The 142,846-nt window shown below is 52.2% G+C and overlaps 2 protein-coding genes across 4 annotated transcripts in view; both read right to left on the reverse strand.

Annotated features, from left to right (window-relative positions):
- Positions 1-39,308: 39,308 nt before the first annotated feature.
- Fbln2 (fibulin 2) lies at positions 39,309-102,598 on the reverse strand. Of its 2 annotated transcripts, XM_057770033.1 has the most exons (18): positions 102,540-102,598; positions 79,900-81,191; positions 62,439-62,550; positions 60,015-60,144; positions 57,999-58,179; positions 55,873-56,082; positions 55,288-55,401; positions 54,600-54,701; positions 52,636-52,776; positions 49,021-49,155; positions 47,519-47,656; positions 45,844-45,987; positions 45,602-45,730; positions 45,290-45,415; positions 43,118-43,234; positions 42,596-42,724; positions 41,316-41,439; positions 39,309-40,221 (listed from the first exon to the last, which is right to left on the reverse strand). In XM_057770033.1, the coding sequence occupies exons 1-18, from the start codon at positions 102,575-102,577 to the stop codon at positions 39,864-39,866; spliced, it is 3,720 nt and encodes a 1,239-aa protein (XP_057626016.1). In that variant the 5' UTR covers positions 102,578-102,598; the 3' UTR covers positions 39,309-39,863. The 2 variants fall into 2 exon arrangements, with proteins under 2 accessions (XP_057626016.1, XP_057626025.1); XM_057770042.1 differs by lacking the exon at positions 52,636-52,776.
- A 36,860-nt stretch (positions 102,599-139,458) lies between these two features.
- The window catches only part of Hdac11 (histone deacetylase 11), an 18,684-nt gene continuing 15,296 nt past the window's right edge, over positions 139,459-142,846 (reverse strand). Inside the window, exons 9-10 of one of the 2 annotated variants that reach the window (XM_057770103.1) lie at positions 141,795-141,973; positions 139,459-141,084 (exon numbers count right to left, since the gene is read on the reverse strand). In XM_057770103.1, the coding sequence (XP_057626086.1) occupies positions 140,869-141,084; positions 141,795-141,973 (395 nt within the window). In that variant the 3' untranslated portion in view covers positions 139,459-140,868. Of the gene's footprint in view, positions 141,085-141,794; positions 141,974-142,436; positions 142,827-142,846 lie in introns of those variants that run through there. The other variant, XM_057770111.1, reaches the window with a different exon arrangement.

Raw genomic sequence — 142,846 nt, forward strand, 5'->3', positions numbered from 1 at the left:
CCGGGTGAGCACATCCAGAGGCAAGTGAAGCAGCTTGCCTCTGTGGTATGCATTTAAAATGGTGGTTTGGATTTGAACCCAGGCCCCATAGTTTAGAGGCCAGAGTCGAACACTACACATCCAGCTAAGGAACCACAGCTCTACCGCCTTTGGTCTCAGTCCTTGGGCACTACAGTGAGCCCTAAAGCCCAGAGAGAGAAGAGCCGTATAAACTCACATAAGAGCCGCAGGAGGTGGGAGTCCTCAGGAAAGGACCCATCATCTTGGCATGTTCCCTGCTGTCTTCCCACCCGACCCCAGTCCCTGGCTCTGCTCACACCAGGCCTCACTCACATGGTTCCAGTTTCACCTAGAACACACACCCTCTTCTGTTGGAGACCACACGCCTCTCTTCCTACAGACGCTCACAGAGAGGGGGTCCTTACGTTGTAACTGCTTGGATCCAGGATGTCTACTGTGAGCCCCAGTGCTGAAGGATGGGTCCCCCAAGCAACAATGCTCAGAGGCGAAGATTTGGGGAGGGGATTGGATCACAACTCTAATCCACGAATGGGCTCATAACCTGACGGGCTGTCTACTGGGAGGTGAGGATCCTATTTACTGTAGAATCTGAACCTAGTTGGAAGCAGTAAGAGGACAGAAGTCTCTGCCTCTGAGGCTCAGCCTACTCCGTCTTTCCTTCCCGTCCTGGTTATAGACAAGATGCTGACTAGCCCTTCTATCCACAGATTCCCCAGAACACACCTCAGGATCATGCCTTTTCCTCTTCTCCTGCAGGCAGGGGAGGGGCCGATGCAGCTGTGGGCAGAAAGGTTCCCAGGGAGTGCAGAGCTGGCACCTAAGCCATTTCCAGATGGCCGCACTCTGGGCAAGCCCAGCAGCAGCACCCATAGCCTCATTAGCTTGTCTCCCCAGCTAGAAAGCTCAGTGCTGCCCCAGGTCTGCCCTCTGCCTATTTCGCTTGCCTTAGGACATCCACAGCCCAGGCTTCAATTGGTACCAGACTTCAAGGGTCCTGGAACCCCAAGAGAAACCTACTTTTACAGGAGCTCCAGGAGAAACCTAGCTTCACAGGAGCACAGTGAGAAACATGGAGATACATGCTAAGGAGTGAAAGCCATAGCTGTGTGAAGAGACAGGGAAGCCAGGCCCAAGGGGCCAGGCCTGCACCAGGGCACAGACTAAGGCCAGGAGCAAGGCAAGTAATGCAATGGAAAGACAGTCTAAAGGAAGGAGCAACAACCTGGGCAGAGAAAGGGCTGACCAGAGAGACAGGGAGGGTATCTATGACCCCAAGGAGCTCTGCCCTGACACCCCTTCCCCCAGACAGGCTATAGAAGAGCAAGCAACGGTCAACACAGCAGCTGGGAACAACCTTCAGGGGCTCAGGATTGGAGTCAAATCTTTCTCGTTAGCTGTCTACCTTTGGGCACTGTCCTCTGCCTCAGTTTCTTCATCCACAAAATGGAGCTGAAAGGAGGTAAAATGTAATCACGGCAGAGCACTGGGTCTAACACGCAGTAGGCCTCCCACAAGGACATGCTGGTTCTTGTTTATGGGGTTCCATGTTCTAGGATTGAATGAATGCTTGAGGTGGGTGGAGCTGGGCTGAGGCAAGCCCCTCAGGCAGATGGCGGCCCAGGAGTCTCAGGCTTTCCCTAGGAATGACCATTACAGCTAAGTACTGAGTCTACCCACTCACCAGCTCCGACAAGATACCGAGCCAATCCATACCCAGTGTAGGTGGTTCGGCCCATATTTGAATATGAACGAGTAGGCCAATAAGGTGAGGCCCTGTGCACATACATAGAATGTATGTTCAGAACAGTATACACAGAGAGGTGCATGGTCATGGAATACATACACACGCATACGCAAGCACACATGCAGGCACAAACGCACGCACATTCACATGCACCAATTCCACCTTGCCTTTGGGATTGTAGAGACATAGCCATTAGACAGACCCAATAACCTCCACTGGGCACACAATCTATAACATTGAAGGTTCAAAAAACTTTTAAAAGGTTTTGTTATTGCTGTTTTTATTATTTAATATCTCAAATTAACAGAATTTTTATCTGTCAGTTGGACATATGAAAACCTTCCCCGAAGCACTTTCTTTCAAGGTCAGGCTGCAAGACAGAGACCATAACTTGTCTACAAACCCTCACACACCCCCTCATCCCACAGGAAGTATTATCTGGGGACATTGCTGGCTGGCCAGCTCCAGGAAACTACATTTCCCAGCCTCCCTTGCAGCTAATTAAGGAGCCTCAGGGAGGCAGGGAGGGTTAATGGGAAGGAAGCCAAAAATGAATGCCACTTGGGGTCCATGAGGGGATGGGCATTCTCCCCTCTTGCCCATCTCCATTTTCAACTGCCTGAAAATGAGAAAATGAGGGGAGAGTGAGCCTGGAGGTGTTACCCTGAACTCACAGAGAGTTCTGAAGACTCCAGACTCACCTCTGGTACTAAAACACCTTATTGGACCATAAAGAGGAAAAACTGTCAAAACTCCCAAGTCTCCATCACTTGTTCTATCTTGTTTAAGCATCGGTGTTTGAAGGGCTCTACATTATGGTAGCCAAGTCCAGACCGTGTGTGACAGGACCAAGGAGATGGGCAGGGCCTCGGAGGGACACAGCCTAAGAAGGGAAAATGGCCTCTCTTTCCTACTCAGGAACAAACACACAGAGCCCCTAGAAACATGATGGAGGAAGGAGGGAAGGCAGACAGTGAAGCAGATCCCTGCCCCAGCTCTCTCCATCCTGATGCCTGTGTGCTTCTCCCTCAGCTACATGAAGCGTTCACGCTCAGACTGTTCCTGGGTCTGCACAAATCCTCTCGTCTGGGCACACTGGCACTGTAGCCACACAGGCCAGTCCTCGGAGACTGCCCTGCTCTCCTGCATCTCATCTTCTCAAATCACACCAAGCTCTACCTGCCTCTCGTCTCAGCCACTCAGCAGTTAGAGACATCATTCAGACTCATTGGAGGACATCATGCCGCTGCTCCCCAGTCTCAGGTGCTTACCCCTGGTTGGCCTGTGCTGTAGCTGACGCCTCTTCCCCGTGCCTGCCTATCACACGACAGCTCGTTCCCGCACACACTCAAGATCTGTGTGCAGTAGTGTGAACCAGTGAGGGCTCCTTTCAAGAGCTGGCACCATGCTGTTTGGACATCAGCCTCCAAAAGTATGAGCTTGATAAATCTCTTTTCTTTATTAAAGCAGCCAAGCTCAAGTATTTTGTTATAGTAACAGATAAGAGGCTGATAATGCAGAGATTTTCAAACAGAATTGGAACAGAATTGGAGAAGACAGCATAGGATAGTTCAAGAAAGAAAGCTAGTGTGATGAAAAACGGAAACAAGAGGCCAAGTGAGAGGGCCAAAGGTTAGCAGACACGGCTGGCACAGAGGCCCTGAAAGAAGGCTTCAGGACAGTGTTGTGAGTGATGGGATTAGTCACAGGTTTTTCTCGGGAGGCTAACAATCTTTCAATCCATGAGACCTGGATGATATGGCAAAGAGCACCCAGGAGAGCTTTGTAAACTATGGGCCTCAACTCACATGGGGTTGTGTAGCTGAACATTAGTGCTGAAAAAAAAGAAGGTAATAGTAAAATCTTTCTCAACATAAAACTACCAAAATCCAGTTCAAAAATCAAAAACTCAATGAAGCCAGGTGCTCCCGCTAGTGCTCTCTGGGCTGCACTGCACTTGGCCACCACAGCCTTGGTTCTGAGCACACACACATGCACACATGTACACATGCACTGGGCATCCTTACACCATACAGCCCCACCCAGTGCTGCCTGGAGCCAGGGACAGCATGGCTTCTCTGCACAATGCAGTTTTCTGCTCTTACTGAAGCATAATGGCCAAATTACGGAAACAAGGGCTCCATTTCCCTACTACCATTCCCCGGTATGTAGCTGACAGACAAGTCTGGATTGTATCATGCAATGTTTTACTTTTAAAAATGCTTGAATTTCAGAACTTGAGTTTTCTTAGATGACTTTATGGCTTGGAATGAGGGCAGACCTTCCAACAACTTATGAAATGACCCTAAACATATTTTTGCTGTATTGTGTTACATATTTATATGAAATGGTTCTCAGCATTGATGATTATAAAATCAAAATATTGACCAACTCTGTAGACACTAAAGATGCCCTCCAGTTTTCCAGTATAAAACATTCAGCCAAGATTTAATCTTTAATATGCAAAACCGCTTTTTTCTTTAATAGATGGTAAAATTGCATGTATCTCAAAGAAGTATTTAAGATATCTGTATGATTTACTGTCAGCAGATATTTGAACAGCATAACTATTTTCATATCCCTATATATGCAATGTCATGCATGCATTGCATGGTGGCTCAGTTTCCATGCTGTGCCACTACATGCCAAAGCTTTTTCGGGCAAAAGGATTACCAATCAGAAACATTTAAAGGTTAAAGGAACTAAGGATTTTTTTCTCATGCATGTCACCACCTGGTGAAGGGTGTAAGGGGCCAGGCACATGCAGTGGTTTAGGAGACCCATTTCTCACACTTTCACCTTGCACACATGGCCACCAAGGCTTGTCACCATCCAGCAGGAGAATATGTAAAGGAGAATATGAGATCTGAAGCCAGGCCTGGAGCCGGTGTTGGTACCCCTCTGCCCACAACCTGTGGCCATGATCTATGCAGTGCCCAGAAAGAAAGATGGTGACAGACATCACCATACACTAGTCTCTCCACAGTCCACCCATCAGGCTCCAAATGTCTACAAGGGCCATCCATCCAGACACCGATAAAACAAAACCCAGCCTCTCTCCAAGAGGAACAACCCAAAGTCCCATGTAGCCATGGCATAGTCTGATGCCTATGCTGTAGAGGCTATGTGTTTGTTGCCCTTTATACACATCACACACACACACACACACACACACACACCAGGAGATGACAGTGGGACAGGGTCATGGAGCTCAGTGAAACTCCCATTAAAGAAAAGGAGAAATGGCAGCCATCCAACAGCAAGTGGCTCACAGTACAGGACAAACTCGTGGGTGCACAGAGGTTCCCACCCTGATAGCAAAGGCTACCCCCAGTCTCTACATGTGCCTTGGAGCTGCATCCATGGCTGTGCTTAAGGTTTCTTTCTTATCTGTTCTTCCATGGCCATGGTCAATGGAGTAGGGCACGCTGCCCTCCTGGGGTGCTATGGGCTTCCTTGTCTGGATACTTGAAGGTCAACAGGATAGTTTAAGCTTTGTTCAAAGATTCTCCTCAGAGCAGAATCACCATTTCTTTTCTGATACAACTCACGACTCACTTAAGTTTCTCATCTATTTGCCTCTGGTCTATTCTGCAAAACCATCAATTGTACCTACGGGTCTTTCCTTGACTGTCAAGCCCTGTGTGTTTCTTCCCTGCTTCTTTGCCTCCCTACCTCTTCCTCTCAATTTCTTCATGATAGTCCTAAGGCCACATCATGAAGGAAGATGCCTTGCTCTCACTGCAGACTGAGAGTCTTCAATTTCATTTTCTACTATACCAGGCCCAGAAGGGACTGGCTTTTCCATCCCTAAGAATTCCTTCCCTGCTCTTTCTGTTTCTTCTTCGGACCAACTGTTACCCTGTCTAGCTCTGCTCTTCCCGACGGGGCTGACACTCAGCTCGCTCTCCATCAGCCTTTCCTGGAGCTGCAGGCTCTGCGCCCTGTGCTCTGTCTCCAGTTCTCTTGGGCAACACTTCTCCCAAACCTGCTGCCACCTCTAACACGGGCCACAACATTCCAAAGACTCCGCTCTCAGTTCCCCTCACACTGTGCTACCACACAGCACAGCTTGTAGAGGGGCTCTTGGTAGCCTCACTTCTGAGTGAGCAAGGGAGAGGTCACTTCAGTACTAAACAGCCTCACACTCCTCGCGACACAGGCCTGTTTCTTAATCTTGTCAGTTGGAGGCAGATTGGCCAAGGCGTCCTCCACGCAGTTCCTCTTGTTTATGTCACCTTGACACCATCCAGCCAGAGGTGGAGTCAGGCCACAAATGTGCGGGAGGGCACCTTTCCTGGACAGACTCAGGAGCAGCTGGCGGCAGCATCAGCAGCAGCAGCAGCATCAGCACCACCACCACCACCACCACCACCACCACCACCACCACCACCACTGCTGTCTATGGTCATGTGACCAGATGTCATACCACGCATGAGCCCGAGGCCTGCCTCTCTCCAGGGAGGAGTTCAGATCTCAGGTTTAGGTCTAACCTCAGCCCCTGCTGTTTCTATCCTGAGACCTCCATCCAGGAGATGAGAGTCCAGGCACACCCAGCCTCCAGCCCTCTAGCCCATCTTTGAGATTTCTTCAGCCACAGCAGAAATGTCAAGTTCCTGCCCTGTGCCTGGCACAGCCTCTTCCCAACATACCTCACCTGGGACCAAGCACATCAGACCCGTGGCCGTGTGTTCAGCCTGGCACAGACCAGGGCCAAGTGTGAAAGAGACTCTGACAGGTACACTGGCCGGGACCTGGATTCCCTGAAGCTGGTGGTTGTTTCTACACTTCTTAACCGCTTGGAAGGTGTCCCAGGACCCTCTTGTCTTCTATTTCTCATCCTTGCCCTGGCTATGGTGGTCACAACCATCTCTATAAGAGAAGAACCTGGAACATCTCACATGTTGCTCCAATGCTGTTTCCTGGGTACGACACAGCAGACCTGAGCCACATTGACAAGATACAGGGGCAAACCTGAAAGGACTAGGAAGGTCGTTCAGCCCATGAGCACTTGGCCCAGGAGTAGTGGGGACCTTCTATTGTTGAGGAACAATCCGGAGGCACCCACCACACTTCTCTGAGGGGACCTGGCAGGTGCAAGCCCCCACGCCACACAGCATTGACTGGCTCAGGAGTGCCTTCATGGATCAACCTTCTCCCCAGCCCGACTCACCCTTACTTCCACTTCTGGCTCCCATTGTACCCCAGACAAACAGGCAGGTCTTAAGCCCTTGCTGCCAGGGACACTTTCCGGAGTGGAAAGCTTAGGAGTCCCCTGAATCTGATCTGCTCACAAGGACCTACATGCAAGTCAGTTACCACTACAAAGATCATGAGGCTGTCGGTCCCCAAAACCGCTGATCTGCTCCATCCTAACTTGATGCAGGGCCGTGGTTTGAAATGTCCTTCTCATCCGGAAGCTGCCAACCGTGGGAACTGTGCCATGTGTCTATCCCATGAGGAAAGAGGACCAGATCCTCTTGCCACTCAGGGCTCCAGACCCACAGTGTCCTCAGCTCAGCCTCCACTCCCTTCTCTCCTTAGTGTTCCCACCAACACGCTAAGACAAGTTATACTGTGATAGGCAGTGAAATTGCAGCCCTCAAAACCTCAGCTAAGACTGTATCTGGATACAGGAACTTTGTGGAGTAGCTAAACTAAAGCAAGGTCATTAGCACAGCCCCTCATGCTGGTGGTGTCTGAAGAGAGAGGAGGACAGCAGCTGCCAGCCATAGGGAGCGACCTCAGAAGATGCCATCTTGGAAGGCATCTTGGTTTTCGACTCCTGCCCTGTGGATCTCTGAGGAATAGGTCTCTGTGCTGTGGTGTCATATTAGCCTGAGTAAACGGCACACTCTTCCATACTTTGTCCCTGTCTCCGGGCCAGGCATGCAAGCCCTGCCATGCTCAGGGGTCCGTTTCTCACTGGCCTCCCTACTCAGCTGCAGAATAAGTGCCTGCCTCCCATCCGTAGATGAGAAGTACCACACTCCCTCACAGGAGAGGTAAGATAACGTAGAGCCCACAGTGGTTTAGAACAAAGGAATCTCTCCTAAGAGCCTTGCATCCAAAGGACATTCTGGCTGAGGGGCGGATTTGGAACCCACCCTCCCAGGCTGCCCAGCCCCACATATCCAGCCCTATGTGGGGATCCTCAGAGCCATGCCAGGCCAGCCTGCAAAGAGCTCTGCTCAGCCACAGCTGTGCTGCCCGGCACAGCCTGTACCTCTACCAATGTGACTCAGATCAGACCCCTTTTATCCTGTCCTGTTGATTGAGAGACAAGGCGCTCACTGTGTCAGCAGGCCTATTCTGAGAGAATCCAGAAAACTTAATGGATATGCAAATTGATGCAAATGAACCAGTTTGAAGAAGAGAGCGTTTCCCTTGACACCCTTTGAGAGCTGTGCTAGTGAATAGGGGAAATGCTTGTGAGTGGCAAGGCGACCGGTCGGCATGGAAACAGGGCTGCCAAGATGCCTAGGAGACTTCAGTCAACCCCAGAACCAACTATGAGAAGCATCCCCTCTCAGCAATCCGGCTCACACTTGAGTCCCCACTTGACTGGAGAGGGCTCTGGACGCTGGAGATAAGCTTCCCCCCTGAGCTCTGAGTGCAGACTCATGACATGCGAGCCCCAGAAAGCTCAGCTGGGGAGCCCTGGAGGTTACATCCTTCCCAGTCTGGGAAACGTCTAAATTTCGGGGGTGCCATCACAGGCATCCAACCGGAAGGTACTGACTGCCCTTCCAATCCTTGGACAGGGACCAATAGGGACAGGGACCTGGTCCAAGAGTCCAGGCTAAGGCCAGCAAGAGTAAACTCCTAACAAGTATTCCGCTCTTCCCGAGAAAGGGCCCTTCTATTAACTCTATCCATATAGCTTGGTGGGCTATTTTTATTTGTGTTCTGGGTGAAATAAAACAAGTTAAAGCAGAGCATGAAATCTGAGGATTCCACCTTAAGGGGGAAAAAAAATTCCCCCTTGCAATAACAATTCTCTAGAGCCGGTGCGCTACCCACTACCGCGTGAAGCCCTCCCCTCCAAGACAAGTCCGAACGCTTCAGCGTTATGAAAACTCAGAGGACTGCCATGCCACCGAAAATTTATGACCCCCAAATCATTCCTAAAAGACAGTGCACATTCTCCCCTGCGGACCACCTTCTAGTACAACCAGCTCCTCTCTAAGTGAGCCAACAGGACCACAGCTGCCGCGTCAGACACATTCAGGCCGCCTGAGGCATCTTTTCTGTGGGGCCAGGAACATTCTGTCTGTGCACATCTGCCTAGCGACAGCATTATAAAGCCCTGGAGGGTCCCCTTCCACCCCTTAGAAACCGCAGTCACATCCACCCTCAAAGACACAGAGAGGATCTCGGTTCCAGACTCAAGCCCTCCAGCTCCCCACCTCCAGTGGGGGTGCTGAGGTGACTGCCCTCACACCGTCTTCTGAGAACCGCCTTTGCCTTTGAAGACAATGAACCAGGGCACACCGTGGCTAAAAGGAAACTTCTAGAGCGTGTGACTCCCTGAGCTTTGGGGATGTGGAAACCAAGTGGGGTGGCAGTGAAGGAAAACTCCTTGGCCCACGCAGGGGTGGAGCTCTAGACCGGCCCCTAGTCTTCGCAAATCCAGAGCGGGGGGGGGGGGGGGGGGCTCTCACACAGCAGGCAATGTAAGGCAAGCGGACAGCAGACAGATTCGAATCCAGATCCAACCTCATCAAGCACCGGACTGCCCCAACCCGGGAACACATTCAAGACAGCCTATCTATCAACCCAAAAGGAAGGCCATTACAGCAGTCACGTCCTTTAGTGCCAAAGTAGCTCCAGAGACAGAGTTCATGGTTTGGTCCCAGTTTTCTTACCCTCCATCCCTCTTGCCGCCCCGCCCCCTCCCAGATGAGCTGTGGGCTGACTGCTACTCTTTGTCTCCCTTTGGAAAGGGCCATTCCCAGACCACGCCTATTTCTGGTCCCAGCAGGTCCTCTTAGGGCCCAACCTTCCCTTCCTGGCTCCCTAAGCAACAGCTACATGCCAGGCACTTCCCTGCTGGAGCTCCCTAGATGCCATAACCACCTGCCCCAGGCTTAAAGTGCCAAAATGAGAGCTTTTCCCTGCCTCAGTCTGACTTGCCAGTCCCTCTCCCCCGATCTACAGCCTCCATCTGACAAGCATGAGGGTGGGTCCCTGAGCTCACCACGCTCAGCTGTAGATAACCAGGCCCCTGCCTCACAGACAGTCCGCCAAGGCTTGTGCTGAGCCCTCTTTCACACACATTCTCCAATTCACTCTGAGGCTCAGAGAAGCTACATAACTTGCCCAAGGTCACACAGCAGGTAAGGAAGGATTCCAATGCAGTTTACATCAGGTGAATTAGGGGTCACAATCCAGGCAACTCAGGGCCAGGTGGAGGGCACTGGCAGGGGGGAGGGGACACAGAACATGCCATCTACGCAAGAGAACCACTCCCCATTTCCGTCTGCCATTTACAGATGGAGACGCTGGGATGACCATGGTTTCTGATTCTTCAAGAGAAGGTAGAGGGACTGGGGTGTGGCTCTGTGATGGAGGGTTTGCCCAGTAGCCACAAAGCTCCAGGTGCCAGCCCAGAAGCAAAACAGAAGGTGTAAAGTGGGACCTTAATAGGAAAAGCCACATACAAGAAGAAAATCTGCAGGTTGACTGGGCTCTAAGGCTGCCTGCTACATGGGGCTCGGGAGTCTTCCAGTTTGAGAGGGTGAGCAGGCAGCCCCCCACAGATGAGGAAACTGAGACCCGTGAAAACTGACCCCTGGCAGAGCCCCTCAGCAGAAACACATGAAAATAGCAAATGCATTCTGTCTTGGCTCCTAGCCCAGGTACACAGACTGTGGGTCAGCTTCAAAGGGATACCAAGGGCCGAGGCTCCCAGCCTCTCTGGGTGACTGGGACCCACTAATGTCTCAATGTATCCATCTGCAAAATGGGGAAGAACTTAAATGAGAAAGGTTCCCTCGTGGAGACAATGAGGGATAACGGATGTGAATAAATGAATGTCCCTAAAAGAGTAAGAGGCGTTCCCCCATTCCTGCATGGAGATGACTGGGCTGCCAGACTAGAATAGACCCCATGCCATAGCCTTCAGCTCTAGAATGTGCCAAGGGACTCGATGTTCTATGATCCTCTCCGAGGCTCCACCAGTGGCCAGAGACCAGGGCCAGTGGCATCTCAGGCTGTGCACTGCCAGCCCCCAACTCCCTGGGCTGCCACCACAGCATAAGCTCATTCCCTGTCCTTTTGAAGTTCAAAGAATGGGCCTCACCGCTCCAAAGCAGGCAGTAAATCAGGTAGGAGAAAAGAACCTGTCCATCCCGACTGAGTTATGGCAGCTGCGGCGAGACAGCCCTCACCCTCTAGGCCGGCAGCCCCACCCTCACCTGCCCCTTCTGCCCCTTTCCTGGACCTGCCCAGCCCCTCCATCCCCTGCTAGCCCAGGACCCTAGAGCACATGGCTAAAGGTCCCACCAGACCCATCCTCCAACCCCATCTTTTACAGGATGGGTTGCTGGCCCCTTCATTCTCTATTGAGGCGTTAAGTCAGTACTCGCTTCCATACCACTGGTGTTGTGGGGGTTCACTCCTACACCCGGCTAATCCTGTGTAAGGGCTCGCCATGGGCTTTCCATGGCTTTCTCTTCTCCCTCTGGGTCATAGGCCTCCACCCTAAGATGTTTCTGCAGAGATGGGGAGAGAGCAACAATTGTCTCGGGGGCTCTCTGTGTCTCAGAGTTATCTAGGGAGGTGGAGGGCTTGCAGGTGTGGATGCACACGCGTACTTTATACATAGGTGCAGTAAGCAGGTCTGAGACCAGAGTGTGCACATGAGGGGAGATGAGAAGTATGGCTGCCTGTGATCTTCGTACAGAAGCGAGCAGCCGCTGAGGCAAAGGGAGGAAGGGAGCGTCTGTGGGTGCACACAGAGATGGATGGAGGTCAGTGTGTGGGCGTGCAGAGACTGATGGCTCAAGGTGTTGGGGGAGCATAGGTATGTGACCGGAAGGAAATGTTCAGGAACTTCCAAGTGAGAGAGCATGAGAGATGGGGAGGTGCTCAAAGTACTTGCTGTGCACTCAGGAGGACCTGAGTTCAGATTCCCAGCACCCACCACAGGAGTGCACACCTGAGATCCCAGCTCTAGGATGGGTGCCGGGGAAGGCAGATCTTCAAATCTTCCTACTCTCTTCCAGTCTAGCCCACTGGGGAGCTCTGAGTTTAGCGACAGACTTTTCTTAACAAAATAGGAAAGCAGAAATCGATAAAAGACACAGGACATCAACCTCTGGCCTCCACATACGTGCACATATATATTGCATGTGCCCCTGCCTTCTCGTGTGCACACATACTAACAGGACACAGAGAACAGGAGATGAAATGAAAGTTGCGGGGGAAAGTGTGGGCGCCGTGTGTGTGCAGGAGCTGTGTGATGGGATTTTTGTGAGACTCAGTTGGTATCAGGGCGTGAGAGCATGAGTCTGTGTGTGGCAATGGTGTACCAAAGATGGAGGAACGGTGGGGAGCGGGTCACCAGCATGACCAGTGTCTAGTGTTCATGTCTGAATGGGGCTACTGCCTGGACAGTGTCTCTAGACACCCCAGTGCCCAGATTCCAGTGAACCCTAGAAGGGACTCGGTGGCATGGGTCTCGTGGGCAGGCCAAATCTCTAGGGCATTGTTCCTCATTCTCAGCCGAGTGATTTCCAAGAAATGATGGGCAGGTGAGTAGTCGCCCTGCCCTGCCAGGCCCCTCCCACGGCAGTAATTGTGTTTCTGGTGGTACATTCTTAATCAGGGCCCCTCACCCAGGCCGGGAAGTGGCAAACTCAGCTTCAGACATTTTTAAACCATCTATCTATCTGCTGTCCACTGCTTGCACCCTGCAACCTGGGACCAATCTCAGCTGTCGATAGCCAGGAAGGAATTTAAATTAAAAGCCAGTCTTTGGGGCACCCCCTAGCCTGTTCAGTGGCTACTTTGCAGAAACGCAGGGGAACCCCCTGTAGGGTCATCCCTCTCCATCTCCGCTCTGAACCTATTTCTCACTCAGTAAATGGAACGATACTCCTACCTTCTGATGGAGGTTGAGCACTCAGGATGGTGGCTGTGAAATGCTGATCCCCGGGCCCGTGGTGACTAGAGTGTGGTCCAGGATCAAGCTTTAGCCCTCCTAGTGAGAGGATGTTCCTGGAGACATCACCCTAGTAATCCATCTGGCTGGTGTCCGTGCAACAGCCATGCTTCTCTCTGCTATCAGGACTCTTGTTCTTCAGCACATAGTCCCGGGGGTGCCTGACACTAGGCACACACAAATCGTGATGTTCCTCTCGTGATCATCTGTCTGTCGCTGGCTAAGGAGTGACCGTGAGGGATTGTGCTGGAGGCTTCTGGGAACAGGTGTCTACCCAGATAACAGAAGAGTACTGAGAAAACCCCTTTGTACCCCATTCTTGCACTTCCTAGTTTGAGTCTATGTGGTGGTTGCTGCTTGGAAATCTTTTTGAGACCAAGAATCAACCCTAAAAAGGAACAGTAAACATGCTGAGGAAACTCCACCGGAGGATGGGAAATACTGGGTCCCTGGTGTCTTTGTTGAACCCCCAAGCCCTCATATCCCATTCACTTCCTGATTCTGTTAGATAAAAGTCAATGCCCTTGGTGCGTGGGCTCCCACAGATTCCAAATAACACATTCAAGTACACACCAGCATTCACCGGATGGGTGGGACACAGAAATGCCCCCCAAGTTTCTTACCAGTGTGCCGATAACGGGGGCAAGGGTAGCACTGTACCCTGGCACGGGAGGACAGATGCAGGCCAGGCTGTGGGTGTGAAGGGGTGAAGAAGGAGCCACCCACTCAGTATGGATTCTGAACATTGAGGAATGTCTGTGCTGGAGGGTAAATTTGAATGGGAGACAGGTTAGCAAGAGAGACTGGAGGTGGAGAGGCCAAGGAGGATGAAGAGGGCAGCCTCTGGGCCAGCTGAGGGGAAGAGAGGAGAGCAAAGAGCTGAGAAGCCGCAGAGGAAAATGAACAGTCCAAAGAGGACTGATGGGGCAGAGAACAGCCATTGTCTCAACACTCTACATCCTCCCAGTGACACCCCCCATTCCTGCCGTCCTTGTTCTAAGTGCCAGAGAAACCTCAGATAACCCCCGCCATGCCTCATCGTTCTCTGAGTAAGACGCCAAACTTCCCAGCTGCCTTTGATGCCCTGAAGATATGTGAGCACCTCACCACTGCCACCTCTCCAACCAACCCCCCTCCCTGCTGAGTCTCAGCCATTTGGCCTTCCCATGCCAAGCCCACCTGCGTGCCTTTGCACCTGCTGTCCCCATTGTTGGGAATGCATTCCCTTCAAGAGTCCCCAAGTTCCCCACCTCATTCCTCAAGCCTGTCGGTGAGGTCTTCTCGGCTACTTTCCTTCACTCTACCATGTTTTTTTCCCACAGCGTGGACATGAGGCCCATGGTGCACATGTGTCCAGCAGCCTAAAGCAAGTGACGGGGGCCCACAGATTGGATGCATGCATGATACCCCGAGGGCTGTAAGGACTGCCGACAGTCCTGGGTCTCACAGTGAATCCCAACTCTGGACGATGCCCAGGTGGAGGCAGCAATGTGTGACTTGGCTCTTGAGAAGTCGGTCCATGAGTGGGGAAAACAGAAGGGGGGTTAAGTTTTGCTTTCAGGTGCAGGACAGCTGAGTGTGTTCGAAGGGCAAGTCCAGGAGAAGGAACTGATAGAGTGTTCCAGAGGAGATGGATGGAGAAGGGGATCCTGCCATGGGATAGGTGGGCCTCCAGCACCCTTGGAGACCCGGATGGGTTGTAGGATCTACATAAGGTGTCCCTGGCATGGGTGAGGCACACCCAGGCACAAGGGCAAAGTAATTGCATGTGAATGTGGGTTATCCAGAGAGGACCGGGGACCATAGACTTCAGGAGCAATCAGCCAACAGGCATCAACAGCCCACTCTACTCCAAGAACTGGAGAAAATCTCACTTGTGACAGTCAAAAATCAGTGCCATGAAACACCCGTGGCTGTCTCTGGTAACAGTGACAATCACACCAGCTCTGGTGTCTCTCCTTTTATAATTTGTGGACAGTATGGTGATCAAAGCCCAAACTGCATATAGACTTTTAAAGCTGTGCCAGCAGTGAGGTGTGACTGCACATGTGCACGCACCTGCTCATGTTCTGCGGGGTCAGATTTCTTCTTAGTTTTGTGCCCTGGTTTTTATTTGTCTCTGTGATTGTCTGTGGGGCTAGCAGAATGCCCAGAAAGCAGTGGTTCAAAAACAGGAGAGCAGTTTCTCTCTCGCGCGCGCGCGCTATGAAAAGCCAGAATCTACAAAAGCTGGGCTCGGGTAGCTCCAGCAGACGGTCAGGGTCATGGACTCCACTCCGCCTGACTCTGCTTTCTTCCGGGTGTTCCATGTTCTAAGACAACTGCAGTGTTCCAGTCATTACCTCCGCATCCTACCTAGAAAGAACAGCAAATATGACAACAAAGCTTTTAACAAAAAGATCCCAAGAGAAGCCCTTCTAGCAACTTCTGCTTAGAACTCACTGGGCAGCACTGATCTGTCGCTTACAGCTGCAAGGAAGGCTGAGCAATGTAATTGTTTCCCTGGGCATGTGGCAGCTCAGACCAAACCTAAGCCCCAGTACTGAGATGCAGGAACTGGGCAGGGATGCAGGGAACACAGATGTCAACGTGCGGCATGTTCCCTGCAGGACCCAGGAAGCCGCACGGAGAGTATCCATCTGATCTGTGCTTGGTCTTCAGTTTCCAGAGCAAGACCGGGCACACAGTTGCCTCAACAAATATTGATTGGCTCAGGAGGAGCTATGCGCCTCTTGTATGGTAAGGGTGTCGTCATCTCTATTTGTGTGAAAAATAGACAGCCATGGAGCCACTGTGCTTATCGTGTTCATTCTCAGAGTAGGGACGGAATCATGGCCACACAGCAGATCAGGACCAAGATGAGAACCTGGGTATCCAGAGATACATCTCAGAGGAAACCTGGTGGGGCCCAAAGGTGTCTCTGGCAGGGCCACTGTTTCCTGAGACACTGAAATCTCACCACTGACCGTGGACTTAGCCATGACTCACAGCGCTGCTGGAAGGCTGGGTAGATGAAGAAAATAATTAATAGCTTTCGACCAAATTCAGGGCGAAACTGGCAAACAATGAACTTGAGGCGGGAGGGGGTTTGTTTCCCACTAACAGTCCGTCTCTGTGGGTCATGGCATTGTCGGTGCGGTTTTCCCAGTGGACCATGAAGACCTGCACATGCCCAGAAGATGTAATCCCTTAATAAGTGCCCAAGAAGCCCCGTGCTGGCGCCCTGACAAGTTGCCACCCGAATCCCAAGAAGTGTTTCAGCCCCCAGAGAGGAATCAAAGTCCCCGTTATTAAAATGGGTTATTTATGGCTTACGGCAAGTCCTCCAGACCCCTGACAGCTCCGGAATGAGCTCAGAAATGAAGGCTTTGATATTATCACGGTCAATCCATCTCCCAGGTTCCTTACCCCTTGTTCACGGTTTCTGTGTTTTTATTCCCCCGAAAGGCATGCAGGGAAGAGGAATTTCATTCAGAGCACAAAGGAATAGTGCACTAGTTCCCTCCTCAAGCCACCCTCTGATCAGAACCCTCTCGTGAAAGCACAAATGACTTCTTCCAGGGAAGGTGGCCAGGGAACAGCTGGACAGCTCCAGGAGACCACCTCCTTTCTCAGAGGCTTGACAGGACAGGACACTATCCACTACCCCGCAGTCTGCCCCGACTGAGTCCCCTCCCAGAAGCCCTTGGTCTCAGTGCCCGCCACTGCACAGGGCTGTAATCAAGAACTCAGTATCTGGCCCACTTCTTTTAGTGGTCAGATTCCTGTGTACTGCTTCCTGGTCCACTGATGCCAGGTGACCAGGGGCCCTAGGAACCTCTGAACTTGAGGTCAGACTGGGTGTAGGGAGCCCCAGAAGGGGAATTCCAGGGTTGGGAGGTAGACTGAGGCACTTGGCTACATTGAAGCCTTGCAAACACTGAGGGATGGTGGCAGTCTGTCTGCGCTCAGGCTGCCGCTCTAGGCTGTGAACATTGACCATGTCGTGCAAGAGATTTGAGCCAATCACAAGGTGACCCTGGGCCTTGATTTCCCCACAGGACTGTTTGGACACAAAGGGCTCTAACTTGAAGAAGGGAGGTGTGAAGGCACTGGCACTCTCACAGGAGCTGTGTCTTTTGCTAGTGCTGCCTCCAAGTCGCCCCAGACTTCTCTTCCACCCATGGAAAGCAAGATGGCCACCGGGTGTAACACTCTCAGGAGGGCCCTCACTGGTCTGTCTTAGTCACGTGATTGTCCCAAGTACCCAGTCACTAGGCCCAGCCAAGGCAGGCTCTTCTCTAACTGACCATGTTGGTCACATGTGCCCTGAAGCATGAAGTGACAATCTTCTTGTCTTCCCCTCACCTAAACAGTGATCTTCCCTCAGAAGACAAAGTGGGAGGCAATGGTGAACTTCATGATCCCAGCATCAGGAGGCTGAGCCAGGGGGATTGGACTTCTAGGCCTGACTGAGTTACAAAGTGAGACCCTGCCAAAATAAATAAATAAATAAAAATAAATAAATAAATAAATAAAAGGGAGGGAGGGAGGGAGGGAGGAAGGCGAGAAGGAAGGGATGGAAGAAAGGGGAGAGGAGGGAGGAAGAGGGAGGGGAAGAGAAAGTGAAGAGAAGGAAGGGGGGAGGGAGGCAAAGTAGGTGTTCGTCAAATCCATTAGAGGCTCAGGACTTGTGACATGCTAGCACATACATGCACCTGACACCTGAGGCCGGGGGCATTCACCTCCTTTGAGGGATCAGGGTGGACCAGCCCCACTCACCTGTTCCCTTTCCATCCTCTTACAAGAACATGCTGCGCACTACCTCAAGCCTCCTTCTGGCTGTGTTACCACCAGTGCCAGCTGGATGGCGAACCATTTGACCTCATGCATAGCTGCTCTAGGTAGCTCGTGAGGCTTGGGATTGGAGTCTGCCAAAAACAGCCTGAAGTTGGGGAATGCCCTGCCCTTTCCTTTCCCACACTCACCAAAGTCGCCCCGTCTTACACTTCACTCCTGTCTTGACCAGCAGTATGTCCACCTTGCTTTTCATCCCCCTGGGTGGACGCTTATTGTCCGTGCAAGCTCCCACTTGGTGGGTCCTTCTTACAATAGCAATTGTCCTGCTTCTATAACAGTCCCCAACTTTCTACTAAACATCTGGATACATGCATGCATGTGTGCACAGATGGGTGGGGTATGGATGCATGGCATGCATGCCCAGGTGGATAGAGGTATTGGGTGCATGCATGAATGCATGGGTGGGGTGGGTGGGTATGTTACAAGTAAATGGGTGGCTGGGAGATCATATGAATGCATGGGTGGATTCACCAGTAGATACATGCACAGGTAGATAGGTGGGTGAATGAGTGGATATAGGAGCATGGGGAGGTAGGAGTGATGGGTGGAGAGATAGAAGATGAATCCATTAGTGGGTACATGGCCGTATCGATGGAAAATGTGTCTTCCAAAGTAGCCCATTTCTCTTCCAGAGACTAGGACTGGGGAAAAGCCCTACTCAGCCAGAGCTACTCCCTCCTCCAGTCAGACCATATGCAGAGAGAATCCCAGCCACAGGCTTGCCTGCCTCTCCCAGTCACAACCATATTGCAGCAGCCCTACAAATGCTTGGCCTCTGAAGCCAAGTAGCCCAATTCTTCCCAATGATCCTCCCTCCCAATGGTTCTCCTTACCAATGCTCCTCCCTCTCAATGATCCTCCCTCCCAGTGCTCCTCTCTCCCAATGCTCCTCCCTCCCAGCGCTCTTCCCTTCCAGTGCTCCTTCCTCTCAGTGCTCCTCCCTCCCAGCGCTCCTCCCTCCCAGCGCTCCTCCCTCCCAGCACTCTTCCCTTTCAGTGCTCCTTCCTCTCAGTGCTCCTCCCTCCCAGCGCTCCTCCCTCCCAGCACTCTTCCCTTTCAGTGCTCCTTCCTCTCAGTGCTCCTCCCTCCCAATGCTCCTCCCTCCCAGCGCTCTTACCTTCCAGTGCTCCTTCCCCTCAGTGCTCTTCCCTCCCAATGCTCCTCCTTCCCAGTGCTCTTCATTAAGGGGTATCTCTTGCTCAGCTGCCCCCTCTAAAAACAACCTCAGACTGCACCTGTCTTGTCTCTAGAGTGTAGCTGCAGCATTTAGGGTATCTAGAGATTCAAGGGTGGAAGTAGTCAACCCTCCCTCCCAGTGAGCTCTGTGCTTTAGTAATAAAACCTGAGGGCATTTTCTTCTCTGGGCTACTGAGCACACAGCACTGAGTCAATCTTCCCCCGCTTGCCATGTGCCCCTTGCAGTGTCAAAACCAACATTATTTCCATTTCTTTCTCTTCATAGGTTTCCTGCCAGCATGACAAGGCCATTCCATGGCTTCAGATCATGCCCATCTTAGACAAGCTGTCTTCTCCCAGCCTTGAGCACAGAAGAGGTTCATCTTCCCTGGGAGGGGGACAGCTCAGTGACTCAGCCTCAGTTCCTTACCAGCCTCTACTTCTCTCCTCATCCTGGGCTTCAGTCTCCCACCGACCAGAAGTTTCCAGGGACTCAGCTCTATGCCCCAACCCTCCACCCCAGTGAACCATTGACAGATGGAGAGAAGCAAGTGTGTATTGTGCCTTATGAGTAAGAGTGAGGTCTCTGGAGATGGGCTTGCCCCAGGCTGTCTCGGAACACAAAGAGAAGACTAATTACAGCCATCACACACCCGAGTTCCTAGTCAGAGCACAGCAGGTTTCACACGAGGACTTTCCGAGCTAACCCATGAGTTCTGCGGCCTCTCAGGAGAGTAGCTTGCCTAGATGTAAATGGGAAAGGAAAAGTTCTCTCTCCCAGTCGTGCAATCATCATGAGGACAAAATGAAGTCACCAATGGGCTCAATGGGCTCAGAAGACAGGACCCCAGTCTCTCCTGTGCACTGGACCCATGCCTCCATCCTTTACCACACACACTCTTGAAAGTTTTTCCCACTGTACAGCTGGGGAAACTGAGGTTCAGAGAGGGATGTGAGTCTGTCATGTGCTCTGTTGATTAAGAGAGTCGCAGTGTCCACCCTTGGGTCCCTTCTGAGCTGCTTCCAAGTCCACGGTCAGCCCAATTTTCTTTTCCAGGAACCAGCCCTGGCTGCAAACAGCCATAGTGGAGGGAGCCTTCCTGCTCGCTCTGCAGGAGAGACCACAGCTGACTGTCAGCCGATACCCAGTCTGATCTTCCTCCTCACTCCATTCCCAACGGTATCATGCCATGATGACCACTGGTAGGGTAAGGAAGAGCTGGGGGCAGGATGGTGACACTAAGGCTGGGTTGCCTGAAAGACCTGGAAAGTCCAGGTGCAAAGAACCAAGCTGCGTGGCTTGGAGAGAAGGGAAAAGCGGCCGGATTTGAGTGGAGGCTCCATCCTCCACCAGAAGGGCTCAGGGCAGTAGGTAAGGACAGTGGGTCTGCTGACTTCCCATGGGCTCCTAGCTGAGCAGGAGCTGGACTGTGGGTCGATATGCTGGGATGTGGGGCAGGAAGACAAGGGGACTTCGGTTGCTGCCAAGAGGTATTGATTCCAGGCAGTAGGCACTGTGCTGGGGCCCAGCCAAGAGATGAGGTCATGAAGGACAGGACGGTGACTCCGGGGGTGGTGGTGTCCCAGCCGATGACGTGATTGCCAGCCATGAGGAGTCTGCCTGGAAGACAGAGCCTCTCTCCTTCCTTCTCCTTGGCAGCCTCCTCTTCATACCCCAGCATGTCAGGGAGGAGGCCCGTTGGGCTTGTCTTCAGGATGTGTGAACCTGGGTGAGTGATCACCTCTTTGGATTTCTAGGGGGTACCCCACAGCTCCAAGAATGCCTTCAGTATAGACTTTGAGCTGTTCCCACTATTGACAGCTTCCAACTACCACACATAGCTTCCTCAGTTTTCCCACCTTGTACTTAGTTAGGTATAGGAGGCAGCCTTCTTCCCAGCTCCGCCTAGACTGTCTCCGTGTGAGTAGGCAGTGGCATGTTAGAGCCTGGCTGTGCCACAGAGGGGCTGTGTGTGAGGTATGTTGTCTTTCTGCTCTGTGTCTAGCTTCACCACGAGGTGGGAACTTCTCTACACATGGCCTGACAGTTGGCAGGACCCGAGAGACAGGACGCCGTGACTGAATACACTGGGATGTCATCTTGCCGTATGTCCTGTAGGTCCCAATTTGTCCTTCTGGATCCAAGCTTTAAGGCTCCATTTCCTGAGCCTCAGTTTCAACCGGGGATCCTATTGCTGGGAACCTGGAGGGATGCTGCTCAGGGTGAAACCAGGCATGAGGCCTGGCACACAAGGGCACTGTTCCCTTCGTTGTTGTCAGCATCCCGGCAGACCCCACACCTGCCCCTCGCTCTGTTCAACCCAAGGCAATGTGGCCCCATCCTCAAGAGTATGGGTACTGTATCAACAGAGAAGAGTATTGGGGGACAACTCCAGAGCCACGTGACCAGAGCAATGGGCACCCACCAGCGCCAGACCCCCTCCCAGCTACAGAACCACAAAGCCACGAGTATCCTTAACTCTATCTCTACCTCTGCTCAGGGACAGAAGCGCGGCATCTGCATTGCAGGGTGTGGTGTCTTCACTCCAAGGCTTGGCATTTACGCTCCAGTGTTTGAGTCTACACTGCAGTACTGAGCACCTACATTATGGGGGCTGTGTCTAGGCTATAGAGCTGGTGTCTACACTGTCTTTCTGGATGCCTGTACTGCAGGACTGTACCACAATCTAGGCCAATGTGGGGAAGGGGTTGGTAGTCTTTGAGGCAAGAATGGAATCAGCTGGGAGAAGAAGAGGCCTGAGTAGGAACTGTGGCTGCAGGGAAGCCACTGGGCCTCGGGAGAGAGATGCGTGACTTGGAGGTCCATGGTGTTCCATGGTCTCAGGTCCTACCACCTCCTCCTTCTGTCAGCGTGTTCCACCTTCTCTTCCCTGCCTCCAACTTTGACACACCAGGCAAGGCTGCCTCAGGGCCTTTGCACAAGCTGTGCTCTGGAACCCCTTGATCCAAGACTTGATTGCCCTCCTTTCCTCTCACAGGTCTCTGCTCAGGCTGTGCCTTCCCAGAAAGCCCCTGGCCAGTGAGTCACTGGCAACCTCTGCAATCACCCTACTTCACTTCCCGCTTAGTGATGTGCTCAGAGCACACACTAGAATCTTGCACAGAACATGGACCTTAGAATGAGAGCTGAGCTCCCATGTAAACAACTGCCCCTTCCCACTCACCCCAGCTGGCTGGCCCCATGGCAGCTGCTTCCCTACAGCCCAGGTTCCAGGTAGAGCCTGCCCTCTAGAGTCTTCATAGAGCAAGGCTCCATCCACAGTTCAGGCATTCCTGGGTGCCCCTCCTGCGCCCCAGGCAAGCTGAAGATCAGTGGATTCCACGAGAAACAGAAGGAGCATCCCATAGCCAGGGAGGCTACCATCGAGGGGACTTCCATCCCCAAAAGGGGGATCCCAGTGCTGCGTGGTGCCTTGCTCCTCAGTCTGTATAGCTTGTTTGCTGTTTGGGGGAACCTAGAATATGGCGGCTTGTACCAGTCCATTCCTCCCACCCCAGTCTACACAGAAAGGCCTGAGGTTGCATTCTGGCAGAGTCACATGCAGGCTCCAGCCCTGTCCTCCACTTCAGGTGGCAATGGACCTTCAATCTTACATCAAGGAGTGACCTGTGATCAATCCTCCAAACACTCGGATGTAAGCAAAAGCACCCCGCCAGCTTCCAGGAGCCTTTCTAGGGATATAACTGATACCTCCACTTGGCTCCTTTTCCTTTTGTCCTCCTTTGACCTGCTAATGTAGAACATGAGGGACTGGAAACCTGGCGGCCGTATTGGGCATCCTCCTTGGTTTGGTAGAACCAGCAGCTAGAAGGAAGCCGGTTCCCTCTGCCCAGCCCGTACTGGAAAGTTTTAATATGAGAAAGATAGCATTCCTGTCTTGTTTAAGCCATTGGGACTCCCTTTCGCAGCCCAGCTCTCCACTGCATGGAGGGTTCCAAGAGATCCAAGTTAGATGTTGTCTTGTGTGCAGCCAGACAGTGACTCAGGGCAGAGCCAGGCAAAACTGGAGCACCTGTCTTGTCCTGTTCTGTTGAGTCACAAGGCCCTGTTCCCTGATTCCTTGGCTAGCCCCCTCCTCCTTCTTGCCCATTATGGCCCTGTGGCCATCACGAGGCCCAGGTTCAGCCAAAGGAATGGTCAGTCTGAACAAAGCTCTGCCCCCCCCTTGTCCTTTATGTCTTACTGGCTAAGCTACTGACACAGACCCACCAAAACTGGGCACCCCTGGCTCCTGATTCACCTTTCAATACAGCCTCAGAACAAAAGTTGTCAGGATGTCCTCTTCTTGTCGCATGGTCACCCAGATGCTGCTCCGACCCTTTAGGGGCAAGGGTTACCTACTCTGGTCCACCCAGTGCTGCTGAGCTGGCACAAGGAAGCTGGCCCGTACTCCAGATTGGACTCAGCTTCTTGCCCTGGGTTCTTGGTTCAACTCTAGCCTGATCCTATCACCATCCCGGACCAAGACCAGGATTCCATAAGGCTGGACTGCTCTCCTCTAGGCTCTGGGCACCTGCTGCTGTGACTTCTGTATCCTGAGAGTGAGCTCCACCTCAATTTTGGGGGTGCCAAAGTTTAAGGGAGGGTTTCAGAGGCTCCCTTGCTCCCCAAAGGAAAGAAGGAGCCAATCGCTGAAACCTGGCTATGCCCATGCAGTGTTCCAGGCTCCTCACCCTCACCTGCTCTATTTCCTCACCAGGCTCCTGTGTGGTCAACCTAGCTTACAGATAAGGGCCCCGAGGCATAGGAAAGCCAGAAGAGGGGCAACTGCCCAGGCTGGCTCGTCCCCCACCCCACCCCTGCCTCTCGGCCCTCCCAGCACTGTCCCGGTTGGGACAAGACTCCGACTTGCAGGAGAGATTAGGACTAAGGAGAAAGAACGCTGTCCTGGCCCCGCACATGCCCTGAGTATTTAAATTCTTTTTCATAATTATCTCAGATAGTAATTACTGCAGAAGCAGATGCGCTTATCGCAGACAAGAAGCCACCTGCCTTCCCATTTTTGTCAAAAGTGGAAACTGACATTATTTTTGCGATTTGCTTCAATGGCTGTTTTCACTGTAAATACCACCTTCACCACAAGGAAAATAACCCTGGAGACGTAGGGGGTGTCCAAGGCTCGGGGCTATTACATTGATCCCGCTGTGGGCATTGCTCAAGGGCTGGAGGAGAGAGGGGAACAAGCTTCCGCAAAAAGTACAGCTGAGGTTCACTCCCAGGGGAAAGGTTGAGCACCCCTCTCTCACCACACCTCCCCTCCCCCTGCCCCAGGGCTGCTACCCTCTGGAATCCACCCCCACGCCCACCACAAACATCAGTGTCCTGGACCTTGAAAGAACTGGCTTCCATGAGAAGTTCTCATAGCTCTCAGGAGGATGTCCCTTCAAGGGTCTGGTACTCAGAGCTCTCTCTCCTCTCACAGCCTGGCACGGAGACTTCAGTATCGAAAAGGGACAGCCTGAGAACCTTCCACCACGGGAAGGTCCTACAACTGGGCAGGATGATCTACTTACAGGAATCAGATGGGACTCCCAGGCCTGGAGCTGGCGCCCTCTCTGGTCCCCAGTGTCCCCTCTGTCAAATGGGCAGTCCTGGAGGGTCTTGACCACCTGTGCTAATGAGAACCCGATGAATAAATCATCCTTCCTGGCAAGCTTTCGGCATGAACATCTGAACGTGGGTCACTTCTGCTCTCAGTCCCAAGTCACAAATGACTTCACTATTGTAACTGTCAAGAGCTACAGCCTACATGCTGGGTACCTAGTGGGCACTGTGCATTGGTAGCATTGATCTCGCCCCCAAATCCCACACTATAGGTCCATCCTCATCCGGGTTTTTCACTTGAGGAAAAGACTCAGGCCAGACGAATTGTCCACAGTCACAAAGCAAATTTGTGAAAGCGCTGTTACTAAGCACGCAATACTCTGTTCCCTAAGATGAGGTCCGATTGCTCCCATTTCCCAGGTGGAGGCATTGAGGTTCGGAGAGATGCCCCTCAGGGGGAAGGAAGTAGAGGCGCAGCATTGAGTACAGAGGGTGCCCTGCGGTGTTCAGCCTGGCTTTTGGAAGAGTCCCTCTGGGCTGCCACCTGTACCTTCTCACTTCTGCGTCTTCTGCTGCCCCCGTGTGATCAAAAAGGGTTGACCCAGCTTCCAGTTGTGAAAGCTGAGGGTTTGCAAAAGTGTTGCTGGGTGTGCCTGCCGTGGTCAGAAGACAAGTGTGCACGGGAGCACAGCCCTGCCCTGGAGTCCTCAGTTACTACTGACTCCCCATAGGCAAACCACTTCCCATCCTTTGTCCTAGCAGATCTGTCTAGGACAGTCTTCCCTGACCTTTTATTTCTTTCTAACAGGGTCCCCCAGCCATACCCATTGTTCATCTTCATAGTTGTCACCATTTAAGACCATGATGTGGATGTATCGGTTTTCCATGTGCAGAAATGAACCTGGTGTAGGTACCTCACAGTGGACTCCAGCTGGGCTCTCTTCCTCCTACATGCCTCTGGACCGCAAACCTGAGCTCGTTCAGCTGCAGGCCCTCTTTCATACATAGTGTGTCAGGCAACGGGCGCAAGCCCCGCATCCCGCCCTGCAGTCCTTACTCTGAAGGCACAGTTCACTAGCACACGCTTGCTGAGGGATGCTACCCACCATGCCTGCACTCGGGTAGGCAGCTTACAAAGGGACATGGACTGGATGGAGCAGGGGGACAACCAGGTACACAAAGGATGACTGTCTTTTCTCGGACAAAGAGAATGGCCTAGTACTGAATTTGCCTCCCAAATCAACCTAGTGGATCTTTTCGTTGGTCTTGTCTTCCCACAAGGAGAAAAGTTTGATCCAAATGTCTTTCGGGTCTCGTAAGCACCTGCCAGGACACGGTGCCACTTGCTCAGCGACCTGTTTTTCTGTGCACCAAATCGCCAGACCCACCAGTCAACTGCGCTGTGATGGTCGGGAACATGTATCTGGGAGTGCTCTAGGTTTCCCCGTTGCAACCCTGTGCGATCTCTACTCGTACCAAACTCGTCTCACAAGGCAGGAAACCAGGCACAAACTTGCTTAAGTCTCACAGCTGGGAAAGAGCAGAACCGAGAGATCGGAACCCTTGCTGGGCGGGGCAGTGGGCTGTAGGGTCCGCATCCTGCAATGTACTGAAACCCAGGGCGTGCCAGCCTTGTGTTCTGGAGCCGAGATCTGCTGTCAGCAGAGCGTGTGACCTCCGGGTGGAAAGTTTTAGGGCCTGGGATTCAGCTCTCTGCGAACCAGCGCTGAACACCCCAGCACCTGTGCGTTCTGCGGCCGCGCTCACTGAAGGGACAGCGATACTCGCAGCGCCCCCTGGCGGCGTCCCGCACCTTCGGCGGCGCTGGCCTTGGAGACCGTCCTAGCTGTGCCAGTCAAAGGCGGGTGGCCACGCGAGGGACCAGCACTCGCCCCCTGAGCCTGACCACCTGCTGTTGAAGGTCGAGCTCATTTCCGAGAGTCCTTGCGTACCTTCCCGGTGGCTCCGGGCAGGCTGCAGGTTAAAGTCCTGGGTCAGCAGAAATACTGCTGCCCCTCTCAGTCCGCCGTGCGCAGCTGTCCCGTACTGGATTGTGGGGCCCGAGAAGGGACCCGAGGATGTCTACCTGTGGCCACGCTGAGGACTGCGACGCGCACCCGCCGGGCCCACATCCTGTCCTCGTGGGCGCTAGCGAGTGGCGGCGCCCAGCCTGCTTATCACCACAGAGAAGAGCGCAGGAAAAGCCAGGGCCAGGGGAATGGAAATGGGAGGAGTCCCGGCCCTAAAGCCACGTGAGTTGGGAATATGCCCCTAGGTCGAGTGCCCTGGGGCCTGATCTTCCGGCTACACTGCCTGTCCTCCAGAGCTTCACAAGTTGGTGATGCAAACAGCACTTTGGGGAGGAGCTGGGGGAAAAGTACAGCCAGAATGACGCCCGCCCCCTTCCCACCCCACCCCCCCAGCCACTGGTCCCTACATAGTCAGACCTCAGGCAGCTGGGGAGGAGATAGCCAAAGGCAGGCCCCCGGTCTAACAAAGAGCTGGATGCTCTCTAAGCTCGAGCCAAGACTGTTTCCATAGTAACCCTTTTCTAGGATAAAGCAAAGGCTCCTTTCCCCAACATGATGCTACTGGCTGTGAGAAGGGGAGCCCTGCATTAGAACACGGACAAGAAACCGAGTCTTGGGGAGAGATAGATAGGAATGCCCTGAAAATATCCCCCTTATCCCAGACATCCAGGTTTCCCCACCATAAGTCAGTCCATCACGCCACAGCACCTGTTTCCTAGAGCCCCCATTATTTCATACGGAGGACAAAAATAATGTTCGTAAGTGAACAGACTCTGAGAAAGCTACATTTCTCTAAGAAGACAGAGTGCAAGGTGGTGGTGGGGTCTTCATGGAAAGACCTCGTGGTCTGCGAGGGCCTACCTGAGAAAGACATGGAGAAGCAGGGAGGGAGAGGGCCTCGCTAACATCGAGGAAGCATTTGGGGCGGAGGCAGTGGTCCCTGGCCACGATAGCAAGTTTAGCCTGTCCATCAGGGGGATGTGAAGGCAAGGGGAGAGTGAGTTAGAGAAGTGGGCTCCAGGGAACCGTAGGACACCAAGGTGGGCCGAGGCTGCTTAGCAAGGGCTATGTCTACATAGCAAGACTCCTACAGAGGCTCAGCGGGAGGCACACTGGGGTACTGGAAGCAGGGCAAGAGAGGCAGGGCAGTGGTTAGGCCAGAGTAGTCAGGGCCACATACAAATGACCCACACAGTTGGATAGGCAGGAATAAGGAAGCTTGGGGGGGGGGGTAGGGGCCAGGCTCTGGAGTGTTCTTAAGGTTTCATTCTGCAGGACTCACCAATGGTTTGAAAATATTGGAAAACGTTGGAAAAGAGGAAGGGGAGGTCAGGTCTAGAATGTTCTGGGGTCCAATAGATAGAATACAGGGGAGTGTGAGGGAGCCTTATTTCCAGCACAAGCAACAGAGTGGCCAGTGCGCTAACTCTCCTCTCTCCTGTTCAAGCCTGAACTACCTGCCCACGCCTCTCATGGCCATGCAGTCCACCCCTCCACTTTGCTCTGGCCCCGACCTAACATTGTGACAAACACAGCTGTCTATATAGCTGGGAAAGACCTGCCTTTATCAGAACCTCCTTTATGCCATGGCTGGTGCCAGCTATTGGGGCTCAGTTTACAGCCCGCCTGCCCATCTCTCTCCCTTTCTCTTCCATTCAGAACCCCACATTATTCCTACCTGCCGAGAGGCTTCAACTGTAGCATCCATGACTGGAGCCACACGTAGGATACTGTGCAAGGAACAGGCCAGCAAAGGGCACACAGGCTGGAGGGGGCTCCCCAAGAGGGCAGGATGTGAGTAGGCCAGGAGGGCATGGCTACTGAGACTGCCATTCACAGTAGAGAAGCTGGGGTCTCCAGCTGCACAACAGCCAGAATGGCCCAGACTTGGGCCATGGTGCCCTTTGTCTTCTCAGGACGGGTGGGCTTTCCCCAGGAGTTCTTGGCCCCCATAGATGACAAGGTGACCCTTGTTCTCTTTGGGCTTGACCTTTGGAGGCAGGTTGATGCCAAAAATCCTCAACTGCAGCTACTATCCCTTGGGCTCTGCCAGCCTCCTGCAGGGATGGCTCAGCTGGAGGAAGGGCGTCGTCCTGATGACTAGGCCTACGAGTGGGAGCTTCAGGCATAAACCCTGACCCTGATGGCAGAGCCCTAGAGCCAGCATGGAAGCCCCACGGTCCCTTCCTGTTCCCACCCTTCCTGTGCCTCACGGGGTCCTGGAGTAGGGAGGGCAGCCTCAGAAGCCTTGACCTCAGCCAAGCAGAACTGGCCTTGAGCTTCTGATCTGATAAAATGGACAGGAATGAGGATAAGGCTGTCTCTGACTGATCCACCAGGGCACAGAGAGCCTTGGAGGCAAGCCCAGTTTCTGGGGCCAGTGCCGAGTTAACAGCAGCTTCAGGGGTAGAGAGAGGACACCTAGGCAACCCCTATCCAACTGCTCCAACAACCTTTTCCTCCAGAACTGGTCCACCCTGGACATTTTGGTGAACTCTGAAGAGTGGAAAAGAGCCACTTTCCTCCCAGATCGAGCACACCTGTGGAGCTGATTCACTTGACATTTATCTGCACGCTTTGTGCCTGGTGCTGGACTGGGCAGTGGGGACTCAGAGGGGAGCTACTTGCAGGAACCGTGAAGGCCATGGGAAACACCAACTCTGTGGAGGGGCAAAGGGGGATTGAAGGTGTGGCAGATGGGCTCAGGAGGACCAGCCCCACCACAGCCTCTTATCAGCCCTAGCTAGGGTCCCTGAGTAGAATATGGAACTGCTCTGGGCCTTGGTTTCTTTGTCTATAAAATGGAGACAGGCATAGAAAGGAAGATGGTTCTGGTGAGGCATTGGCCACACATGTTCCTCCCAGAGCAGTCAACATAGGTAGACCAGTCCTGCATCACTTCCTACCCTTGAGAGTGGCTGGGCAAGGGCCCGGGAGTCACAAAGGCCACACATCACAGAGCTGTGGGTCGGGTGCCACCCACAAGGCTCCCCACAGACACCCAGGTCCTCCAGGACAGGCCTCATTTACAGCCACTACCCCAGCGCAGCTCTTAGGACTGTCTGCTGTCACGTGGGTGGCCAGGTCGACTCAGCAAATGTGACCTATGCTCAGCATCCCACACTGGCCACACACAGGAGTCACCGTCCGAGAGGTGTACACACCCGTGTGCATGTGTGTGCATGTGGGCTGGCAGCTGGGCACACCTAGCATTTCTTAAATGCCAATTACACAGAAATTACAGTTATCATAGCACCAAGAGGCCTGTGGTGGGGCTCTAGTGGGCCTCTTAACCCATACAAGGCTCTCCAGCGGCAAGTCACAAGTCAATGTAATTTCTGTGTACATTGAGAGAAAATGGGGTATGGGAGTTCTGAGGTGCCTAGCAGCCACAGCCAAAGTGGCAGGGATTCCTTGACTGTGGCAGGAGTGACAGGAAAGGTGGCGTGTCCGTTGGAGTTTGGGAACAGGTGAGGGGCGTCATGTGGGTTCGGCACACCCTTGTTTATGTACCCCCCTGGCCACCTCTCAGCTTACCCAGTGCACCTACCCAGCTGCTAGCAATCCCTCCCTTGACCGCTAGGTGTCATCAATACTCCCCCACGGCCTGGCAAGGGCACTACCATGGAGATGTCAGGTTCCACGTTGGGTGAGCGAGACTGTTGAAGCACTGGGGTAGCACTCAGAGCCTTGCTGCTACCGGTCAGCCACTGGGGTCCTTGTATACCCAGATATGGGTATAAGAGCACAGGGAAACCCTCCAGTGGGTGGTCCCAGCCCTCGAGTGTCCAAGACCCCGGGGGCTGGACCCGCAGATGGCAGAGCCAGAGGCCACAGCTAAAGGAAGCCATGGGAACCAGGACTCAGTTGATCCCAGATTTGGAAACCAAAAGAGTTGTGGGTGCTCATGCTGGAGGCTCATTACCCTTGGCTTTAGCCCCCAGTGGGCCTGGCTTTGGGCAGCGATTGTAACGCTAGCAATGATTCGCGGCAGCAAGTGGTTGCGTGCTAGTGTCCCGGCTCCTGGACGGGTCTCAGGTACCGGGCTCCTCAGCTCCTGCAGTGACTGATGTTACAACACTCAAGCTTCGGGATGCCCTAGATAACCTCAGTGGCGGCAAATGTTAGGGTGTCTGAGACCCTTAGCCCTGGAGGCTTAGCGGCACCTGGACTCTCCCAGTAATGGAAACCACAGCTTCTGTGTCTGCCTGGGTCTCTACCTTCTCACACCTTCTGTTTCCACTCTAGCTCATCCCTAGTTGTTTGGCCCCAGCCACTCTTTGAATTCCTCAGCAACCTGCGTGATTGGGGAAGTGACACAGACTCCCTTTGGTGAATTCACTCTGATCTCAGCAAAGACCAAAGTGAGTGTGTGCGCCCCCCCCATTATCCTGGAACACACTCCAAGGTCCCCAGTAGGCACCTAAAATGGCAGATGGCCCTGAGTCCCATGGGTCTTGTGTTTTTCTTTTATATGCATACCTACGATCGCTCATTTTATCAATGAGGCCTTGGGAGACATGACAGAAATAGCTCAAGGCAGTAACAACACAACGATCAGATGCTGTGCTGTGCTGTAACAAAGGCTATCTAACTTCTCTCTCCCCCTCCTCCCTTCACTCAGAGAAAACACTCCCTCCTCACTCACTTCCCTTCACCTGCGGGGAGCACATCTGACTTCTGTCCCCTTGAGGAGAGCATGCCCAGATCCTCTTCCCATGAGGGGATGCACCGGTCACCTTTCTGCTGTTGTGGTAAAAACACCACAACCAAGGCAACTTCTAGAAGAAAGGGTTTACTGGGTTATGGTTTCAGAGGGATGAGGGTCCACTGTGGCGGGAAAATATGGCAGCACTCAATAGGTATGGAGACAGGAGCGGGAAGCTGAGTGGTCCCATTTTCAACAAGACGCACAGAGCAGAGCTGGTGGACTTGGGACGCAGGGAGAAGCTGCATCCTCTCACCTCTCCCTCGGTGCTGCACTTCCTCCAGCAAGGCCTAAACCTCTCCCGGACAGAGTCACCAACTAGGGACCAAGTCTTTAAGTTAGCCTCTGGGGACATTTCCCAGCAAACACCACAGCCCCAGACAGGAAGCACTCACGGCTTCTCTTCGCACACCTGGGTTGCCAGCATCACTACTCTAGAGTCATTCTAGGCAAAACAAGGGCCACTTTCTAGGCGCCGTGGCCATAGCTGCAGCCCTGAGCCACAGGAGACCTTTTCTCAAAACAACCAGGAATTAAAACTTAAAAAGTAAAACAGAAGAGTCATTTGAAGACAGTAGATTCTACAACCAAGATGACAGTAACAGACAGCCGGAACGGCAGGGCAACTCACACCCTGAACGTAACAGAGTGTGAAAACAAGACAGAGTGTCATTCAGTTTGGGAGAGGTCAAAGCCAGAGAATTATGAATTACTTATTTTAAATTTTTGTTATTTTTAAAATTAATTTTCATTTTATGCATATGAGTGTTTTGCCCACAATTATGTTTGCATACCATATGTATGCCGGGTGTCACCAGAGGCCAGAAAATCCCCAGGAACCAGAGTTGTGAGCCACTGTGTGGGTGATGGAAACTGAGCTTACCAGGGAGTGCTTACCGATTCTCTTCACCTGAAGGACCTCTGCAAGTACAGCAAGCGTTCTTACCCACTGAGCTGTCTCAAGAGCCCCCACATTTATTAGTCCTGTGTGTGCATACACGTGTGTGTGTGTGTGGATGGGTGCCACCTGTGGAGGTCAGAGGTTAACCTGGTAAAGTTGGCTATCTCCTTCCACCTTCTGGGATCAAACTCAGGCCACTTGGCAAGGGCCTTTACCCACTGAGCCGTCTCACCAATTCCTGGCTTGTTTCTGGAACTTCCGCTTTGATGTTTTTTGGGTGGCTAACTAAAAGCAAAAGCTCACACGAGGGGCTGTGGCAGCTGGGTCTCACCGGCGGCTCCCTGGTGACAGAAACAGGACATACTTTCACGTGCATATCAGCCGTCTGCGCACATGCGTGTTCTCACCGAGAGGTCTGCTCAGCATCTGCCTGTGTTGGGTCTGTGTCATCTTCTACTGCCATGTGTTCGGAGTCCCTTGTACGCGTGACAGTTGTCCCTTATCAGCTTTGTGTTTGCAATGATTTTCTGTCAGCCTGTGGCTTCTCTTGTTTGCCTGGCTTTGGCCATCCTCACAACGTGTGAATCCTTATATGGCCCTTGGTAAGCCCATGCCAAACTCTGCCTAGGCTGTGGTGGGTGAGGAGAGACTTGAGCCCCCAGCACGGAGCTTGAAACATGGGGCTGCTTCTCTGGGTGGAGTGTGCTGCCCACAGACCAGGAAAGTTCCAGGCCTTCACAGGGGTTGTTTTCCGGGAAGATTCTTGCATGTCGGGATCCATTAGTCCTAGATGGGGCAGGGAAGTTGACTCTACGGTGACTATGGGCCCAGACACATGGTTTAAGGAAGGACAGCTAGCTCTGCCGGTCCCCTCAAGGACCAATCCCAGGCATCCCACTTAATCTCCAACTGTCCACATAGACCTCTGGCGTCAGCTCACACTAAAACTTTTCCAAAGTCACTTCGGACCACAGTGTGAGGCCTCAAAGCCTCCCCTGGCACTGAAAACACCTTTCTGCCCAAATCCACCTTTGCCATTACTTGTTGACTGGGTTGGGATGCAGCCACGAGGGGGCGCCCTTGCTCCACTGTGCGACAGAATCCGGCCGGAGACCTCCTCTCCTGTGAGCCCCACTTTAATAGCCCCCAGAAAACATTGCCCTGCCCACAGCATGATGGCTCTGTATATACACAAAGAGATTTGTGGTGGCTCTGGGCCATCCTGCAGAAACCATGTGATCTAAAGAGGTCATCAAATTAGAAACTTTCGAGAGAACAGCTTGTCTTAAGAAACTCAGGAGAAAAGGGAAGCCCGGAGCTTTCAGAGAAGTTCAAGGCCTAAAGCCATATGTACATTTTCTCACTATTTATATGATGCTCCAAACTTTCTGCCAAGAAGTCAGGGGCCATCTGCTACCTCTGCTGCAGGACGAACTCTGGTTAATAGTGTATCTGAGAGGCCTAGTTAAACACCCCAGGTATTCGCGTGCCATGGACGCCCCCTCTGCCCACCCAGACCATCAGCAAGTTAGCTGTGTGTCCCCTTAGCATTTGAGGAGCACATTGCCAGCATCTGCGTACCACTGTTATTGGAACAACCCTATGCAAGGACAGCGTGGAGCTTTGACACCTGCAGACAGCATGCCCTCCTGCACGTGTGTCCTCTATAGCAGAATCCTCACACAGGTACCATGCTCTGCGGCAGAGTCCGCTGGTAGCTTCTGGGACAGTCCAGGTAGCTTCAAGAGGGCCAAGGGGGAGAGGGCGTCCCTCAGAGGACTTGCAGCCAATAGCATTGGTCTGGATACACATTCATCGCAAGCTTTAAATGCTGAGTACCTAACTTTTCAAAAGCCAAATATCCATTGGGGTCAGAGACTGCTCTTCCAGGGGACCCAGGTTTAATCCCCAGCACCCACTGGCTGCTCACAGTTAACTGTAACTCCAGTCCTAGGAGATCTGACAGCCTTTCTGGCCTCTCTAGATACAAGGCATACCCACAATGCACAGATATACAAGCAGACAAAATACCCATGCACATAAAATTGAAAACTTAATTAACTGAAAAACTACTAACCGCACTTCAGGCCGTGTGCTTTCTCCTGTCTACTCTTAGATCAATCAAGACCTCCAAGCTTAAGGTCTCAGCCCCCTAAGTACCCCTACCATGATGCCACTTACAAGTCTCTGGTTGCTCTAACCGAGCTTCTGATCCAGTGGCTGTTACTCCACTATAAATATGTGACAACAAAGGATGATGGGGAATCGTGATTTGAATTAGAAATGTCCCCAAAGGCTCATGTATTTAAGAGCTTGATCTCATTTGGTGGCACTGTTTGGGGAGGTTATGGTACCTTTCAGAGGCAGAGACTTTGCAGGGGGGTGGGAGGAGGAGTATGTCATTGGTATGTCACTGGGGGCAAGGCTTTAAGGTTTTATAGCCTGGTCCTGCTTCCGTCTCTCCCTCTCTACCTCCTGACGACCAGGCTGTCCACACTCCTGGTGCCCTACCTTCCCCATCATGACAGACGGTCTCCTTAGGAACTGGAAGCCAAAGTTTTTTTTCCTCTTCAAAGTTGTTTGTGGTCTTGGCATTTTATCACGGTAACAGAAAGGAATGGAAAGAGTGGAGAAAAAGAGAAAGAACCTGACGGTGAGAAACTTGACCAGCAGACTTCAGCCATGCAGCCATGGTGAGTGGCCACATGACAGCCTGTGTCCATGGCCTTCCTACTGAGGACCCCACAGCTCCAGCCCAATTATGAGGATGACTCCTGACAAACCCAACTGGAGGCATCGTCTGATTTATTCCCAGTCCTCAAAGCTGCTGAGATCCAGCCAAGATCCTGCAGGGTCAGGTATGGTACCCTGGGAGGGGTCTGTGATGTTTTGTAACAGGCATGTGGTCTTCATCAATGTTCCCTAGCATAAGAGATCTGAGCTAGCCTTGAACTCACTCTAGTTGAAGATGTCTTTAATCCTGATCCTTCTGCCTTCATCTCCCAAGTACTGAGATTATTGTGTGTACCACCTGATCACCATTTCCAATGGAGTTAGGGACCAATTCAATTCAACTCTTAAGGAGTTGACTTCATGGAGTAGGAGGAAACAGGAAGTTGTGAAAATCAAACTCAAAATCCTCTGGCAGCAGTTGGGTTGGTGTGGGCTAATTCCCTAACCTCAGACTGCTTCCACAGAGGGAGAACAGCTCCTGCCCTTGGAGCCTCAGCCGACACCCACCAGAAAAAAAAAATGTCTATTGCCACACAGCGAAGTTCACCATCAGAGTTGGCAAACCTAGAGGTGAGATGGAGAAAGGGAGGGGGTTACAATCCAATGGGACACATTTCTAAATCTACATAGAGGGGATGAACTGGTGCGATACCCTCTGAGGTGACTCAATGGAGCTCCAGCTGCTCACCAACCGGGAAGGGCCTCAGACAGCTGCGCTTTACTCCCAGTGTAGAGGATAGTCAAGTCAGGGACAGGAGAGAAGCAACATGCAATCTTCCTCATAAGTGGAGTCCTTGAAAGTTGACCTCACAGAGAAGCTGAGAGTAAGACCCTGGAGGACAGAGGAAGAACAGTCAAAGAGGGGTGCCATGTGATTGAGGGGAGGGGTTCTGGTGTATCATGGCACAGCACACAGGGGGACGGGGGCAGGATATCTAATATGGTGCATTGAATGTCTCATAGTAGCCTGAAGAATCAGAATGCAGTCAGCTTGGAAGAACAATGAAAATCTAAGGTTGTAGATACCCTAGCAAACCTGTGTTTATCACTCCCAGAGGTAGTTTAAATAAGATGTCTCCATCGACTCAGCACTGAACACTTGGTCCCCAGTTGGTGGCACCGTTTGGGTAGGTTTAGGAGGTGTGGTCTGGCTGGAGGAAGTGTGTCACTGAAGGCAGGCTTTGGGGGTTGAAAGCATAAGTGCCACTTTCTGATTTGCTTTCTCTTAGGGGTTGCAGTTCAAAGTGTGAGCCCACAGTCTGCTGTGCAGGCCGCCATGCCTGCTGCTCGCTGTCACACTTCCCACCATGATGGACTGCTGTTTCTCAGGAACTGCAATCCCGAAGAAACCTTCTTTTCTAAGTTGCCTTGCTCATGGTGTTATAACAATAACAGAAAAGTTACAAACACCAACCCGATGGAAACACAAACCAAACCATCACGCTGTTGTCCGGGGATGGGGCTCGGAAGCAGAGTGCTTCCTGCACCTACAGGGCCCTGTCTCGCCATTTGCAGCACTGGAAAGAGTAACTCACAATAGGACAAATATTATTTTAAGCCATCTAATCCTAGCTGTTAAGGAGGCTGAGACAGAAGGATGTCAGGTCCAAAGCCTGTCTAGGCCACTTAGTGAAACCTGATCTAAGTATAAAAAAGAAAAGGCAGAAATAGCCTAATGTAGAATACTGGCCTTGCATGCCCAAGGCCCTAGATTCAATCCCACTTCTACCTAAATAAATAGTGAAAAGCATGTGTGTGTATTTTTTCTTTCTTTTCTTTCTTTCTTTCCTTATTGGTTTTTTGAGACAAGGTTTCTTTGTGTAGCCTCGGGCCAGCTATATGAAAGTCAAAATGTCCCCATGGGGCTCTACAGGACCAGGGAGAGTTAGCCATACCTGGAAGATGGGAGTCAGGGGAGGAATTCAGTGGGGACTGGAGAGCTTGAACCACTATGAACGGTGGGAATCTGACTTCTGAATGTAGTGGAGCAGGGGTATTTGACCAGCATGATGGGAAATGCTTCGGCAAAGGGAGCTGTGGAATGGAAGCCACAGAGACTGCCCAGCAGCACAACTGAGACCCGTTGCTGGCCAGTTTGCTGTCAAACGCGGCTAGGGCTCATGTTCCTCATCGGAAATACTGATGGATGCAGCTGAGACATTGCCCCCCAAAAAGTCCAGGAACCCTAATTCAGATCCAGGGGAAGTAGCCATGAGCTGGCAGGATGCAAGACAACAGGGGCAGGTGCTGCCAGCTGGGGAGTGACCTATATCCTGGTGTCACTGATGTGTTTGTCAGTGGAGCTCCATCTAGTCCTTTGTCTTGCAGATGGTGCAACAGCAGAGCTGAGAGCTCTGGGACTCTGATGGCCAAAGAAATGAGAAGGGAGATGGGTAGGCCAGTAGCAGAGCAGCAACTTCTGCTACACTCCTGGGGAGAGGGGCAGGGAAAGGGAGAACAGAGGAAAAGTCTCTGGGTGATGACCTCCGCGAGAGCTGTGACCGTAGGATTTGCTTGGCTTATGCTTGTTTTGTTAAGATTTATTTATTCTTTCTTCTGAGTGTTTTATGAAGCACAATTAATAAAAACTATGAGAAATTGGGGTTCAGCCTGAAGATCTGAAAAGCAAAGCCGTCCTCACTGGCTCTTACCTTCACCTCAATCTGAAATGGCGATCCTGCCTCCAAGAATCTCAGAATGAGACTGTGTCTGAGAGCTGTTTCTTCCTGTTTTATAATCCTCTCTAGGACTGGGATTAAAGGCATGCACCACAGGGATTAAAGGCATGCATGCCCGGTTTCTGTGACAACTAGTGTAGCTACTGGGATTAAAGGTGTGTGTCACCACTGCCTGGTCTGTAAGGCTGACCAGTGGGGCTGTTTAACTCTCTGTTAAAGCTTGCCTGATGATCAGAGAGTTAAATGCCACTATACTGCTTTACCTGCATGTGTGCATGTGTGCACCATGTGTGTCTGGTGCCCACAGGGACAAGAGGGCATCAGATCTCCTGGAATTAAGAGTTGCAGATAATTGTGAGCTGCCATGTGAATCTCTTAACCACTAGGCCACCTCCCCAGCTCCCATGTTTACTGCTTTCCTTTAAAAAAATGTATTTAGGGGCTGCAGAGATGGCTCAGAGGTTAAGGGCATTGCCTGCTCTTTCCAAAGGTCCTGAGTTCAATTCCCAGCAACCACATGGTGGCTCACAACCATCTGTAATGAGGTCTGGTGCCCTCTTCTGGCCTGTAGGCTTACACGCAGGCAGAATATTGTATACATAATAAATATTTTTAAAAATGTATTTAGAAAGTGAGTGTGTGCGCTCACATGTGTGCAGGTGTGTGTGTGAGTGCGTGTGCACGCACATGCCAGAGCATGAACGCAGAGGTCACAGGACAGCTTGTGGGAGTCAGTTCTCTCCTTCCACCATGTGAGCCTGGGAACCCAACTCAGATCTATCAGGTTCCTTTACCCACTGAGCCATTTGCTGACCCTCATGCCCATTTTTGATTTTAAAGTTTCAACCACAGTTTAAAACCAGGAGAATTTATACCAAAATGTAGTTTTTTAAAAGCATCTTTAAAAAGAATGCCAGCCACTGGGGGCTATGTGCCACCATTCCCGCGGGCCCCTTCTCCAGGTTCTACCCACCGCTCACAGTAAGGTTTTCTACACCCAGCCACAGCTGGTGTCCCAAGCACATGTGTGTGCGGACACCCACACCTGTGAAGCGCTCAGCCATGTCTGTGCTCTCCCCACCATTTGGTTTTCCTGTGTGGTACTGGGGAGTGAACCAAGTGCTCTACCACTACACCACATCCTCAGCCCCCCACCCGATCTTTTAAACTCTTTGAGACAGGGCTACTACTGTCAGTCCTCCTGCCTCAGTGTCCCAAGTAGTTGGGATACAGATCTGCTTGACCCAGCTCAGTTTCCATCCCATAGTTAATACCGACTGTTCTAGACTGCTCACAGAAAGAAACCCCGTCTCAGGGCCACACAGTGGAGTCGGCACGCCCACTCTGACCTCGCTGTAGACCTCAGGCACCGCTCCTCTGCTCTCAGGCCCGATTTCCCACGTTTTCATGGGTGCCTCCTTGGCTGAAGCCTAACCGAGCTGAAATCACACAGGCTCAAAGAAATACGTCTGTTTTAGCCCCACCCAAGTCCACTCCGCCCCTGCCGCCATCTTATCCAAGCTGACAAGACAAGCAGCTAGGGTCCACATCTGAGGAGGAGGGGGCAGCAGGAGCGAGCAAGAGTGGGCAGGAGGAGAGGACTTGTAATGGAAAGGGTCAGCTAGCTGACCTTCCGATCTCTCTCTAAGCTCATCACTAGGTTAGGGACCCTGTGATGTCAAACTTCAACATTCTTACAAAAGAAAGGAGACAAAGAGGCTAAATAACCTTTTTGTGCTATTTGATCAATTTTAATAATGTATACATACTATTCTTATAATTAAACTATAGCAAAAAAACTTGAGATGAATTTTTTTCTTTTTCTTTTTTCCGTTTTTTCTTTTTTTTTTTTTGACACAGGATTTCTCTCTGCAGCCCCAGCTGGTGGAACTCCTAATATAGACCAGGCTGGCCTGGAACTCAGATCTTTCTGCCTCTGCCTCCCCACTGCTGGGATTAAAGGCCTGTGCCTGCCACTAGGCACATATGGGTTTGTTTGTCGTTTTTTGAATTGAGAAAACACAGTGGGACCAGGAATGGAATATCAGCTTTAGCCCGAGTCAGGGAGTGGAGTTCTGAAGCCCCTTGTGGCTGTTTCCAGTCTGTGGGCCATCATCCAGTCTTGGGTGACCTTGACCTGTACCCATTGCCTGCTGGGGAACGTCTCCCTCCTTCCAGGGCAAAGACCGGAGACCAACATATCAGCACGATTATGTTAGGTCACAGAGTCACAGTAAAGGCCACTCAGCAGTGGCACAGCTGCCCAGATGCCACCTGGAGGGACTGGCTCCCGGGGCACCTCATGGGGCAAAGGTGGTGAAGAAGATGTACATCTTGACCAGGAAGGTAGTGACAGAGCCCTGCCGCCACAGCTTCATCTCGACATCCAGGGCAAAGTCCCGGGGCTCTAGGACAGACCTCTGCAGTGATACCACACCAGTGTAGGCATTGGGTCTGCTTGTGACGAAGTAGCCCTCCTCATTCCCCTTGGTGATGGTCAGAGAGATGGTGTCCCCAGCAAAGGCAGGAGCAGGGCCAATGCGGAAGATGTGAGCGGGTACCAGTAGGCCAGTCTGGAAATTGAGCTGGTAATACGTGATGCGGGCTGGCGAGGTCTGGCACTCAGCGATATCCTGGCACGTGGTGCGCTCACACTTCCTGTGAGGGGAGGATGCTTGGTCAGTGGCTGAGGATCCTCACTCCCATCCCAGAGATGGGACAGACCCCAGTAGCTGGCTCAGGAACCAGAGGACCAGAGGTCAAATGTGAGCTCTACCCATAGGAGTCCAGATACCACTTTATCCCTCTGGGCCTCAGTTCCCACTAAGAGATGGTTTCCCTGGGCTGGGGGGGGGGGAGGGGGTGGTTGGCAGTGCCCAGCAAGGGTCCCGGCAGGCCTGTCAGCAGCTCTTTTTCATCCATGTTTGCTCCTTCCTTTCTTCCCCTCCCACCACACCCCACTTCCTGATACAACCTAAGTGCTGCCTGCTGGCAGCCACACTCCACCTGTCTCCTCTTGCAGGGATGGGCGTTGTCACTCCCAGGTTAAAGTCGGCTTAAATTCTGAATCTCCCTCACCTGGTGCCTGTACTAAGGAGGCCAGATCCCTGACAGCCCTTGAGAGGCTGAGGGGCGAGGAACTGGGGCCTCAGTCTACAACCTGGTGAGTGCCTGACAGGATGCTACAAATGCAGGTCAGCAGCCAGATGACAGGGTAGGGACAGGACAGCTTGATGGTGTGCTCAGGAGGCCCCCACTGGGGGTTGTCTCATGAAGCTGCACCATGAGGATGCTCTGGGTGCAGGTCCCCAGAACCCCCCGGGAGGTAATGAGTAGATCTATAGCAAGGGGTCAAACGCTGGGGGGGGGGGTTACACAGTAGGTGAGGTACGAGGTGTGTGTGTGTGTGTGTGTGTGTGTGTGTGTGTAGGGAGGTGAGGTTGGGAACTGAAGTTCCCAGAAAATACTATGTCTGTGTTAAAGATTCTATAATGTTGATTAACTGATTAACTTCATAAAACTGCTTCTGGGAGCATGTTATCTGAGGCAACTTTAATTCATGTTCCTGGGCTGTGGTCATTCATACCTGGCTCGATTAAACTTATTGTCTTGGAGGTGACAGCTCTCTATTCTCTTCATAGTGCTTTACAGGAAGGGGCAGGAGGTGGCCATGGCAGGGACCACCTGCCATTGGGCCTGTGGCACAGGGGCCATGAAGGGCGCTGGATCACACCAGAGCTGAAGGCACTCACGTTTCCGAGACACGGACATAGTTTGGTGGGCACTCGAAGCGCAGGCAGCGGAAACCGCCCTGGAGGTTATGGCACGTCTCAGATTCAGAGCAGTTGTGGGTGCCCAGTGCACACTCATCCAGGTCTGGGAGGGGAAAGTAGGGCTGTTAAGAGAGTCCTCATGACGTAGGAACCCGGCCTGAACCACTCCCACCCGGCTGGAGGCCTGGGTCCCAGACACCATGAGGTCTAAGAACGTGGCTCACTGTCCAGCCCCATCTCACCATCACACAGCGTCCCCATCTCACCATCACACAGCGTCAGGGCCCCCTGACCATGCTGGCTTCTCAGGTTCTCAGAACAAAGTTCAAGGTGCCCACTGAACACCAAGTGCCACCACTAACGGGGATGCAACCTGGTGCTGGACTAACTCCCAGGACCCACAGCCACCAACCTGAATGCAGAGCTGCCCACCCCATGCCTAAGTCACTCTTTCCCTCAGGACACACAGGGGCAGGGGGAGCTAGTTCCTCCCCATGCCTAAGGCACTCTTTCCCTCAGGACACACAGGGCCACCGAGCCCCACTGATCTGTTCACTGCACAAGGCCACCCAGGCTTCAAGTCCAAAGCTTCTCTTGAGGGGGATTCAGGGCCCCTCCCACGGCCACCTTGCCTTGCTGTCTTGGCAGGCCCCAAATTTTGTGGTCAGTGGCACTGATTAGAATCATAGCGCAGGGATGCAGCTCGGAAGGAGGGTCAAAGTCGCAGGTCTGGTCCATCCCAGAACTATCTCCTCTGTAGCAAATCTGATAAATTGCTAAAGCTGGGGCTTTCTGTGTCCCCAGTGGTAGAGCCACCTCCCCTATCTCCTGACTCGCACTGTGGTGACAGGGGGCTGTCAACTTGCACTAGACTAGACAGTGCTGACCTCCCTGGGACTCCTTCCCTACGTCCCAGCCTGTGAACCACACACTTTCCTGTTCCAACCTGCCACTAGACAGTGTGATAGAAATTTGAGGGCATCAGTTTGGGTCTCTGAGGCTCATAGACAGTTCCCTGTCTCTTTATACCAGGGCAGGGTACAGGTTCATGGCCAAGCCTGGGAGATTCTATGCTGGCATGAGTGGCTGGAAGCCCATCCTCTTCCTCACCCCAGGTCTGGACACGAGGACTATTGTCCCTAGCACAGCTGTTCTGAGCACATGTGATTAGTGCGGCTCTCCAAGAACGAGGCAGTTTGCAGAGCCTGGTGCATGCACAGAGCTGTCCAAGGCCTGGTGGAATGGAGGCTGTCACTTACCCTTGCAGGACCTCCCATTGGCCATCATAGTGTAGCCCTGCTCTGGGCATGCACACTGGTAGCTCCCGGGCACATTGACACAGCGGAAGGTGCAGAGAATGCCAGCGCCCTGTGCACACTCGTCGATGTCTGCCAGAAAGGGTCAGCTGGTGAGCCTCGGCCAGCCATCCACCAGCACAGCCTGGAATCCCAGGGGCCCGTTTACAAGGGAAGACAATAAAGCTCTAATGGTGCGTGTGAATTGCTCAGAACCACACAGAAGATGGGGGCTAGAACTGGAGTGCACCTCACACAATAATGTGTGTTACTGATGCCAAGGCCTATTCAGGTGCCAGTACGACTTGGGTGATACACTCCTCTTGAGATCAGGGTCATCATCTCACTTTATAGCAGAGGAACCTTAGAGAGACCCAAGGTCCCACAGCAGGAACACTGTGAGCTGGGATATGAACTCAGACCCATACCAGCACACGGGAAAGGGGTCCCCTCTTCACAGAGTCCTTGGGGAAGACAGGTGCCCACCTGTGCAGCTATGCCCATCCTCTGCCAGCTGGTAGCCCTGGCGACAGTAGCACTGATAGGAGCCATAGATGTTGGCACATTCCTGGCTGCAGCGCCGGGCCTCACACTCATTCACATCTGTGGGGATACAGTCTCCATCACGGTGGATCCTCCCAGTCCATATTTTGGGCTGGGCTGGCTCACCAGTATCCTTGTTCTGACAGACATTCCTTTCAGCCACCCATTGGTGAGGGTGGGACCAGGCAAGGAACGCAGCAAGAGCAGGTCCTCTGGCCCCAGGACAAAGTCAAGGCAGAGCCTGGTGCTGTCCTGCTGGGGACACACAACTGCTGGAGCAGATGGCTCTCGAGTCACCTGGGTGCAACACAGGCTAAGAGTTGACACTGCATGAAAGTGGGGGGTGCGGGAGCTGGGATGGGCGAATCAAGAAGTGGGGGGGGGGTGCGGGAGCTGGGATGGGTGAATCAAGAAGTGGGGGGGGTGCGGGAGCTGGGATGGGTGAATCAGGAAGTGGGGGGGTGCGGGAGCTGGGATGGGCGAATCAGGAAGTGGGGGGATGCGGGAGCTGGGATGGGGCGAATCAGGAAGTGGGGGGGGTGCGGGAGCTGCGATGGGCGAATCAGGAAGTGGGGGGGTGCAGGAGCTGGGATGGGCGAATCAGGAAGTGGGGGGTGTGGGAGCTGGGATGGGGCGAATCAGGAAGTGGGGAGGTGCGGGAGCTGGGATGGGGCGAATCAGGAAGTGGGGGGTGTGGGAGCTGGGATGGGGCGAATCAGGAAGTGGGGAGGTGCGGGAGTTGGGATGGGGCGAATCAGGAAGTGGGGGGTGTGGGAGCTGGGATGGGGCGAATCAGGAAGTGGGGAGGTGCGGGAGCTGGGATGGGCGAATCAGGAAGGTTAGTTCATGACTTCCTCAGAGCGTCTGCCCTTGAACATTTCAGAATAGACTGTGCCAAGCCCACATTGGACTTGGGGAGACAGCCATAAGCAAGGCAGACAAAATCTGGGAAAGCTAGCTCACTTGGACAGAGAAGAGGGGAGGAGAAAGAGTGGTAAAAACGAGACAGTTAGCATGCCTAAGTATGTCAAGTGGCAAGGGGAAAACATCAGAGAAATGGGAAGGGGTGCCTCACAGTGTTCCTGTGGTGGGCTGCAGCCTTATATAAAGTGGTCAGGGAGGATGTGATCAGTGGAACAGGGCCATGTGACCATCTGGGAAAGGGGTTCTCCAGGTAGAGGGCTCAGCATGTGCAAAGCCCCCGAAGTGGGAGTTGCTGGGTGTTTTTTAAGGAACATCAAGGAGGCAAAGGTGGACAGGGCAGAGGGAATGTAAAAGAGGGCAAGCCATGCCTGACGGTGTCTAACTCCTGAGATCCATGCCATTCACAAAGACATGTATCAATGTGTGGTTTTGTGCACCCTGCTGGACTAAGCTTCTGGGCAGCAGAATCCATGCTCAGTTCTCCTCCACATCTCCAGCACGCAGCAGTGGGAGCACAGAGGCAAATGTAGGAGCTGTGCCTAGGCAGAATGCTGAGACAGAGGCCCTGCCCGCCCCAAGCTGCTCACACCCAACCTGGATGCCACCAGTGTCCTACCACAGCTAAGCCCAGAGGACTGGGAGTCCCCTCAAAGTCTCAGCAGATCTGTCTCATGTGGAAGAGAGTGAGGGAGACAGTGCTAAGAAAATGGGGCCAGAGATGCCAGGACCCAGCTTCTCACTGAGCTGCCTCATGACTTCCTTTCCCAGCAGACCGAGCCAGCTGCACTAGGGGCATTTGTGGGGACAGTGTGCCATCATTTCCCCAGCTACAGGCCCATCACACTTGAGAAGACTTGAACCACAACCATAGTCTGTGCCCACACTTGGTTTAGGTCAGTGTGTACCCCAAGGCTTATGCCACCAGCAATGTGCAAGTAGCAGCTAATTTTACATTCATACTGAAATTCCTGAAAAGCCAGAAAAAATAGACTCTCCTGGACCTTATGGATTGATGACTTTATCCCTGGGAACCATGTGGCCATTGCTTCCTCACCTGAGCTCTCACGGCTGCCTTGTGGCATCTTGGCAGCAAACTCCCTGTGATCACAGTAGGGGCAGAGCCTGTCTGTCCAAGTGGGATCTAGTGCCTGCGGTCAGAGGTCAGGGGTCAGAAGTCAGGGTGGGAAGTACCTTCACAATGCTTGCCATCTGCGGCCAAAATGAAGCCAGCAGCACAGGAGCAGCGGTAGGAGCCCGGTGTGTTCTCGCAAGTGTGCTGGCACAGGCGGCCCGGTGAGATCCAGCATTCGTTCACATCTGCAGGGGAGACAATGAGCTGCAGGCACAGAGTGGGCAACCGCAACGGAAGTGGTCCAGAAATAGAGGTACCCAGGGTAAAGGGTGAGAGGCAAGGAGGACAAGAGGGTTAGAGCACGGAGGAAGGGGTGGCTTGAAGGCTGATATCCAGAAGGTCCACGGGTCCCAGACCCCAGCATCCCTTACCGATGCAGGTCCTGCCGAATGCATTCCTCTGGAAGCCGGGCTTGCAGTCACAGCGGTAGGATCCAGGGAGGTTGTGGCACAGCTGGCCCTCACCACAGCGGTGCACACCTGTTTCACACTCATTCACATCTGTGGGGCAGGCAAGCAAGGCACCCCGAGGTTTGGATGGCTCCTCTACAGGGCCTCTTGGGCAGAGAGCTAGATGGGGAGGCTGCGTGGATTCAGGGAGGCTCCAACCTTACCCACACACTCAGAGCCATCCTCATTGGCATGGTAACCACGCCCGCAGACCAGTGGGTTCCTCTGACATGTGTAGGAACCCACTGTGTTGATGCAGCTGAATCCCGGGCGGCAGGGCTCCAGCAACGATGTGCATTCATTGATATCTGTAAAAGGGACAGGGTGCTGGAGAGCCTGTTTCACCCCCTCCTATGCTCGTCTGACCAGCTCTGGACCTTCAGTCTAGACCATCCCACCCCTGAACCCTGGTATATGAGAGTCCCACCTCCAGAAGCCAGAGCCACTAGGCTGACTACATCTGTCCACATCTGTCCAGTGGAACAGCTAAAGCAAGGAGAAGGCAGATTTCTCAGGGTGACTGGAACGACAGGCCCCTGCTCTTGCTTTCCAAACAGTGCCTCCAGCACTGATAATACAGCGGCCTGCCAGCTGCTCCCCAACTCTGCGGCGCTTTCTCTCTCTCTCTCTCTGTCTCTCTCTCTCTCTCTCTCTCTCTCTCTCACACACACACACACACACACACAGACACACACACACAGACACACACACACAAAGAGAGAGAAGGGGGAGGGAGGGAGGAGGAGGGAAAGGGGGGGAGAGAGCGCTCCATTACCTGCCACACACTGTCCCTAATGTTTCTAGTGCTAGCTTACTTCATTCCTCAGGCCATTGGCCAGTGTTATCTCAAGGAGACCCTCCTGGCTGGTTATGGGTTGTTAATTATTAATCAGAGTACACGTGAATTACTGATGTTCTTATGAACATGACTGTCTATTTGGTCTCCTCCCCACAAAACAGTTCAGCCTATGTTATGGCTGTCCTACCTAGAACCCTGGAACATAGGAGGCACTCAGAAACCATTGAGGAGCTGTGTGGATATGTAAGATCCTCCCCCTCCAGGGCCTGCAGGGTCCCAAGGATCCCATGTGCCCTGGGACATGGTGCTGAGAGACACTAAAGTCAACACTTGGGCAGAAAGGGATCCAGCAATGAGACTATCTGGGGAAACCCCAGAATCTCGATGAAGCTTCAGACAGGCAGAACCCCCCTCTGCCATTTGGGGTCTCCTTGTGATTAGCCACTGTTGTCACATGGACTGCCTGTCACCTGACCAGTCCTGCCTCCTGCACACTGCCAGCCATTGCCTCTCTCATCGTCCCTTCTGCTGTCTGTGTTCTGACAGGAGCCAGGTCAGCAGCTCTGGGGACGTGGCCTGTCCTGGCTGTTTGGAGAAGTGAGTGACATATCTCAGACCTTCTCAGGACAATGTGTGACAGTGTGACCAGCATCTGTCACACTGGATGTCCCTACCCTAAGCACAGCATGGAGTTGATCTAGAAGAGCTCAGCTTCACTGAGCTTTGACAGTAAAGGTTCCTGTGGGTTTCACTACAGTCGGGAACCCTGTGGCATTGCACCATAGACCGTTCTTCCTGTCATGCCTGGGTCAAAAACACATGATCTGCATTTGTCCAGTGTGGTCCAACAAGATGGTAAACTGAGGCCTTGAGAGGAAGAGCTCCAAGGCAAGCAGAGAAGCTACCATTTTGCATATGTCCTAACCACCCACACTCAAAGGATGAAGACATGGAGGCTTGGAGAAGGGGGCAGTCACTTAGAATCACCAGGCCTTCAAAGCTCTCAGGACCCCAGGAACGACAGCCCACAGCCCACTTACCCACGCAGTTGCCCTCAGGGTCCTGCAAGAAGCCATCCATGCAGCGCTGCCGGGCCTGGCAGTAGAAGGAGCCTTTGGTGTTCTGGCATGAGAAGCCTGGCTTGCAGTTGTGTGTGCCTGTCACACACTCATCCACATCTGTCATACAGAGGTCGGGCATCAGGGGTGGGATGCAGGTGCACCCCATCCTCATATCCAGCAACCCTGCCACATGTCCCATCTTCACGCCACTGTAACCTCAGCAGTCACAGAGGTCTGCATCCCGGCAAAGCTGCAGAGCCGAGTCACCAGGGAGGTTCATGTCCCAGGAGTAAAAATGTCATAACCACATGCCCTGAGCTCCTCCATGATCCCGAGCTTCTCCATGCCCTGAGCTCCTCCATGGTCCCAAGCTTCTCCATGCCCCAAAGCTTTTCCATTTCCCGAGTTTCTCCATGCCCCAAGGTCCTCCATGGTCCTGAGCTTCTCCATGCCCTCGAGCTCCTCCATGGCCCCAAGCTTTTCCATTCCCCAACGCTTCTCCATGCCCTGAGCTCCTCCATGGTCCTGAGCTTTTCTATGTCCCAAAGCTTCTCCATGCCCCAAAACTTCTCCATGGTCCCTAGCCTCTCCATGCCCCAAAGCTTTTCCATGGGTCCCTAGCTTCTCCATGCCCCAAAGCTTTTCCATGGGTCCTTAGTTTCTCCATGCACCAAAGCTTCTCCACATCTAAAGCTTCTTCATGCCCCGAGTTCCTCCATGCCCCAAGTTCCTCCATGGTCCCCAATACTATGCAAAGCACATGAGGTGATTTATGTCATCCTCACAGCAACACAAGATGTAGATCCTGTGACTAGCTCATCTTCCTGCGGGGGAAACTGAGGCACAGGCAAGGTTCCATTGCTATAGAATGTTAGGCACAGACAGAAAAATACGTGAGAGGAGCATAGGGGCTCAAAGCGGGGGCCTTGCTACGATCCTTCCTCCATATCAGAAGCCGCTATGCTTGCTGTTCCATAGGCTAAAAACACCCTTCCAGGTAAGTGACCATCGCCTGGATCTCAACTGCATTCTTATTTTTATGGGGTCTTTATAGATCTGCACTAAAGACACACCTTTCCACCTCCCATGGCCATTCTGCCACCTCTATAGTCCCCTTTTCCCCTACCAGAAGGTCACAGAAAGGTCACCTCACATCAGTGCTTCTGGTACCCAGAGCCCCATCTGGCATTAAAAGAAGTTTGAGAAATATTTAAGATGCTTAAAAAAATCTCTCCTTTTATAAAGCTAGAATTTCCCAGTGAAAGGAACATGAGCAGTCTTCTGTGGGGTCCCTTTCCACGTGCAAACACAGAAACTGAGGCACAGCGAGGGGGAAAGACTGGCATAGAGGCCAGCAGGTGGTAGGAAGGCCAGGGACAGATGACAGGGAAGGCAAATGCAGGAATGTGGGGGTAGGGACATCCCTGGGGTATAGTCAGCCTGGGGTACACATGTGAGGCTGGGCCTCGGCGCTTTCTCACCCGTGCACTCGCCATCTGTGAGCTCGTAGCCTGGCTCACAGGTGAGAGACTTATAGCACTGGAAGGAGCCCGGCGTGTTCACACAGTGCTCGTCCCGGGTGCACGTGTGCAGGTCCGTCACACACTCGTTGATGTCTGTGTGGAGATCAAAGCAGCTGTCATGGCCAGCAGGGGCTCCAGGTACACAGGCCTAGCACAACCAGGTACCAGGAGGCAGAAAACCCCAGGCTCTGACCTCAGGTACTCACCATGCAGGGAGAAGCACGTGGCTGATATCCCTCATCCAAGTATCCCTTTCATTCAACAGAGATTTATCACACCCTCTACATGCCAAGCAGGGCTCTTGGCAAGAGGGATGGGTGAGTGAGCGAGACAGAAACACCTGCCCTTGGAGTAGCCGCTTGGAGATGCTGGCATATGCAATGAGGTTGCTCAAGAAGGCTATGGGGACCACAGCAGGAGGAGGGCGGGCTGAGGCGTAGACAGGGCAAGCAAGTTTAAGGTAGGGACGAGGAACACTGTCAGAAGGACGCGTCTGAGCAAGAATGTGAAGAGGTGATAGCAGGAGCCACTCTGACAGTCCAGGCAGAAGGAACAGTTATATGACAGCCCAGGTGAGTTCAGGACCAGCCCAGAGGCAGGAGTGGCTGTAGAGGAGAGAAGAAAATGTGAACAGATGAAGTTAGGACAAGCAGAGGATGGGAGCCATAGAGGGCTCCTGGTATAGGAGTGAGGGCATCCTGGCTGGAGCTGAAGAGTTTAGGAGGAAATATAATTTATCCCTAGAGGGATGGTGGCTGGTACCACTGGGTGTGGGAGAGGGCAGGAGCCAACAAGACCCACTGATAGGCAGAGAACCAGGAAGTCAGTCAAGCTTTGGGGTCGAGCAGCTAGGTAGATGCCAGCACCTGGGAAAAGGCAGCCGGCTAGAGCAGGTGTGCAGAGGAAGGTCCCAGAATTCTCCCGGGCTAGAGACTGACCTCTGGGCTCACTGAAGGAGCTGAGGGGAGTGGTCTGGTGGCTGAGGTCACTTTAGGGAATGGGTACATGAGGAAGAGGCCACGGATGGACATAGGAATATTATAGGAATGAGCAGCTGGGAGGAGGGAACAAAGAACTGACACAAAAGGAAACAGAAGTCACCAACCTAAAATTGCCTCCAGGCCAAGGCTAAGGTCCCATGGAGGCTCTGCCCAGCCCTGCTTCTCCTGCCTGTACCTGGGAGGTAGTGGCACTAGGCACAGTCTAATTGCTCAGTGCCACACTGGCCAGTGCTCATTCTGTGCCATGTTCCTGGGGCCACACAATGGGTCAGTACAGCCCCTGACCTTCACGAGTGGCCAGTCAAATGGCTGGATCATGGCAGGCAGGGGAAGACACAGATGAAGACATGTGAGGTGCCCAGGGCTCAGCTCAGAGGACTGCCTGCCCAGGACCAATGCCAGCTGCTTCTCGGGGTGCTAACGTTTGAGCTGAATCTATGAGGATAACTAGGGGACCAGGTAGGAAAGTGGGGGAGGGAAAGAGGCCCTTCCAGGCAGAGATGGCATGGCCAGGAATAGGGACAGGGAATTGACAGTTCTGATCAGTCACCACAAAGACTTCTGACTTAGAGCTGGACTGGCCCAGGGAAGCAGACACCCAGGACCCCAGAAGTTTCCCACAGCTGGGAGGCCTCATTATTGAATGACAACTACCACTCAGAGGATCACAGAGGTCAGAAAGTTACAAGAACTGACGAGACTTCTTGTGATACAGGGTGGCCATTTCACAGATGGGAACTCTCTCCCCAAAGGGATGCCACTGGACTGAGTTATGCAGTAAGCAAGGATGAAGTCAGGGCACGTGGTCTACCACTTGCTTCCCGCTGCAGGGGGGCCCCAGAGCCGAGGTTGCACCATCTCAGCTCCCACTGTCCAGTCCAGCTGGGAACTTTCATAAGAGTAAAGCACGGGGGTTGGGGGGGGGGTGTGTAGCAGAGGCCACGCCCAGTCCCGTCCCCAGTTTCCAAGCCTCAGTGGCTTAGGAACCCTGCCAGAGCTCCACGCAGGAACTAATGCATCTGACCTCCATGGTGACCTTCAGAGGCAGACACCATCATATATCTCTTTCTTAGGGGGAAACTAAGGCTCAGAGGGGTTAGTGGATGTCAGCAAAGCCACACTTCATCTCAGCATGATCCTGTCCCTCCCCTGTCTGGGTTACTGTACCACAGTGGAGCAACTGGGGAACCCCCAAGCCATATTTGCATGGAGCAGGAGAGAGGGCTGACAGTTTTTGCAGAACACAGAGGGAAGAAATAGAGCTTGCTCATAAATCTTGCTGAATGGAATGTAACTTGGCTTCCTTATCCTCGGGCCCATCTTCCAGCTGCTAAGGACCCTGCAAGCACAGGTCTTAGCTGCTGAGCCAGGGAGTGGCAGATGGGAGGATATCCTATGAAGGGGCTCACATGCCCCCCCAACAGGCACACACAGACCCAGCCCACCCAGGAGGAGCTGCCACCACTGGCAAGCACGTCAGAGGGTCATGTTGTACCACGGCTGCAGCCAGGCAAACATGTTGGCCAGCTCTGCTGCCCAGCAGCACAGAGGAGTAAGAGGATATGTCCAGGCTGGACATGGTCCCCAAGCACAGACAAGACAGACAGGACTCCGGCCGCAAGCCCTGAGCACTCTGCCCAGTTCGCACCACCACACCTTTGTCTCAGCTGCCTCCTTGCTGCTCTGGGCCTGTCCTCTTCTCCAAGTCCCGCCCATTCTTGGAAACAGGGGTAGATTCCTCCTCCCCTGGGTGCCACTGGCAAGAATGACATCTCCTGTTGCTTGTGTCCCTCTCATAACACTGGCCAGGCTTCCTGACTTCCCCACTATTGCTGAGATGCCCAAGTCCAGTGAGAATACCAGATGACCCAGACACAAGACAGCATGGAGCCCATCCTTGCCCACAGAACACCAGAGTCCAAGCTTACATAGGTATAGGGAGACAAGAGGCCCAGGCATGTGTGGGCTGACACACGACCCACATTCTCCATGTCTACTGAGGGAAGACTCAGAGTAGAAAGTGCCATCTGTGTGGCTCAGGGCCACATGGCAAACGGATGCTGACCTGGGTCATCTGGACCCAGTACAATTCACTCGCCTTTGGGAGACTCCAGATAAATCTGTAGGCAATCTAAGTGTCTGAGGTGACAGGCTCCGTGACCCAGGCTGTGTGCATACTGCATATGTCCCACAATCCTCCTGGAGTCAACAACTTCCAATAGCTGAGAGAAGACAAGGTCTGGAGCCACTAGGGTCCTGCTTCCAGCCTAGGCCTCCCCACCTCCACACTGCTGCACAATCCTGCTGCCCACATCTGGCCTCTCTGTCCCTGACACACCAGGGAGCTATCCCATTCATTTTCTGAGTCACAGGCATATCTGGGAACATAGCCACTGAGAACAAGCGGGACAAGACACTGGGACACAAGGGTGTGACACAGAGCGCAGCAGGCCGCTGTGTGGGAGCTCACATGCAAAGGACGGGTCCTTTAGCATGTGGCACAGTGTGGTGGACTGGCGTGGAGCAGAGCAGACAGCCGTGGCACGAGCGGCAGGCAGGGGCTCCAGCTTACCCACACACTTCCTATGTGCGTTGAGGATATAGCCCTCTGCACAGAGCACTGTGTGGTTGACACAGTAGAAGGATCCCAGGGTGTTCACACAGAACTGTTGCCAGCTACAATCGTGAGTGCCCATCAGGCACTCGTCTTGGTCTAATGACAGCCACGGAAGGAAAAACAGAGGCTGTTAGAGACGCACGGCTTCCAGGGGCATCCGAGGACAGAGAGAGAAAACCAAAACAAAACCCTCAAAAACCCTATGTGTGCCTGTCAGTATGAAGGCTGAACCTTAGACCCAAGTTGAGTTTGTAAAACTCAAAGATGGTAGAGAGCTGACTCCTGCTGCCTAGTAAGAGCAGATGGAGTAAGACTCAGGAGAGGGCAAGCAACCGCCCACACCACAGGCAGCAAGCTGCCCCAACCTACTCTCTGTAACGCCTGAGTCTGCAGCCGCCAAGGAATTACCAGCAGAAGAGTCTGCAAGTTCAAGGGCTTTGGGGTCCAGGCCGGCAGCATTCACAGAAGGAGGTGTGGGGCCTCCTGAGGCTGCCAGGCTAGGCAGGTTTATGAAGTTTCATTACAAACCCAAATCTGAAAATGTTTTTAAAGTTCTCAGGCTGTCTCAGCAGAGAATTCCATGACTGTTCCTGAGAACAGATCGGGGCAGGCCTTCTCCTGTGTGGGTGCTACACAAGCCCTCACAGATGCTCTTTTGTAACCTCTGACTTCTACCCCTCAGCCCTTCTGCTGGAGAGCTTCTGGGGAGAAGGGGTGTATGGGAGAAAAGTGAACACCGGCTAAGCTACATGGCCGGCAGAGGCAGTATACTGGGCACCCCGGTCCCAGGTCTCTGGTGGGGATCAGATCTGAAGACTTCTGAACCAAGACACCCTTCTCAGTCCCCAGAGCCCTGGGGAGAATCAGAGCCCACAGAAAGGTTGGTCAGTTGCCACCATGCTGCACACCTTAGCTACCTTCTCTAGACTAACAGGACATCACTCATATACAAACTGAGTCCCCAGAATGATTGGACGTGAGATCTGAGTTTCAGAGAGGAATGGGAGCATCCTCTTGGACAGACCTGGTCATCATATGCAGACACTCAGACCATGTCTTCTGAGCCTTCTGCCTCTGTGCAGATGGGAGGGGGTAAGATCCTGGGACCGCTTAAGCTAGTTCAGACAAAACTCACCGAGGAAGCCAACCAGCCAGTGTCAGAACTTCTGCTCCCACTGTACACTGTGAGTTCTAGTACACAGCGACCCAGCTGAGACAGGACCTCACCTATGCTGCCCACTGGGGTAAAGGGGGTGGACTTTGTGACCATCACTCTTCATGTGCTTGTGAATGCCAGAGGAGGCTGTCACCATTGCCAACTCTCCCTCCATGACTGAAGTTCTTCCCACTTCATGTGTGAAGGGTGTGTTGTGTGTGTTGGGGGGTGAGGGTGGATGCTGCCCCTGACACACTGACACATCACTCCCTTCTCTTTCTCCACCTCGGGCTTGAGCATGGATGAACTCAGATCAGTACGCAAGCTCAGCCACAGACCAGACCAGCCCTCAGGGAGCAGTGAGTTGAGTATGGCCCACGTCTGGGTTAGTATGGCCATGGGTCCTGGTTAGAACACATGTTCTGAGCTTTCCCAGACACCCTAATCAGGACGTCTGGGGAGCCTGTAGAGTTCCCAGGAATCTGTATCCAGCGGGCCTCCAGGTGACACGGGTCAAGTTCAGTTCTGAGAAGCATCCTCTAAGAAGCAGCAGAGTGACCAGACAGGAGCTGGGACATTGGACCTCTCCAGCACCCTGGGAGGCCCATACCAGGGGCTCAGTGATACCAGAGGGAACCTTCTACACTGCTCTGCTGAATCTCATGATCAGTGTGCGTTTGATGTCATGGTCACACCTTTCCTAAGCCCTCACCACAGGACAACCTGACCTGCAAAGGTTAGAGGGTGATCCCGAGGTACTCACCTTCACAGGACACGCCATCCGCCATGATGGCATAGCCAGGGAAGCAGGAGCACATGGCTGTGCCTCCGACAACACGGCACACCTGCCGGCAGGGCCCATTGTCTGAGGGAAGATTCCTGTAGTCAGAATACATAGGCCTTGGCCCTGACCACACTGCTTATCCCCCCACTCTGATATGGGTTGAGGTCTCCACTTCAGGCCCAGGAAGGCAGAGATGTAAAAAGATGAGAACCCCATGCCTGTGGCTCTTCACAGGGACCCCAGGAAGTGGCTACAGTCCCAGGTGGCACTGGGAACAGCACTTTGGGTTTCTCCGACATTCCACTCAGAGGCCAAGCCTTTCCTCGAGTGCCAGGGAGGGCAGTGAGGAACAAAAGGCTGAAGGCAGGAAGGGAAGACTTCCCAGAATTCCCGAATGATGACTTGGCTTTCCAGAAATGAGACCAAGCAGGTGACTCACTTGTCCAGGGTCAGAGACCCAGAATCCCCTGATGTCTCCTTCTCCTCCTCTCCCTCCTCCTCCTCAGTCATCACCAGACAGGTCCTACCCTTCTACAAAGCAGAGGCATCTAATGGCCTGGACCAGCTTGCATACACCATACCCAGAGCCCACCACACCACACAGCCCAGACTTCTACAGCTCAGGCCCTCCCGGCCCTCCCTGTAGAGAGCACATCCCTCCACTCACCTTTGCAGGTGTTAGGCTGTGGCACAGGCAGTGGGATGGTGTTGGGAGACACTTGGGCAGACTCAGGCCTTGGTGCAGACTCCCGCACAGTGTCCAACTGAGGGGCGCCTCTATCTGTTATGAGCGGAGCATACAGCAGGGGGCAGGCTTACATCTTCTGTCTGGCCTTGGACACTCAAAAGTAACCACACCAGGCACTGACGGATGACCTCACTGACCACTCCCCTTGTCCATTCATAGAGGAGGAAACTAAGGCTCTGGGTACAAACACACACCTTGGGCAAGAGCTATCTCAGTTACTGGGAGAAGGCAAAAGAGGGAAAGAAGCAGCAGGTATCTAGACTAAAAAGCAGTTCCACCCCCATACAGTCAACAGGAAGAAAGGCACGGTGCTAGGGACACAACCAGCACCTGGAGAGGGTCTCTGAAGCCCAAGTCCAGCTTCAGGCAGTCTTCAGAGTCCCCAGAGCTAGGAGCCTCCTCTGGTTTCTGCCAGCATCAACCCAGAGCCAGGAGGAAGAGAGTCTAGCAAGGCCACCCCGCCACTGGCAGGACAAGCCTGTGCCTGGACTGCCTACAGCTCACCTGGGCGGCAGGTGCGGCCGTCGCCCTGCAGCTCGAATCCAGGAAAGCAGGCACAGCGATAGGAGCCCACGGTGTTGATGCACAGATGCTGGCAAAGCTCCCCAGGGAGCAGCAAGCACTCGTCCTGGTCATCTCCTGGCAGGCTATTGGGAAGTTCTGCTTCTGTGCCCAGTGACAGGGCCTCCCGGCTTGCCATCTCTGCCTCTGAAACTGGGGTGGTTGGTCAGCACTTGGAACATAGCCAACTTGACCAATGGGTGGCTGAGCCCACAGGATCCAGGAAAGCAACAGAGGCTCAATGGATGGTAATGATGGAGAAGTGAAGGAGGGGAGAGGGACGGAGGGACAGAGGAGGGATGGAGGAGGGATGGGATGGATGGGGGATGGAGGGATAGATGGAGGGATGGAGGGATGGTGGATGGATGAATGAACAATAGTGAACCCCTGTAATGGGTCTGAGTCTTCATCATCTGGGTCCCTTCAACAGGACAGACCATGCCTAATTGAGGCTCTTGCTAAAGTGCTGAACTGAAGTCATAGAGTGCTGACCTAGGTTGAGACAAATCAGGCTATAACGTCAGCACTAGGCTCTTTTTGTCCCCCAGGTCCTGGGACCCACAGCCTTCTCTGCAGAGGGTAGTAGTGAGAGAAAGGCGGCTGTTGCTGGGCTGCTCTGCACTGGCCTGATACCTCAGCCCTTGCCATCAGCCTCGGGTATCAAGAGAACAGGATGACAGCATGAAGCTGTATTTCATAGGACATGTCATAGGCACGGTGTCTGCACTGAGCTCCATCCTGAGAAGCCCTGGCCTGATGCCCACAGCTGTCCTAGGGACCTGGAACAGTGACCAGAGGTAGACCAAGGCCCAGGGGTCCCTGAGCACACCAGCATGTACCTCCATGGACCAGGCCCTGCTCATTGCCATCTGCGTGCCTTTTCTGACCATTCTCCCAGCAGAGAAGGGAGAGGATATGCCTGAGGCCATTTCTAACAGGACTTGAAGCAGAACAGTCTGCTCCCTACCACCAGCATCTTCCAGAGCCAAGAAGACTCCAGAAGCTCCTCACTGGAAGAGACACGATGTTGTGGGTGGTTATGTTGAGGATGGATGGACCCTGGACAGCAGTGTTGTCTATCTGGTTCCCTGTGCACTGTCCTCTGAGTCTGGGTCTCCTCCTGACCTCTACCTTGAAACACTCTTTGGATATAGCTTGTTCTTCGTAAGTTATTTTTTCAACCAGCACCTCAGCTAAGCTGGCAGATGGCTGGGTAAGTGGATGGATGGGCAAATAGAGGGACAGATGAAAGGAAAGATGGATGAGCGGGTGGGTGTGTGGGTGGGCAGGTGAAAGAACAGGTGAATGAGTGAGTTGGGGAGGTAGATCATGGATAGATTTGGGGACTAATGAGGAAGTGGAACAATGAATGGATAGACAGAGAATTAGGTGGATAAGAAAGATGGATGGATGTGGATGGATGATAGGATGGATGGGTGGGTGGATGGGTGGGTGGGTGGGTGGGTGGGTGGGTGGATGGGTGGATGGGTGGGTGGGTGGATGGATGGGTGGATGGATGGGTGGGTGGGTGGGTGGGTGGGTGGATGGATGGATGGATGGATGGATGGATGGATGGATGGATGGGTGGGTGGATGGATGGATGGATGGGTGGGTGGATGGATGGGTGGATGGATGGGTGGGTGGGTGGGTGGGAGGATGGATGGGTGGGTGGGTGGGAGGATGGATGGGTGGGTGGGTGGGAGGATGGATGGATGGGTGGGTGGGTGGATGACAGATAAATGATAGACTGATGCACAGATGACCAGATGGAGAAATAGATAAGCAGACCTGAATGGTGCAATGGGGGAAACAGTGGAAGGATGTGGATATGGCCAGAGCAGCCAAGGTTGATGGTCATTGGTGATTGGTACAGAGAACTGTGTGGGACTGCCATGCCAGCACCAACAGGGTAAGAGTCTAGTCAATAGTCACAGAACCTCTGTAGAGCTCAAACCACATACAACAATGGACCAGGGTCCCCACTGCAGTCTGAGGCCACCCAGCCCAACCAATCTAAGAGCCCTAACCATCCTCCTCTAACTACCTCCACCTGGGAGAGTATCACCCACCTCTCCGTGGGGCAGCCTCAGGCTCTGGTGGCCGGCGGACCTCAGGCACTATGAGGGGTTCTTCGCCTTCACAGCAGGAGAGCATGACATGGTTGCAGGGATAGCCCAGGTTGGGGTTGGATTCGCACGACTGGCCCTCAGCCCGCACACGGAGTCCCAGGCCACAGCAGTCACAGCATTGCTGAGGAAGACAGAGCATCAGTACCTCAGAGCCTGCCTGACTTCCCACGGTCTGCTTGCCTGTGACTCACTCAGGGTCCGTGGGCATAGCCTGGGGCAGGCTCTGGGGTGAATTAACATTGTCTAGTTCCTCTGTCTGTCTGTATGCTCTCCCAGGCTGGAAGGTGGCCTACATCCCAAGTCTGGAGAAGGTTAGGACTAATGTTAATTTTCTTTAATGGATGAAAAGATGTCCCTTTGGAAAGAACTACAAATGAAGCCCAGCCCTACTCACCACGCCCCACCCTTAGAAGCAGACCTGGATCCTGTCAGCTCAGCAAAGACAGCATTTCTCAAGGGCCCTTGTAATCCCATTGACTTCATAAAGTGCTCAGGACAGGGTCTACTTGGGAGTGTACCCATCTTGCTCTCCCTGGTGCTCCTCCTCACAGCGTATATGTGACCGATCTCCTGGTGTCATGTCAGGTCGCGAAGGATCTAATATCTCGACAATGACAATTCAACAAAAAGACAGCGGTTGTATCCCTAAGGATATGCAGACCCGCCCAGTGAAGACTGCCAACTGCCACAGGGAAACCAGATTTACATTGTCAAACTGTGGCAGTAGGCTGGGTGTGGCAACAGCACCAGCTGGCCAGCCTCCCTGGTACCCAGCCTGTGGCTGGACAGCTCAGCATCTCAGAGTGAGCTCCAGCTTGGGGTGACCAATCACTTGCTTTGGTCACAGGGTAAAGGTGATCATGTGCCCATTTTGAACCTAGGCTTCTAAAGGTCTTGCATGCCATGACAGTGTGAGTTCGGAGTATGCCTACTCCAGGGTCCAGGGCCGGTCTAGTGGCAGGTGTTAGGTCACTGAGGACATGTCCTTGAAGGAGAATGGAGGACACAGGTCTCTTCCATGTGAGCAACTGATTCTACCATGCACATCATACCATGCTGCCATCTCACCAGAGACAGCAGGGCCAAGCAAACTGAACCAAAACCTTTCACTCTCTCATAAGGGGGTGATCTCGGGCATGTCACGCTGCGGGAGGCTGAGCAACACATACTGTCCATCTCTTTCTGAACCAGGCCCAGGCAGCCCTTTGTGGGAGAGAAGGTTCCATTCCCGGAACAGAGACAGCTTAGCTGTGGGTCACCTGCATCACCTGGCTCCAGAGCAGCCAGCCTGTGATAGCCACACAGGCCCAGCTGAACATTTGCTGATGCCAAGCCAGTCACAAGCACAGCTGTGATGAGTGATACCCCAGTCCTTCATCTGATGCCGCAATACCCACTGCTGGAGACCACAAGTCCCAGGTGCTGGTACTGGGCCTTGCACACCCCAGGAGGGGTAATTCCTTGCCCCTGTTTTGTGCATGTGGAAACTCAGGCTGACAGAAGGGAAACTGACCTGGATTAAAGGTAACCGCAGAAGCCGGACTCGAGACCTGCCTGCAGCAAGATCCTCTTCTAATCCCAGGCCATCCCCCCTTCTTCCCTTCCCTCCCGCTTCATCCCTGCCCCTGGTGCAGCTTGGCCCTGCCTGTCTCTAGTCTCCAGTATACACATGCAAGGGGGAAACCAGATTCTAGGCCATTCCATCACTTGCAGCCACACCGATCCTGGGGCCACTGTGCACTCCAGCAAGACTTCCACCCACAGGCCTCTTCAGGCACACCCTGTCACCCTCAACCAGACCTGCCTCAGAGAAAGCCAAGTCACCTGGGTTATTGGTGGAGCTGAACGCATACTTTGTGGATTTGTTGACCAATGCCACAACTGTTAGCTTTTCCTGGGCAGGCAGTGAGTCTGCCCCCACCCCATCCCCAACAGTTGCGGAGGCAGGGGACTTGCCTTGTACAGGGAGATGCCACAGGTATCATTGTCCTCGGCTCCACAGGTCTCACCCTCCTTGGCCCCCACAACACCAGCCATGCAGCTTTTCTCCTTCAAGTAGGAGACACAACAGTGCCTCTGGGCTATCCTGAAATAGGGGGCTGACTCAGTACCTGTCTTCCTGGAACCCTCCCCAGGAGGGTGACAGTCCCCACCTCACAGCCCCCACCTGAGGTCTACAGCGAGAGGGGCCAGTACCGGCAGCAGGGCAGGCACAACCCCACCAGGTCCAAGGCCTGGGACGCACTGGCCTCAGAGCTGTGTCCTTGACCTCTGAAGAGAGGCACTGGTATTCAGAGTTCCACTACCAATCCTGAGAAAGTTAGATCAACCTCAGGAAGGGCAGGGTAGATATGGGGCGGGGGTCACTACTTGCCCCTCTCTGTTGGTTATTTTTTCCTCTTTACTCTTTGGGTGGCCCATCACCAAGCTCCCAAATAAATCACACAGAGGCTTATTCTTTCTTATAAAAGTCCGGCCTTCACTTGGCTTGTTTCTAGCCAGATTTTCTAATCTCAAATTATACCATCTACCTCTTACCTCTGGGCTTTTACCTCTCTCTACTTCTGTATATCTTTTCTTTCCTTCTTACTCCATGTCTGGCTGTGTGGCTGGTCCCTTCTTTTCTCCTTGATCTCTCTTGCTTCCTGAGCCCTCTTTTTCTCCTATTCTGTCTGGGAGCCCCGCCTATCCTTTCTCCTGCCTTGCTATTGGCTGTTCAGCTCTTTATTTGACCAACCAGGTGTTTCAGACAGGCACAGTAAAACAGATTCACAGAGTTAAACAAAAGCAACATAAAAGAATGCAACACATCTTTTCATCATTAAACAAATGTCCCACAGAATAAACAAATGTAACACATCTTAATAGTTCACAATACCTTTCCACATGGCTAATCCATGCATGAGGTATTGATAAGCCAGCAAAGCTTAGGTCATGGGAGGCGGGACTCAACACTACGTGGGAGGGACACATGCAGGGCTCAGCTGTCCAGTAGTGGAGCTATGGTCGATGTGAGGTCAGCTCCGTCTCAAGAGGGATGTAAGCATTATGGCTACAAAGCTCAAGACACGTGGGGTCTGCATAGTAAGTGTGATCTGACCATTTAGTACCCCAAATGGGAATGGCAAAAAGAAAAGGGGAGGGACAAGGTTAGCATTTAAATTTCTCTAAAGAAAGCAGAGTGGGGTCAGAGAGGGTAGCGTACTGTTCTCTTTTATAAATTGTTGCTGCCTTTTATGCCATGGTTGTCGGAATCAACAATTGCAACTCTGCCGCTATCAGCAGTGTTTATGTTACGAGAGCCAGCAGCCCGAGGGAAATCTGTTCCCTCAGACACACTGACTCTATCACAGCCACAAAGAGAACTTATCTAAATCGCTGTCACTCAGGATTCAAAGGCTGAGGTGGAATCCTGCTTCCCTGAGAGGCTGAATAGCAAGCAGCTCACCAAGCTCACCTCCTCTCCTGTGTCTCTCTGGAAGCCCTCATGTGTCTCCTCCTCAGCCTTAAAAACTGTCTCCACCTGGCACTGGCTCCTCTCTACCACTTCCCATCAGCTAGTGGCTGACCAAACCTCCTGACCACAGGTGAATGTGAATTATTTAATCAAACACATCTTTGCATCATTAAATAAATGTTCCAGAGCATAAACAAAAGTAGCACACCTTAAAATAATATTCCACAACAGTGCCATATGCTTTTAATCCCAGTGCTTGGGAGGCAAAGGCAGGCCGATTTCTGTGAATTTGAAGTTAGCCTGGTCTACATAGAGTTTTAGGTCAGTAGGGCTACATAGTGAGACTATCTCAGAAGAGGAGGAGGAGGCAGAGGCAGAGTGAGCTGGACAGTAGAAAACAGGGGTTCTAATCCTGGCCATACTACTGGTGGGCTGTGCAGCTCTAGGTGAATCACGCAGTCTCTCTGAACTCCATTCTCCTTTTTGAAGAAATGAGTAGGCTGTTGAAAGATGGGGGGGGTAATAGCTGACTAATCCTGGCAGGGGAAGCAGAGCACACACATCTGAGCCACAGCACTGGTGACAGAGGAGGACAGAGAGTGGTCAGGCTCTGGAGCATTCAGGGTGGCTGAACTGGGGAGGGGTAGCTGCAGTAAGCAGGGAGCCCCAGACACCCCAAGGTGATGATGTTCCTTTGAATTTGCTCTCAGTTGCACACCATTGTATTTACCCACCAAGACAGCCACAGATCCGTGTGGTCAACTGATACTCAGGACCAGTCATGTGATCGATCATCTGACTCTCAAGACCAGTCTGTCTCCCCTCAGCCTAGCCAGAAGGCTCACTTCATTCACTTTGGGTCACCTTCACACCCCTGGGCCCCGGGAAGGCAAGAGCAGGTCCTCTCACTCCAGGCCACTCACCTGCAGACATCGCTCTCAGCACCGTTCTCGGGGATCTCCTGGCATTCATCATTGTCGATGGCCCACTGCTGGCCGGCTGCGCAGCACGTCTCAATCAGGTCTTTGGTGGAGCCTGTGGGTTGCAATGTGGAGGTGTGGTTAGGTTTGGGGGCACCAAGTGCAGGACACATTGTAGGCACTGGGCAAAGAAACCTCTTACCCCCAACCTTCAAACACCCCATGCCCTGCACGTCCAGCCCTTCCCTTCTAAGGAAGCACTAGGGAGACTCTGTCCTCCTGCAGAGTGGGTAGAACAATGGGCAGCCAATGACTGGTTTCAAGGGCATAGGAAGAGTGCGTGCGTGTGTGAAGAGTTCGTTCGTGCGTGCGTGCATGCGTGCGTGCGTGTGTGCGTGCGTGTGTGCGTGCGTGTGTGTGTGTGTATGTGTGTGTGTATTTTGCAGGCTGCTTACTCCAGAGCCCACAGGATCAGACTACACAGGCAGCAGCTGACCTGTGATTTGCCTAGCCCCTTCCCCAACCTCTAGACTGTTTCTGTCAAGACATGTCCCTAAACAAATCATTGCAGACATAAGAAGCCCTGAGTAGGGTTCTGCTTCTGAGGAACCTGACCCGAGTAGCCTAGATGGGACAGGAGATAAGAAAAGAGCTTCAGGGGCTTGTGGGAGTTCACTAAAAGCTACCTTAAGTTGCTTTTCTCAGGGATTTGGTTGTACTGATGAAGTCTAACTAATACAAATTAATACTAATTAACAATTATTATAACACAATGATCAAAGCCAAAATTGACGTATTCAAATAATGGTTTTTCTTAATACAACAACAGGAAATTTAGCAAAAAATGCCATTTAAAAGAGAAATCTAGAAATAAATCAGCAGTAATCAATCATGTTGTCCAACAAGAAGGGAATTGCTCTGTCTCTCTGTTTTTCTCTCTCCTCCTCCTCCTCCTCCTTCTTAGATTGATGTGTTATTTTGCTGCATGTATATGCACACATGAGTGCAGAGCCCATGAAGGCCACAAGAGGGCATCAGATCCCCTAGAACCGGAGTTGCAGGTGGTCTTGGGCTACTGTGTGGGTGCTGGGTACTGAACCTGTGTTCTCTGCTAGATCAGCAAGTGCTTTAACCACTGTATTTGAAACACATACCATGTATACATATTAGAATAGGGTCCATGTACTCAAGATGTGAACCCTCCAGCATGAGAACTACAGCTTTAATACAATTATAACCAAGGACCCAATCTGTTTATAGGGTTTGTCAAGGTGATTTTCAAATTCACACAAATATCCAAGCCTGGTGGGACTAGCCCATGATCCAATATTCAGACAGTCTTGCAGCAGGATTATTGTTCAAAATCAACAGGGGCAACATTGTGAAACTGTCTCAAAACAAACCCTAAAAACAAAGAGGGGCAGGGTCATGGCTCTCAACCAGTCTGACTCCATCCCTTTCCCTTTTCAGGGATCAAATCTCCTCGAGAATGTCCTCTGTGGACCCCAACCCCATCGCATCACCCTGCTCAGCCTCCATTTACAAAAGTGACTACATAAAAGTATACAAGACAGGCAGGGGGGGTACATGCCTGTAAACCAACCATTCTGGAAGCTGAGGCAGGGGATTACAAATTTGAACCTGGGCTACATAAAGAGATACACACACACATACACAGTGTACAATGTGTGTATGGCAGAGATGGCCCATTGGCTGAGAACCCAGCCTTTAAGACATAATGAGCCTTGGGTGGAGCATTTCATATCCAAATCCCAACACTCGGTCTTCCTTCTATAGGCGGGAATCTTCCCTCCCTAAGGCTTTTCTAAGAAAGCCTTGTGGGATAACCAGATTGCACCAGATCCTGGGGTCTTGGCCAGGCAACGTATGATGGATGCCTCAAGAGATAACAATGACAGCCCCGACGTGCTGAGTGCCAGCAGCAAGCCAGGCATGGGGCCAAAGACTCCAGCTGCTGTTACTCCCTCTGCCCAGAGGAAGTGGAGGACTAGACGGCCCAGCCACACTTCCTCTCTTCCCTTTCCCTTCCAAGCAACTTGATCCAGCCAGTCCTGAAAGACCCATGAACACAGCTTCCAGCATGCTAGGGGCCGCCTCGGCATGGACTTGGTGGTCTTCTCTTCTAGTTTTTTGGTCTCAGACCATTTTAGCTTGCACTTGGTAGACTTCCACTATTCCCCACCCCCACCCCCGGCTTTTCCCACCCCAGTTTTCTCACTTCAAAGGCATCTGGAGCTGTGACCTCATGCTGGAAGGTCAACCTATTTGGAATATAAGGGGGACTGAGTCTAATATGAACTCAATATCTAAGATATGGAAGGCAAGGTCACAATGAGGACTCTACCCCACAATTCCCAAGATGGGCCTGAGGAAGCTCCCATAGGTCTAGCTCCCTCCCTGACCCCAGACACCCTAGTTCTCTCTCTCTCTCTCTCTCTCTCTCTCTCTCTCTCTCTCTCTCTCTCTCTCTCTCGGAATTTCTTGAGCTCTCTGGCTTCTGCTCTGTGGAGGGTACACCAAGGCCTCTCCTCATCCTCATACTCTGACTCTGGTGATTTCTTCTGATCCATGAGCTTCCTATGTCACCTTGCCTTGGCCCCTCCTACACTTCTGTACCTAGCCTGGTCATAGGAATTTGTGCCCAACCAGCAGTAGACTTGCTTCAGGTTGCTCCTGGCTTCCCAAAGCTGGGATGGTTGCCTCCTTTTGATGTCTAAACTGCTGCTTTACAGGACCTTCTGTGTCAGCAAAGTCCCTGAGTGTCCTGAGGACCCTCTAGGTCAAATACATCCCCCCAGGGCCATCCACCTGCCTCCTGGCTCTGCCTGACCCCTGACCCCTGACCCTCTGCTTCCATCTGTCCTCCAGTCACTTTCAGGATGGTACCCAGGTGACTGTCTGCACACAGGGATCAGATGAGGACTCCTTCATGACTGTGAGGTTCCACGGATGGTCCTTGCCTCCTTCTCCACTTTTCCCTTCTCTGCTCTCTCTGCTCACTCATTCCTTGCTGTCTCAGGTTCATTTCTTCCCAGGGCCTTTGTTCTTGCTATGCTGTCTGCCCAGAATCTTCCACCCCTCCCCCTACCTTGCCCCACCTCTACTCTCAACCAGGCCAACTCTTTCCCCTCTTCAGGGATCACTTTTCCTCAGGGAGGGTGCCCCTGACTTCTGTGTACCTCAATTCTACCACATCACCTCACTTACCCTCTCTCACACTGCACTGACCTTAAATAACTCTGAGTCACCTTAGGGAGCCCTGGAGTTCCATGGAAAGCCATTACAGGACAAAGTGCCACTCTCTTTGTGTCTCTGGTGTGACAGTCAAGGCCTACAAAGCAGTTCTCACCTTCTGCCTACTCACTTGGGCCTCTGCTTATTGCTGTCTTCATTGGTGGTTAACTATGCTAGAAGCACCTTCCTCCTCCCTGTCCACCTGGGGAATGTCCACTCATCAGTCCTTAAGAAGCCCATCCAATATGACTTCCTGCCCCTCCAAATGGCCAGCACACACCTGCCTCTGGGAAGGTCAGTTGGCTCCCACTTCTGGCTACACACAGGGACACACACACTGCACCATGATATCTCTGCCGAGTGACACACTTAACCCAACACATCCTTGGAGAGTCCTGTGTCCAAGAATGGGCCTGAGTCACCTCAGTTCCCCAGTGGGCAACACAGGGCCCAGCATGGACCAAGAACAACACAAATTCTGCTTCCAGGTGGGGCATTCAGGCTCTCAGCATCCATCAGCATTTAAAGCTCACGCCAGCCTACGATGTCTGATGTCTGCACGTGTAGTAAAGAGGCCGCTCAGAGATGCCCTTGTCCTCCAGCACACATGGTGTGGTGTGTTGCACCCTTCTGAATGAACTAAGCCAACATATCACAGCAACAGAACCGATGCCTGATGGAAGGCTGGGCACTGCCCATTCTGTGATGCTGTCTGCCCCTCTGCCTCTTCTGGAATGGCTGTGCCTCCCTATTCCTCCCAAGGATGGCCGGGGCATCCTCACCTCCTGGTGAACAGTGACTGGCCTGGCTCTGGACCGCTATGGTCTTTGAAGTATTGGGCTTCAGGGTCCTCCCAGCTAGAGAATACAGTTGTTCCCTGACCCACCTACTCAGTCAAACCTCACCTCTCACACCCCTGGGTAGCACAGAGAGAGAGAGATTCGGAAAACCCACCCTGCCACCTGCTGAAAGGGAAGATGTGCAAACTCATTTTGCAGAAATTTTGTTATTAGGAAAACAAGAAATAGATGTCCCAGGGTCCCAGGCCACTGAACAGTCTATGCTAGAAATGTCTCTAGAGACATGGTCGCTATGCAGCAACAAGTCACCAATGGAGACCAAAACCACCATGTGACATGTTCGTATCCCACAAGCATGACATGGGGAAAGACTCTGGCCATAGGAAGAGACAAAAGCAGGATAAGGTAACAGGACTAGAACATCCCATAGTGAAGACTGAGGCTCAGGAATGATATAGCACAATCTAGACACACAGACCACAGACAGCAAGCACATGCCTCCACTCAGATTCAAAGACAGTAAGTTGCGCGGTGGGCACCAGGGGTGGGGCTGAGTATTCAACAGGGGCAGAGTTTCAGAAGTTGGAGATCTCACTCTAGCTGGGCGGTGGTGGCGCACGCCTTTAATCCCAGCACTTGGGAGGCAGAGGCAGGTGAATCTCTGTGAGTTCGAGACCAGCCTGGTCTACAAGAGCTAGTTCCAGGATAGGCTCCAAAGCCACAGAGAAACCCTGTCTCGAAAAACCAAAAAAAAAAAAAAAAAAAAAAAAAGGAGATCTCACTCTAGTGTGACTTCATTTAATGCTGTTCAGCTGCATGCTCCATACTTGGAAATTTCATGCTATTTAAAAAAAAATGCATTGCAATACAATATAAAGAACTGCAAGCTGGAGCTTCCCCTTCCAGGAATCTCAGATGCTGACAGGCACCACCGTGAACCCAGACAGGAGGGCCCCAGATGCATGGTGCATTTGTGACAGCAAAGATTCCAGGAATACCTAACAATCAGAGATGAAACAGTGAAGCGGCTCCCAGCCAATCACACACAGGTGTCAGGGAGCCTGAGGCAGATGTGTAGATGAAGTGAAGTCGTTCCTGAACGTGTTTTAGTCAAAGTTCAGGAGCTATATAAACTGCCGTCCGTCTTTTTAAAGGATTACACAGAGATGCACCAGGCATCTGAGTGGAGACCCAAGCCCCAGCACCAGATGGTGTCGTGGGGAGGAGCCCAGCCTTCTGTATATTGCAGGCAGGTATTAGCCATTCCAGACCCCTTCCCTTGTAAATAGATTCAGGGATTCCGGAGGCTACAACCTCCTTTGATCACAGAACAATGGCTGTCCCAAACAATCCAGCCCAGACATCAAGACCTCCTAGACAGTCCCCTTTCCCTGACATGAAAGCTCCCTCTCCCCCCAAAGCATTCTGGCTTTGAACCGCTGCAGCACATTCTTCTCTCCTGGCAGGAAGGTAGCAGTGGGAGTCCCCACCAGAGCCCTACCCAACAGGATGTTTGTTTTGAGGGCCTCAGCATACAGCCCAGAGAATGACACAGCATCGTGGGTCCCACCAGTCTTGAGGGACATGGTGACATTTCCTGCACAACCCAGGGTGAGCCTTTCTGGGCCACCCAGGAGCCTTGAGCATTTTTATGAGGCCTGTGAAGTAGACAAATCAGAAAAGGTCCTGACCTCTGCCTTCTACCCCAGGTTCACGGGACTGTACAGAGGAGTAATAGGGACCAGAAGGAACCATTGGGATGGGGGTTCCACCTAAGCCCACCCAGCCTTGCTTCTCTATATCTATATAGGTTCTTCCCAGACCTATTAGCACACATATGCCAGGTACCCCTGCCTTCCGTCATGCTCACCCATGCCTGGCTGGTCCTGCTGTATGCTGATCAGAGTCTGAGGCCAGCAGCAACTGCGGAGCTGCAGCCTGCACCTGTGGCACATCCCTTGGCTCGCACTGGAGGGTCCTGCCACTCTGCCACGTTTACAGAGAGCTAGACAGAGGCTCGACCTATCGTATACCACACACACTCAGAGGCAAAAGAGAATGAAAAGGGGCATCCACAAGGAAGGGTTCTCAGCACCACAATTCTCATGAATGTGACTTAAAACCAAGAGGAGATGCTGCTCTATCCTAGGGCCAAGGATGAAAGATAGCTGGCACTGGGATGAACCAAAGATGAGAGTGGTAGGAAGCTACCTGTCACATACACACACATATAAATCAAGCACATGTAAACTTTGGGGTGCTCTGGAAAAGCATCAAGAAACATCAGTCAATGCTACACACCCTCCACCTAGGTGTGCAGTTAATACACAGGAACGCCTCCTGCTTCCCAGAGACACAGAGGGATGCTGCCAGCAGCACAGACCTAAATGTCTATCGGCATCAAAGCAGATCAGCAAGCTATGATTCACTCCCACAGCAGAATGGCACTGAGACATTCTGCTTGCCATCTCAACAGGAGCGGCAATTAACACTAACAAAAGCAATTTAACTGCTACACACAAGAATGTGAATAGGACCCAATGTGTTTCCTTCTTCCAAAAGAGCCAGACACAAGTCGGATCATTCCAGTCTACAAAACAAACACAAGAATGGGTGGTGCGGGATTCCCCTCTGTATGCTGTGAATACCATTGGCTAATAAAGAACTGTCTTAGGCCTGCACAAGCCAGAACTTAGGTAGGCAGGGGAAAACTAAACTGAATGCTGGGGGAAAGAAGGCAGAGTCAGGAGAAGCCATGGAGCCTCTGCTAGAGACAGATGCACTGAAACTTTGCTGGTAGGCCACGACCTCGTGGTGATGCACAGATTAATAAAAATGGGTTAAATTAATATGTAAGATTTAGTTAATAAGAAGCTAGAGCTAATGAGCCAAGCAACGATTTAATTAATACAGTTCCTGTGTGGTTATTTTGGGAGTTTGGGCAGCCGGATGATAGGGAAACAAACAAGTGGGCTCATACAATAGGCCAGGGCATTGGCAAGTCAGAACAATGATTTTAATGGGGCCAGGAGGGAGTGAGAGCTAACAACATGGAGGTATCACCAGGGAACACTGGTCTCCATCTGCTGGCTGAAGGGCCACGTATGTGCACAGGTGTGACCTCTCTGTGCTGTCCACTGAGACCTGAAGTACTGCTGTCTGCACATTAAGCTCCAACAGGACATTTGGTGAAGGCCTATTCCATTGTGCTACATTAAAAGACACTTGAGACTGTGTGCATTGGGCTTCAGGGGAGTTTTAGAATAACAAACCCAGGGAATACAACCACCACGGTAAACCAGATGCTGGTTAATCATCCTTGATTAGATATTACCTTTACAAAACAAGTTTTACAGCCCACCTTGGGAACAATTAGAGAAAGCAGAGTATTAGATGCCATTAGGGAATTAACTGGGTTAGACGTAGCATCTATTTTTTAGTTTTAAGATACAGGGTCAAGACTGAAATGTTTCCAGCATGCATGTGTCTATGTGTTGGCCCTCTCATCCACTGACTCTAGAGCTGTGAACTCAACCAACTCAATATAGGAAAATATTTCCAAAAGACCTGTATCGGCATTGAGCAAAAGTGCACAGACATCCTTCTGGTGTCTGTTCTCCAGACAGTACAGTGTAGCTGCTATGACCACATTGCATTCACCCTACCTCAGAATAACCAGCAACCTTCAGGAATTAAAGTAGGATGCACACAGGATCTGGTCATGGGTTTTACATAGAGACTTAAGCATCCTTCAACTTTGGTACCCAAGATGAAGGCAGGAGGTCCCTGGAATCAATTTCCTGAAGATACTGTGTGTTAACTCTGTGAGTATCTAAGTTAGGGTTTCTATTGCTCCAACCAACAACATGACCAGAAGCAGGTTGAGGGAGGAAAGGGTTTATTTGACTAACACTTCCAGATCATAGTCCACCATTAAAGGAAGTAAGAGCAATAACTCAAGCATGGCAGGAACCTGGAGGCAGGAGCTATGCAGAGTCCAGGGAGGGCTGGTGCTTACTGGCTTGCTCAGTTGGCTTTCTTATAGAAGAACCCAGGACCACCAGCCCATGGATGGTACCATTTACCATGGGCTGGGCCCTCCCCCATCAATCACTAAATAAGAAAATGCCCTACAACTGAATCTTATTAAAACATTTTTTTTCAGTTGAGGTTTCCTCCTTTCAAATGACTCTAGCTTGTGTCAGGATGACATAAAACTAGCCAGAACATAGAGTGTGTGTGTGTGTGTGTGTGTGTGTGTGTGTGTGTGTTGGTGATGATGCTTCCTCTAGGCATAACAACACCATTGCTGCCTTGAAATCAAAGCCGCAGTGATTGTCCACACAATGCCCTTTGAAGGCTGGGCTTCCTAGTATTCCTTTGTGGAAGTGAGGCACGAACCCTGCCTACTCCCCAAAGATGTACCAATAGTTAACAACAGTCATTAGGGGATGCACATTAAGTTGTGTTCATATTCTTGTAACCCCAACTAAACCCATGGGTTCACCAAGGACTTGTGTGGAATGATTTGGTCTGTCATTATGGTCTTAAATGGGGTGAATAGACATTTGTTCATGCCTCCCCAGGAAATTATAACACAAATGTGAGTATATGTGTGCCCATGTGTCTCTGTGAGTATCAAATGAGTCTGCCCTGGATGGTAATGGTCCCACAACAATCCTAGCAGCCTACGATGGTTTGAGTGAGAGAAGGCCTGCATCCACGGTCAAGGGCATGTGCCCAGAGGCCTAAAGACATTCCACTAGGCCCTACTTCTTCTTTTTCTCCTCCCCCTCCTTATTCTCCTCCTTCATCCTCCCTCCTCCTCTTCTTCTTTTTGTTTTTCAAGACAGGGTTTTTCTGTGTGGCCCTGGCTGCCCTGGAACTCACTCTGTAGACCGCTGGCCTTGAACTAACAGAGATCCTAGTTCTGCCTTCCAAGTGTTGGGATTAAAGGCATATGCCACCATTATGCCACCAGGCCTCACTTCTTAAAAGTTCCATCCTTCACAGCATTACAGTGGGAACAAGGACTGTGAAATAATGCTTTTGCACACTCATGTTGGTTTAATAAAATGCTGACTGGCCAGTAGCTGGGCAGGAAGTATAGGCAGGGCAACCGGACTAAGAAAATTCTAGGAGGAGGAAAGGAAGAGAGTCAGTCACCAGCCAGGTGCAAAGAAAGCAAGATGAGAATTCCTTACTGAGAAAAGGTATCAAGCCATATGGCTAAACATAGAAAAGAATTATGGTTAATTTAATTTGTTAATTTAAGTTGTAAGAGCTAGTTAGTAATAAGCCTGAGCTAATAGGCCAAACAGTTTATAATTAAAATAAGCCTCTGTGTATTTATTTGGAACTGAATGGCTGTGGGACCAGGCGGGACAGAGACTTCTGTCTACAAACAAGCCTTTCCATATGAGCCTCTAGGATACAGTCCAGATCCAAACTGTCAGACACCCATAGATCACATGGCCTCTCCCCAGGTGTCTACACCTCACACCAAAACCTCCAACACACAACAGAAGACCATCTCTATCAGGAAGTGTGCTGTTATGTCCATACCTGGGAAGTGGCACAAGAGGGTTCCTTATCCCTTGCCAACTGCACTTACTTGACCATCCTCCCCAGATATTGCCCTCTCCTCATTCTTCCAAGCTGGCCTTCTACCTTGCTCAGCCTGTTCTTTGCTCAGCAGGGAGACAGCCTGGAGGGGTAGAAGCCTGGAATCTCAACAACATGCTGGCCTGACTGCTTCAGATCCTCAAGATACAGCCAGAGCTGATGCAGTTTCCTGATGGCATCTGAACTGCCACCAGTCCCTGAGCCACGGCGTTCTGCAGGTCCCCTTAGATCCAATAGGTCCCCTCACCCCTCACAGGATCCTATTAGTTCCTCAGAGACAATCAGTCTCCTTCATGAAAGCGCTTCCCATGGGCTGTGGCTCAGCTGGGAGGGGTCTTCGCAGGGAAGGAAGCCCTAGCTAGGAGTCAGGACTCCTGATTCCATCTCGGAGCTCCCTGGGCCTTTGGCAGGCTCCTTACCTATCCCTACCCTCTTCAGAGTTCTGGTTGTATGCCTGGGCATGGGAAGGAGCGGGGCAGTCAACACTCCCAGAAGTAAGGTCAGGCCCACTGCACACTTTCTTGGTGCTTTAAACTGTTTGAATAAACTGCCAGTATTCACATGATGGGAGCTTCCAGGTGAAATTCCAGATCCCAGGATTCTGAAGAAAACCAAAAGTGACCACACTCAGCCTCTCCAGCCCAGGAAACAACAGAACCAGCAAGCAGCTTCTATACAAGTAGAATCTGACCTTCCACCAGCCTGGTATCTCTAACTGCTTCCAGGCCAGGAGCCTCCCAAAGGTCCAGTGGACCCCCAGGCATTGAGCCACAGCCGGACCCCATCCCTGCAGGGTAGGCCTTCACCTCTGTTCGCTGCTGACTCCCAGGCATCTAACACCATCCAGGAGCTTGGCTCATCCCATCCCAAGCTCAGCGGCTCTCTAAGCATGAGCAGGACAGTCAGACCCTGTGCTCAGCTTCCCACACTCCACCACCTACATCCCAGAGACTCTGGCTCTCTAGCCCCTGGACTGAATGACGCAAAGAGGCCAGAGGCCAGAGAAGAGCCGGCAGTCTGCCAGCTACACACCAGCCCTGCTCTGCCCAATGGGCCCAGTGCCCTGTAATCGTTCCTGAGCTTCCATCTGGACAATAGAGGCACATTTGCCTGTACAGTGTAGTTGGGAACTCAGGGGGATGCCATGCAGGGCTAGGAAGTACCAGGGCAAAAGGCCAAGTCAGCACATTTCTCTGTTTCGTTGGCCTTGGAACCTCAGACAGTTCCCTTAACCTCCCTGGGCCTCAATCACCCATCTATAAAATGGGTGTAATGATGGTGAACCCCTGAGGGTATCTCAAGGAATGAAAAGATCCATACATAGCCAGAGTTGAATCCAGCACCTGACACATAATCCACCCGCTTGCCCTTGGTAATGGAATGTCACCTTACAGACAGGCAACACTACAGGTAGAAAGGATTAGAGGCTGGGCATTTGTTCACGGCTGGCAAAGGCATGCCAGAGGAATACAGAGTGAATGACAGGCAGGGAGGAACACTTAGCTAGAAGGGGAGCACAGTACAAGGAGGAGGTAGGCAGGGAGGAGCACTCAGCTGCACATCTGGAGGCAGCTGGAATGACAAACACATGGGTGGGGCAGGAAGTGATCAGCTAAACACTCCAGCCCATCCCCAGCAGGCCTGGCCCTTGGCTCTTTGGCAGGAGGGACGGGCTTCTGACCAGCAGAAAGGACACAGATCTGTCCAAACAAAAGCACAAATCCACGCTCCTTGCACTCCCCAGAGCACAGCAACCCCTGCAGGGAAAGCAGGGAGCACGCAGAGCTCTGCAGCCACTCTGAGCCCTAACAGGGCTTCCTACATCTTACAGAAGCAGAACTGAGGTTCAGAGAGGGTGACTCCTTTGCCTGTGGTCATACAGGCAGGAGGAGCAGGGCCTGGAATCCACCCTCTGAGAGTCATACTGGGCTCTTTCCCAGGGCACCGAGCTGGGAAGCACTGTGTGCCCATGGGGGCAAGGGCCTTGCAGAGTCCTACAAAGTTCTCCTGTCTTCCAGTGGCAGGCAAAGGATGGCAGAAGGACCGCTATAAGGTTCTTGTACAGGGCAGCCAAGTAATTTGCCTGAAGGTTATATAGTGAGAAAGATCTGAGTCATCCAAGCCGGGATCCTCCCAGCAGGCCAGGCAGCAAGAGCACATCCTCTGCCCTTGTGCAGATCATGGGGAAATGCTTTTGTTGTGGGGAGCAAATAAGATGGGGTCCCTGAAGCTCCTGCCACGGTGTTGAGGGCTGGCACTCAGGGGTAGAGAGACCCCTCACTCACTCTCTTGCTCATTCCTCAGGGCCTGCTGAGGACTCTGCAGCCGCTCTCCTCAGGTCAGACTTCTGACAGAGCTGACTATGGAGAGCATCAAAGCAGCGACGTCGCTGGTGTTGAATCTGCACACAGGACCACTGTGCACTCTTCATCTTCGGTTAGGATAGGCTGGAGCATACCAGTTGAGGATGAGAAACCTTGGGGAGTGGAGATGAGTCAGGGTGGGTCAAAGATGAGACCATGGGGATCAAAAACAAGACCAGATGGAGCGGAGACAAGACCATGGGGATCAGACCAGGCAGAGCAGAAATGAGACCCTGTGGGGCAGAGGAGACATCTGTGAAGAAAACCAGAAGCACCAGCAGTAGCGTGGCTTGGGAGAGTGGCAGAGAGGCCCCACAGTCCTGGAGGTGGCACATGGTCGGGAAACCCAGTGGAGAGGTTCCTGAGCATTCTAGACCATCAGGGATCCACACTTCAGTGGGCAGAAGGGAGGTAGCAGTCATAAGTTGAGAAAGCATCTGGGACAAGATGTGGAGTCCAGACATGCTAAGAATAATCTGGAATTAGGTTTAGATGATTTTAGCATAACTGTGAATATATTAAAAGCCACTGAACTATGCCTTAAAATGCAGGGGACTTCTGGCTATAAATATGATCTCAATAAATCTGCTTTTAAAGAAAGACATTAAAGAAACAGAAGATTTAGAGAAAGCTGGTCCCTGTGGAGTGGCAGCCCTGAGAGCCACCATGAGAACATCTCACTCATAAAAATGACATAATATTTAGAGAAACTTTGATCCCCATGGTCTTGTTCCCCCAGGCATGGCGGTATACATCTGTGCTGGACAGTTTGTACTGTCAACCTGATACAACCTAAGTCACCTGTGAAGAGGGAATGTCAATTGATCAGACTGGCCTGAGAGAAATTGTATTGATTGATGATTGATGTGGAAGGGCCCAAATAAAGAGACCCCCCAACAGTGCTTGGCTTCAGACTGTGAGGACAACTTTAAATGTAACCAGTGCCTATAGGGAGGATAGTGCCTAGGAAACCCATATGAGCTACCTGTGAGTCCCCCATGGGAACTAGAACCCACTCTTCCCACAGCCACCACCTTTGTGTGACCTTCAGAGAAGCCCCTTGACCTGGGAAGACAGTTTCCCCATTGTGTCTGCCAGACTGCGTCACTCCAGGGTTCAAACAGTGGCCCAGAGTAACAGACCCAAATCCAACTGCCAACCACTGGCGGTGATACCATAGATGGAGATGGAGGGCTAGCAGCCACCTCTGTCCAGTGGGAAGGGCTGCCTCTGTCTGCCCAGCAGCTGGCCTGTGGTACGTGAGCCCAGCATGGTCACACCTGCCTATCATTCAACAACACCAGGCAGAAGTGCAGTTCCCCAGAGGCCTTCTCACTTCTAATGACCACGAGCATGCTCTGTAGAGAAGTTGACCAGTAGACCAATGAGGGCCAGGATTTCAGGTTCGCAGAACTAAAGCAGGGCATCTCTGACAATACTGCCCAGTTGTCCCTACGGATCCTAAGGGCACTGGATCCAGGAGGCCCTGGCCCAGCCCCCAAACAGCAGGTGTTCTAGTCCCATATATGAGCCAGCCTGGCTTCTGCACAGCCACTGTATGCTCTAGATCATCTCCAGACTACGGTCACACATCACTATGCTGTGTGGAGTGATGTTTAGGGCATAAGGACCAAGCTGCTTGTTTCACACAGTTTCAAGTCTTGTCTCAAACGTTTTGTAACCAGTGCTGGTGGAAACACAGACCATAGGATCCTCTGAATCTCCAAAGCTCTGACAGGAAGGTCAGCAAACTCACACAGCTGAGCTGAGGACAGGGCCTTGCTGAGGACAGCCAAGTCTGCAGAAGCTGGGGAAGCCCCAGGCTCCTCCCAGCACCACAACCACCCAGCAGCCCTGGCAATGTCCTATGTCCAGGCCCTAGGAGCTGGCAATGGGTGGGGGGAATGGAATCATAGGGTTCCCAAGTTCCTGCGGGGAACAACTTTATACACAGCCCTTCATCCTCATGACACCTGAGACACCTCACAGGTTTAAAACCCCTATGGGCTCAGACAGGCCCAGATCTTATTGGTAAGCGGAGTGCTGAGGAGAGATGACCCTGCACATGCCCGGCTGCACTCTGCCACTAAGCCACACCCAGTGTTCTTTTGCTATCACCTTTTCCTCTGAGGACAGGGTCTCAATACATTGCCCTGGCTGGCCCTGGTCTGGCAGCCCCACTGTCCCAGACTCCTTAGTAATGGATTATATCTATGCCTCACCAGACATGATTCTGGGCCCAGACCTGCATCCTAGGATAGGCATGGTGCCCTGGGTTTGGCTTCTGCCCCTGCGCCAACAGCTCTTCCTCATATCAGCTAGAGGATCTCCTCTTAGTCAGATTTCATCCCTACTGGCTGCAGGAACTTTACGGACACTAAGCACAGGCAGCCTCCCCTCCAGTCTCCCTGACCCACAAGAGATGGGCACAGGGTACCACTACCTCGTGCCAGCCTCTCTCACTATGTCCATAGGCCAGAAAGAAGGCAGAGCTCTCTGGAACCTTCTGGGCTTTGGTGGGGACAAAATGGCTTAATCATCACTGAGTTTATATACTAGTGCCCAGAGGATGGCGCCTGTGACAGATAGGAGCCGGCACCTGTACCTGCCCTGCAGAATGAGGCAGCCCCAAGGAAGGGAGCCCTTCCTGCCCAGCTTTCTGACAGCCTCTTCAAGGACAAGCCACCTCCTGCTGTTTCTGCAGCTCCCTCTGCTATGCCAGTCCAGTAGAATCAGGACCCTCCCAAAGCCCCTTGAGTGACAGCAGAAGCAGACGTCAGAGCCCCTCTCCACGGCCCAGAGAGGCAGGCATGTGGCTTCCATTTAGGCCACATCTGGACACGCTCAGGCAGTGACAGCCCAGCTGAGGCCGTGGAGATCCCTGGTACAATTCTGACTCCCAGTCAGGACCCCCGCCCTAGTTAGGCCCAGACAGTGGATAGAAACCACCTTCTCCAGGCCCCAGAGCTGCCATGGCAACAGGGCTAGGGTCATTTCCGGCCTGCCTCTCAGTGAGCACAGAAGGTTGAGTAGGGCAAAGCTGTCTCTCCCAGCTTCTCCCCCACCTATAGCCCCAAACTCCCCTCCAATAGCAGCCTGGAGACTCTAAGTTTCAGACCCCACGTTTCTCAGAGGCTTGGCAGGCCACCAAAGCCCCACTCACAAGGCCTGCTGTCACCCACCCTCACCAGCTGCATGCCCCGCTGGCTGCGCCTTTATCTGCTCAGTGCACTCCACTCCGCTAGGCCCCCAAAGGGACGGCTGAGCCCGCCTTGTTCTCCAACACTGCCCCTGAGAGAGGTTGGGCCCCACAAATGCTGCGGAGGAGAGAGCTGTGGCAGAGAGAGTAGAGTCAGTCACATCTCATGCTCTTGGAGCACTCAGCTCCATGCCGTCGACAACCACAGAGGAGCTCGCTGCAGCCTCAAAACGGTCCTGAAGTAGGGCTTCTACACTGCCTGCAGATGAAGAAACTGAGGCACAAAGGGCCAAGCCATTTGCCTATGGAGGGCTCTGGGTCCTGTTTTAAACCTCCTCTTCCTCAGCTGAAGCTGCAGGGCCTTCGTGGCCCTGCTGACTATAATCTGGGCCCTTTGAGTGAGGATGGCCCTGCAGTAGGTGAGGGTATTTCAGGCCTAGTTCCAGGAACTTTCATCAACGCCATAGCCCAAACACAGCTGAGAAAGCCCGGCATGGAGATCTACCAGGTGAGCAAAGCTGCTCCCAGATCCCTTGGAGTCACGGGGGAAGCCAGGGCTTTTCCTATCCTGGAAACCCAGAGGCTGCAGGCCAAGGGCACTGAGCCCTCCCACACACATGCAGTTCATTAGACCTTCCCTGCCCCCTGCACTTCAAGGCTCAGGGTGGAGAACAACGTGGGCCCCAGGCCCAGTCAGTCACAGGCCTCCTCTATAGCCACACCTCCCTAGCAGGCTGGGAGCAGGGAGCCACGGGGAAGGGAAGCAGGCTGGAAGCAGAGATGCTGGTGGTATGAGGACCATAGGCTCGAAGCCATCCTCATCACAGCCACAGAGCCTGGAGCAACAGGAAAGGATCACGGCCACAAGATGACTGCCTCAGAGCCCCTCACCCACTCTGTTTGAAAGCCCTCCCAGGCCCTTCCCTGACATCCATCCCTCAAAACCCGAGGCCCAGAGCCACACCAGCCCACTCCTGCTTTTCCTGGGCCATTGGGGCCTTGCTCACAGACAACCCTGCAGTATGGGGCTGAACAAGACACAGGCTCTGGTCGTGGGGAAACCACATAATTTCCCAGGCAGTATTGTAAGGAAAACAGGAGAAAATAGAGTTGGTGGGTTGGAGGGAGACAAGACTCAACTGTTCAGGAAAGACTTCCTGGAGGAGGTGCTGTCTGAGCTTAGCAAATGCTGAGAATCGTCGGGAGATCAGATTCTCAGGGAGACAGTGAGTCAACAGAGTTGAAGAAGAATGAGGAAGAGAGGTTGGCAGTGGTCTCCTGCCAGTTCCAACCATCATCCAATGCTTATAGAGCACCAGCTGTTCACAGGAGGTACTGAAGCCCTTAGGTTAAGCCCCAAATCTGACTGGTATAATGCTAAACATCAGAAAATGAGCAAGGACCGAAGTGATGATGCCTCTAATGCCAGCTTTGAAAGAGGTCAAAGCTGCAAGAAGGCAGGCGGGTGGCAGAGAGGGCACCCTGACGAGGCACCTGTCACAGAGAAAAGGACTAGGTCATCCAGACACCTGGGAAAGCATCTCAGACAGAAGCTGTGGCAAGTGCAAAGGTCCCAGGACCAGAGGCTGCCTGCCCAAGACTATGAGAATGGGCCTGGGCTAACTATGAGAGTGAGGGAGTCAGGGGAGGAGGGGAGGAAGTCTCTGGGCAGCTGAGAAAGACATGTGGACACCACGGGGACCTTAGCGTCTAATTTGTATAAGGTGTGAGCCACTGAGGGGCTGACACATTAACCAGACTCATGGCTGGAAGGAGCCCCAGAGTTAGAGCCACGATAGAACATGTCCCCTCTGCCACCAACCCACTGCTGGGCTTCTATAGGAGGACACTCATGGACAGTTGACCAGACCCGCTGAGCCCTGTGATCCCTGCTAAGACACCCTTGGACTCTAGTAGGCAGGACCATACTCTATTCTGATGAAGAAAACCTTCTGTGCCCTCAGCCAGAGCCCACCAGGGACCCTGTACCTCCTAGAAAATGACCTCTCTGTACCCCTCGGCCAAGCCTATGAAAGGGCAGCTGCTGAGATCCCTTGCCAATGTCTTTCTGTCTTAGGCCTGCAAGAAAGCACCATGGAAATCTCCACCAACCCATACCACTTTGTCTCAGGCCTGAGAGAGGGCAGCTGAAATGAACCCATAGGCAGTGACAGTTCCTTCCAGGCTCAGTTGTCCTGCAGGAACACAGGAAAGGGCCTTACCATCAGGACCACCTCTGGGGACAGAATGTACTGAGTTAGGGTCTATGTCCTCTTCTGCCCGGGATCGAGGTCGCAATTGCGGGTGCTGGGGTATTTCTTCAGGCACCTCTGGGGAGGATGTGACCTGGGCTCTGTCAGGCGGCAGTGTGGAAAGGGTGGGGTAGCTGCTGGACTTCACTGGGTCCTCGGGAGAGCTGTCTGTGGCCAGAGATGGAATGAGACCAGCCATGCCTGACTTAGGCAGGGGAGCAGCACCCTCCTGCCCTGCACTGGGAGGAGTAGCCTGGGCATCAGGAATAAGGTTCTCTTCTGGTCCTGCCTTGGCTTCAGCCTCCTTCTCCTGGACAGGGAGGTCAGGTCCAGCTGGGGATGCTGTAGGCAAGCTGTCCGGCCTCCCGGGGTCACCTGCTGCTGGTGGCTCAGTGACCGACATCTCCTCCACTTCATCCTCCTCTTCCTCATCAATGTCCTGGGTCACTCTCCTGGCTTTGGCCTGCATGGGTGCTGGAGGACCCAGGGCAGCAGCTGCTGTGGGTCTGGGGAGGGCAGCTGGCCAAGGAGTTGCTCGGATGGAGGATGGTGGCAGATTCCCACCTCCTAGAGCAGCTGGGGGGCCCTCTGCACCTGCCTGGACCTCATTCACAGTGGCCATGGTGGCTTCTGCCTCAGCCACCTCCTGATCATAACTGTAGGGGTCTTCGTACTGTCGCTCAGCGTCACCATCCTCTGCATCTGAGAAGTTCCCATGGCAACCAGGGAGCTGGTAGCAAATGAGCTCACCGCCAACATCAGGGCAGTGGCAGGCCCGGCAGGGTGAGAGATGGACAGTGTGGCCAGCTGCATACTTACGGCCAGAGTGGACACAGCCCACCTGGCCACACTGGGGACAACTGTCAGCTACCACCACAGCCTCGATGCAGTTGGGTGGCAGTTCAGGGCACAGCATAAACTGGCAGCTTATCTTGCCACCACCCTGCGGGCAGGAACACTCGGTGCTACCAAAGTCCACGAAGTAGGACTGGCCGGCTGGCACGCGGCCATCCACGAAACCTCCCTGCACACAGTCATAGTACTGGTAGCCTTCACAGGCACAGCCCTGCTGCACACAGGTGGCGCAGCAGGCTCCTGGCTCCAGGGCTTCCTCGATGCAGTTCTCCAGTACTGGACACTCCACGCCTGTGCAGTCCTGCCACGGGACCGCCATGCCTGTGCTTAGAGTCAGTGCCATGACCAGGGCCAAGGCCAGCCACGCTCCTGCAGACTCCTGGAGCAGCATCACGTCTCGAGAGGCCCTGGAAGGATGGAGAGGAAGCCGGTCACGCCAAGGACACACAGAGAGATGAGGTGCACACACCAGCATGTGCACACACAGCACACAGCCATCTCCACCTCCAGGCATGCCCCTCTGCCCACACTCATGCAGCCTTCGGGCCTGGTCTCTCGCACACACAGACAACCACATGCAGGGAAGATACAGGAACATGAGCAGGTGTCATTCAGGTGCCACAGATGCTGAAGTAGGTCAGCAATTTGGTCCTACGTCTGTGTGCTCAAGGTGACTTGAGTCCTCTGCGTCATCTAGTCCACAGTCACGTCATACACACACACACACACACACACACTAAGGTAAAGGCAAGTAAGTACACTTGAGTACATGCTCACTTAGTCCAGCGCTGTGGCCTCACCCTGCCCAGTCACCCTGACACATCCATGGGTCATCCTGCACACATACTCCCATGCCCATGTCTACATACATGTCCATGTCTACATACATGCCCATGTCTACATAGATGCCCATGTCTACAGACATGCCCACGTCTACATACATGCCCATGTCTACAGACATGCCCATGTCTATATATATGCCCGTATCTACATACAGCCACCAGAACAGTTTTCCTCCTCCAAACACTTGGCTGAGTTCCCAGCCATGGCTGCCAGCCAGGAGGTGTGGATAGGGACGCAGGGCAGGAACAGGTCCCCTCTAGGCTCCGGCACAGCCATTCAACTCTGTGTATACTGCAGCCCCAGCCATCAACTCCAGAGTTCATGATCATCTTTCCCACAAGACCCTGGAATTTCAAGGTCAACCTTGGGCGTTCCTCCATCTTCTCACAGCATCTTGCGTCTCTGTCCTGCCCATCTCCAAGATCAGCCCTCTTCTGCTCTGCTGCCCCAAGCCACACCTGCCCTGCCTGATTCCCAGATTAACCACCACCCCATCGTGCCTCCCCGACCTTCCCTGGGATGCCAGAGTGATCCAGGTGTCTAGCTTCCATCACCAGCAAGAAGCAGCCAGAACCCACACCATGCCCAGCACTGGTTGGGTTCCCCCAACCAATCATGAATGCTCCCAGGAGCCTCCCCTTTCCTGCTCCCTGGTTCCTCAAAGTCTTCCACAGCCACTCAAATCCTCACTCCTGCAAAAGTTACAGATCTGCACAGGCACAGTGACTCAACAGCATCAGGTCAGCCCCTGGACAGCACAATCCCCTGAAGTCACGAACAGGGATTCTCACACCATCTGTTCTGATGGTACCTATTTGGGGTGTGTGTGTGTGCGCGCACGCTTGTGTGTGTGTGTGCATGAGCACGTGTGCATGTGTGTGGGGGTTATGTATACATTTGTTCCTAGGGGGTCACATGTTGCATATGTTATATGTATGAGTGTGCCTGTGTGCACGTGTGTGATGTCAAAGAACAACCTCGGGTTTCATCCTCAGAAACACTGTCCACCTTCTTTAAGACAGGGTTCCTCACTGGCCTGGAGCTGGACAATTAGAGTAGACTAGCTGGCCAGTGAGCTCCAGGGCTCCTTCCTTCTGTCTCCCCAGAGCTGTGATTACAGGGACATAGCATCATGCCCAGCATTTTACATAGGTTCTGGAGATTGAGCCCTGGTGACTGCCTCACTGATTGGGCAAGCCTAGCCCTGTTTTTTATCTTTTAGAAAATACAACAAAGTATAGTCCCTGGGTCTCAATATTTGTTGATTTGTTTTTTTTTTCATTTTTTTAAAATATTTATTTATTATGTATACAATATTCTGTCTGTGCATATGCCTGCAGGCCAGAAGAGGGCACCAGATCTCATTACAAGTGGCTATGAGCCACCATGTGGTTGCTGGGAATTGAACTCAGGACCTCTGGAAGAGCAGTCAGTGCTCTTAACCTCTGAGCCATCTCTCCAGCCCTTGTTGATTTGTTTTAGGGGAAGATTTTATTTGTTTGTTTGTAGACAGGTCTCACATAGTAGTGACGGCTGTCCTTGAACGTGAGAGAATTCTCCTTCCTCAGCCTCCCAAGTACTAGGGTAAACAGGTCTATACCACCACACCCAAGTCTTGCTTTAAACATTAAGAAGATGGATGGTAACTTCTTGAAGGTCTGGGGTGAGGAGGAGCAGAGAGGGTGCTGACTTTCTGGAGAACGGATTGCTTGGGGTACCCAGCTCCCACCCAACCCAGGCAGGGTAAGTATGGCCTTTGGGCATGGCCTGAACCCTGAAGGAGGCAATGAAAGATTGGCAGGTGGTCATCACCAGTTGCGGCTACCAGCTGGCAGGAATCTGTGCTGGGTACGTCCAGGGACTCGTGTTTCGTCAGCCAGTAAGATGGGCCAGCTGGCTGACCACCCCAAGCTGACGGCCCTGAGGTAAATGGTACATGCCCACCTGTTCCAGGCACTTGTGGCTCTGTAAGGCAGTAAATAGAGAATCTGGGGAGGGTCTGGTTGCGAAGCCTACTATCCTGGGGACTCAGGAAAGACATCTTACAGAAGGTGGCATCTGACAGACTTGAGGAGGCAAAGTGCTTTGGGCTAGGGACAGCAAGTGCATAGGCTTGCAGCAGGAGCAGCAGGACACAGGGAGGGACTCGGGTAAGAGGGAGGATGGGGGCTGGCAACAGGTGAGCAAGGAGATAGTAATGAAAGCTAAGCAGTGTGTTCTCCCGAGTGAGGGACGTGGTATGCCTGCAGCCCAGAGGCCTGACAACCATGTGGACTACCTGTGTCGAGTACAGCAGAAGACAGAGAGAACAAGAAGTGCGGGCTGGTCCAGGAGAAGGAAGGTGGGAGGAGATGCTTGCTGTGAAGATCAAGTCCACAGAGTATGCAGACAGACTCTGGTCAGGCAGGGGAAAGAGGAGGGGTTTTGGAAGCCTAGAAGAGGAAGCCACAGATGGAGTCCATGGATGTGCTGGAGACGTGAAGTCCTGTTGGGACTGGGAAGGGTTTGGGAAGCCAGGAACCACACCATAAAAATAACCCTGAAAGAGGGAGCCTGAGTCCATGCCAGGCACAGAATTGGGGATCTCCCCAGGAGCTCATGCCAGCTGACTCAGTCCTCACCTGCTATGGGATAATTGCCAAACTGTGAACCCCGAGATTACATTATTTACTGCAAAAACCTGTTTCTATCTCTGATGTGTCTCAGCTCTAGCACACACCTCTAATCCAAGAGCTTTCTGATGGAATACTGTAAACAGATTAAATAAAGTCAACGATAGGTCAAGAGGCAGAGCCAGCAATCAGTCGACAAGAGTTGAACTGTTAAGTGATTATTAAGAAAAATAATAATCAGGAAGTGGTTATTAAGAAAAAAGACCATACGGAGTAAGAGGGAATCAGGAGAACAGATAGAGAGATGCACAGGAAGTAGAAGGGAGGGACATTCAGTTGGAGGAGTTTGGTTTGAGATGGTGTAGGGAAGGCGGGAGGTTTCAGGGACGTAGGTAAAAAGGAAGATGAGCTGGGTGCTTGCTCTGCCTCTCTGAGACAGCAGGCTTTCACCCCCAGCATCTGGCTTCCGGGTCTTTATTGGTAGAATTGAGCGATTGATATATTGGTAAAAAAAAAAAAAAAAAAAAAAACCTCATCCTTCCAGAGGTGACAGTAGGAAGGGGAAGGAAGATCTAAGCAGCCTCCAGTCTCCACAAACCTCCAGTGAACCCCACAGGTCTTCAGGACCTTTCACTAGCCTTCCCAGTTGACTCTTAACATGCATGGATGAAGTTCCCCAGAGTAAGGTCACAACCACACCTAGCCAGGGTCTCCGAGAGTTTCCCCTGGGAGCCCCACTCTCCAGAAGTGGGGGGCAGATAGGACACATGCTAGAATAGCATCGTGTGAGGACAACTCCATCCAGTATGTTCTGAAGCTGCCCGCACTACAGAGCACCGCGTGCAGCTGACACATACTTCACACCCAGGAAGCACTGGCGTGGTCTGCAGGTTGGTGGTGGGGTCACTGTGGGAGTTACTGTCTAGCTGTCCATCCCCAGATGTGCTACTCTGTGCCAGGGAGGCTGGAATCTGCTGATACCCCATCTTGGTTCTCCAGCTTCCTGTGCAGTCAAAGGGAGGGACAGAGAGGCTGGGGTGTCCACTCCTTGCTTGTTTCCCTCTGGCCCTCCGGGATACCATGGCAGTTCACCTTTCCCCATGGCCACAGTTCCTCTTCCCTCATTCCACTCCTCCTGTCACAGACACTGTTGTCTTCCATGGCTGTCCCTTGTCATCTAGACCCAGGAGACCACAGATCCCTTTCTGCCCTGCCTGCAGCCCGAGGCACGCCCCTTGATGGACCCCACAGCATGGAAAGCAGAGACCTGGTGCACCTTCAAAGTGGAATGCTAAGTGGGAAGAGCAGGGAAGAGAACAGGAGCACACTCACTGAGGCAGGCCATGTGGAAAGCAAGCATGTTCCTGAGACAGGGGACACACGCTCAGGAAGCTGAGGGCTGGGTCAACCTTGCTTGTTTCCCAAGCGCGAGGACCCGAGTTTGATCCCCAAGGGCCATCTAAGAATCTGGACACAGCCACACATGTCTGTAATCCCAGCTCTGGGGAAGAGAAGACAGGAAGATCCCTGGGGCCATGCCAGCTGACTCAGTGAGCTCCAGGTTCAGAGAGAGACTGTGTCTCAAAAGTAAAGTGGGGCAAGGAAGAGGAAGACACTCATCACTGACCTATGACCTCCATACACACTTGCAAATATGCACATACATATACCACATGCATACACAAAACTTTTAATTTTTAGAAAACACATGCCTTGACGTCACATGGACAGGGCCTTGGGGGTAGAGACTCTTTCAGCAAAGTTCTCTCTCCAAGGGTACCCATTGGAGATCCCGTCTCCACAACCTCACACAAATCCCTTGGTGAGCAAGGATGCCCAAGAGGAGCAGGTCTCTGGCATATCAGCCTCAGGTGCTCTAGGATGTTGCTTAGACTTCTGCTGGTCTCTGTGACTGGTCACATTTGAGTCCTTACTGTTCCAGAGCCTCTACAAACCATGGTCCTCTAGTGAAGTGATTAACAAGTTAACCTCCACATTGTTGCACGACTCTGAGCTGGCAAGGGCATTGGAAGGCCAGAGTGGCCCCAGGAAAACATTCTATTGTTGCCATTGTAAAAGTGGGGTCTGTCCAGATGAGAGCAGTGACCACATTATAGCAGTGCCCAGCAATCCCCCTTATTCTCTGACAAAGGATTCCTGGATCCCTGGGGATGCCTGAGACCTCAAACATCTCCAAATCCTGCAATCCTGACTTAGATCAAAGTGCCCAGCCAGCAAACTTCTCCTTTGCTTACCCCTCCCCTCCAATGAGCACTTCCTGCCTCTCACTGGCATATGGATCACCACCATCAGTGCTTCTGTGCTTTGGGGCCATGACTAAGTGGCACAGGACCGCTTAAAGGCAAGTTCCATATCAATGCCACACCCTATTAAGTAACTAGCAGGAGGGTAGTGAACACAGCATGGATCCACTGGGCAGAGCGGCTCAGGTCCCAGGCAGGAAGGCACTAGAGGTCATCATTCGTCCCAGAATGCACACCACTTCAAACCTATGATGTCTAGTCCTGAGATTTGCTACTTGATATTTGGGGCCATTCTTGGCTGTAGACAATTAAGCTGTGGGAGATGAAGCTTTCAACAAGCCTTCTGCATGTTACACAGTAAGATGGGTCCTTTGCTTCTCCAATTCTCTAAGAACTTCTGGTTCTGACAAGAAGAGACCTGCTGGAACTAAGAAATAAAAACCTGGGCCATGCAGTCACACTGGGATTTCAGACAGCGATGAACACTAGTTTAGCATGAGTACACTCCTGAGATATTTAGGACATATTCACTGGGTGGGTTTCTGAAACCCTGTTTGAACTGGCAGGCTGCACTGGACGGGCAGCTCTGGAGGAAAGTCTGAGCCTGGCGCTGTATGCCTTACAACTTCTCAAGCATTCGGAATGAATCTCCTTTAAATGACAGGCAGCTACAGAAAACCCTGGAGCTTGCAAACAGCTGGGCTGACAGCAGGGAAATAAACACACGAGCCCTTCTCTCTGGCCAGTCAGAACATGAGCAATCAGTTCCACCTGGCCAGGGTACTGCCCTCAAGGCTGCCAGACCCATCCCCTCACCCAACCAGAGGACAGCACAAGCCAATAGCCAGTCTATCTGCACACAGCTCCACCCATGGGACCTTGTGTTTATGGAACCAAACTGAACACACTGCCCTTGACTGATTCAGCCTCCCTAGCTCTCTGTAAGATCTGAGAGCTCCTGGTCTTGATTCCACAAGGACTTGGGCTTCTCCTTTGTTTGAGACACAGTCTGGCCATGTAGCCCTGGATAGCCTGAAACTCACTGTGCAGACCAGGACGGCCTTAAACTTCAGGGTAATCCTTCCTCTACTTTACCCTCTACTCAGTAGCCACTGTGTCTAGCACCAGTCACCCTCAGTGTGTCAGTCTCTTCAGATTCAACAGCCTACAGCTCCTCAAGACCCTCAGTGGTAACAGATGTGTCCCATGTCCCCAATGGCTTCAAGTCTAGGATATGGGCACATGTACAGGCCTCAGCATGCCAGAGCTCCTGGGTACGGGGAGAGAAGAGAGGAACTAGGGTCTCAGCACAGTACTAGGGCTACCAATGGATGGGGCAGGGCAAAGGTCTTGGAACCCAGCCCTCACCCCACCAAAGACCAGGAAGAGCTACCGTCCATCATGTCAAGATGAGGAGACACCTGCCAGCCAACAGTGAGAAGCTGGAGAAGATACAGGGGTGGATGATTAGCAGTCAACACCTCCCAACTGGGGTCTCCAGGTGAAAAGAAACTGGAGCCATGCAGTGCCTAGCACACACAGACACACAGAGAGACAAAAGCAAACACATCACACACACAGAGACCCACACATACAGAGACGTATAGAATATGTGCACACACACAAACACACACAGAGACACACAAATCCACACACAGACCCACAAATACAGAGACACATAAAATGCATGCACACATACAGACATACACATAAATGCACAGAGAAACATACACATAGACACATACACACAGACAGATACACACACATACAAATACACAGACATACAGACACATACAGCGAGACAAACTCACACGCACACTGACAATGGCTTGATTCTAAAATTGTTCAGAACCTACCTTTAATGCATAGATTATCCTGGGTTCACCGAAGGTCCAGAAAGACAAGGCCATGTTCATTAAATTAATCCCACATGACCACACTCACCACGGCATGCCACCCACTGGTCAAGAGGCCAATAAAGACAACCGGATGATGGAATGCCACCAGCCTCAGCAAGAACATTCTGGGACAGGCCACCCATGTAAATGCCCCTTAAGGGCATGATGTCCAGTAACATGCTAGTCAAAATGGACACTCACTAAAGAGTCCACTTACACTTACACAATCTGGGCACTGTGATGGAGAAGTGGACACACCTTTGGTAGAAGAGGACTGAGGAGGACGAAGAGGCAACATTCCAACTGAGACTTATCCAACAAAAATATGTGGAGTCATCCAAAGCTCTGGGGAATGGCAACAGGCAGGGGAAATACATGTGAAAGGGCCCTGGGGCACGAGCATAGAGCAATTGCTGGTGCCAGGACACAGAGGGGGCGCTGGTACTGAATGCCCAGAACTTCTGCTCAGGATTAGAGTCTAGAGATAGAAATGGAGACAGCTGCACAACCCTGTGGCGGCTCTTAATGACACTGAGCCACACACTCAAAACTGATACATTGTGTGTATATTTTACAAAACAAACAACAACAACAACAAAAAAAACCCAGCTCACACATGCAGTTCAAACCAAAAGCCAAAAGAAAGTGATCAGATCAGAGAGAGACACGTAAGACCTGACAGGAAACAAGTGCTGCCCCTGAAACCTGCTTTCAGTAGTACGCTTCCTGGCAGCCAGTGCCAAAAGGGAAATTAGAGGGTGACCCGGTGCTCCCCATCTGATAAGAGGAAGTCATTAGATCACTGGGAAAATAAGCTTGTTCTTGGCACCAGCCCCCAGTCAGGAGCTCAGCAGCTGACCAGCTTCATCCTCATTTGAGCTGCTCAGAGCAGACAATGCTGACACCAGGCTGCGAGTGTCCAGACATGTTTATTTTATTTAGCTATAATTCACGGATGAGGAAACTGAGGCCAGATGGGATAAGTGATCTGTCCAACGACCCACAAACATAAAGAGTGACAAAGGGATATGAACCCAGATCTGAATGGGGACAGGAACCCAAGTCCTTTAGTTCAGCAAGCGCCTTCTCATCCCATCCCCCATCAGCCCTGTGCCGAGTACCAAGAAGGGACAGTGAACACGACCAACAGAAGGGCCCCTGTCAGGGAAAGAGGGAAAATGTGATTTAAGATCACAAGTTCAAGGTTAACCTGGGCTACATAGTGACGCGAGTATCAAAAATAACAACCAAGGAAAAAAAGGAGTGTGCTTGTGTGTGTGTATGAGAGAGAGAGAGAGAGAGAGAGAGAGAGAGAGAGAGAGAGAGAGAGAGAGAGAGAACGAGAGAGAAAGAGACTGACTGACTCTTCTGGAACCAATAACCTAATGTAGAAAAAAAAAACACATGGAAGAAATCAGTAAGCCAATCTGCAATCTGGGCATTGTAACAGTGAGCTGGAAACACCCGTGGTAAAAGAGGAGCAAGGAGGCTGAGGGGGTGACATTTCAACTAAGATTTACCCAGCAAAAATATCCAAAGGTCTGGAGAACGGCAATGGGCAGAGGAAATGCAGATGCAAAAGCCCTTGGGCACAAATCAGTCTGGCACACCGCGGGTACCATGGAAGAGAGACAGCAGGAGCTGGGAAGTAGACAACAAGAAAGAAGGTGGTCAGGGAACAAGGGAGAGGAGCGGAAGGGAAGGAGACCTTAATTACACCGGTCCAGTGAGTGCACTGGGAGCTTGGCAGACATGGGCACACACTGCTCTGCCTAAGGTCACTGGGTAACAGCATGCTTGAAATTCAAAGAGAAGCTTCCAAGGTCTGAAGACAATCCTAGTCCTAGAAAGCGGAAAACCAAGTAGACGTGTCCAACCTCCAGCCTGCAGGCCACATGGTTCCACATGGTTCCAGCCGATCTGTAAAGGCAGCCCACACAATTGTAGGTGACAATGGCCAAAGGCTGGACATCCCTATTTAAAGAATGAGGCAGGAGGCAGAACTAAGAACCATGTCTCCCTATGGCCAATCCACTAGAGGAAGGGTCCACAGAGCCACAGTGCCTTCCAGGGACAGCCGTGTCCTCTTGATTCATGAAGGTGGTGCTGCCAAGGGATCTGCCCTCCCACTTTACCCCGACACTGATGCATGTTTCGTACATGTGCTTTTCCCCCGTAAGGTGTTTTTCAAAAGGAAAAGAACCACGCCATTCAGAAAAAGGCAACAAAAGGAAGAGGGCAGGAATCTGGGGGAGGGATGTGAAGCCACACACGACTGCCACCCATCATGGAGTCTGGTTTCTCTCCGAAGCTCTACTTCCTTTGTGCCCTGTGACTCGGTCAGAACACAGCATGGTGTGGTTGCCACAAATCAAGTCTGGCTGTGCAGGGAAAAGAATTAGTTGGGACTCAGAGAAGGGTCTGGAGTCCTCTGGGGCACAGTACTTGGGCAAGGGGCAGGCCAGGAAGTATGGTTCAGGCTGGTTCAGGCTGAAGACAGTGGGGGAAAAGGACTGGGACACCCACCCAAATTACCCTAGAAACAGAAGGGAAATTCTGAATCCAAATGCAAGTCATGAATTTAAACTAGTGACCCAGAGCCAGGCGTGATGGCGCATGCCTATGGCTCAAGCTACTTGAGAGGCTGAGGCAGGAGGATTGCTGGAGGCCAGGCATTTGGGGCCAGTCTGGGCTACATAACAATAAAAGAAGTCTTAAAAACAAAAACAAGCCAACAAAACAAAACAATATGGATGTGTTTGTTTGGCCCTATGTGGGATTTAGGGTCGGGCAGCTTCTCACTCACTCTCCAGCCCCTGGACTATTCTTCAATGGAGTGAGCTCATGAGAATGTTGGAAAAACAAACTCTCATTGGAACAGCCAGCCTTCACCCTCCCTTTCCACCCCTCCCTAGGAAAGAAAAGAATAAAATGCTGCCAAGTGTTGGGTGAGGGCTGAACCTTGGGTTCATAGGTATGAACTGCTAATCTCATAACCAGGACAAGCAGGTGAAAAATTACACAGCTTAACGCCCAGCACTCTTAATTAACATTGGAGAAAAGAAAATGTTGCTTTTGGCTCTGGGGTGCTCCATCTTTGCCTTCCCCAGTTATTAGCCTACAAAGCGGAAGCAGTCCCAGGGTGGAGCAGTGAAAAGGACTTGCCTGGGCCAAGGCTGATCTCAGCACTCCTACCTGGGGCCCCATCCAGCCTATGATGAAGCACCCTTGACCTCTCTGAGCTAGCTCAAGGGCCAGGCTGCCTGAGCTGTCTCCCCGGATCCTCTTAGTGGGCTATGCAAACATCTGTGGGACATGAAGGATGGATCTGACCTGCACACCGCCCATCTAGAGCAGCCCACGCACGCAACTAACTCAGCACTTCCATTTCCCTTGTAACAGTGACAGATATCAAGTCAGTCAGAGCCCACAGGACCCAGCTCAGGGGACACAGTGGGAACGAACTCTCTCTGTCACCCTCTATGAGGCATCAAGGGTCCCTGAAGTCACTCTGTCCTCAGAAGGACACTGAAGACACTGGAGCCAGTTTGGCTCAAAGGAAGGAAGGGAGGAGGGAGGAACGGAGAGGGAGAGGGAGAGAAGAAAGGAAGGGAAGGAGGGAGGGAGGGAGGGAAGGAGGGAGAGAGGGAAGGAGGGAGGGAGGGGAAAAGAGAAAGAGGCATGGCCACAGCTGCCGGGGCACCTGCACTAGCTACACATAAAGCTAACTGAAAAGTCAAACTTGTAATGAGCTAACCCAAGCTAACTTGGACCAGGCTGTCCCTGAAACCCAAGTCTTAACATACAGGCATATTCTGTGGAGACAGGGACTTGTCCCTGCCCCTCCCCCATAAAATGAAAACCTCAAGGATCACTTTGCAAGCACACATCCTTCTTCCCCACCCATCTCTCCCAAGTTGGCTCCCTCTGGAGCCCTCCAAAGAACCAATTCCCACCAAACTGGAAGATTCTTCCTGATTCCCTTCTTATCATCACCCTAACCTGAGATATTTTTCCTCTGAAATTGCAGCCTCTAATCCCATTCTATGCTTAAGATCAAGTCCAAAGGGTTAGAAAGTGGATAAAAAGAGAGTAAGTAGCTAGGTAGTGGGTAGATGGAGGCATGGAGGAGTGACTGGGTGGAGGGAGGGAGGGATAGAGAGATGGATGGATGAATGAATGGGTGGATGGATGGATGAATGGAGGGAGGGAGGGAGGAAGGGAAAGTGGATGAACAGAATGGTTAGTAGGTGGGCAAATGGGTGGGTGTATGGATATATGAGTGGAAGGGTAGATGGGTATATATGGGAAGGTGGCTGGGTGGGTGGGTAAATGGATAAGTGAATGACTAGACAGGTAGATAGGTAAATTATAGGTGGAAAGATGGTTTGATGGGGAGATGAATGTGTCAGTGGATGGGTAAGAATTAGAAGGAAGATAGATGGGTGAAAAGGTTGGTTAATGGACACATGAACTTAGAAAATGGCTAAGTAAGTAGATACTGGTGAGAAGAGCATGTGGAGCTGGGTAGATGGGTTGTCGGTGGATGGAGAGCAGATGGCTGGGAAGGTAGACTGATGGGGGTATCACTAGGTTGATGGGTGTCAATTGAGCGGATGAGTAGGTGGAGGACAGAGTGGATAGTTTCTGGGTGGGTGAGGAGATGGAGGGTGGAGGTGGGTGGAAGCTGGGGACATCAGCATAGGATGAATGGAGTCACAGGCCAATAGACAGTGACTGTATGAATGGGTGTCAGGAGTCAGGCTTGCCCATGAAAGTCACAGACCAAAGGAAGCCATGAGTCAGTTCTTCATTTCCACAATACAGCCCAGACCAAGCCCCAGGGCTCCACAGCTGGCCAGCACCTCAGACAGCTCCCTGCCCTGGGGACCAGAACCAGAGCTCAGGCCCTGGAGTCCGACTGGCCTGGTGGAGATCCCAGCAGAGTGAGTTCCCCCGCTGTGTGTCCACAGGTGAGAGGCTGTACCTCTCTGAACTCAGTCTCCTGCCTGTTGCATGAGAACACCGGTGTCCTCATGGAAGACTGAGAATAAAACGAAAAGCCTTTTGACAGAGGTCAGCGTGAGGCAGTACAGACAGGGCCCCTCAAAATTTCCATCTTATTAAAAGATTGTTTTAAAAATTGCTCCAGGCCTTGAAAATGGAATGTGCCTCCCCCCTCCTCCCATTATAAAACCAAGAAAATCCTAAAATCTAAAGCAGACACAGACAGCACAAGGGAAGACCTCGCTGCCCACTCTCCACTGCGGCATCGGACGCCAGAAGCCACACAAGGCTGGAAGTCAGTGCGGTTCACCATTCTGGCAAGCAAGAGCCGAAAGCAAATTCAAACATTCCCTAGATGCAGAAAAACGAGCAATAAAATCCAACACTGTGGGATTCAAATCTCTGAGAAGGGCTAGCCCATCTCTCTTCGTAGACAATGAGGTGACCTTTGGGGGATAGGGCTGGAGGGAGCACAGTGGCCATAAACACGGCCCCACAGTCTATCACAGCAGTTTTGTCTTTCCTTCTTCCTCAAGGCCTTTCTAGGGTAAACATGAAGATTCTTTTCCAGGGTCACGTGTGCATATATAGCCACACATGTGATGGCTTCCCCTCACCTGGCCACTTCCCACCTCTCCTAAGTACGAGCCAGCTCTCCCACCCTAGCTGTGGAGCATAGCCACTCCCCCGACCTCAACATGCCCCGCTTCCCTCTGCCAGACCATACATCCTTCAGGGTCCTTCAGTGACTGACTGGCACTCTACACCCATATTCCCCAGCTGCCATCACAGCTGGATGGAGATGTCAGCCAAGGGAGAGGGCAGCTGGCCTCTTCAACTCCCAAGGGCCTTTGCCAAGCAACAATTTATTGGCACAAACCTGGAATTTGTGTATTTCTCAAGACTGCCAGAGAGCAGGTGGTATGCGAAAACCAGCAAGATCTGGTCCCAGCCATGGTACAACCACCACACCAAGAGTCTGAGAAACCCCACCCCACTTCGCACCCTGCCGACACAGTCAGCAATCACGGCTGAAGCAGAGACAAAGGATCAAGACCAAGCTGGGTGCTCCTGACAACAGGACTCAAAATCAAATCCATGGGTGCTGGGCAGTTCAAAAGCAGGTGACCCAGGGATACTCTCCCCTGCAGAAGAACCCCGCCACTGCAACCTGAGGAACGCAATCATCTTAACTGTAGAAGACTGTCTGAGGAACCCAGGAACAGAGGGTGTGTGTGTGTGTGTGTGTGTGTGTGTGTGTGTGTGTGTGTGTGTGCTTGTGTGCAAGAGAGAGCCTGTATTGGGTGTAGGAATGTGTGCTGGGTTTAAGAGAACACTGCCTGAGCATGACTGTTTTTGTTAGTACAATGGGTGTGCATGTCTGTGTACAGGAAAGAATGGGGGATACCTCCATGGTTAAGTGCACTTGCTATTCTTCCAGAAGACTCAAGTTTCATTCCTAACATCCACATCAGGTAACTCACACGATGGAGGAGGGTCATATGTCTATTTGTTACTTTCATTGGTTAATAAAGAAACTGCCTTGGCTTTTTGATAGGGCAGGATTTAGATAAGTGGAGCAGACAGAACAGAATGCTGGGAAGAAGGGAAGTGAGGCATACACCATGATTCTTCGACCCAAGACGGATGTAGGCTAGAATCTTTCCCAGTAAGCCACCACCTCATGGTGCTACACAGATTATTAGAAATGGGTTAATCAAGATGTGAGAATTAGCCAATAAGAGGCTAGAGCTAATGGGCCAAGCAGTGTTTAAATGAATATAATTTGTGTGTTGTTATTTCGGGTGTAAAGCTAGCAGTGTGGGAGCCGGGCAGGATAAAAAAGCAGGCCTGCTTGCCTCATCACTACACTCACAGCCTCCTGTAACCCCAGATCTGACACCTCTGGAGTTACATGCATGGACACAGGAACACAATAATTAATAGTATAATAACTCTTAGAAGGAGGGAGTGTGTATATGGATATATGTGACTATGGATGTGTGTTCCTGTGTTTTCTTGTGTGTATATGCCTATGTGCGTGTCAGGGACTCGAATGTATTGGCAAGTTGTCTTTACAAGACATTCTATGCACCAAGACCACCTGCCCTGATGCCCTGATCCCTGGATCTCAGGAGGGCCTCTCCTTCCTCACTGACCGCCTGCCCTGATGCCCTGATCCCTGGGTCTCAGGAGGGCCTCTCCTTCCTCACTGACCACCTGCCCTGATCCTTGGTTCTCAGGACCTCTCCTTCCTCACCACATCCTCTCTTCACCTCCCTAACTTACCTCACCATCCTTAGGATCCATTCTCAGAATAAGGTCAGACCCAGGGGGAAGAGCAAGGAGGGTGCTCAAGGGTTCTCTGATGTGTTTCTCAGTGGAGAGACCCTAAAACCAGAACTTTCTAGATTTCTTGAATGCTCCCTTGGATAAAAGTCAGGACTGGAGCTGGGTGGTGGTGGCGCACGCCTTTAATCTCAGCACTTGGGAGGCAGAGGGAATCGGATCTCTGTGAGTTCAAGGCCAGCCTGGTCTACAAGAGCTAGTTCCAGGACAGGCTCCAAAGCTACAGAGAAACCCTATCTCAAAAATTAAAAAAAAATAGTCAGGGCTGGACATTCAGGCTTGGGGAGTTACAGGTAAGGGAGGATGGACTCTGGGGGCACCAAGAGCTGGGAAGCAGGACCGCAAGGCCAAAGTCAACTTGTCAAAGACACCTCAGCAACCAAAGGAGTGACAGGTGCCAAGAGAGAAGCTGCCACTCAGTGCTGCCCACCTGCCCAGCATGTGTTTCTGGAAGGGTGCACGGATTGTGACCTCCTTCCATCTCCATCTGCCTCTGGGAGGGGACTGTCACTCAACCACTCCCCAGATGGAGACTCTGAAGCTGGAAGAGATAACCTGTGGCTAAGGCCAAAGGCAAGTGACCAGCCAGTCTTCCCCACACATCCTATGCACTGCCTGGCCCTCCTCACACCCCAGAGCCTCTTTCCACATGCAAACCATCCTTGGGCCCAAAGGTGCTATCCTCACCTCAGAGATGAGCCACCTGAGGCCCAAAGGGAAGAGAAACCTGGGGGGATCGGGTCTACCTCAAGCAATGTCCTCTCACAGGTGCAGCATGGATGCTCAGTGCCCCAGCCCCCACCTCCTGAGGCTCCCACCATCCCCTTGGCCTCTGCCCAGTGCTGGGGTGGCACCATTTCCTCACCAGCTGAAGACGTGGGTGGAGACCCTGGCCAAGGACAATACAGTCAGGCTCCCACCCCGAGGAAGGAAATAACCTCCCCTAGACCTGCACTTTCTCTGCAGCAATCAGCCTGCATGCAGAGGCATTTCTGAACCCTTTCCAAGTTACAGTAATTTCGAGGACAATGGCTGTAAATGACGCACAGCCTGACCCTCAAGGCACCCTGGAAAAGCACATGCCAAAAGGAGGCCTGTAGCACCTCACCACCGAGAACATGGAGGTGGACAGAGTGGACTCCCGTCCATTCTTCTTCCTTAGTGTGACTGCAAGCAGGCACAGACCCTCTCAGAGCCTTGGTCTACCTGTCCTGTCGCCTCAAGAGTTTTGGCCTTGTTCCTCCTGTGTTTAGAGTTTCTGAAGTGCCCGTCCCTAGTCCTTCACTCAAACCTGGGAGTTCTCTATTCCCAAGGTTCTACCTCCCTCTTGTGATCAATCCACTCACCAAAAGGAAGCATGCTTTTTCAAGGCCCCAGTGTCTCTCATTCTCCCTTTCCATCAAAATGGTGGTCCCCCCACATGCCCAGGAAGCTCCCCAGCTCCCCTGAGGTTCGGCTGAATGTAGCTGCCTCCTGGCTCAGCTTCGGAGGCCTCTGAACTCCCGTCACTCCAGATTGTGTACCTATATTGTGAGTGCCGCACCCCAGAGCCCTCGAGACTGCCATGAGAGATATCCTCCTCCCTCTGTGCACCTTCCCCAGCAAGGAAGCTTGGGGAGCAAACTTAGGAGCCCCAACTCCAGCAAGCACCTCCATGGACATTCCCACAAAATGCCCACTAGATTCTCAACTGTTCCTAAGTGTGGTCACAGTTTCCACTGCTCCCACTGAGCCCCCGTCCCAGTCTCCACTCACCTCTGCACATTAAACTGAATTTCCCCACTGCCACCACTGCCAGGTTCTAGCCTTTTGGGAGGGTATGACATACAGAGGGGCTTTCAGGCCTCGGGAGAAGAGCTGGACTACTGCGAACCCAGATGATACAAGGATCCCGATCAATGGATCTATCATCAAGGGACCCCTGGGTCTCGTACCAGCCTCCACTTTCCCTCACTCTACTTCTATACAGCAGGACTCTCAGAACCCCCACCTTCAGTTGAACCCAGAGTCACATCACTTCTCATTTCCAGCCTGACCACTTTGGTCCTAGCTGCAACTTCCAACTGTAGTAGTAGGCAGGAGATCCCTGATTGGGGCGGGGGGGGGGGGGCGCATAACCCTGATGTCACCTCCAGCCTGCTGTCCTGATTGCAGCCATGGGGATCTTTCATTTCAACCGGACCACCCTAAGCCATCAGAATCCCCTAGCAGTGCGGCACCTCCAGTGGCCATCCTCTCCCACCTCCAAGACTATCCACCTTGATAAGTTATGGGGTTTAGAGGGGTCTCATCCTATAACTGGTTCTGGTCACTTGTTCCTGACATGTCTCTGTGTTAATGTCTCTTCTGGTGGCAGTACCCAGGGTGAGGTCCTGAATGTTAAGCCCACCCTCAGACCCTGTTCTAGGCAACCTCCTATGCCCCTCTGCTCACATGGATGTGTGCACCGCCTGCCTCTGGTCTGCATCTCCCACCAGATGTGGAGGATGTGGCCTGGACCACTGCACTATCCCCAGCACTCAGTGGTACTCGGTGAACACCTGCCGGATGAAGGCACGTCTTCTCTGGCAAAGCTGAGAAAGGAAGGAAATCGAGGCTTGGAGGCTGAGTGAGCCAATGGGCCTGAACAAGTGCAATGTTTGGACAGAAGAGCTGTGACCCTCCTGTGAGGCCAAACAGGCTCTTTCTGCACCAGCTTCTTCCCATGCAAGAGTGGGGTCTGAGCCGGTCCCCTGAGTTGGGCTATGTACCTAAGACCAAATGAGGACACACACTCTCAACCAAATGCCAAATGCCCATTCCAGACAGCCCTCGGGGATTAACCAGGAGTGCACACCCCAGGAAAGGAGAGAGGAAAGGAGAGGGAGAGAGGAGGGAGGGAGAGAGGGGAGGGATTTCCTTTTGCTTACTGGCTGGACTTTGCAAAGCGTGACTTTGGCACTATATAATGTAATCTCTGTGGAAACTTTCCCAGGTCGTGCCAGGGAGAAGTCGGTCTGTTCCACGAGGTCATGAGCACAGGGAATTGGACTCCAGCCCTCACTCACAAGCAAACCCCCGTTCACTGATGGCTTTCAGCTCTCTGTGATGTTCAGAGGTTTATTTTCCATGTCACTCGGGGTGGCTCACAGGGTTAAACACACTAACCACATGCTCAACTACTAGTCAACACCCCAGCCTCTCCTGCATGTTCTGAGCCTACCTCACCAACAAGGCTCAAAACTCCAGATACAACAAGGCACGCAGTAGGGTGTCTCACCTCTCTTGCACTGACAACCCATGCCTTTCCCCTCGGGGTAGTGGCTGCTCCACACGCAGGCCCCTGAATGTGTATTCTGATCTTACGCAAGGCAGCATGGCAACACAAGTGGCAGTTCTTCGTTATTATCTTCCAGGAGACCTTCTAGATCTTTCCACACAGCCTTCCCTCTGTTTCATCTCATGGGAAGCTTGGTGTACCCCACCAGGCCTGGCTCTGAGGAGGGCTCAGCGGCCACACGGCACCATTCTGCGGAGGCACAAAGCCTCTGGAACCCAGACACTTCCCAAGCATATTTACAGGAACCTGTATCTTGGGGATTCCTGATCCAAAACTTCCAGAAACTTCTGGGGCATGTTGGCACACTTCTTTAATTGGACCACTAAGGAGGCAGAGGCAGGCAGATCTCTGTGAGTTCAAGGTCAACCTGGTCCACATAGTGAGTTGAGGCCAGAAAGCAAAATAAAACAAACAAACAACAACAACAACAACAAAAAAACTCCCAGGAAATTCCAAACTGTTGTACACCTCACACCTCCTCTGTCCCTAGAGCCTCCTTGCCACAAAAGCTCCTCCTCTTCCCTTTTTCTGCCCTTTCACTAGCTGTTATCATGGCTACCACATTTCAGTTTAGAGAATCCTCCTCAAAGATCCTTGTGCCTCAACCCCTAAGCCTAGGCGAGAAGGTAAGATCTAGGCCAGCCCCGCTATATAACAAGACTGTCACACACGCGTACACACGTGCACGCGCATGTGCACATACACACACACAGCTGCATGGGAACACGCACAACACGTGCTTCACCCACCCCTGCCCCCAGGAGCTCTGCACCCACACCTGGCCCGGACAAAACGTTAGCCGGTCGCCCCATCTCCACTTCCTCACTGCATGCTCACAAGTGCTAGAAGATTCCAAACATCTCTACCATACAAAAGAGAAGGCTGAAGCCCAGGGAAGGGTGAGGCCCAGGCGGCACAGGGGCAGCCAGGCTCTAGACCACTTCTCTAGCAGGAAACCTGCTAAGGGAGGCCAGTGGCTGCTCCCTCTCTTTGTTCCATGAGCCACGGACAGGTAGCCACAGGTCACGGGGTGCTTGGCATACCTGAAATCAGCCACATACAGAGGACCAGTGTGGAAGGCCACAGAAATTTCAGTTTAGAATAACACACTGGTCACCACACCCTGCGCTACCCATCCGGCAGCTGCCTGCTGGAACGTGAGCGTGGCTTGCCTGGTATCCGGAGTCCCCTCTCTGTGTGACATCTCATTCGTCGAGGCCAGCTGGGGGAATACTAAGAAGAATGGCTCAGAGCCTAGCTTCTAACTCTATGGTGCCAGGCCAGCAGACGTCCGAGGGGAGACACCTGAGCAGTGCCACGGGTGTGCCCAAACTTTGTGCTCTCCACCTGGTGGCCACAGGAATCACAGCGAAGGGGACTGTCACACTCATCAGATAGGGTCCTGTGGCCAGGCTGTGTGTAACCTCACCCCTGAGCTCCGTCCACCATGATCCTAAGGAGCAGTTCCCTCTCCTTAGTCACGCGGGAGCATCTGTCAGGCTCCTACTTGTGTGTCAGCACGCATGAGACTCAGGAAGCTCCAGAGTCACCGATGGCAAGGTCCCCTTTCTCAGGGTTCAGTGCTGGAAGGGCAGAGAGCTTTGTCTGTTCCAGCCTTGCTTGTTGAACTCTCTCTGAGCCCCCCTTCTCTGTGTGTCAGTCAGAACCAATATGGCCTCAGAGAGTGGCTCTCAGGATCTATGAAGAAAAGAATGCTATGTGAGGCCTACCTCAGGTCTGGCAGGAGCTATGAGCTTCCTCCAGTAGGGACACCAGGCCATCACCCCTACAGACCAGCACCAACTGTCTACCCCATCACAAGGATCCCCTGTAGACCGGAGCCATGGACACTCCCACCTCTAGTACCAAGGTCCTGAATGGTGGAAGACTCACTGAAGGCTTCCTGCCATGGCCTAGCCTGGGACCACCCTCAAGGCAGTCAAGGGATCACATGCAGTCAAAGGGTCTTAGTGAAAACAGGCCCCTGAAGGTCAGACAGGGGCCCATAAGGAAGGCCTGGTGGTGACTGCACCTAAAGCGCACATGGCCCGTCCTTAAGGGTAGCAGACAATCAGCCCTGGTTGAAGCAAGCCACAAAACCCTATGAATCCTGAGCCACCGGAGCTTGTGTTTTTCAAGAAAAGACGGAAATCCAGGCTTTTCTATGAAAGCTGCCAGTTAGTAAATGCTGGCAGCTAATTCGATTTTTAAAAACAATAATAGCATGTTGAGAGCCAAGCAAAACATGCAGAGCCAGTCACGGCTGGGGCTGGCCGGTCTGTGTCTCAAGACAGAGGCTTTCTACATATTAGATGGTGGAGTAGGCGGGAAGTCAAGGAGTACCTGCCCTTGGCAACACCTCCCATCCTGCCTTTTCTCTTGGGGGTCCTGCACCCCACCCACCCTTGGCACCTCAGGAAGGTGAGGCCCTGAGCTCCCGTCATTCCTTCACAAATATGCATCAGCTACAGCCAGTGCCAAGCCCAGGGAGCCCTCTGCTGCCGCCAAAGCCATCCAGCCTCTCCTGGGGGGCCTGGTTCACCGCCCTCTGAGCAACATTCACTCACACCACAGACTCCTTTGTGTCTCTCTGAACTGTCCCAGGACACCCGCCGGCTCAGATCAACTTCTGACTGGCCTGAGTGCCCATCATCACAAAGCAGATGGGCAAGATCTCAGGACAGCAGGGGAGGAAGATATGACACCGTTGCCTAGGAAACTAGGGTGATGGAGAGAACCAAGGGGCTGTGAGGAGCCAGGCCCACCCCTGAAGACTGAGCCCGTCCTGGGCCCCCCACAGCCACCCAGGCCACAGTAAGTGTGAGCCAAGAATAACACCAGCAGCCACCCTCCTTCTCCCACTAAGCTAAGGCCCCCACTTACCAGGAGAACCACAGATGCTAGGGACTATGATGCTGTCTGTGCACCTGAGTGTGGGGACCCTCTGTGTCCTCAGGCCGGCGTGGGAGATGTGTGTGAAACAGTGGATGGCTCTAATCATGCCACAACAACTGGTGTTGAACCAAACTTGTTATGGGTGTTGGAAGCACACGTGTGTAACACGACACATTTGCGTGTCTGAGGGATGCCTGAACTGCAGGCTGGTGTGTGTGAAAGCACAGCATGCAGAGGGATGGATGCGGGAGGGGAGAGTTTGCAGAGTCCCTGCGTGAGAGATTCTCGACCTAGGGGTTGGGGTGGTGGCCTGTGCCTCTGCAGAGCTTGCAGTAACTTCTGCTAGCGTGAGTGTAAGTGCGTGTGTGGCAGTGTGTGACTGCAGGTGGGGTGGTGCCAGACTGAGAGGCCCAGTCTTCCCTGCTCTGGTGGTGGTGGTGGGGGCTGATCCTGGGAGACCCCGAGGGATAAGGCTGGGGGTTGGAAGGCCAGAGATGCAGCCAGGGGTCAAGGCAAGATGACCGACCTGGAGGGAACGCGGCGTGGACACTCAGGGCCCCGTACTCACCCGGTGCTCTGTGCTGCGCTGCGCCGCCGTCTGTCCATCGGTGGACCCGCCGTCGGTGAATCCAGAGCCCGGGTTGCGCGCGGCGCGGGGCGGGGAAGAGCGGGACGGACCAGGCCTTTAGGCCCCGCCCCACAGGTCCCGCCTCAGGGCGGGGCCTCGGCTTTTGCCAAGACATCTTCGTCCAGCCCCTGGCTCAACCCACGCCGGGCTTTCTTGTCCCGGTCTCTGAGCCCCCTCTCGGCACCCCGTCTCGGCAGCACGTTTCTGCATACTGGCTACACTTTGACTCTTAGATGTGTCAGCACGGCGCCGCTCCTTCAACTTCTTCTGGATCCAGCTCCCTCGAGCATGCTGTGATGGCCAGAGGTGCCCAGGCACAAAGCTACCCAGAGGCAGGCCTGCAGAAACTATGCAAGGGCGCACCCACACCTCAGTTCTCCTCAGTCTAGATCACCCTGCCCTTTTTCCAGCCTAGTTGTGTTGCATGTACATGGTATACCTTGGCCAGTACCCTTGACCCCTGTGGGTAGAGAGATGTGGAGAACCCTATTATCCACAGCGTAGGGCACAACAGGCGGTCAACATACATCAAGTAATAAACCCCAAACATACCATTACTGGGTCCTTGTCTCCCCACCCCTCAAACGAGGCAGGTATTCTGGTTACCACTGTCCACTCTCAGCAGGCCCTGGGTCTATGCATGATAGGAAGCTGACAATGACCCTCACCCAGCCTGTCTCAGCCTCCATCTGAACTTGACAGCCTTCTTCCGCGGGTCCTTTCCAGAAAGGCCTCTCTCAGGCAGGGCCTTTGCATGTGCTGTTAAACTCTGCCTGAAAACTTCCCTCTCAGGAGCCCAGGGATGGCTCTTTCTCCCTTTGAGATATAGCTACAACATCCTCACTTCCCTTCCCTGAGGCCCCATCAGAGCCACTGTGTCCTGCTACTTGGCCGTATTCTCTCCCTGGCTACCTTTCTGAGATTGATTTATGAATGATAAATCATAACTTAGCTGCTAAGAATTCTAACACATGCAGCTGTGTGAACTTGGGCAAGTCACTTCCCTCTGAGCTTTGACTAACCTCCTCAACTGTAAATTGAACAAAAAGACATCAAAGCCTACAGCAGGGGTTGAGCTGAAATCCCAAAGGGGTGTGCTCAACTAGCTTATGAGAATACTCAGCAGATGGCCAAAAGCAAGAATGCAGCAAGTGTGGACTCTTTCCCCACCACAGGTCCGAGGTCCGAGGTCCCATGTTCAGGGAGGAGAGACAACAGTCAAAATTCAGGCTCAGGCTGCAGACAAGGAGCCAGGGCCTGGCTGTCTTTCCGCCAGATAAAGCAGAGGTTGTTTCCCACCTCCGTCATTTGAGCCAGCGATGTGGCTCGCCTAGAGCCTGCCAGGACTCTTATCGAAGACAAAGTCTGCATCACCCATCAGGAATTTGGGGCCTGGGCTTGGCTGACACAGAGTTGAAGGAAGTTATAGGCTGATAAGGCCCAGACAGAGTGTCACGGTGGGCAGAGGTGTTATTGACACCAGTGCCAATCTCTTGGCCTCCCCGGGCACTGAGGCGCCACAGACAGCAGGTACGGTGCTCACCTACACCACCTAGACAACCGGACCTGGAAGGAAAGGCTCATAATCTTTGAGGGAGGGGGCTGTATCTATACCTGGTGGCCTCAGGAAGGCCTCTGCCCCTCTGTAAAGGCATAGGACACCATCTAAGGGTATGGGAAGATAGCCTCTGAGGCTAGACAGCCTTGTCTTAAAGTCCTTTCTGAGTGGCCTTCAGTCAGCTCCAGGGTCTCCATGTTAGATTGTGTAGAAGATGCTGGAAGCAATGGCTCGACCTGCTAAACCCTTGGCTTTATGTTTGTTGTGTCTATACTCATGACAAACCTTTACCCTGGGCTGTTTGTGCGAGAAAGGGTGCAATGTCAGTGGGACTCAAAGTTGGAGGGAAAAGAGCACCCACAGGGACCCAAATCTTGCTCCCATCCTGGTGCAGGCAGCAAGGGGCCAGGACTCCTATTGGAAGCTGTCCTCCTGCCTCTGGGGACTGATCTGACTCTCAGCCTCCAATAGTAGCTCCCCGATGCTCCCACCCACGCTGCATCTCCTCCTCTCCTGCCCTTCCTTTACCATTTCAGCCACAGTGAGTGAGCATCAGTCCATTGGTTCCCCAGCGGCCCAGATAAAGAGGACAGGAGGTGTCAGAGTCACCAAGACCCTCCAGTGGAGAGCGCTGTCTCTCCAGGCCAGAAACGGCTCTGCTAAGGCTTGAATACCCTTCGAGTGTCCTCAGGCTCCTGAGGCCTGAGTGTGCCCAAGGCTCCTGGAGATGGGGGTGATCGGGAGGGTGAACATGTTGCAGTGATAGAATCTTCAGGAAGCGGGCCTGGTGGAGCGTGGTTAGGTAGGGGCTCCACCCTCAGATGGGATTAATGAGTCTCTCTCAGACCCAGTTCAGTGAGCCGTTGTTGCAAAGACCCAGCCTGCCCACCCCCACCCCCTCTGACTTCCCGTCTCGACATGTGATCTGTCCCTCTCACAGAGTTTCCACCATGAGGTGGTGCAGCCCAGGGGCCCTCCCCAGGATGCTGGCCCCATAATTGCAGCTCTCCCAGAGTCTGAGCTAAATAAGACCCTTTTCTTCATACAGCAGCAGAAACTGAATGAAGATGACTTTCAAAGATGACAGCCAGTGACTTTCAGAGGTCAGCCCACCCATGGGAGGGGGCATCATCCTCCATCTTGTTGTCCCACAAAGACACTGGGCAGCACCACTCCAGACAGCCGTGTATGCCAATGAACAGGATACTCTGGTACTTTCTGTCTTTATCTGAAATACAAATGTCTACACTGCCTAAGTCCACTGTTTCAGTGGGTGGAGTGGAGCATCTGAGTTCTCAGTAATTCCCAGGTACCTGAGAGGTTATAGCACAGCTGGGCGGAATGCCTTCCTTTGTCCCTTCACAGAGGGTGAGGTGTCTGCAAGAAAAAGGAGAAAGGCCATCTGGAGCCCCGGAGGCTTCCCCAGCCTTCTAGATGGCAGTGCACCGGCACCTGGAATTCCTGCCTGTTCATGTCCTTCCTACATCCTGCCACCTCCCCAGAGCGGCTGCACCATCACCCTACACATCTCGGACCCCAGGGAGACCTGGGACAACAACTAGCAGTTGACATGAGCAAGGCATTGGATACATAGAAACATGGTCAATGGTTAGGGCCAGGCTCAGGCCCTCTCTGATCTGAATGCCCTCCTCTCTAGCCCTTCACCCACTCATACCCCCATCTTCAAGGCTGGAACTGTGGTCTTCACCAGTGAGAAGCTGGTTTGCCGGCCTGGGGACATCTCCACCTCTCTGCCTTCCAGCTCACCATGAATTTGTTCCACCCACGCAACTCCTTCCTACCTGTGGCTGGAACTAGACACCTCCCCACTGTTTGGTTAGAATGTATCCATAGTAAGTTCAGATGGGCAGGTGAGCCTAGCTAAGGACTGCATTTCCTGCTGCTGCCACAATAAACATTCTGAACCACTGGAAAGAAGCAGGAATGATATGACCAGCTTTAAGAAAGGACAAGCCTGCCCTTTCCTTTCACTTCCGGCTGGCTGGATACAGGTCATGCCCTGTTCGATTGGAAGGAACCCTTGGGTATAACAAGCCACCTTACCTACCATGGTGCTTCCCTTGGAAATGCAGCAAAGCACAGGTCCCTTTGTTACAGCAGTCTGACCTGTACCTAACTAACCTCTCTACTAGGAAGCCCAGATGTGCAACACTGTAACTGTGGAGGAGTGGGGGGTGTGTGGATCTTACAAGACCTATGCAGTCCGCAATTTAGTTCAACAGTTACATCCCCAGGTAGTGGGGCCTTTGCAGAACGTTCTTGTCTCTATTCTGGGTCTACACGATGCATTGAGACTGGGAGGATCTCCCCACTTCCTGGCTGGACACCTGGCCCAGGTGTGACCTGCTGGAGAAGTCTATCCCCAGCTTTAGTGGTTGGATCAGGGAAGGGAGGTAACGAAGTGAGGGTCAGTATGTGTAGAGCCCAAAGAGGACACTTGCTTCTGCTCCTCGATGGAGACTGAGCTTGTGGCCATGGTCTTACACGCGACCTACCAAGCATAAACAGAGACCAGCTCGGAGCAGCACAGGAACACAGGAGCTCTTCCTGATAGTAGACGCTTAAGCACTTCCTGCTCAACCCAGAGCCATTCAATAGCAGGTTTACACTCTAGGGGCCAGGAAATACTTGCTTCGGGAAGCTCCTGCCAGTCTGAGTTGCAGTTTTGAGCTAGCTGTTTCATTTGAGACTTTGGCCAATTTGACCAGGAGTTTCTTGTTCACAAATTCTCCTGAAAAAAAAAAAAAGTTTGGCTGTAAACTTGATTCAGTGAAGCAAAATGGCCTACCATGTGCAGCCCCCACTGCCCACCCAATGCGCTTCTCAGGCCCCTCCCCACAATGCCCAGATTTTCATCACTGGTCCAGCTTTACAGTTGAAGAAGCTAAGGCTCCATGATAAGGCAGGGTCCCATGCAACCAGCACGCTCTGCCATCCCTCCACTGTCCCAAGCACCATGAAGAAAAACCAAGTGCCCCTTTGCAAGGTAGGCTGAGGGTCTGAAAGCACATGGAACCCCTGGGGAGGTGGGGAGTCATTACTCTTCCATGAGTTCCCTGAATGTTCCAAGAAAGCTGACGGCCTGACGCCTCCGTCTGGGAATGGTCGGCTTCTGCCTCTGTGGTCCAGCTCAGTACTGATTCATCCTCCCCTTCCCTCTGCCTGGTGTGATGAAATTTCTGGAAGTGCTGGTCACCAGGGACAAGACTTGACCCAGCCTGGCCATTCCAGGCCAGCTCTCCTGGCTTGGAGTAGGGTGCTGAACTCAGAATGAAGATCTCACCGTGGGATAGAAAGTAGGCTGGGAATACCCAGAGCCCCCCTCCTTTCCAGAACAGCCCAGAGAGGGAAGAGACTTGCCAAAGGCCAAATAACAGGCAGTTCAGAGACAGAAACACTAGTCCTGAGCAGCTTCTATCCATTCTAAGCCTTGGTTTTCCCACCTATGAAATCCTAGAAGCTGGCTCTGATTTTAATAAATACATTAGAGAATATAAAACAAACTGTCTATACCGGCAAACGTCTTCTCAGAAGAATCTGCTTCAATCACTTTTGTTTTATGCAAATGTATATATGATGAAAGAATAAATACATGTAGGAATGTATCACTATATGTAAGTATGAGCACCTGCCTCAGTGAGTGCATGTATGCATATGTGTGTGAATAAATGTGTGAGCCTGAGCATGTGGATGCCTCAAAACACTCTGCTTACTGTCTCTCCGTGAGCTGCCCCGGCTCTTTTCTGTGTCTCCCAAACACCCACAGCTGCAGTCAGCGTCTCTTCAGAAGTCCCTTCCATTCTGCCCAGTTTGTTGATACAGTTCTGACTATATCTAAATGGTTTTATTATTTTAAAAAGTCATTTGAAGAGTATCTTTGGATTTAGATTTGGGCACCTGTCCACCTCCAAGAAGTTGCAGTGGCACAGGGCACAATGCATCTCTAGATGCTTTTGATGCTTGTGCTGACAGATCCCTGAAGGGCACACTATTTCCTCTGCCACACCAAGAGCTGACTGGCACCGGGTGCCCAGCCTCCTGGCTACCCTCACTCTGGGAAGGGTGCCTCAGCATGTACAATAAACTCTTTCTGAAATTCTTTGCGTAGAAAAGAGGTTCACCCTTTTCTCTACAAACACTCCCATATTTTGGTCATGTGATTTTTTTTTATGTAGGGATTTTTTTTCCAGTTGATGAAGGTGGACCCACCAATATTTTTTTCTAAGGCAATGATTCTCAACCTTCCTAATGCTACAATCCATTTAACACAGCTCCTCATGCTGTGGTGGTCCCCACCCATAACATTATTTTCTACTTTATAACTACAATTTTACTACTATTATGAATTGTAATGTAATGTAAATATCTGATCTTCAAGATATCTGGTAGATGACCCATGTAAAAAGGTTGCTTGACACCCAAAGGGGTCACAACCCATAGGTTGAAAACCACTGCTCTAAGACTTCAGGCTCGGGAATTCTTGGAATGACTTCTTCCCTTCTAAGACAGACACAGCCACTGCCCCACTCATTTTCATCCATCAATCTATTAATTGCCCTTAAGCCTGACCTCAGCCTCTCCAGCCCCATTCTGCATACTGGCGTTGGTCCCTTAGCATGCTGCCTGGGGGTGAGAGGAGAGAATCGCCAGGAAAATGAGAAAACAGAGAGACTTCTACAAACAACCTCCATCTGCCTGTAAGGATACCCCACGTGCCGGGCGGTGGTGGCGCACGCCTTTAATCCCAGCACTCGGGAGGCAGAGGCAGGCGGATCTCTGGGAGTTCGAGGCCAGCCTGGTCTACAAGAGCTAGTTCCAGGACAGGCACCAAAGCTACAGAGAAACCCTGTCTCGAAAAACCAACAACAACAACAAAAAAAAAGGATACCCCACGTACCTTTGCGAATTCATGAGTTCAGGGACATAAGCACCAGAAGATTATGGTGGCCACAAGAACACATCTCCCCAGAGGTGATGGACCCCTCTACTCCCACGCTTGCAGTTGAGCTGAGGCCCCTGTGTGTTGCTGTCAGGCAATGACAGCATAGCAGCACTAACACAGGGACATCAGGAAACGGCAGGGAGTTTCCTTGGACCTTGGCAGCTTGGCCAGAGTCTCCTGAAACTGAGCCCCATTTTCAGCCTTCCTGAGCTCCTAGTCTCCCACTCCCAGTCTCCAATCCCAGCACGTGTCAGAGCTGTGCAGCCGGCAGCACCTCTCCTGCTCCCCAAGGCTCACGTGCTCTGAACCACCTGATCCAAGTGGCCAGATCTCTTCAAGCACCACAAGTCAAACTAACTCAGTTGCAGGACCTGCTGCTGCTCATAGAGCCCATGTTGCAACACAGGCATCTCATGTCTCAGTCCAGCACACCGGAGCTTAAACAGCATGTCCCCACTTCACAGGTGACAAAACTGAGGCTCTGTGCCCCAGGTTCCTCTGGAGTCTCAGGCTCCTTAGTCCTAGGTCAACCCGGCAAGGTATGTTTTCTCAGCTTTGACAACCCTGGAAAGCATAGCAAGGCATGACAGAGCTGCAAACCCCCTTCCATGGGTGGGGAGGGTGGGAGTCCTCAGGCCCTCTATCCAACTGAACCCAGAGGAAGGAGTCAGATGGAGCTGGGAGTGCCACAGTCCCACATATGCTACAGCAACTTCAGTGGGACACAGCCTCTTCGCACAGACTCTGTTGGGGGTGACTCTGACTGGGGGTGCAGACTGCCCTCTGGTCCTCCGCATCTGCCTGCTCCTTCTCAGCCTGGGCTCCCTGACTGTCTCCTCCTGGATGGGCCTGTCCCTGACCCAGGTCTATACCAGGACTGAGCAGAACAGGCTTCTGGCATGGCCTATATAGCCCATAAGGATTCTCTTCCACACTGTCACCTTTAGGCTTTAGGACCCAAGCTGGTAGTAGTTATTGGGAGTGACCATGCTAAAGCGCCAGACATGTTGACCTCCTTGTCCTTGCAGGATCTTGGCATTCCATGCGGGTTGTCCATTTGTCCCAGCTGTCTGTACTAAGTTGTTCTCTGGTATATTCTGACTATCTCCATCCTGGAGACCTTCAGCCTCTTCTTCCTCCTGGCATCCCACTAAAGCCAAACTCAGGCACCGGTCAGGGACCCATACTGAGGGAATCACATTGCCCAGCTGACTCCAGCCCTTGGAAGCCAAGAATCCCCTGGTGAGGTTCTTCATTCCTTCATCACCCTCCGTCCTGGGTAGGCTCCCGAATGCTTGGGCTCTGAGACCAGTCTCTGCTCTACACCCTGCTGACTGTTCTGGACGCCCCCAAAGGGACACAACCTCAGCATCTGCCCACAACCTATCCAGATAGGATGGTAGAGCATGGAAGGAACAGACCAGGTCTGAGCCCCTACTCTGCATTCACCACCCTTTGACCCAGAGACATTGTCTCTCCTGCACAGTGGAGAACTCAGTGAGCTTGGGGCGGGGGCTGCTTGAGCTACTGGAATCCTCCATGGAAAATGCTCTCAGTGTTCGGGAGCGCATGTGTGTATGGAACACTCAGGACACAGGTTGTTCATATTGAGTGCTCAGTACCAAGCAATGTCTGGCCAGTCATTCTGTACCTGTGTCTGTGCAGCCTGTGGATAGGACTCCTCCCTGTCCACATAGAGCTCAAACTGTAATACAAAGACACAGGCCATGAGAAGTACCAGGAAGCATCAAGATGGGGCCACCCAGAGGTCCAAATGACTCTCCTTAACACAGGTCTGTCCTCTCCAGGTCTCCTCATCCCTCTGGGGAAGCAGGGGCACCAATTCTGCCTCCTCCAGGGTCAGGGTGATGAATGAATGAGCAACTAGAAGAGGAGCTGCAGAAGGTGCCCTAGGCAATTGCAGTGGAAAGGAGATGAAGGCCAGTCATTTGGAGGGAGGGTTGAAAAAAGAGGATGAAGGCAACCTGTACACTGTAGAAAGAGTTTATGATAATTCAGAGAACCAAGGGAACTGTGGGAAAAGGCTGGTTCAAGAGAACAGGCAGAGATGGTGCACAGGCTTCAGACCAGGGCAGCTTCTGGGCAAGAAGGCGGATAGGGAAGGTGCTGATGAGAGAGACGGTGCACACCAGGGTGATGCTGGGAGCTGGGAGGAACAGGGGTGGACTCATCAGGTCGGGAACAGCCATCACTGATGAGTTGAGAAGGGGCTGGATAGACCTTCCACAAATCACAGAGCACTTGACTCAAACATACTTACACCAAAGGGGAAAGGAGGTTCCGTACTAGAATAGAAGGGTGGACTTCAAGCACAGCTGGATCTAGAGTGACGTTCTCTACTCTCATCTCTCATCTTTGATTTTCCTCCAAGGCCACTCCTTCTGGTGACAAAATCGGCCCTTAAGGCACCAAGCACAGTCCCAGGCTTAAGGTGGGTATCCACACCTGAACCATTCACTCCTGTGGGAATGGGCTGTGTTGGTTAGCTCAGTCCAAGACTATTGCCTTTCCAAAAACCTGAGGCAGGGAGGTAGAGCGGAAATGAGCCTCCAAGCGGCTAGCCGCTTGGCAGGAATCCATGAATGGCCCTGACTGAGCTGCCAATCAATCAGCAGCCTGGCTTTGAAGTCAGCACCTTTTCTGATTCTCACTCTGCAGGACATGTATTTAACACACATTTTAGAAGTATGTTCTCTGTAAAATTCCCAACAGGTACAAAGAGCTTCACCAAGTTCCCCAGTGACCAGTTACCAGCTGGAGAATTTTACTCTTTAGCAAACCAGCCAATCAGAACTCAAGGGATTGCATCTCCCATGGTCATTGGCCCCCTTGGCTTGACCAGAGCGGAACTTGGTGGGTCTGGTAATAAAGCCAGTTGCCTGTGGTTAATGACTAATAAGACAATCAGGTTACACCCATCACAAAAATGTGGGCACCAGGAGAGAGAATGACTTGGGCTTTGGGAGTTTGATTGAAGTTACATGATCATAGAGGAAGGGGTTCCTGTGGCAGGCAGCCATGTCCCACCCAGATCTCCTCTCCCAGGGCCTCCAGATGGATGACTGTTTCCTGAATGGAGCTCCTCTCTCTGGATGCATCCCTAATCTAGCTTTCAGGCTGTTCCTAAACTCACTATAGAGACGTATACTGTAAGTGTCCGTCACGGCGCCGAAAATGGGGTATGTCCATGTGAACACCGGTGGTTCCCCTGGTCTCTTTTCAACACCTCATACTATTCCACAACCAGCTATAACATGCTGAATGACTCTCTTGGTTGAGGGCAATTAGTTGCTTTGTTTCCTCGGTCCTGCTACAATCCTGCCACAACAGTTTTGTGGCTGTCTCCCTGTGACATCATAGGAGTCCTCTAGAGCAGCCATCCGGGACAACGGGGCTGAGTCATGGAGTTTACACTAGCTGGAATTCACTAGCCCAGGCCAGGCTGCTGCTTCCGCGTGTCCCTACCCATGTGCGACCTCGCTAGCTGCTGCCTCCCAGCCCCTTGGCTGACATGTGCCCATGTAGTAGGTGTTAAATGGTGTCTCTGGGTGGTTCTCATTCACATGGCCCTCTGAGAAGGCTGAGCCTCAGCCATCTGCTTTTCCTCTTGTGTAAAGTTTCTGCTCGTGTCCTTTGCCTTAAAATGCTGTTTGCTTTTCTGTGATTGTTCTTTCCCAAGCACAATCTAGCCATGTGGCTCCTTGCCCTGAAGCCCTCCCATGGCTCCCCTGAGTCCAGAAGCAGAGCCCACACCCAGCAGCCTGGCCGGCAAGGCCTTGCGGTGGTTTGGCTCCAGTTGTGTCTCCATTCCCTGTAGGAGATACATCCTGACTCCTTCCTCTCCCCCTCCCCTCCTCCTCCCAGGTCTTCAGGGTTCTTCCATGTGCCTGCCATGTCTTTCTCTCTGCCACCTTCCAGGCTGGGTGGGGCTCATGCTGTACCACACAACAGGAACAGCCAACCCACAACCCCACCTAGCGGGTTACTCCCTCAGTTTCCGGGTGTCAGCTGTAACATCCCTTACTCTTGGGAGCCTTCTACTCTGCTGTCCTGTCCCCAATTCCCCCCAGTCACCCCAAACACCTCAGAGCCACACCCCAGAGCACTGTCCCCAGGCTGTTATTATCTCAGGCTTCTCCCAGAGGCAGCAAACTTCCTTCGAGCCAAGGTCATGACCCTTCAGTAGACCTGTGTCTACACAGGGCAACCTCCACATCTTCCCAAAGCCCTCCGAAGATGGGCATGACCGGAGGGACAGGAAAGCACAGAGCTGGTGAAGAGGGACCTATTCCTGCACAGGTCCCAGGAAGGACTTGGAAGCCTCCAGAAACCCAAAGGACAGTACAGGAGGGAAGGGTTCTGGGCTTGGACTCAGGAAACTAGCGCTGGTTCTGTCTGTGCTGGTGACCATTTATCTTTCTAGACAGTTATTTTGTCATTCCTGCCTCAGTTTCCCCTATAACTCGGAAACTTCTGGCCTCTTTCCTATCACAGACAGTTCCCCCAATAGCCAGCTTGAGGCCCAACCAACAATTCAGAGGGAACAGGCAGACCCTGGAGCAGACAAAGGGGCCTTGTTCCCCCAGCTCTTTGCCGGAACCCCCCTACCTCCCAGCTTGGCTCCAGCTGAACAAAACCAGATGCCAACATGTGGGAGGAGGCAGAGGGCGGGCAGCATCCCAGGACCCCTCTCAAGGTCTGGGCTCCTGCCAGAAACACCAGATGCCATGGGATCTAAGGAGAGCCTCCCCACTTCCCCATAGCCTCAGTGGCACCAGGCCCTTGTCTGAGTCTCTGTCTGTCTCCCGTAGGGCAAGGGAGCCCGGCAAACCCTGCTCCCTCTCATCTCATGCAAGGCACATCCAAGTCTCCAGAAAGGCAATACTAGGTGGCCCTTTTGTTGATGAGAAGCCGGAACCCTTGGAGGTCATGGTCCCCAGCCCACAGGCTCAGCTCCAAGTGACTTGAGGCATCCAGATGATACCACCTTATTTCCCACGCCAGACCCTCCCCTGACTTCCTCTGAGTGGACTGCACAAGTGAGCCTCATATCATAGGAGTTCAGCTGACTGGAGTCCCTCTGCCCCACCCCACGGATACAAATCCGAGCAGGCAGGGAGACAATCCCCAGTGTTGGCAGTCCCTGCCCAAAGCCCGGGAACTGCGGCCTAGAGGCAGCAGCTCAAAGCCCAAGAGCTGTAGAGCTCCAAGGTGTAGAAGCCAGAGACTTGGGTTTCCAGGTGCTCAGACTGGAGGCTTATTGCCTGGGCATGAAGCCCCATAGCCAAGCACTGGGCAACCACGGTATCCCTCAGCTCCTGAACAGGCCTTGGGCACGGAAGCAGGGTCTTTGGTGGCAGTATGTCATAGCTCTCTGGCCCAGAGTATCTGAGACTCGAACCCTTAGGGCTCTGCAGCTCCCTGGAACTCTTAGCTCAGACAGGTTCTCTGCCACTCTCTCCCGTCTGCTGTCCCTTGTCCCCTGCTGTCTCTATAGTCTTTCTTCCTGGCTGGCAATACCCAGCATTCTTTGACACACTTTATACTGTACTGGTCTCAGGTCCTCATGTCCCTCAGCTGAGGCCCAGGTGAGCTTAGTAAGTAAGAAAGGGGTGTGATCAGATTGTCTGTGACTATCACAGTACAATTTTCCATGCCAACGAAGGACTGTGTTTGCACCAATCACAGACCTCTTGCTGGGTACCACAATAAGTGTCTCCCTACCCCCACTCCCGGGCACCACGAGGACGGTGCAGCATCTGAGTACCAGAGAAGGAACTAACAACTGTCAGCTATGTCTCTGTAAATTGGCCCATCCCTCAACTTAGCTTATTTAAAGGAAAAATACACACTAAAAGGGTGTTTAGAGTAGAGGCCTGCTATTCACATTAGCAGCACTTACTAGATCTAACAAAAGAAAAAGTAATGAATTAAATAAGAAAATAGTATCTAACAACGAGAGAGGGGGTGGTACGTCTGATTTGCCTCACAGGGACAGAGGCCACATGACGCTTGTGGTACAACTTCAAGGGAGAAATGAGTCTAAGCTCCCATCTTCCACTTAGTCCCCAGGGATCAGTTAAGTGGCCAGCTGTGGCTTCCTGGACCTACGGCAAACCAGCTGGCAGAAGGTCTCCTGCAGAGTCTGGCCCAAGGGCAGAACTGCCACCCACCAACTGCGCGAAAGCAGTGAGGGAACCTCTGGGTTTAATCTGGGCAAAGCAGACGAGGGCAGCAGGGGGCATGGAACACATCACATACACGCATGTGAAAGCTGAGGGCATGCCTGCTTGCAACTGCAGGGGTGGGATGGAAACCAGAAAGTGGGCATTAAATGGAACCAACAAGGGTGCTCTCCCTGCTGCGGGCCTTCAAAGGGGACAATCACCAGGAAAAAAAAATGGTTTGGCAACACTGGTGAGATTGCTCAGTGGGTAAGGGCATTTGCTGCCAAGTCTGACGAGTTCCATCCCAGAGACACACATGGAAAGAAAGCAGCACCATGACGGAACTTCAAGGAGTCTGACGTAAATGACGAAGCGTGTACAAGTGTGTGTTCTGTAAAATTCTATAACAGAAGAATTTTCTGAGCTGTTATTCGGTGTGGAGCGTTTGCCCAGCGTGCTTGAGACCTGGGTCCCATCACCAGGAGTGTGTATCCCCAGAGACACTTGGATGGGGAGTAGGGTGGCAGGTTCTGTCCAGGGTCTGGGCACCAGATACAGGCAGTTGCTTGGGCTGTGAGGAAGTTGCTGACCAATTAGGCCTATGGAGTTAGCAAATGCCAGGGTACTACACACAGCTGCACATGACTGCATGCCTCTGTTCCCTTTATCCTCAGTCCCAAAGCCAGAGGTCACCTGCAGCCTCATGTACAGTTTACCCTTTGATATTGGGAGAAAGAAGTGGAATCAGTGAGAAGCCGTGTAGCTTCCCACAGAAGACAGATGTGCTGGAACCTTGCTGGTAAGCCACAGCCATGTGGTGATACACAGATTAATAGTGATGGGTTAATTTAAGATATAAGAGTAAGCCAGAAATATGCTTAAGTTATTGGCCAAACAGTATTGCAAATAATACAGTTTCTGCGTGATTATTTCTGGGCTGAGCAGCTGGGGATGAACAAGCGGCCTCTGCCAACAGAGTCTCACCTAGCTGATCAGGGTGCTGAGGGGCAGCTCATTCTCAGGATTTAGTGGCCTGGACCCCACAATCAAGACAGAGGAGCATCCTAAAACTTACTTTCTAAAGGGAGCCAGATAGTGACCAGACACAGCCTGCAGCCCCCTGGAGACTGAGTGCCTGCAAAGAGGGGAAATAGGCTACTTTTATCAGTGACTGTCCTCCAAGCTGCCACGGGGAGTTCAGCAGAGCCCCCTTACAAAAGATCATCCCAGCTGGATTTGTCACAGTTTACACCCCTCGTGGAGAGGTGGTAGAAAGCTGGAGATTTTTGCCTGAGTCTCCAGCTGCTCCCCACCACCTGGCAACACTGCACATGGCCCGTGGGAGGGGCTAGAGTATTGTGAGGCAGGAAAAGACTGGGGGAGGGGCTCCATCTATGGCTATAGCGAAGCCCTCATCCCTGCTGGTAAGGCTTTCCAGGTACAGCCAGTTAGGGGAGGAATGCCCACATCCGTATGGGTGACCCTTACCTATACTCTGCATGGAAGTACAATAAACACACTGGTTCTAAGCTTCGGCAGAGCTGACTTCCCTGGGAAGGAATTTTAGCAACAGCCATCATCTCCCTGGGATGTCATCTCATGCTGTGATCACAGCTGGCCGTCAGGCCTGCAGACAAGAGGAGTAGGAGAGTTCCTTCAGGTCAAACGGCTGCACTATAGGGGGTCTGGCCTGGGCTGCCTGGGCTGTTCCTGGGCATGGGGGACACAGAAGCAGCAGCAACTGTGCTGCGGTAAGATGGTCCTTCCAGTGCCAAATGTCCCAAGCCAATCCCCAGCAGAGAAGGTGTCCTCCATAGCAAGCGCTTTGGAAAGAATGCACTACAGGGGTGCTTCTTCAAGGGCGTTTGCATCACTGATAGCCAGCCACTGCAGTCAGGGAGGTCGAGAGGCCAGGAGAGTCAGTTTGGCCTGGTGGCAATCTCTCACCTCAGAAAAAGACAGGCCATGCTTCTCCTCCCCGACCCTTTGTCTGGTACCACAGGCCACATGGTGCCAGATAGGAAGGGGCAGGGGTATCTCAACTGTCAGTGGCTAAGCTGGGTTTTTCATGTTTGAGCACTGGGAATTCCCAGAGATGAGACTAGAAAACGTGGGTCATCAGAGCCTGAGCCACAGGATACCACCGAACAGACAGAAAAAGAGTCTCTGTTCTTCATCCTTCAGAATCCAGACTGCTCGATACACACCCATGGCACATATATTTGTACCTGAGCTGCCTAGAGAAAGCACGGAAGGATATTGGGAGATTTTGCGGGGAAGGAAGTCAGGCTGTGGCCCATCCCCATCCATGAAAGGCTCTGCTCCTCTTCAAGCAGGGATTCTCTTCCCTCAGTGACACTGAGATCAGCAGTGTCACCACCCAGGATCACTACTGCCTACCCCAACATACCCAAGCTTAAGCCCACAGGTACCCATGAAACTCTGTCCTGGCTTGTGGGTTTGCGCCCAAGCTTGGGGACTACATCCAACTGAGATGACTGAGGTGTCTGAGAAGCAGATCCCAGTCAAGGGTGTGGGAGAAGGGGGACTGAGCAAAGAAAGAAAGAAAAGAGAGGAAGAGAGGAAGGAAGGAAGGAAGGAAGGAAGGAAGGAAGGAAGGAAGGAAGAAAGAAAGAAAGAAAGAAAGAAAGAAAGAAAGAAAGAAAGAAAGAAAGAAAGAAAGAAAACAAATCCTAAGCATGTGTGTGGAGAGTACTGGCTGTTCTTGCAGAGGACCTGAGTTAGATTCCGTAGTGGTTTGAATGAGAATGGTCTCCATAGGCCCATGTATTTCCCATAGGCTCTTGTGTTTGAATGTTTAGTCCCCAGTTGGTGGAACTGTTTAGAAAGGATTTGAAGTGTTAGGTCTCAAAGCCAGGACAAATGGCTATCAGAGGTGCCCATTAACATGTCAAAGCCAACACCAGTGGTCAGGTTCTCTCTGCATTCCTAGTCCCTACCTGTTACAGGGTATGGCTGCCATACCTGGCCCCCTACCCTATACTTTTCCAGTCCAGTGGCTGGGCTGCCCTTCCCTATGGAGTCCAGCCATGCCAGTCTCTTGGCCCAGGTTGCCCCTCTCGGTTAGCCCCTCATTGCTTGCTCTCCCTCCCCTTCTTTCCTCACATGGTTCAGCTCAGTTTGGTCATGTTCACTCTGGACGCTCCCAGATGTTCCTGCCTCTGACTATGTTCTCCCTTTTATTTAGGATGAACCTTCTCTTCCACGGCACCAAGAGCAGCCATGCCCTTTCTTTCATTCAAGGAAGTGTGGATTTACTGAAGAAGGTGAGTCACCGGGGGATGGACTTTGAGGTTTCAATATACCACACCATTCCAGTTAGCTTTCTGGTGCCTCACGGCTGTGTTTCGATAGGTAAGCCCTCAGCTATAGCTCCAGCTCTATGCCTGCTTGCCTGCTGCCATGCTTGCTGTCTTGATGGCCATGAACTTCAACCCTTGGAAACTGTAAGCCCCAAATAGACTCACAATATTTTATCTGAGCAATAAAAAAGTAACCAAGACAGAATGCCAGAACCCACTTGACAGCTCACGATAATCTAAATTCTTAGGGGATCCAGCACCTTCTTCTGGTTTTCATGGACACTCCATGCATTGGTGCACAGACATGCTACAGGCAACACCTATACACATAAAATAATAAAATATTAAGAAGGAAGACAAGAAGGAGGAGGAAAAGGAGGAGAAGGAGGAGGAGGAGAAGAAGAGGAAGAGGAATAGGAAGAAGAAGAAATAGCTCACATTCATCATAATACACACTGGAGAGCAAGTTTGATGAAGTGAAACGTCCTCATAATGGAGGCATGGAAAAGAGCTAGAATCTGACATGAGCAGTCACTTCAGACACCAATGGCTCCAGGACCCTTTAGATGCCCAGATCCATAGGTGCTCAAGCCCTGGACAGCTTCCCAAGCCTGCCTTTCCCCTCCTCTATGAACATCTCTCTCTCTTTTCTGCAAGTTCATCCTATACTATTTATGTGATCTCCCACTTTCCACATGACAACTGTAGCCCTTTTAAAGCTAACTCTCCAGCCCCTGGAACATACTATATTACCTTCTGGCTTGAATTTAATTGTTTTAGGGATGTCATACAAGAAGAACTATCCAGAGCTTGTCCTTTTATGATCAGTTTGCTAATTTAAATAAACCAGAATTCATCCATGATACAGCTGGTGTCCAATCCCCTTCCTTTAAGATGTGGGTGCCTAGCCTATTGTTGGAGCAGATGTGCTGTGTCCATCTGTCCATCTGCCCATCGGTAGACACTTCTGCTTAGGGCTGTGATTACTGTGTGATGGGCTAGTAGTTCTTCACATCCCCACTTTCATGTCTTTGGGGTATACATTTCTGTTTTTTTTTCTTTCCTTCAGAGACTCTCATATCTGTCCAGGGGGATCAGCCCCCAGTTTGAAAAGAAGCAGGCCTGCTGTTTGCTAGGAGAGGAGCATGGTGAGGTGGGAGTATAGAGGGGAGTCCCTTGGACCACAAATGCACTGCTCTTGCCTGGAATAGTTTTAAAGTCAAGACAGTTGCAGAGTCTGTATCCTGGCTTCTCTTGAAAAGCGAACAGGGGTATCTGACCCAAATGTCCACAGCCAAGACCAAGCCGTGGCCCTAATCTGTCTTGACTCTCTTATCTGTGAGCCGCCCATGCTGAGCTGAGAGCCTGAAGCTCTCAGAGACTGGGGGTGCCCTGAGAGACACCCCCCAGAGCTCCCTGATAACATGTCGTTTAGCTTTAGCTGGGGTTTAGTGGATCAAGGCAGAGGCAAGATGTCAGAGCCTTAAAGCAACAGGCTTGAAACCAGACACTGGCTGCAAGCTCCATGTTGGCTGAGGTCTGGATACCAAGAGAATGTGCTGGCCTAGCACACAAGCCTCACCCCTGTCAATCAACTTGACAGTCAGCCTGATTCTGGCCAAAGGGAAGGCTCTTCCAGAAGCATACAGTTGCCCATGCCACACCCTGCCTAGAAGCCCTGGTGCCCTCGCTATCATCAGACCAGAGTCTGGATGGCTCAGCCTGGTCTTCAAGGTTTGAGAGCCGGCTCTGTGCTTTCCTTTTCCCCTACCCACACCATTCTCCTTCCTCTGTCCTGAGCCCTTTCCTCTCACTCTTCCTGAAGACTCCTACTCATCCTGCAGAACCCAGCTCGGGCATAATTCCCACTGTCCTGGGGCTTCCTGCTTTCAAGGCAAGAATCACATCCCTTGCACATCTGAGAGCATCTAAAAGAAGGCCTGGCGTAAAGTGGGACTAGATGAACAAGTGAAGAAAAGAGGGGAAGGATGGAGTGTGCTGGAAAGGAGGAGGGAAGGGGAGAGAGGTAGAAGGGCAGACAAGACACAGAGTAGGAAGAGATGAATGGGAGATGGGTGGACAAAAAGGAGGATAAGGATGGGAGGAGAAAGGGAGGGATTGTGGGAAGGGGGGCTGTTGTAGGGAGGTCTCTTGTTTGTTCCTGGCCACTTGGCCCCGAAATAATCACACAGAAACTGTATTAATTAAATCACTGCTTGGTCCATTAGCTCTGACTTCTTATCAGCTAACTCTTACATATTAATTTAACCCATTTCTATTAACCTGTGTGTTGTCATGTGGCTGTGGTTTACCTGGAAAAGTTCCGGCATCTATCTCCAGTGGGATAACATGGCTTCTTTCTGATTCTGCCTCCTTTCTCCCAAAATTCAGTTTAATTTTCCCTGTCTATTTCTATTCCCTGCACAGGTCCATGACAGTTTTTTTATTAACCAATGGTATTCACAGCATACAGAGAGGGCTGAACATGGGGTTGAGGAGGAGTTCTTGGAAGACATTCGGACCTTGCTCAGGGGAGGGTCCCAGCAGGAGCTGAGGCACTAAAGGAAAAAGAGATATTGGAAGTAGCACTTGGGCCAATGATGGGCCAATGGGGAAAAGCAGATACATGGAGGTGGCAGCAGAAGCAGTCCCCTGAGGAGACCCGGGCAGTGAGAAAGAGGAGGAGTGTACAGGAGAGAGACTAGGGTGGGGCCCCAGGGCTGGCTGCATGTACAGTAGGGGCAATGCTGGAGCCTGCTGAGGAGTCTGAGCAAGGGACAAGCCCCACGTGAGAGCGAACCATGTGGGTCTTGGCAGGAAAAGAAAGAGGACGGCAAGGCAGGATGGAGCAGCCTAGAAAGAATCAGAGGATACAAACCAGCTGGGCAAGGCAGGGGAGTCAGGCCGCAGAGGGCCGCAGAGGGCCGCAGAGGGCATGCAGTCAGCCTTTCTGAGACCCCCTCCCATACTCTCCTGCTTCTAAATTCACATAGAGGGCAGAGTGGAGTTGGGCTGGGACCAATCAGTTACCACTTACAGCAACAGGGCAGCAGGGCTGTTCAGCAGAGAGAAGCCACTAGGGGGCAGGTTAACAGAGATCTTGTCTACAGGAAGTGGGAGTAGGGGGATAGTTTATTTCTTGGTACTACCTGGATCTATATCTCAGACTCTGTTCCATCCCTCTTATTCCCCAACTCAGCCCCCGTTAGTCACTCTCATTGGCTGTCCTGGAACAAATGCCTGACCACTCCCATTCAGTGCACTAGTGGCTTCGGCCTCTCAGTTCCAAAGAGTGGTCTTTCCTGCTGTCCCATCCATCACACAGATGTAGCCCAAGTCAGCCAGACTCCAAATTCTCTTAGCCCTTACCACCTGGGACACAGCCCAGTCCTGAGTCTGAGTGGCAATGGATGTTAGGAAGTCTCCCAGGACCAGCATATCTCTGGCTATGCCCTGTCATCCTAGGAAGCCCTTAGCTGCCATCTCATTTTCCCAGCTCAGATGGCTGTGAGCTCACCACCCACACAGCCCAGCCAGCTTGCCACTGGACCCAGCAGGCAGCCTGCATCAGCAGTGCTACTCATCATACTGGTGTTCCTAATCCTATGTGCAGACGGGGCTATCCCCTAAGCCTTCCTCTCATAAGACGCCCTTGTCTGGCTGGTCTTCTGTGACCCCGCCCCCAATCACTCCTCCCCCACTGCCAGAAAAGGAAGGAAGTTTCCTGCAGAGCATCTCCTACCACAGACCTCAGGCCAGCAGCCCCATCCTGTAGTGAGAAGGGCCTGAAAGGGCTGAACGCAGGCTCCCTCCTGCTGTCACATCCTGATGCAGACCTCTAGGCTGATCCCTGCATCTTTCCGAGCCCAGTGCTTGGACGTCCAGATGCTCACCTCCTCAGAACCGATTTAAGCATAGTAAGTCATGTCTCATCTTCCTTGACAGTCCTCAAATGTCACTATCCCATTGCAAACTCCAGGCCCCACGTTCATGCAGCCTCAAGTATGAGTCCTCCTGCCCATGTGCCTTGTTAGGTTGTCTCTGTGACCCTGAGCACACATGGTGGCCATCTCCTTTCCTTCCTAAGCTACCTTAATGACTTGTCTATTGTCATGACAAAACACCATGGCCAAAGCAAACTTATAAAAGAAAACATTAAATTTGGGGCTACAGTTCCAGAAGGTTAGAGTCCATGATCATCACGGCAGGGAAATGGAAGAAAGCAGGCATGGAGCCGGAGCCGGAGCTGACAGCTTACATCTGATCCACAAGCATGAGGCAGAAAGCTAACTGGGAATGGAGAAGGGTGCTTGGAGAGGTCAGAAAAGGGTGTAGGATCCCCTGGAGTGGAAATTACAGATGGTTTTGCCACCGTGTAGGTGGTTGGCAATCAAATAGGTCTTCTGGAAGAGCAGTCAGTGCTCTTAACAGCTTAACCATCTCTCCAGACCCTAAAAAACTGTTTTAAAAAATTCAGTGATGGATTAGGGAATGTTGCCCAGCTAGTGATATGCTTACCTGGTGTGTACAGAGTCCTGGGTTGGGTTTCCAGCACCACATAAAAACTGGCGTGCTGGCACGTGCTTATTCCCAGAACCTGGGGGTTGGAGGCAGAATAATCAAGAGTTCAAGGCCATCCTTGGCCACATATCAGGCTTGAGGTCAGTCTGAGCTACAGGAGACCCTGTCTCAAAAGAAAAGAGAAGAAGAAGAAGAAGAAGAAGAAGAAGAAGAAGAAGAAGAAGAAGAAGAGGAGGAGGAGGAGGAGGAGGAGGAGGAGGAGGAGGAGGAGGAGGAGGAGGAGGAGGAGGAGGAGGAGGAGGAGGAGGAGGAGGAGGAGTCAATGAGAAGTGTGGTAATTATTATTTTGCATTTTTACAAATCTCTTTAATGTCTGGCTTCATTAAAAACAGCAGATATTTTACAGCTGCTTCTTCAGTCTGTCATAATATCTGATTTTTGTTGAACCTATGTGAGGAAAATCTGGTGTTTCACAGATGTGAGGTGAGAAACAGCGGGGCATTTCCACAGCCTTTCATAGTCCCAGATGCTTTCATTTGTATTAGCACCCAAAGGCAGCGAGTGATCCTTTCCTCAAACCCAACTGCAGTGTGGGGTGTGCACCACCTGGGGGAATGCTTTTGTGTGTGATTACTAGAAAACTGGTAGACTGACCTTGCTCTCCAAATGGCTCTCACAATTTGCCTCCCATATTCGGGAACCCCTTTCCTGCTCTGTAAAGTTCTACTCCTGTAGTTTGGTGCTTGCACTACAGGACGGTTAGCGCTACTGCCGAGTATCTGGGAAAGGGACTGAAGATCAAAACATGCAGAGACACAGAGACAAAGAGATGAGGACATGAGTCATCCTTGATACAAGAATGCCAATGCCAAGTTTATTGTGTTCAGGGGAAGCTTATATAGTGCTCTGGCCACACCCAGCTCTAGGGATCTTTCAGCTGCAGACCCTCCAGCCTGCCATCAGGGTCTCATGCTCAGAGCAGCTGCAGCCTACTCAGAGCAGAGGAACACAAGTTGTTTTGCTCAAAGCAGCTGCAAGCATAGGAAAACAACCACTCACAGAGAATTCAGGGTCCGGGGATCCATAGCCCCCAGCAGCTTCCAACAAGGCTCATCTTTCAAATGGTGACTCACTCCACTATCCACTAAGCCTTGAATGTGATGGTTCCTTGGGCCGCATCAACAGAATCATTTCTATGCACCACCTCCTAGGGCTGGTAAGCATTTTCTAATATTTTAATTTTTACTCAAAAACTGGTATCTTATCATTGCAACCCCAGTTCCAAGGGTAACAAGACAGGAAGAGCTTGCTGGCTTCAGGTTCCCAAAAGACCATGCCTCAAAGGACTAGGTAGAGTGAGTAAGGAGGACACTGATGCCCTCTTCTGACTTTTGCCCATACATACACAGGCACATATATTCACACACACACACACACACACGCACACACTTGCACAAAGTATAGTTGTGTGCAGCCTGATTCATGTTTTTTCCTGTCTTTTTATCATCATTGTGTCAGCAAAACAAAAAAAATAAAAAATTCTGATAATTATTATGAAAATAATTAAAGCCATGTGAATCTTTCCTAGTCCATTTGTTCTGAGAGAGACTTTTACTGAGTAACCCTGGCTGACCTAGAACTCACAGAGGTGGTCCTGCCTCCGCCCGAGTGCTGAGATCACAGATGTGAGTCCTGTGATTCTTCTGAGTCTTGGGTCATTGTCAGAGGCCTGCAGACTAGTAGGAGTATTAAGAGCCAAGGCTAAAGATAGACGCTGTGGAAAGCCAGAAGTGAGAGGTTGTAGGCTCCAGTCTTTGGAGTTCCAGGGTGCTGCTGAACCTTAAGGACCAGGCATCCAGACACCTTTCATTTGCAGCTTCTGAGTGTCCCCACATCCGAGGCCCAGCCAGGATGCTGCCTGCTGCTGGAAGCTGTGGATGCTTTGTGCCCAGGGTAACAAGTCCCCAGCCTGAGCACCTGGAGCTGTAAGCCTGCGTCTTCTTCAGCCTGGAGTCACAGGACCCTGGCTCTCAGGGCTTGAGCCAGAAGTCTCTGAAGGTGCCAGTCCAGCCCTGGGAACATCCCCCCATTGATTCTTCTTGGGCACAGCAGGACCACCAGCTGAGTAATGACAGCTGGAAGCAGTCTAGTGTAGGGGAGGGTGTGAGGTTGGCCTTTTCAAGTATTCTCTATTTATGGCTCTGCTCAGCAATGTCTATTTCACAGATGGGTAAACCGAGGTTCAGGAAGAAAGTGGATTCGCTTTCAGGCCACAGTGGGAGGCTATAATCAAAAAGTCACCAGATTCCTAGAATATTGTGATTGGGGCAGGAAGTACTAAGAGACAAAGGCCCCCAGGAAGGGGATGGAAGTTCACAATGTTGATTACTTGTAGATTTCCATTTCTAGTCCTTACTCCATGTCAGACCAGAGGGGGCTTCTCTGAGCACAGACTATTTTTAACTCACAACAGCTCCGGGAGGAAGGAGACACATGCCCATTTTATAGCTAAGGAAACTGAGGCTCAGAAAAGTTAACTGGCTTAGAGCTGACTAACTAGTGAGTAGCAGAACTAGGAAAGGACCTAGATCTCTGACCTGCAGCACAGCCATCAGCTGCCTGGGAGGAGGGAGCTTTAAGGCAGTTGGGAAAGAAAGCGACACCATGAGAAGGATCTTTGATTGGAGGCATCACCTCAGCCCCTAACACCTCTATACTCAAAGAGTGAAATGTTTGGGTTAAGGCTTCACCCCAGTCCCTGGGCACCCCAAGGAGTCTGGAATGTTTGGTGGAAAGTTCCATTCCAAGCCCCCTCCCCTGGGAGTTGCTGCAGTCCAGACTCCACCTCTGAGAAAGCCCACGAAACAGTGACCCCTCCCCAGAGAGGATCAAGACCACTCCTACAGGCTATTTAAACTGACCCCCAGAGAACAAACACATGGTTTTCCTGGTCTCCCTTTCCCCTCTCCGTGGTCTTCCCTGTCTCCCTTTCCCCTCTCCGTGGTCTTCCCTGTCTCCCTTTCCCCTCTCCGTGGTCTTCCCTGTCTCCCTTTCCTCTCTCCGTGGTCTTCCCTGTCTCCCTTTCCCCTCTCCGTAGTCTTTCTGGTCTTTCTTTCCCCTCTCCATGGTCTTTCTGGTCTTTCTTTCCCCTCTCTGTGGTGTTTCCAGTCTTCCTTTCCTCTCTCCGTGGTCTTCCCTGTCTCCCTTTCCTCTCTCCGTGGTCTTTCTGGTCTTTCTTTCCCCTCTCCATGGTCTTTCTGGTCTTTCTTTCCCCTCTCCATGGTGTTTCCGGTCTTCCTTTCCATCTCCATTCCTGGGGGGCTGGAAGGCCACCCAGAAGCACTGGCATCCATTAAATCTAGGCTTTTTCTAATTCAGTTTGATTTGGTCTGATTTAGATTATTGTGTCGGCGGGGAGTTTTATTGGGACGTAAAAACTTTTCAAAGGGCATGGAATAAGGAAGACTTTAGAAGAAAACCCACCTTTCCTTCTAGCCTCGGAATCCCAGGCTCCTAGCCCTGCCTATCTACCAAACTTCTTTATTCCCCTGGGATTTTACATATGCTGTTTCTTCTACCTGGATCAATGTTCCTAACACAGGAGTGTCACGTGTCTCTCTCTTCGGGAAGGCCTCCTGGACTAGAAGGGTCTTCTCATAGTCCCTGAACACCTTTGTCCATGGGCATATTGATTCTGCTGGACTGTCACGGTGGATCAGGAGGCTTCTGAGGTTCTTCAACCAGGGACCCTTTCCAAGAGAAGGGAAGCCCTTGGCTCTGGCCCCACTGGGACTGCCCCAGAGGATTCCCTCAGGAGTGAGGAGTATGTTCTTCCCAGTTTGGCATAGCTCCAGTATTCCCACAGCCAAGAGGAATACAGTCCTACGGGGTTTAGCAGTTGAGGCAAGTTCCGGCTCCCTACCTCTCCTGTCATGTCTCCGGTGGTGCCAAGAAGTGGGCAGAGACTTGGAAACCTCAGCCTGGCTTTTGAGGATATCAAAGAGGGGAACTCTGTCCCAACTGAGCACTGTGCAGGGTGAGGGGGTGGAGGAAGAGGTGGCAGGTGTGGGACATCCAGAATGCCAGGAGGGCTGGAATCCCACGATGCAGAAGGGTGGGGACCTGGGGAGAAGCAGGACAAGGATCTCAAAGGCAGCAGTGGGTGGTGGAGGGGGAGGCAGGAGGTGCCCTGGGTGGCACAGGAGCAGGGAAAAGATAGGTCTGAAGTAACTATTGTGGAAGTGGGGACAGAGACACTGCAGGCATGGGACCTACTTCCTGACAAGACCAGTTTGGCAGCACAGACCTAGTGACATCTTAGAATACCTCATGTAATAAACCCAGAGTCCTGAGCTGGGAACTCCCAGGTAAGGCTTGCCTGAGTCTTGCCAGCCCTGCTAATCAAGCAAGGAGGTTGGGCCCTACAGCCGGATGCCTGAGTCCAGATCCCTGGTTCTCAACTCTGACTGTCAGCCTACTAAACGGCCCACACTCACTAAGAAGGGGCCACCACACCCCTCACCCCACTCTGGCAGATCCTGTGTCCAGCACCACAGCGATTTGGCTAGGTTCATTTTGTTCCCAACATCCTTTGGGAAAATATTCCATCATCATCTGCAGGCTCCCAGTCTTCCATGACTAGGTCTTGATGGGTAGCATACACCCTGGCACTGGCCTCTGTCCACTTCCATATCATGCCAATACCTTAAAAGAGCACTGGCAAAGTCTTTGGCCTGCCTTCTCTCCTCTCCACTGTCTGGCCTGCATCCCCGGGACAGATCCAAGTTCCTATAGGCACAGTCAACCTCTGGGCTGGCACTGTTTTCCAGAAGTATCTAGGAGCAGCCTGGAGGCTTCCAAGGACACGGAGCCAGTGCAAAATCAAATGTCCCAGGGACCTCTTCCCAGGCCCCCTATGAGAACCCTGGCTACATTCTGACCTTCAGTCCTGCATTTGAGATTATTCCTCTCTTGCATTCTCTTGGAATTGTTAGTTTCCACTTGACTAACAATGGAGAGAGAACATCATCTTGTTCAGTCCTATGAGCAGGAAGCATCTTAGGCAGGCTGTAAAAACAGGAGGGACCCAGACTCAGCATCTCCAAGCCCTCCCTACCCATGGCCTGGTCTCAGCTGAGCAGATGGCAACTTCTTACCTGCCAGTAGAGGGAGCTGGTGGGAGCCACAAGGGTGGTGGGCCCACTATTCACATAACGCCTGGTACTCCTTGGGTCTTGCATACTTGGGCTTCTTGCTTATATCAGTTTCCTTTTCTGACTAGGAGCCTGAACCTTGCTGTTCCTCCAGGCCCCAGAGGAGAGATTTCATGTGATCTCTGCCTCTGCCCTGTGGCCTCACCAGGCTCCATTTCAGCTAAGCCAACCTAGTAAGCTTCTGTTGTGGAATATTAGTCTAAGATGTGTTACATTTGTTTATGCTGTGGAATATTTTTTTAATGATGCAAAGATGTGTTACATTCTTTTATGTTGCATTTGTTTAACTCCGTGAAGCTGTTACCTTGGCTGTCTAAAACACCTGATTGGTCTAATAAAGAGCTGAACAGCCATTAGCAAGGCAGGAGAAAGGAGAGGTGGGACTGACAGGCAGAGAGGATAAATAGGAGGGGAATTTTGGAAAAAGAAGATCAAGGAACAAGGAAAGGAGAAGAAGGGAGGACACCGGGAGCCAACCTCCCAGCTACACAGCAAGTCACGGAGTAAGAAGTAAAGAAAGGTATACAGAATAGGGAAAGATAAAAGCCCAGAGGCAAAAGGTAGACAGTATAATTTAAGTTAAGAAAAGCTGGCTAGAAATAAGCCAGGCTAAGGCTAAGCATTCATAAGAAAGAATAAGACTTTGGGTATTTATTTGGGAGGTGGATGGCGCTCTCCCCCCCCCCAGAGTGAAGAGCAAAGAGTGAAAAATAACCAACTACAAGCCTCTCTGCTCCCCTTCCCAAGGACCCTGTGCTTCCTCACCCCTCTCTCTGGAGACCACACCCACTGTCAACCTAGGAACCAAATGAACTCCACCCTTCCCCTACAAACCCACTCTGGGTGAGCATGAAGCTGGGGTGGAGCAGGTGGATATACATGGACTATGAGAGATACCCAGTGTTAGGTGAGTCACATGGTCACGGCATCTGCCTTAGTTAGGGTTACCATTACTGTAATGAAACACCTTGACCGAAAAGCAAATTGGGGAGGAAAGAGTTTATGTGGCTTACACTTCCAAGTGTAGTCCGTCACTGAAGGAAATCAGGACAGGAACTCAAACAGGGCAGAAGCCTGCAGGCTAGGAGCAAATGTCCTGGAGGCGTGCTGCTTATCGGCTTGCTCCACATGGTTTGCTCAGCCGGCTTTCTTATAGAAGCCAGGACACCAGCTCAGGAATGGCACCACCCACCATGGGCTGGGCCCTCCCTGACTGATCAGTGATTAAGAAAACACCTTATAAACAGATTCTGTGGAGGAGGCATTTTCTCCAATCGAGTTTCTCTCCTCTCTGATGACTTTAGCTTGTGTCAAATTGAGTTAACTTAAAAGTAGCCAGGACAGCATCTGTGTATACCCAACAGTGATAACCATTTATCCCTGCTTATGAATGCCCCAGGGGGGTCTATGCCAGCACCCCAACCTCACACTGGCCCACCTGTTCCCTCACTGACCTTGAACTGAAAGGGCACCCATAGCTCCATCTTTTTGGATGGAGGTAGAAGGTGGCAGCCCCTGTCACCGTGGAGGGTGGGACAGGAGCTGAGCTGCAAACGAATGCTCAGACAAACAGCAGCAAGGGCTGCTGCTGCGGAAGTCAGGACATCTTGTTCCCACAGCAGGACCTCAGGGAGACTGGCCTGGCCACACCTTTGCTACACTGGACCGTCGTCTGTCCAGCTGCATCAGTGACCCCATCACCCTGGCCCAGCTGTTTTTCTCCTGTGTAATGGGAGATGAAACAAGGCAGTTCTTACCATTATTTGGTCCCATCTTCTGGGACTCTCCCTGGTTACAGGAAGGAAGAAAACATCCCTCACTCCTTGAACCCCTCTGGGTGGGGCTATCACATCCATGAGACTTCACGTGGATGCTCACCGAGTAAAAAGGGTCCTGATCTGACCCTGGGTTACTTAGCTGCCACCCTCAGAGGTCAGAACCAGCTCCCAAGCCGGAATAAAAGCAGCAATCATGAGGACCTCTGATGCCTGGAACATTCACTGTACCAGGCATATCTGGTATGTCCTGTGGAGTAGCTCATTGAGAAATAGCCATAAATATTCTTAAAGATGATGGAATTGTGAGACTATGGGATCGTAAATCACTAGTTTAAGACCAAAGGACAAGGGCCAGGACTGGCTACTGGCTCAGCTACCCCAGGTGCCATTGCATACAGAGGGGAGTCACATTCCTAATACATCTGCTGGTGTCTCAAGCTGAGCCACCTCCTGGCTGCCAGTGGTTCCTTGGCCATTGCAGGTGGAAAAACAATTGTGGTGTTGGCTGAGCTGGGGTGGCTGGAGGGCCCGAGTCTCCTCCTCCAGTCCTGCAGTGCCAGGCCTGGCTGACAAACATGGGAGAGAGGGAGGGAAGGAGGTGGAAGGGCTGTTCAAGGGTGGGCATGGCCTCATGGACTGGAGAAGCCGCCTCCTCCCCGTCCCCCAGCAGGGTGAGACTGGATCAGCTGCTGCTGGCTTCTAGCCCCACAGTCTGGAAGAGGGGGAGCCCCAAGACACACTAGCTAATTTCTCTCCCAACGAGCAGATGACAAGATGTTCACTAAGCACCTACTGAGTGTCTGCAGCCTTATTCTGGGATGGCGTCAAAGGCACAGGCTCCAGGCCTGCTGCTTACACCTGGCCGGAAGGAACAGTGAAGCCAGAAGTAACTAGAATGTGCTTGTTTCCAGCACCCCAGGAATCTTCTCTGGACAGATGAAGCCAAGCTCAGAGAGTATATGCCACCCCAGGGTCTCAGCAAGGCACCCAGAGTCAAGCTGTGGAGTTCCATATCTCTGCAAACTCTGGGCTCGTAGGGGCAGAAGGTCTTGCTAAGTACCTACAGTGTGCCAGGCTGTTTCCATGCCTACCTGGCCCTCCTAAGGTCCCTTAGTATAGCCAACATCAGAGACATGGTATCTGAGGCTTCAGGTGGGGGAACAGCTTTCAAGGGTTCCCCAGCTGGTTGGAAAAGGCAGTGTTGGCATGCCTGTTCCTGATCATCGGGCCGCAGTGCCCATAGCTATCCCCACATTTCCTCTGAAACCTACCATCATTTGGATCATGAGAGGATGCTGTCTTGGCAGGACACAGCAGGATCAGGGCACTGGCTGGAGGGGGTGGTGCTGATCCGCCTGCACAGAGGACATCTGGGAGCTGGACCTTGGCTGACACCATCTCTCTTTGACAATGGTACGTTATTTATCTAGCTCAGCCACACACATGAACTCCCTGGACAATTCTGACCCCTTCTAAGCAACAGCACTGTTAGAATATAACGGTTGCAAAAGGAAGCCAAGCGCATGCAGCGTCTTTTCTGTGTTCCTAAAGAATGTGGTCATGGCTGACACTTGCCTAGACCCAGCAGGAGACAGCAGGGGCCCCATGTAGCGGAGTAGGAGAGACTCTTACACCTCCACAGATGGCCCCTGCATTAGCCAGTTTGTACTGTCAGGGTGGCACACACAGACCATCACCTGTGCCCAACCAGGTTCTGGTCCCAATCTCCTTCAAGAACGTAGTGGGAAGACAGCACCACGTAGGTATGTACAAACAGGAGATACTTCATTATCAATTCAGGATCAATAACCTTAAATGAGGTAGAGGACCGTGTGTGTGTGTGTGTGTGTGTGTGTGAGAGAGAGAGAGAGAGAGAGAGAGAGAGAGAGAGAGAGGGTATAGGGGACTCTGTCTCCTGTGAGTCCATCCCAGGCAAATCCTGCTTCATCCTCAGTTGAATTCTGATGCCGATTTGCCAACTGTGGGTATGGAACTAGAGCATAAATGAAGCCCAGTCAGGGAAGAGCCCTCAGACCTGGAGGGGAGAGGAAGACCACCCCACAGCCCAACCCCCACCCCAGAGCACACCAATAGCTGCTAAAGGCTCATAACCAGGCTTGCCAGTCTGTCTGTGGATGCTTGTTAAAATGTTCCCCACAGTTCCCTTGGCCTGCCACTTTTCTGTGTTCTTCAGACAGGGCTTTCTGTGGTTTCTGCAGTGGCTGCTGCATGAACAGCTATCAGCTGCCAGGAGATCATGGCTCTGTCCTGGAGCTCCACAAAACCTAACACTAAGGGAGTAACTTTATAGAAAAGAGCTTTATTGGGTTCACAGTCCTGGAGCATAGGGGCCGGGCTCCACCTGGCTCTGGTGACCACCTGAAGACTCATCACAGTGACAGAGTGTATGCAATAAGGAGAAGTCACAGCACCCGGCAGTCAGCCAGAGGGTGATTCAGGAAACAGGCTCTGGTTCTCAAGAGAACATTTTGGGCGTCTCATAAGACCTACCCCAGTTGCTTCTGTGGGTAGCATGACCAAGAATCCCAGCTTCCCCTGCCCAGGCTCCACCTTGTAAAGATCCCACCATCCCCACACAGCCAGCTAAGCACCAGGCCTCCTACATAGGAGCCTTTGGAGAATGAAAACCACATCCAACCAGAACAGAACCTTTCTGCTCTGAGATGCTATGTTTGTCCTTACTACTGTTGCGCTGTTTTTATTTATTTATTTTTTGCCCTGGAACCAGAGCGCCAGGTGGAAGCACCTGGGGGTGACTGGAGGGTTAACATCTCGCTGTGAGCAGAGTTAACAGCCGAGGGTGTTTATCACATGGATACATTCTAACAAGTACCTATCAAGTGCTGGAGACCACACAATGGTTGAAACTACAGGCTTGACAGGTATAGCTGTCAACCTGCATAGCAATTTCTAGCCAGGTCCTGAAGGGCCTTCTTAAGACACTTGCCTACTCTCAGCCGGAAAGCTGCCCTAATCACGAATCTACTGTACCTCCTGGGTAATAGCTGTGTGTGTGTAACCTGTGCATCTGCTCATGGTAGCCCTATCGTGACGTGGCCAGGATTCTTTTTCTTCTTGCATTTTACCTATCCATTACCCAAACCAGACTTTGTCTTTGTGATAGGAAATACGGTTGTTCTAAATGTAATAACCATAAACAAGGTTCCTTCTCCCCTCCCAAAATGAAAATGTGTAAGGACTCTATTGTGACACGTCTCAGTAAACTGTAACAAAGAACATGTATCAGTCATCTTAGACAAGATTATGCTACATAACAAGTCACCCCAAGGCTCCTTAGCCAGACACAAAGGTTTATTTATTACCGTCTCCGGATTCAAACTGGATTCAAGTGGAAGCCCTCCTCATCCTGGGATCTCAGAGACCCGTAGTGCCCAGCACTAAAGCTTGAATGGTGCTTCAGCATTGTGTTGGGGGAACAGTCAGGACTGGGCACCGGCTCTTACAGCATTCACAAGAAATCTCCCAAACCACTGAGCTCACAGTTCATAGAACAAGTGTACAGCCACATCAAACCTCAAAGGGAATAAAGAAGTATAGCGCTGCCCAGTCTGAATGATACCATGCTTCTGTGACAGCAGGCGTGGCTGGTGCTGGGCCCAGACTAGGACTCCAGAGTGGAACTACCTCAAGGAAGGGACAGGGTGCCAGCTGGCCCCACACAACTGCCCAGGGCAGCAGCCAAGAGTCAGTCAACCTGGAGGGGAGACAACATGGAGTAGCTCCCCAGTCTCCAGACATTGCAGCCAGCTGGACCCCCAAGGGACCCCAAGGGACAAGAATTCCTGGGTAGGAACAAACACACACTCCAGCCAAGGAAGAGTGTAGGCGTGGTCCGCCTAGGCCCTCCAGATGCTTTAGATATGGAGTCTGGGTGTTGGCTCTCCCCTCTGGTTCTTGGGTGGCTGTGGGTGACAAAGGGGTTTAGGCGGAAGAAACAGCCACCAGCTTAGCATCCTTCAGGTGGCTTTCCCTGGCCAGGCTTGGAGCAGCCAAGGGGCCTGTTCAAGTTTATGGTACCCATTGAGAAACTGGGCAGAGGTTCCAGAGCACCCCATAGCCAAGGGGGGGCACCTTTGAAGTATCTGCCCTCCCCAGGCACTCTTGGGGTTTCGGAGGACTTGGGGAAAGAGCAGAGTTCCTTTAAAACAATGATGGGCGTGACCACGACCAAGCAACTGGGGAGATTGGGCGGCTGCCGGCTTGTGTTTAAGTACATTCCTAAGCTACGAAGGAAGAAATAAAAGTGGTCCCTTGTCTGAGAGCTGAAGAGACAGCAATATTGTGGTATAACTAGGACCAGATGGGCTCTGGGAATTTCCAAAGGCGTTTAGCATATTAGACAAAATAGCCTTGCAGACACACGCCATAACTGTGTCTGGCTGCCTGCATATCAGTTATGGAGACGACAGACCAGCAGGCTGTGCCTTGGCTGGAGGGTGGAGAAGATCGGCCTCTGTCTGATTGGGCTCTGCCCATTCCTCTCTGCCCAGTGTGAGCCCCCTAGACAAGGCCCCATCACCACAGCCCGAAAACAGCGAGTCAGAACCAAGAAGGGGCTGACAAGGTTTTCGACCACTTACCCAACCTGGTCCAAAGGCCCAAACCTTCTACTGACACAGTTATTGGGGTACAGGGGGGCCAGTTCCCCAGGGCACTCAGGGGTGGAGCTAGAGCAAGCATAGAAGCTCTAAGATACCTGGAGGAAAACATGCGAGACACATAGTTTCCACTGAGCGGACTGGGAATGAGACCCCCTCACATTCAGGGGTGCCTCAAAGCATTTGTGACACTCTCCAGTCAGTGCTGGCTCTAAGGATGTCCCTCCCACTCCAAACAGCGTATTCTTAGTCAATATGGAAAGAACTGAGTCCTTTGGTGAGGTGTGCCAGGCGTCAGGAGAACAATAGGCCCAGGTGCCCGTGAGGGAAGGCCCGGCCTCATCTGCCTCCCTGTGGTCTCCAGCGCCTGCTTGGGGCAAGGCTCCCTGTCTCTGTGGTCTCAGGTCCCCTGACTGCACATGGGATTGCCCTCATTTTCTCTCTGTTACTGTAATAAAACACTGACCTAGAACAACTTGGGGAGGAGAGGGTTTATTGCAGCTCACAAGTCACACCCCCTCACTGAAGGAAGTCAGGGCAGAAACTCAAGGCAGAAACCGAAGCAGAGACCATGGAGGATGCTCTCTTATACAGTATAGGTCCTACCTGCCCAGGAATGGCCCCACCCACAGTGAGCTGGCCCTCCCCACACCTATGGGCCCCATATGCCTGTCTACAGATCAGTGTGAGGGAGACAACTCCTCGGTTGAGTTCCAGCTTCTCAGATGACTTTAGTTTGACAAAAACCAGCTAGCATAGAGGTTTAGGATCTTTAAGTTGACAAAGACTAGCTAGCGTAGAGGCTTAGGACCTTGAGGGTCCCTTCTGTGCTGACCCTTGTCCTGTCCCCGGTTTGCTTCAGCAATGCAGCAGCAGTTCCGCTCTCAGGAAATACAGATCATAGTGGGAAGACAGATACAGTCTATTGCCCAGTACTCAGTACCAGACCCCACATCCAGAAAATCGGGTAAGCATCACTGAGCTCTGTACCGAGGGAAGGGAAGGCTGGTGGCTTACCCTGTCAGTGACCCAGGCCATGGGTGACAGAGCTGGTTGCCAGCTGCAGTTTTGGCACCCATGTGGGTTTGCTCACCTCTCAACCTGAGGGGTTGGTACTTACATAACCCCATTTTATAACGGGGAAACTGAGGCACCAATGCTCTCTCTCTCACTTGCCTGAAAGACAGAGGCAAGGCTTGAGCCTGATGCCCATCCTGCTCACCTGCTTCTGAAGAGAGCCACCTTCTCAGAACAAGCAATGTGAACAGTGGGTTCTGGGCGGGATGACCAGCAGGGCCTGAGGTGAAGGACATCGGCCAGTGCATTGCCTGCTTGGGCTCCTTCAGCATCAAGCCAAACCTGGGAATGAAGGCGTTAATGCCTACACTAATGGGGGGTGGGGCCAGGGGAACTGAGGCACAAATAGTGATGTCATTTGCCCACAGTAGCTAAAACCTGGATTCCAGACCACGGTGCCTGAGAAGGCAGCTGTCCCCTGGGCCAGCACAAGAGACTGTTATTGTCACAACAAAAGCTTCAGAGAGGTTCAGAGAGGTTCCCAGAGGCCAGGCCCTTGAGTCCTCACAGCTGACAGTTGTTAACTGTCCAGGGCTTACCCAGCCCACAGGTGAGTATGAAGCAGAGGTCTCAGCCTGCTCTGTTGCCTAGTGCCCAGGCTACCAATGGAGAAACAACTTCACCAGTTTCTGCATTGAAGTAGAAGGGAAGAGGCACTTTCACGTGCGTTATGCACCTACTGCATGCCAGCTCACTTCCATATCCCAACAGTCCTGTTTAGAGGTGGGATACACTCTATGTGTAGAGAGAATTCAAGCCCAGGGTGTCCATACCCCATCCCACCCCTCAGAGAGTTCATGGTTCCTCCCTGCTCAGGCCCTAATGACAAGCAAAACCAAGAAAAGTACCCTGGTGGTAGAGCCATCTAGCCAGCTGCCTGTGGCCTCAATAATGCCTGCAGGCCTCCCTCAGCCTCAGTTTCTAGGCTAGACAGTAGAGCCTCGGAAGTAGTTGGAATGAGCAAAGCTGGGGAGCATACAGGGTGGCGAGGCTTGGGGGAAGGTGGCTTTTGGGGTCTGGTATAGTACATGTACAGCATAACACCACCATCCTGTAACCTCCAGCTCCCCAGGGAGTGTAAGAGAAATCCCAGGAGGTGGGTATCTGCAGAGCACAAAGCCAAGATGCTCCGTAGCATCTTAGGACAGTCTGCCTCCCAGAGCCATGAATGGAAGCTCATGTGATCGCCAGGCCCTCTGGTCCTCTGCACATAGCCACCCATGGGCACCTTGTAGCTGCCTGCTTCATTTCTAGAAAAAAAAATCTCCTGGCACTACAAAACGTCTGGCTGATAGTTCACGCTTCAGAAAGCCTGGTGTGTTTTCCATATGGATCTTTCAAAAGTGGCAACACCCTGCATTCAGTCCTGTAACCCCCACTCCCACCCAGTGCCATCATTTCCCCAGGCTCCCCACATGGTCTGGACTATGAGGGTGCTGCCACCTGCCTCTCTAAGGACGGCTGGTAAGCTGGAAGCTGGTGGGGTCAGAAGAGGGGGTATAAGGAGACTATATCTCACCAAGACATGTTGTGCCAGGGGACCAGATATGAGAAAAGGCATCATGTTAGGGTCAGATGACATGGGTCCATTCCTCTCCCTGTGGCCCGATTGTGACCATGAATGTATTACTTTATGTCTGTGTTCTTACCTGAAAAATGGTGCAGAGGAGGCTGGGAATATGAAAGCAAGTTGATGCATTCATTCCTGTCTTTGAACTCTCCACTAAGGCCCTGTTAGGCTAGATTTGGGGTACCCTGTCAGGGCCCCTACAGCTGGGTACTGCTGTTCCTATCCCAAAGGAAGAGAGCTAACTCCAGAGGGGAGATTCTTTCTTGTTCAGACAGCTTGGTAGGAGGCAGGACACTGTGCTTGGGGTCTGTGGTGATGAGGCCGAGGAGGCCACATCCAGGCAACACATGCTTTGTGCCAGGTTCTGGTTGCCACCTGTGTCACCCTCCTAGATGCACACACAGCTACTCCAACCCTGCCAGCTTGGCACAAGGGAGGAGGCTGCCAGAGCCAAGGCCCCCACAGCCAGGCACAGGCCAACAGGACTTCTCTGGTAGTGAGTGAAGCTTCAAAGTTTGCCCAACCGGTGGGCACAGAGGATTCCACCTCACAAATGGGGTGGTTGGAGGCACTCCTCAGGAGAGTATCCGGTATTAGGGAGTCACATGTGGGCATGGCATCTGAGCCCCTGTGAGCCCAGGGTGCCAAGGACTTATGGCTTTCTAGGTTCTCTCTTCCCAGGACCCCGGGGTCTCCAACCAGTCTCTGCCTTTGATCATAGCAGCCCGCCAGCCTCTGCCAGAGTCTACATGTTCTCCTGGGGTTGTTTCCTTCTTATTCTTTATTTCTATTTCTCTAAACTTGGCTCATCTACAACCGAGAACTCACCATGAAGGCTAGGCTTACCTTGCACTGTCAAGTAATCCCACTTCAGTCTCCTGAGTGCTAGGATTACAGGCCCAGATCCAATGATTTCATGTTCTGTTTACTTAGAGACAAGTTCTCCTGTAACCCAGGCTGGCTTCAAACTTGATTTGTAGCCAAGGATGACCCAGAACTTCTGATACTTCTGCCTCCACCTGAGATCCGAGATTACAGGTGAGTAAGACCACCCTCATTTTATCCAATGCTGGGGTGGAGTCCAAGGAGTCAGGAAGGTCAGGTAGGTTCTCTACCAACTGCATCATAGCCCTGCCCTGGGATAATGTTCAGATGGCAATTTACACGGCCCCCAAATCTGAGCACTTGCTTCCAGTGGGCAGGATGCTTCCGCTAGTACATGCTGCTGGGTGCAGCAGGATGATGTCTTACGGGAGGCATTTGGACAAGTCTTTCTGTAGCCCCCATGATACAAATGAGGAGATAGCTTGCAAACTACTTGAGCTGAGACTTCGGTTCAAATCCCCACTCTTTCATTTCAGGACTTTCATCAAAGAGCTAACCCCTTTCTGCCTGTGTTCCTGTACCTATGAAATGGGTACAAAATGTTACATCCTGCCACCCTGAACCAATGTCTAGCACCTGTGCAGTTCTGTCAGTGCCAGCCTTTATCCATGCGCTCACACCCTCATGCCCCCTTGGGGTTTCATCCCAGTTCTCATCCAGCTGTGCCACTGGGGCACCCTGGTCACTCTGACAAGCTGTCGCGTTCTTCTGTCTTCTCTGCCTGCCAGGAGACCCGCCCTGGGACAACACAGGTCTGTAAGACCCTTCCACCCACTTCCCTAGCTGGGCCCCTTCCACTGTGCAGAGCCACCATCCTACCCCAGATCTGCCTGCCTGTCACCCCTCACTTCCCCAGATCCCAACCCCAGTGATCTTGTTACCAGAGGTGCCACACCTACTCTGACTGTAAGCAACTTCTACCCTTCACCCCTGGAATGGATGAGCCTCAAACTCCTACAGCTGACGGAACAGGGTTGTAACCCTGCTTATTACTCGAAAGACATGTGGTCTGGGGCAAACTCCTCACCCTCCTTCTGGGGCTTCAGTTTCCTTATCTGCTAAAATGGGACTTGTGCTAGCCACAGGCCTCCGTCGATAGAGAAAAAACAACACATCTTGGGCAGCCACCCTGGTTAAGTGTCTGGATTGGTGAATTTTGAATCTTTATTTCCAGTGGTCCTCAGGAGGCAGGCCTGTCTACCTCAGAACACACAAACAACCTGGAGCCTGAATGGCATTCTGACAGAAACTCCACCATGACAAACTGCGTTGTCACCACTCCCCAACGTCCTGGGGGAGACCTCCAGTCAGATGTGGAGAGACCAAGGCAGAGGGGTGTACTGTGGGATCTGGTCCAGGTCCGTGGTTTGGACAACTGGTGGCTTTGGCATCCTCCCCACTCCAGCAGAGGGAGTATGAAGGACACCACAGTGGTTGTGGGAATACCCCACATGGTAATGAACATGAGTCCTGTAGCTGGGGCAGATCCAGGGCCGAAGAAAGCCCAGTGGGCTCACATCCTCCTACCCCTGTGCCTTTGGTTAAGTTGGCAATCACCGGCCTGGCTAGGGGTGGGTGCTTTCCTGCCTAGGTCATGGAGAGCCCTGGCTGTCCCCTTCAACGTAAAATGGCCAGAGGGCAGTAGACCTTGGGGCCGCAGACAGAGATGGAAACTGGCACTTTGGATGAGGCCAGTGGAAACTGTCACCCGGGGTCTATGCAGACACTGCACTTAAATGTCACCTTCACTGCCCTCTCTCTAGGAAGTCCCACCTAGGACTAGCTTGGCCACCAGCCTCCACATGACCCCTACCTGCTGGGCCTCTCCTTCCTCTCCTCTCCATCCTGGTCAGCAGCCCCTTAAAAGCTTCAGTTTGGAGGGTCACTACTGAGCTAAGCGTTCCCCCCAAATCTGCTTCTATGCTGAACAGAGGAGATTGCTGCCAAAGTAGGGGCCTCAGGTATCCTCAGTGTCCCACCCTATCACCATAGAGGGGCTTGGAAAAATACGGGTCTGGACCTTGATTTACTGAAGGGAACCCAAACTCGAGAATCCCAGTGTTCTTCCCTAGGCCTCCACATCCTTACCAGGACCGCCTGCCTGTTGGCTGAGAACCCAGCGCCCCCTGGAGGCTGGGTATGGAAACTTTCCTCAGACCCATGGGCACTATCACCCAGCAGGCCCTCTCCATACTGAAGTGAGGGAGTGAACCAACTAGGTCAGAGAAGGTCCGTCTTCTAGATGACTTGGACAGCAGGCTGCCCTATCCTAGGGGTCCCTCCCTAAAGCTGGTGCTAAGCTGCCCTCCCTGACTCTTCATGACCTGCCTGCATCCCACGTGGGATTCCCCCTGGGACTCAGCTCTTCCACCCCAGGGCCCAGAGACCCTCGGGCACCTGGTGGGGAGTGGAGGAGCGGACACCAACAAGGCTGGTTCCTGCTCTTCCTGCCCCTCCACGCTCACTGGCAGCTGTCTTCACAGCAACAAACACAGGCGGGTGGGCGGGTGGACGGGGTGGGGGACAGGTATGGTAATGCTCTGTGGGTAGCCGTCAGGGCACAGCACAAGGAAGCAGGGGGATGTTGGAGCTGTGTGCCGAGACGCAGGGAAACTCAGGCCCGATGAGCCCCAGGTCATGCAAATTGAGGATGGAGTCGGCGATAATACGGGCTGTTCGCTTCTGGTACCCACCCGAGGTCACCATTAGGATGGGTATATCGTGGGCTCGGACCAACCGGAAAACTACTTCATCCCGCTTCACAATGCCCTGTGGGAAGACAGGAAGGGTAGGTCAGACAGGCCCGAGTTGCCATGGTGTCCAAGTCTAGCCCTGCTCTGAGCTGCTGCTGCTTCAGCCCATCTTCTCCAGACATAAGGCTGCCCATATTTTCTGTTGCTGCCAAACCTCAGAGCATGGCTTCCCTGCCCCACCATGGCCAGGGCACACAAGTTGGCAGATAGACAAATGCCCAAAGTGGCCCCCAGGATCAAGATTTCTGGGCTGACAGATACATGTCCTAGGTGGCCCTAGGGTCAGTGTCGTGGTTTGAATATGAACTGTCCCTCACAGGCTCATGGGTTTGAACACTTGGTCCCCAACTGGTGATGCTATCTGGGATGGTTCCAGACCTTTAGTTGGAGAGCTTGCTGGAGGAAGTACGCCCACCACTGTGGGTAGGCTTTGACATTTTATAACTGGGCCCCACTTGCTGTTCTTTCTCTCTATTTCCTGTGTGCACATGAAATGTGGTTTCTCTGCTTCCTGACTGCCCGGCTGGCCTTGCTCTCCTGCTGCTATGCCTTCCCCACCATGATTAACCATATTCCCTCAGGAACTGTGTGTGAGTCCAACTGAACCTCAAAGCTGCCATGTTTATCAGGGTAATCTATCACAGCAGCATAAGGTAACTAAAACAGTCAGAACGTGACCTCTGCTATGGGCGAATCCTCAAGGTGGTCCCCAATGTCAGGACGTACCGCTGGGCTGATGGACAGCCCCCCAAGGCGGTCCCCTTCGAGGACGTCTGTGCCTGCATTGTACACCACCACATCAGGTAGATGCTCCTGGAGGGACCTCCTCACATTCCTCTCCACTTTTTCCAGGTATTCCTCATCTTCTGTGCCCCAGTCCAACTCCACCTTCCGCCTGATGGCCTCTGGGAAAGAGACACAAATAGCCCTGAGTACAAGGCAGGGAAAACAAGGCTGAGGATGGGAAAGATGTGGGGACTTGTTGAAGCCCGTAGCAGGACTGACTCCATCTCAGTCTGGCCTCTCACATCACCAAAGCTGAGTGGTAAAGGGGTGCCCAAGGGAAGGCAGGAGATTAAAGCTGAGACAGTTGGCCTTGAGGGCCTACAGACCTATCCTCAGGCCCTACCAATGCTGGACACACCCTACACGTTCAAGACCAGGCTCCAAGTAGTCCAGAGTCAGCTTAGGCAAAACCAGTGGTGCACTGTGCATAAATGACCTTGCCATGTATTTTTTTTTTGTCAAATGCTTTTTATTTTTTTTATTAATTTATTTAATTATTAAAGATTTCTGCCTCTTCCCCGCCACCACCTCCCATTACCCCCCCTCCCCCAATCAAGTCTTCCTCCCTCCTCAGCCCAAAGAGCAAGCAGGTTTCCCTGCCCTGTGGGAGGTCCAAGGACCACCCACCTCCATCCAGGTCTATTAAGGTGAGCATCCAAACTACCTAGGCTCCCACAAAGCCATTACGTGCAATAGGAACAAGAACCCATTGCCATTGTTCTTCAGTTCTCAGTAGTCCTCATTGTCCGATATGTTCAGCGAGACCGGTTTTGTCCCATGCTTTTTCAGACCCCGGCCAGTTGGCCTTGGTGAGTTCCCGATAGAACATCCCCATTGCCTCAGTGTATGGGTGCACCCCTCGCGGTCCTGAGTTCCTTGCTCGTGCTCTCTCTCCTTCTGCTCCTCCTTTGGATCGTGAGACTTCAGTCCAGTGCTCCAATGTTGGTCTCTGTCTCTGTCTTCTTTTATCGCCTGATGAAGGTTAATATTCA

Source organism: Chionomys nivalis, chromosome 1, assembly GCF_950005125.1.
Source record: "Chionomys nivalis chromosome 1, mChiNiv1.1, whole genome shotgun sequence".
Taxonomy (NCBI): domain Eukaryota; kingdom Metazoa; phylum Chordata; class Mammalia; order Rodentia; family Cricetidae; genus Chionomys; species Chionomys nivalis.

What these genes read in the sequence shown, in the direction of transcription:
- Fbln2 (XM_057770033.1), bottom strand. Translation starts at nt 102,577, where the DNA reads ATGGACAGACGGCGGCGCAGCGCAGCACAGAGCACCGG. An exon ending in CGGCCGCACCTGCCGCCCAG is followed by an intron (nt 55,402 to 55,872) that starts GTGAGCTGTAGG and finishes CGCTCATAACAG; the next exon opens with ATAGAGGCGCCCCTCAGTTG. An exon ending in TATGTCCGTGTCTCGGAAAC is followed by an intron (nt 40,222 to 41,315) that starts GTGAGTGCCTTC and finishes CTCCCCTCACAG; the next exon opens with GAAGTGTGAGCGCACCACGT.